At 31.6% G+C, this 136,824-nt stretch overlaps 4 protein-coding genes across 7 annotated transcripts; 1 reads left to right on the forward strand and 3 right to left on the reverse strand.

Annotated features, from left to right (window-relative positions):
* Window positions 1-5,378: 5,378 nt before the first annotated feature.
* Window positions 5,379-10,288, forward strand: LOC131854823 (transmembrane protease serine 9-like). The gene is made up of 6 exons (XM_059205991.1): window positions 5,379-5,473; window positions 5,558-5,619; window positions 5,978-6,208; window positions 8,696-8,866; window positions 9,233-9,394; window positions 9,543-10,288. Exons 1-6 carry the CDS (start codon window positions 5,392-5,394, stop codon window positions 10,155-10,157), a joined length of 1,323 nt encoding a protein of 440 aa, XP_059061974.1. The 5' UTR covers window positions 5,379-5,391; the 3' UTR covers window positions 10,158-10,288.
* Window positions 10,289-17,474: 7,186 nt separating this feature from the next.
* Window positions 17,475-88,621, reverse strand: LOC131854783 (LIM domain only protein 3-like). Of its 4 annotated transcripts, XM_059205940.1 has the most exons (8): window positions 88,401-88,621; window positions 62,775-62,863; window positions 58,846-58,897; window positions 27,091-27,249; window positions 26,265-26,437; window positions 25,292-25,417; window positions 19,520-19,670; window positions 17,475-19,173 (listed from the first exon to the last, which is right to left on the reverse strand). In XM_059205940.1, the coding sequence occupies exons 4-8, from the start codon at window positions 27,190-27,192 to the stop codon at window positions 19,036-19,038; spliced, it is 690 nt and encodes a 229-aa protein (XP_059061923.1). In that variant the 5' UTR covers window positions 27,193-27,249; window positions 58,846-58,897; window positions 62,775-62,863; window positions 88,401-88,621; the 3' UTR covers window positions 17,475-19,035. The 4 variants fall into 4 exon arrangements, with proteins under 4 accessions (XP_059061923.1, XP_059061922.1, XP_059061919.1 ...); XM_059205939.1 differs by lacking the exon at window positions 58,846-58,897; XM_059205936.1 differs by lacking the exons at window positions 58,846-58,897; window positions 62,775-62,863.
* A 22,194-nt stretch (window positions 88,622-110,815) lies between these two features.
* Window positions 110,816-111,585, reverse strand: LOC131854746 (malate dehydrogenase, mitochondrial-like). The gene is made up of 2 exons (XM_059205888.1): window positions 111,563-111,585; window positions 110,816-111,455 (listed from the first exon to the last, which is right to left on the reverse strand). Exons 1-2 carry the CDS (start codon window positions 111,583-111,585, stop codon window positions 110,816-110,818), a joined length of 663 nt encoding a protein of 220 aa, XP_059061871.1.
* Window positions 111,586-111,962: 377 nt separating this feature from the next.
* On the reverse strand, window positions 111,963-118,709 carry LOC131854806 (uncharacterized). Its single transcript, XM_059205968.1, has 12 exons — window positions 118,287-118,709; window positions 118,178-118,210; window positions 118,028-118,093; window positions 117,343-117,746; window positions 116,835-116,975; window positions 116,022-116,148; window positions 115,529-115,615; window positions 115,072-115,129; window positions 114,696-114,803; window positions 113,683-113,883; window positions 113,026-113,301; window positions 111,963-112,862 (listed from the first exon to the last, which is right to left on the reverse strand). Exons 1-11 carry the CDS (start codon window positions 118,362-118,364, stop codon window positions 113,030-113,032), a joined length of 1,575 nt encoding a protein of 524 aa, XP_059061951.1. The 5' UTR covers window positions 118,365-118,709; the 3' UTR covers window positions 111,963-112,862; window positions 113,026-113,029.
* Window positions 118,710-136,824: the final 18,115 nt, after the last annotated feature.

Genomic DNA, 136,824 nt, shown 5'->3' on the forward strand with positions numbered 1-136,824 from the left:
AGCGTAAACCGTTACCACTAAAAAAACAATCCCGATTTTCAGTCAATATTCAAGCTTTTTTTATTAAAAATTGAGTCTGTGCTGTAATGAATAGTGAAACAGAAAACAACGGGTTAAAAATGTGTTAGGAGTTGGTAAATATAAGACGTCTCGGTTTCCCCTCGCGAGCTTAATTGCCCCTCTATTGTTCTGCCTGATTTGATTCTGTATCTCTCTATAGGGCACAATCATAATAACGGGCTTAGCGGCCGCCCATCGCCGCGTATTAGAAAGTCGTAGCTGATATTTCTTACTATGACAGATGAACTAATATTTTATTTATATAGTAATACTACAAAAATAAATGGTAGTAATTTTTATACATAAGTAGTTAATAGATAAATTTAAATTAAGAAATCAAACATCAATTGTATTCCAATATATAATATAAAAAATATACATATTTTTTCCCTTTGACTCGTTTTTATAAAGAACCTTAAGAAACCTTAGCATGTCGTTAGTAGATACTAGGTACGACATACTAAAGTTTCTTATGTGACAGAGATCGTACAAGTATGTGGTGATGTAACATATGTAATTTATGTAAACATTCGAAGTTTAGAATAGTGAAAACTGTATAAATAAGAGTTGTATTGTCTAGAAAGAAGAGAAACCGATTAAAATTACAACTTTAGTATATAAAGATGTTATTTTAATCCGTTTATAGACATAAGTATTGATATTATACATATATTCTAAACTTCCTGCAATGTATGAAGTCCAATGCACTGGCGAATTGTCAGTTCCGCGCATATGCGCCAGTATCGGCATGTCATGCACACTCTTTCCCTGACAATTTCAACAAACAACAACTTGCTCCTAATTGTGTTTGCAATTCCTTTAGAAAGCTCTTTTGACTCCACTCCAATTGTGAAAACTCGTTTTGAAACGACGTTAAATACGACCAAATTTCAGATAATTAACTCAGATTACGGTCTTTCAGCGTATAATTCGCTTTTGTTGCAGAAAATTTGAAGAAAAGCTAATGTTGACACAATATTATTGTAATACGAGTAGGTACAATACCGCTCATACATACATAATTCAGCATTGGATTTATATTTTGAGTTCCAATAAAACCTATCTATACACCTCAATATAGCTATAATAAATTTTATATTATTCGATAAAGTACTTAATCTGTAATGGATTTCGTCTAATAAAATTAAGTTAATTATAACTATGCCTATAAAGGCATCATATCTTTCTGGAATGGCAGCGCAAGAGTAGCATATCTCATTATATATGTGTCTACAAGCGATGATTACCGCTTACATCTTACGCATCAGATGAGCCATTAGATTCTATGTCGTTTCGATATCTGACTAGCCTATTTCCACTGTAACTATTTAGAGAACTAATTTATTAACAACATGATTATATTATTCATACACAAGTTACGTTTATATTATATTTAAATAACTGGTGTGACCAACAAGTTACTTGCTATTTATTACTGCTACTTATTCATTTGACAGTAACCGTCGCCCATATAAATATATGAGTGGATGTGACGTTATACTCCCGTTATGTCAATGTATGACTGAGGTACCCACATGGACGAATTTATTACTTGTATTTCGTGGTAAAGTAGGAGACACGGTGCTGTAATACGGAGACATTAATCTCAACTTTAGTTCTCAGGAATCTCCAATGCTGTATTGTTTATAGGAAATTCTTCGCGTATTGTCACTTTCCTTCAAGTGGACACTCAGCGTTTGATATTCCAGTTACATAGAAATATATGAATTTATGCAGCCAATTAATTTTGAACTACAACGAACTGAATATTATGGAACAATAATTCGGCTATCATGCGTATATATTCATTTCAATATGGAATAAGTTAAAGCCGATGCAAATTCGTGAAAAGCTATTATAATCTGGAACGCACACCGGTGGACGCTCTTTTCATTGAATGCCTTTTGTTGGTGGATTCAATTAAGTTTACACCGACACCGAGGTCAGTTAATAAAAACCGAAGCCTACAAAAATTGATGCGTAAATCAAAGTCAATAAACTGCAGCACAATGGAGCGGGAAAGCGCATCTGAAACGATGTCATCAAACAAACAATGAAACGAATAGTATTCAATCATATTATAGTACTATGTATATTTATTGCATTAATAATTAAGAACAAAAAAATTAAAATCCTAACTACTAGTTTTTTTACATATGAGTAGGATTAAGTTAATATTAGTATATTAGTATCATCTACTTCTACTTCATTGTCTACTTTTACCCTTAGTAATTCAGTTTAATTAGATATCATGCGACTTACTCCATACTTCATATTTAGTATAGGTCTAAATCTAATTTATGCATATAATGCATACTTTATATATGTAAAGATCTATACGTACCTAGTACCGATGAGATGGTCTTTTCAATTTAAATATTCCTTTTGATTATAGTAACCAATTATTTTTTGTAAATAAAATTAATTTAATTGAAAAAAATAATATATATGTTCACAACAGTAACAATAATAACAAAACAAAAAGCACATTGTAATCTATTCGAAATAGAGTTATTTCATTAATACCCTCGAGATTTGCACATGTAATAAATATTGTACCTACTGATTGTGCACAATCACCCTTTTACATTAAAATTCTCGTCTACCTTCCCACGTCTCCGAATTAATCGTCCGAGAGCCGCTCTCTATTAAAGTTTGCGAAAGTTGTTTAAGAGGCTCAACTCCCTTAAAAGTCTGCAGATAATGTTAAACATTCATTCGAGTGCCAACTCCGCGCAACTTTCAAATCGTCGAATAAATCTTCTAATTCTTCAAGCGTTTAATATTCATATCAAGGTCCGCCCGCGTCGTGCCACCGTACGGCAATGCCCGCCAAAACTTGTCTACGAACGATAGACATTGGAATACATAGATACAACTGTTTTTATATAAGTACAAATTTTATTTCTGTAGACTTAGTCGTAATTGATTTAGTAAGTCGCAAGTCAATGATAGTACTCACTTTCATGAAGCAGTTTAGAATCAATATACATATATACAAAATTTTGTTTATTTTTCGATAAAAATAAAAAAATCTAAATTGGTTCATATAATATCTATTTATAATATACGTATAAATATATATATATATATATATATATATATATATGTATTATAAATCTATATAAAAAACAGCCTATAAGAGCATCTTGCTTATTTAAATCGATTGAAGTTGTTTCATTTGAATACACATTATGCTATGAATGCATTAACATTTCACTCTTTTGTTCTTAGAAACACATCCTGAAGCAGCGAATGTTCATATTAGGGGTACGATAAAATAAAATTTGAATGGCATCTCGGCTCCATTACCATTCCAGGACGATAGGCCCCTTGGGGCTCACGGGAGTGGGACGACAACGAGTCTCAGCAACATTGACTTCAAGTTTGCTAACTTTTATCTAATATCACTTGGAATACGTCTTTTCTTTCTTCAGGACTTGCAATCAGTCCCGATTTAGAACACACGACTTACAAGTAGTAGAACATCATATTATGAAACTAAATCTTTGTCAGGAGTTAATCCGTTGATAGATGAAAACCTCATGCAAATCCATTGCATAGTTTTTGAGATTATCGTTAGTTTTATTCACTATACGAATCTTTGTTTTGTAATAAGTACACATATGTAGGTGTGTATTCAAGGACTGTGTATTTACTATTTGGGATCAATATTAAATTATTCATTTTTTTTGGTTTGTATAAAGATAGCTATAGGTACAGACCAGTAAACTTCACTGAACGCTCAACTAAACGTTTACGACGTCGATAAAGGTTTCAAACTAGATTATGGCACTGAGCACCTATTCAGATTGGATGTAAAACGGTGTTGCAGTCATACAATATTGCAAATTGTCTTCGTATTTTTAATATAATAGTAATTAGTAATATATTCTTACATTGAAATATTGTAATTTTTACTTTTTTATCTATAGTATATTCTAGTTTTATAATAATATTTTATTTATTTATCTTTTCAATTGTTTTTGTCTATTTCGTTCTTTTCAAAGAGTTAAAATAAGTGTACTTCTGTATAATTAAAATTTTCTAATAACAATAATTATATCTATATACTTAATATAATATCAATATACTTGAAAATAATTGGTAACAGCTTAAGTATAATAGTTTTATGGGTATAATGAAATTTATGAATTATTTTGATTGATTCAACTATTAACATAAACGTATATAAAATTATGAATAAAAAATCTATTTAAAACTCAGTCATCAAATATTTGAATTCATTGAGTGAAGCAAGACTACTTATAGGAAGTGTAAAGCAATTGCAGGAAGCCGCCAAAACACGTAGCTCGTTCATTCAAGTCGTTATACTGCCACCAACATATTTAGAGACCTGCAGTCCCCAGCATCGCGTACAGAATAAGAGGTTTAAAATGAAATAAGAAGCACGAGTAGAGATCTCGATAGTTTGGACGTGTTATAACCGTCTGAGCAAGTCGTTCTGACGTCGCCACATCAGCGGTTCGGGTACAATCTTTCCACTCATTTGTGGGTTATACTCGTATCACGATGTTAGTGTTCTTTCAAATGGCGCTGAGAACTAATCGTAAAGTTTACTTAGTTACAACTATTACTTAATGTACCCTTTGATTTTATAAATACGAGTAAGTATGTTACAATGTGACGCATAAATATATCACAATATACATAAAACATTATTAAAATCAGTTTTCTAAAACGCGAGGAGTTAAAATAGAATATAATTTACTTTAATGTTTTATGCATTGTACCTACATAGAAACTCTGAAAAATCGCAAAGCTCGAGTAAACGCGACCGCCCAAGTCATGTTGCTGTCCACAGTTTAAAATAAACGGCCCTTTTTGTATTCTTGGAATATTTTTTAATCAGAATAAAATACTAAGTTATTTGTTCTCAGGTGACCCAATAAATGCATTATTTGTTTTCCAGGCTCAAATTATCATTACCTTGTAAGAAAATCTATAAAACACGAAATAGAATGAGTTTGCCTAAATTGGCAAACTCATTCTTTTTCCTTTATTGAGTATAATACATCTTAGCTCGGATGCGATTCTGATTAATGCCTTAAACTCGAGTCCCTGCAACTTTGTTAGAGATAGCGGTGAAAAATAAAGGGACGTGACTCGACTAATTCGCTTTTTACGACAACGGGAGGTAAAAGAGTAATGGCAGTTTAAAAATTCCTATGATTTAAAGAGGCTGACATATTTTTTCATTCATAATTCTACCTCTCAAGTTATCTTCAGTTTGGCAATTTGCTAAAAAATAAAAACTGTCTATCATTCTTCTTTTAAAATTTTTGACCGTTAGAAAAGTTGGTACGTTAAATGTCAGCATATTATTTTCTAGATAATTCTATGATTTTTCATAAAAATATGATAATTAGGATTTTTCTTTCGTTATTTTGTGGTGAGTTTAATTTATATTTAAACATCTTCTGTATTTAATTGCAACCGGTATTCGGTATTATAATAATTTGTTCATTGCTTTCAGTCTTTTTTATAGCTAAGGCCGATGATGAAATTGAGATCAAGAGAGGAATTTTCCCTTTTATGGTGAGTATTTAGAATCCACAGATTGCAGTCATTAAAAACGCTCGACATTTCATAAAAAGTAGTTAGTTGGTTCCAGGAAAATATTTTAATAGAAGTGTGTGTGTAAAATATATTTTATCCAACATAATATTGAATAATATTTAATTTTCGACATTCTCTAATATAATATGGATAACATTAAGTACATTGCAGTTTTGACATTTCTTTTTCTCGTCTTGACATAAAAAATATACGAAGTATTCGCAAACGTTGGATTTTAATTGTTTCTGTAGTTATTGTCACTTTTCCCATGTACTGAATTTCTGAAATTCGTTCGTTTGTTAATTTATAACATACCTTCACATTATTTTCTCTTCAGGCTTATATTTACTATCCAGATGAGACTGTACTTGATCCATCCGGTAACCGATTTCTTCGAGGTGCAGTGCTAATCAAACCTGACTGGCTAGTTACTTCAGGAGTTTCCCTCAATAGCGACAGCAGGGAGTTTGTCGGATTCCCGAACAAGACCATGATTGCCAGACTTGGAGCCGTCACTATTGATTCGAAGTTTACACTGAACGAGGATGAGTATGAACAGGAACGGGAGGTGTGTATGGAACATTATATCGATCTGAATACAATTTTATATGTAGCAAGGTTGACTTTGTGTAAATTCGTCTACGTGTGTACCACTGTCTCACCTACATCAACTCCCAAGCAACTTATTTTGTATGCTGTGTTTCATTATTGTTTGTTTATTTGGCGGCATCGCATGAGCGGTATCATGTACATAATGTGCTATTCATATAGATAGTTGTTTTTCTTAAGGTAACTACCATAAAGTAACCCAAAAAAAATCTGACTGCTCAATTCATGTGTCCACCACAGTTGCATAAAAGAATTATGGTACGTTCACAATAAAGTCAATTTTAATATTTTGCATTTTGCGTTGTTTACATACTGCTCTTTTATTCATGAAAATAAAAATATCTTGAGAATATGCTGTCACTTTCTATTGAATTGTGACAATGTTACCAACGAAAAATGGACAAACTAGTCCAAGACGTAAAAGAGGTATTACATTTTTGATGTATAGAGTACTAGTGTACCCGCGACTTCGTCCGCGTAAAATAGTGACCTTGAGCAAATAATAAAAAATATATATTAATAATCTAACCCAATAAAAAAGTTTCATCGTTCTAGCTTCAAAAATGAAATTTCCATACATAATTCCATACAATTCAATCAACAGCCAAAAACTAAGTTTCAAACTACTATCTTTAAAATGAAGATACTTCCATACATACCATACATACATTACATCTCCCCTTTCAACCCCTTATAACCCTTTTTCTTGTTTTTTTTAATGCTACTTATATTAGTGTCATCATGTACCAATGATAAGATGTCGCTATACTGTAACCATTTATGGCTGAGCCCTGTGGCGGTAGGTACTGATATTTTCTCAACAGCCTAAAAAATGGGTTTCAAGTTTCTAGCTTTAAAAAATGACAATACATGCATACAACATTTTAACTCCCCTTTTGACCCTTACAACCCATTTTCGTTAATTATATTTAATCAATACGCAAAAAAATAAGATTGAAGCTTAAACTTTTAAAAAATTCCTCTTTCAGTCTCTTAGAACCCTTTTTAGCATTAAAAAGTAACCTAATGTAACCGATCTCAAGATCTAGACTTTAAATTTCATTTAAATCAGTTCAGAAGTTTTGGCTTTTAAGACAGACAGACAGAGTCACTTTTACTTTCGTAAGGTATTTATTAAATAAACTGACCCAAAAAAGCGTAAGAAAAAAGCTTCATCGTTCTAGCTTCAAATATGACGAATTTCCATAAAAACTTTTATCTGCTATTTTATTTTACCCCTTGAATGGTGACAATGTGATATTTACAAATTTAAATGTCATATTTATTTATATTTAATAAACAGTTTAAACATTTCTTTAAATTCTTTTGAAAATTGGTGGTCCAGTTGGCCAATAACATAATAAAATTTTGTTAAATCAAAATAATAGATGTGATATTCTAAATTGCAAACTATCCCTCTACTTGCGCGAACCATATCTCTGACTCTACTGGCCAGAATGGAGAAACGCGTATTCCGAACCTGAATAGCTCGGATGGAACGGTAGATGTTGTTTCTTCCAAGGAAATGTTGTTCATATGTATTGACAACATTTTTAATATTATATGTTGTTTTATTCTTCAAAATTATTAATAATATGTTCTTACGCTCTTGTCCAAGAGCAGGGTCATCAGTTATAGGCTATACCAGGATTATATTTATGTATTTATAAAATAAAATTGCAGAGCAAACGTTTATTCATTTAAATTCATAAGGAGACAACGGATTGACAATAATCAGTTGCGCGCGCAACGCAACGCATGCGCGCTGCTTATACAAATGACATATATGTTTATTTATTTATGACATATGAGCGTTACTAAGTCGCATATCTAGTACAATACTGGTGTAATTCAGAAAATAAAAATTTTTGAAAATAGACTTAATAACACAATTATAAAGTAGACTTTCCAAAATATCTAATTTTTTAGTTAAGCCATTATTATAATAAGTGTGTATTCAACCGCATAAAGATAACCTTGCATTACCATTTTCAACCCTTTACAACCCTTTTTTCGCATTAAAAAGTAGCCTATGTCCTTCCTCAGCGTCTAGACTATATGGGTACCAAATTTCATTTAAATCAGTTCAGTAGTTTTGGCGTGAAAGCGAGACAGACAGACAGACAGACAGACAGACAGAGTTACTTTCGCATTTATAATATTAGTAAGGATAGTATAAAAACATCAAAAATGTAATAACCTCTTTTAGGTCTTGGACTAGTTTGTCCTTTTTTCCTTGTAAGAACGTAAAATTCAAAATATTAAAATTGACTTTATTGCTGGCTATCACCTATGACTCTGTGTTTTTCGTGATGTCATCCTCATGCTACAACCTATCGTCGTATCATATTTCATTAAAATTCGTTCAGGTATTTTATTCACGATAAAGGTAAAATAAACAGACAGGTATATTTTCGTATTTATAGTGTTTGGAATGGATTTCCAGGTAATACAAATAGTCCGGCCGTATAATCACAGTGCGACACAATGGTGGCGTACCGACATAACCCTTATGAAAACCCTCCTGCCTTTCAACTTCTCTTCTGCTGTGTCTCCTACTAATTTGAACTTTAAACAAATCAATGCTGAGAAAACTTGCATCATATTGATCTATGCGGTAATAAATTATTTATGTAATTTTATGCAACAGCAACTCCACAGATGTAAATTTACTGAAATACCTTAATATTTTCAACTCCTCTTACTGGGTATTATTACAAATCTATAACGATGTATTCAAATATACTACAATAATATAATCGCCTATGGTAGTATATGGTATGGTAGAAACTACAGAATTTTATCCACTTAAAAGGCCATTTTATCATAAAATTCTTATTCCAAAGAATATTATTCTGATCAGTGGAAAAAAATTGAGGTGCCCACGAATATACGATAGTCGTGTCGTTTGTAGATATAGTTCAGTAAACAATTTTTTTGTTTGTTGATACTTAAACGAACGAAAAGTATTTTTTTATTGCAGAATAGAGATGGAAATTGGACTGACGATAGAGTTTTGATGCAACTGCCCGTGGACATACTGCCACCTTCGCTTGAGAACTGTGGAACCCACTTTTCTTCTGCCACCATGACGTGTGCAGCTGCCAGTGATGGCAGCAAGAATACAAACCCGGAATTTTGCCAGGTATGTACATTATAATGTTTCACTTCTGGATAATATCCCACGTACCTATTGCATTATATGTTATCTGAACTGAAATAAATATTAGCAGAATTTTAGTGAAAATAAAATTATAAAAAAATATATTTTATTTACATTCTTTATTTAACAGGGTAATAGTGGCGGGCCTTTGATTTGCGAGAATGGAGTAATGGGTATCCAAACTTACATCGGCAATGCCTGTAAACAACCTTACCTTTATCAGCTTATGTCTGCATGGAAGACCCTAATAACTTGTAGTACAAAAGGGAAATGTGATGAAAAGGAATGTACGGATGTTTGCCTGGTAAATAACAAGGATACTAGTGAGGAGTTGGTAATATCTCCAGAAACAACTTTAATTACTATTTCATCAGAACCGATAGAAGAACAAACCGTCAGTTTAAAAGAGACTGTTTCAACTGTACAGGAACGCTTAATGCCTTTAATTCCGACCAAAACAGCTATGAAAGAAGTAACTACAGTAGAAACGGAAACGCAACCGAGTTCTGAAACTACTATCATAACAACGATGACTGAAGACAGTGAAAAGCAATTATGGCCTAAAGAAAAAAATACAAACCGACGTAAGAATATAAATGAAGAGGACACAGATAAAATAGAAAGAAAACCTAATGTAGAAGCTCAACAGCAGGATGTTCCAAAGAAAGTACGAAGTGCTGCAGTAAGCAATTTTTGTTATTTCCAAACTTTGTTTAGTATTATTATAACGTCTTGTTTCATGTAATCAACTTTGATTTGTGAACTATTTCGTATTAAATTTGTTTTTATTAATTATTTTGTACCTTTATTTTTTTTTAGTATTCATATTAATACTATAATTCAATTTCAGATTTTATTCCAAATTTATTCTCTTTGTATCTAATCTTGATCAGATTATAAATTTACATTGTCTAGTATATACTGTAACATTTATATTATTAAAATGATGTGCACCATACAAGTTCGTATTCCTTAACATTCATATTAAATATTTTCTAAATTCAAATTGAGTCAGATATCTCTGTGGTGAGGTAAAGTATTTCAAGTTAAGTTAGGTGAAACTCAATTTCTTAATTCATCCAACGTCTTATTTTATCATCGTTTTGTCTCTTCGCATATACTACCTACTTACAATATTATATTTCATTATAATATATGCCTCAATGCGGTACCTCTGATGCGATGTAGAAGTTTGGCGAATAAGTAGAATTAAGTAAGGTTGTAACTTTAACGCCTCCGCTGCTTGCTCTAATAGCATTAACAAGTTTCCAGACCGTATTGAAGGAATATTTACTCTTGCACTTACTTAAATACCTCAGTATTTTAGCAGAAAGAGTTCATTAAGTATTGTGACACTTATTTTTCTCATTATTATTATCATTATACCAATGCTTGATATTTCTTTTAATGTTACGATTATCCACTTCACATGCAAAATGTTATCACCTTTTATATGTGTATGTAGTAGTACTGTAGTTTCTGTGATCATTTTCTTCATTACTTTGTGAAATACTTTTTTAATGTATTTCCATTAAAAAGAGATAAAGTATAGTAAGTCAAAAATAGATGATATTCGTATAGTTTTCGAAAACGATAACTCTAGGTACGTATCCTAATGATTATATAGAAAAAACTACCTTAGTCTTCGAGGTATAGGTAATTTTAGTTCAAGTCATACTAAAGCGAAACTGTAATTACCATATCGGGTGGCAGTCTCGAGCGGCTTAATCCTGGGGTGTCCGGGACCGCGCGGTTCGGGACCAGGACAATTTACATTTTCACAAGTCGCGGTTAAGTACACTTAACTTCCAAGTCCACAAGCCTGTTGTAATTTGTTTTGAAGTCTTATAGACTTGTTAAATACACTTTAATGTCCAAAATAGTTTATTCAAACTTCGTTTATAATAAAATAAATAAATGTTAAAGTTAAGGTATTGGTATATTTATTTAATATTACTTGTATAATTATGTAATTATTACCTATCTATTAAACATAGTAAGTACTATTTCATTTCTTAAGTTTTTTTATGTATGTTCAAATATTCATGGTAATATTCAACTTATATGTACGCGGATGAACTTAATGAGTGGAGTGTGTAAGAATGTTTGCTTGTAATTTTGTTTGTTGAGTTGGTAAGAAAGCCTATGTCAATTCTCTTGATATGATGTATCTTCCAGATACAGATTTTATTAACACCAATTTAATCGCTTTGTCCTAAAAAGTTAACAAAAAGACAGATAAACAACCAGATACATTTTTAATTTTAAGAATAATAAAAATGTTTCGCTGGTAAAAACTGCTGTGAACTTAAGAAAATGAATAAGGTATTTTTCATTTTAGGTATTACTTACAACATACTAATACTACAGACACATACTACATATTTTTTTATTTAAATTTTATATATAATGCTGTAAATACAGCATCGTCAACAACGTTCATGAAACATCCGTAATGGAAAAAACTTCATGTACAAGTATCACTAAATTATATTTTGATTTAACATTGTAAAATAAATAATGTGAGGAAGTTGAAATATTCTTGATATCTAGATAATACCAAATTGCAGTAGATAAACCAATATAGTGCCAAATTTGTCTGAATTGAATACCATTTTCTTCCCGAACTTCTCCAGTGCACTGAATCGAAATGTATCTTAATACGACTCGATGTGTTTAAATTCCAAAAGGGGATCGCATCGGAAAACTGTTATGCATATTTTAAAGTTAAATTTACTTACAGCGGACTCACGGCGCCGAATGAGAATATCTCTCGAGAAACTTTAAAATGTTTTATGATATTCAACGGACGTGATAACGGTAAATTTGAGAATAACCCATTGGATTGAAATGAATATAAAGCGGCTGCATTTAAATTTATTGATGATATGAATAAGGCAAATTCATCACACATTTTTCAAGCGCTTGTTTCAAACGCCTGTTCATTTTGATACAGCAATATTTTCAAACGTTATATTTTAACGTGTAAATTTTCTCGACAATTCAGATGTAATAGAGCACTAGTGCTAACTATTAGTTATTTAGTATTTCTGTCTGGATACTTATTATGAATTTCTTTAAATAATGATATGTAACTTATTTTATCGTTTCTAGAATATTTCACCAATCACTAATACTAACGTAACTGTATCTCCTCATTTAAGAAATAGGTTTTTGTTATAAACACATACAGTTAATCAGTGCAAGTAATCAATAAAAAAGTTTTTGTTGGGCTAAAAACAATATAACTAATTGCCTACACCTACTTCTTTAAGTACACATTTAAACTTGCTTATAAATCAGAAGTTTGTAAATACCATAGGTATTACCTACTACTTGTAATAACAAATTATAAGGTAATAATTATGAAGATTGGTTTAGTTTTTTAAATCACTCAAGGTTTAGTATGTGACTAGCTTCACAAATTATTGGGGGCACTACACAGAACATTTAGATTCGATCCATTTTAAGCAAGGTCCTTTCCAAATTGCACCAAATGAGAATCGAATCCGGAACTTTAATTAGTCGAAATAACCATTACGCTAACGAGGTTGTCAAATATTTGAACATACCTGTAAAAAAACACAAACATCATTTTCATAGTCAGTTCAAAACGAAATCCCTTGTGAATAATGTTAATTATATAAAGCACAAAAATTAACATTTCACATCGCTAGATCGAGTTAACAAACAACGCGAATTAATTTAGCAATACCATAAAAAGAAGTGAGGAGTTCATAAAACTTTTAATAATTAAAAGTCAAATAAAATACGTGACCCTTGTGTAACAGTAGTCTAACTTATTTAGACATCCGTGGCTACAGATTCAAGGATAAAAATAAAACAAGGAAGCAATGCTGTACTTTTGCATAGGTCATAGTATGCTGGTCATTGTACAGGAGCTATTTCCTCGGATAAATCCCACGACGGAGGGTAAAAGAACTGACAACTGTCGTTAACTCATCCTGACCGGGTATTAAGGAGTGTAAACAGGGAATAGCTCGTAAAAATAATAGCTCGTCTATTTATTATCATAAAGATAAAAAGTATACTTTCTTTTGTTAGGTAGGTACGCTTTTTCCGCCCTTTTAAACGTATTTATGTTGATTCGTTTATTCACATTTACAATTTTTTTTTCATATTTACAGTGGTATATAAAAACATACATAATGTGAAAAGTATACTGCCTATCTCTTTGACATAATGTGCCAATATTACATAATGTGTAAATTGTAACAGTTAATATGTAACAATACATCCAAAATCTGCTTTAATACAAAAGATAGTGATAAGACCAAAGCGTTTGTATTTAATTGAGGTAGACTCACTATATATGTGTCTGCGTGGATATCTCTATCTTAGTATATGTATCAGATATAACAGTAATATTACAGGGTACGAAGACAGTACTTACATCTTAGTTTTCGGGTATAACAAAGCATGAGCGTCATTTAACTTCATAAAAGTTATGTGTGGGCTATGGTTGTCGCTTGCCGTCATCCTTCCTGCCTTACCAGTAACAATAAAACATTACTATAGCCTATGTAATAAAAACCTATGCAGGTTACATGGAAAGTGATAGTATTCATGAATAATTTTGCCACGAATCAAGAATTGAAATATATAAATATATTAGTACATTTATGTATTTGAGTTTCTTAAACCTTTCTCTACATTTCTTTAATACTCATTTCTTCTCATTGTATTATGAACGTTATCAGACAACCGGACACAAATGATGATCGATTTCAAGTCTCTACTAGCGAATACCTTATATCTATCATATTAAAAATTGAATAAGAAAATCAATCGTACACACAATAAAACGTTTCAAAGAATAACAGAATCATGAAATGTGTTGCCTTTGCGTCGTCTGTAGGCAATTTTCAATCTCTTTCCTATTTATGACAGTAATAAAGCGGCCGGGAAAAGTCAACAATCAATTTTGTATTTCAATTTATTCCCAACCATCCTAGTTCGTGCGGTGATAAGAAAAAGAAAAACGCGTTCATTGAAAACGGAAATTATTGCAAGAAGCCATCAGTGGTGTGCGCCGGCTTCCTACGCTGCTTTTCCTATTTTATTTTCATTATTTTTTTGTCGAACGGTCTCGCAGTTTTGATTTGTGGGCCGTCGCATCGGTCGGTGCCATTTTTCACGCGCCTCATTGTGTAGTTCACGCTCGAAGAACCAGGCTGTGGAAGGTTTGTTCGCACGTCACATCTCCCACCTTGATTTGTATATCACGCAATTTGTATGCGTTGTTCATGACATCCGCGATATTCCTGTCATTTCTATCACAGTCCATTTTTTTTCTATGTAACTGCAGTGGCTCACAAACTGATAGTCTACCTGATGGTATGGGCCTATATATATGAACAAAACTAAGGTCATCGCATTATCATCTTTCTCTCGGGATACCACTCATGTGTTGCTATTCCAGAGGACTAGGAAGACATGCCTATTATCCTGTAATTTCGCCTAATCTGACCCTATAACAAAACATAGCTAATTAGCTGCACGCAGACGACTTTCTGCAGTCTATCACTTATCACAATTATTATCTAAAAAATGTCTGATTTCATAGTTTTTACTTAATAGCTCATGATTTATTGCGTGCGGTTAGACGGTTATGTTTGTACTGGCGAAATTAAAGATGGCATCGATAACAATTCTATCAGACTGCGCTCGGCCGACAATGAGGGTGGGCGGGGAGCCGGGAAATTGGGGTGATTTTTCTCCTCTGTGCACGTCCGCTTGAAAGTAAGGACAACAACATTGTTAAAGCAAACTCTTATTTAATTTTAATATTATGATATATTTATTACTAATAGATGTAATTGTGAGTTATTAATAAATAAATACTAACGTATTGTTAATTGTTATTGTACCTAGTTAGAAGACAACATAATCGGAGGCAGATTATGTTTAAATTTTTAATACATAATCCAGCTCTGATTATGTTGTAAGTAATCAATAATATTTAGGGCGAAAAGAGTAAAGAAACTGAAAACTAACAATAGCAATGTTAATGGTTCATGCAATTCGATTAGCAGATAGATATACCCTATTAGTTCTACTTTGCCATGGTCCAAAATAATGTGATTATTTTCCGTTGCATTTGATACGATGGCATAAGAGAGACATGATGCATTCTTCAGTGATGCTTAGCTAGACTGTATTTTTTTATAATGGATGATAATGGTGCACTCTTCTACGCTAACGGTGTATGTTGATGGAGCACCAGTGAAGGATCATAAGATCAGTATGGGGTCAGGTCAGTTAGCTCATAGTGGCAATTCACCAGGTATGTGACATGATGGTTTTCAGGAGAACCCCAGGTCAATCAGACAGTTACTAGCAATGGAGTTATTAATTTACATTACTAACAATCCCATTCTCCCAAGTCAGACCTTACGTAATCAATACATCACTTTCATCCACCAATATTATTACGCATTGTAAATTGGTCAGCTATATTTAGTAATATTTTATTATTACAAAACAGAGTTTTATTTATTTATTACTTCCAGCACTAGTCGTTGATGTGGCATACACGTAGTATTTGAATAATAATAAAAACTAACTGATCTCTGTCTGTACCTGGACGATACATATGTAAAACTATTTTTTTTAACGTAATAGAAGCAAAACCAAATATTTGTCTATTTATTTGTTTGTTTGTCAGTGCGTTTTTGCGCGCTAATCTGAGATTACGACTTAACAGATTTGTGTGCGATTTTCACAAATATGTATATTGTTGTTAATTTTTCTTACAATTTATTATTTGTTTTATTTCAGTTTATAAAAAATATATATATATGTGTACAATGTCATTCTCAGCGAATAAATATAACATTTATTATTTTTCTGTATATTACAGACCAGACTTTTTATTATACGTTTTGTTTGCTATCAGTACAAAGAGCGACTGGCAGTATAAGGTGCGCTTCTGAGGTGCTATCGGCAAGTGCGACAATGGTGTGTCGGACGACATTTTTATGCCCCGATACGAGCTTTGCTCCTACATTTTGGCGGTTCCTGTCGCCAAAAGAGGACCTTTTCAAATTTCCGCTCACCTCAGCGATAGCCTATTTCATCTTTCATTGAGTATTTTATTGTACATTTTGTGGTAACGTCATTAGTATTTATGGTATTTCGATAACATCATTTACCTTCTAGCAGATTTTTTTTTTAATTTTAATGAAAAAAATATATTAAGATATACCATATATGTAATATATAGTAATTTTTTTAATGTACCTTACATTTAAAAAAATAATACAACCCAAACTTCATTACCATTTAAAGACTTTATAAAAAATCGTCTGTATGTTAGTTTTACCTATATGTATATATAGATGCCAAGCAGCTTGCTTTGTAAGCTACATTTCGCTTGTACGATGGACATTAGGAAGTGAAATTACAGGTTCATTTATTATTTCTCCAGAATTGCAACGCAGGAGTGATATTACAAACTTCACATGATGACGAGATATCTCTGGTGCTATTAATGTATGTAGGACCTCTAGCATCAGGTCGGCCGTCGGCTTACTTACCATTCCATTTACAAAAAAATACAGATGTAAGTGCAGATTTACTATTTGAATCGAATGTTCATCATATGACTGTAATATGGCTGTAAATACATTTTATGGTTCATGGTGTTTATACCTGTTTTTTATTAACTGTACTGTACCTGTATCTGTTTTTTTATTAACTGGGACACGAAAGGAATAAAGGATTTGGTTCCCTTTAATATAATCCACTCATATTAACTGAACTAAGAGTATCTTCATTACAAAATATGATTTCATTAACGGCGATTAAACTTTGAAGATAAACTCGTCAGTTCAAAATAAGAATTATATATTTTTTTCTTATCTATATAGCAAATTAAACACAGGTTTGTTTTGAACAAGGCTTTAATGAGCTACATCTTTGGTCGTATCATTGGTTAGAAGAGTACGAAACACATAAGTATTTGTACATATGTGTCACAATGTTCTACACAATCGCGCCCTTATCAGTTGGAATGAAAGATGTGTACAGTCGCCAACAGTTTTTGTACAATACACCGCATTTGGCTTACTCTCTAAGTGATAAGATTTAAAGTCACATTAGAAATGCATATAACATTTATATTACGACGACTGTACCTAATTAAATGCAGAAATAATAACGTGTCCGTAGACAATACAAATATTGATTTACATTAACCACTAAAGAAACTAATTTGAACTATTCCCAATTAAATGTATATGTACGGGTATAACACGTATTTCACAATTTACTATTTAATCAAAAATTTGATAGTCACCAATGTATGAATATAATATTCTACCTAGAGCTAATATTTACATAAATAATACAAACATCATAACAATGTTTATAGGAAACTTAACAATTAATATACAATATGTACGAAACGAAACAACAAATCATCGAATTGAGATTAAAAGTAAGTTCTCCGGTATCGACTGTATAAGGCTTAGCCAAATTATTAAATTACATCGAAAAATCCTATTAACGAACAAAGATATTATTGTTGTATAGCTATTACAATAATATTGTTAAGTAAAACAATCTTTTGAAGTCATTTCATAGACACATATATTTTTAGACTTACGTAAATATGCTATGAAAGTCAAAATCATCAAGCCTCCTCCGTAAAGTATTTTTAAAGAAGTCCAATTATATAAAAAACAATGTATTATATATACATGTATGTAAGCTGAAATGCAACACGTGTCTGAATTCTATACAGAGCACATGCACCTAGAGGTACGCTATACTTGGAATTCATAAACAAATTTATGCTAGAGAATTTTGATACTTAATTAGTCTATATTCATAAATCACCTAATTAGAGTATCTTTGCATCGTATATGATAGTTTAACGATTTTAATTAAGAATCATGTATGACGTCAATACAACTTGATCGCTTGTATGCTACGCAGATGATGATAATAAAATTTAATTAGTATTTACATTAACATTGCCATTATATTACTAAAATACACTTCATACTCCCGTCTAAACGAAAATACGGCAGTCTTATTACCAGCGTACGTAGTAACTGATCTTGAGCTATCTACACACACACAGACCTTTGACAATATCATAATAGCTATTTCGATTTAATTAAAAAGGAGTAAATATCTTTTCATTTATATAAATTTTTAAATAATTTATTTTCATCAAATACTTTACATGCAAGTATTGATGAAAGATTGTAAACAGCTCTATACAGACAATTTTTACAGAGATTACGATTATCCTATTCTAATATAGCAAAATTGCCATTCTGAGATCAACATGAGATTTTATGAACTTAATACAAAAACATTTTCCAAACATTCTATTAATTAAAATGGTAATGTAGGTTACAGATTTTCTAACTTACCCACTTAGATATTTTTGTAACAATCATACAGAGTAATTACAGTTTGGCATTTACTTTGCTTTTATAGCATTAGTGTTCAAAGACAACGTCCAATGGATTCCATTTAAGTGAGTGACACGAAACTTTTTTCACACTTTGTTCTTCAGTCCGTTTTAGTACGCCTGTTCAATTTTGATACTTGGCATACGGGTGAACCGCGTCTCATACGCGATAGTCTCAGCTAGACGCAGAAAGCCCAAGAGGCTTGAGGTGCGGGGGCGGGGCGAACGGCGCTGGAGAAGAACCTGACATATTATTGTTGAGGTCACCGGAGCGACTAGAGCCGTTCATCAAACCTCCCATTGCGTTGCTCGTCTGCGGAACAAAAAGCTTATTTAATAAAATTCTAGATAGGTCGCGTGTCAAGGGCTTAATAAAGGTATCTGTGAATTGATGCTGTTGAGCTCTTTTGATCGAGTCCGCCTTATTGCGGTCAAATTATATTAGCAAAAGTGTTAAATTCTTATACGCGACAGTTATTTAAAAGTATAAGTTTTGATTCCATATTTTATTGAACTTTTTTAGGTAGATATTAAGTTTGAAACTAACACAGGATTACGTCCCCAATATGTTTATTGCAAAAAAATGTTTATAGTAAATATTAGCGTAGTATACTCATGACAATACAATTAAAATCTTGTATTAAAAAATAGAACTTTACCGGCGGCGGGGGTAGGTGCGTAGTCTGGCGCTTGAGGTGCGCAAGTGGTGGTGGATTGTACGCCATATTTGCGAACACAAGCCGCTCCTCGTAGTCGTACTCACACAGAATCTTGTTTTCACACAAGTAGAAACGATCACCAACGCAGAACCTGTTAAATATCAATATTAGTTAGTCACGTTATAATTTATCCTATGCATAAATTTGTTATTATAGATGTATAGTATGTTTTATTCTATATCCTTAGCTAAACATATAATGAAACCTATAACTATTGATATACTTGCTACCATTTTACTAGCGGATAAACAATTTTATTTTATGCTAATCGGATTTACCTACAATATATACTAAGGAAATAAAAAAAAACTTAGATGAGTCATTTAAAACTAATAAATACATACATTGAAAAGAAATGGTTTTTCAACTTATCTAGATTCGTAATTAATCTATCCAAGAGTTGCCAATTATCCAACATGGCTGACCTGGCACTCTTTACACAGTATAATATCAAAAATTAATGCCTACGTCCATATTGACCATTTAAAATCTATCTATTACAGTGTACATGTGCTCAAGTTACTTATTCCCAAAAGCACCTACTTATACATATGAGAAATAAAAAAGATAGACAAAAACTAAAGAAAAAAGTAAACATAGGAGAACCTGATTAAAATCAGTACAGAGGAATACAGAAGCATTATCTACATCTCAACGGAAAATACGTCTATCAATGAACTAAATGACGGTACGATTTGTGAAGCCGTTTTTTAATAACAGGACAACGAAGCCAAACAGAGGTATAAAGTTTATTTGTAGTCGACAATAAAAGCGTAACTTAATGCTCACAAACCATACGTAATATTAAGCAGATTAACTACTTTTATCCAGATTCAACAACTTTAAATTTTAGTATGAAATACTGTACACATAAACATATTCCTAATAATAAACATCGACATTCACTTAATTTACATATACACACTAAAATAATTTAGGCCTTCGAAGCCGTTAAGATTCGATCTTAAGCATCATTACTCTAAAAGAAACCGCAGTAAAATGTCTAAGAAATAAAATTTAGTATCACGAGTGGAAAGGTCAAGTTGGAAGAAGGAGGTACGATAACGTCACGCGAATGCGCATCCCTCAATGTAGAAAACAAAAGGTATCGCCTTCGACTCGCCAGTGGCCGCATGGCCGCCGGAACTGTCGGTGATAACACCGACCTTATCTCCCCTCCGGCCCCCCCTCGTCTTCCCACCGCACCCCGCGTCTCCGACCACCCTGCCAACTCTTTTGTTTCACTTGTCACAAAAATTAAGCGCTACAAATGTCTCTTTTTTAAGGGGCCAATTTCCACCGCAACTCAGTCGATTTCGCCGCTCTTAATTAACTTTATTTCCTGTTCTCTACGTTGGCGACTTTTGTTTTTGGGGTTGTTCTCTTTTTATTTTTTTTTATATTTTTTGTCTGCAGACGCGTAATGGAAAAGATGTAGAACGAAATTTTAATGACTGCGCAAGTTAAGCTTTGTGCGGATCGCTATTGTGTCGCGACGATAGCGAAGCAGAGTTTGATGTTCCGCGCGTCCATTCAATGTTTTCACTCGTTTGTAAAACAAAAGCGTTTAAACAGTTAGGGGAGGGTAAGTAATTTTCTTATAAATAATTGATACTTAGGTTATGTAATAAATATATTTTTTAAAGATTTTCTTTCTAAATTTTTTTATTTTTTAAAGATATATTAAATCAAATTTTTGGTCTCTTTTTTATATACACACAGAGTCAATAAAAAATAAATAAATATGTTAAACTTGCCCAATAAATAAATATGTTAATGAAATGCGACACATTAAAAACCAATCACGTGTATGTGTTTCAGTTTCAGTATTGTTTACAATATAATTGTAAGTAGGTGGGTTGGATGCGAGCGCGTAGCCCCGGCTAGGGCGGCAACCGGCACGGAAGCCGCGGGCTCGCCACCAGATTGCCACTAAATTATTTAGCCGTTTAGCGATATTCGCCTGTGATATCTGGCCGTCCGCCACCATCGGACAGCCCGCAAATTGGATTCAGATTTCTGCCGCCCGTGGAAATTGATTTGTACGTGATATTTAATAGCATCGCATATTATTCAGTAAACATTGAAATTAATTACCTAAAAATTTGCATACCTTTTAGCAACTGAATATGTGGAATTTAGCCAATAGTTTCGTTCGGCTGTGCATATTTTGATTTCATATTTACCAGGACTATTGTATATTATACTTTTGATACATTCTTCATTAATATATAAACCTACTAGACATATAACAATAAATTTATCAAACTATAAAAACATTTATTGGAGTAAATAACGTTATTTAAAATATATATATATTGTTTTTGAAAAGAATTTGGATTTTGTTCTGCAAAAAAAGATAGGATTACTATTAATTAACAAACCTAGTATGGAAATATATCATCAACGTTGAAGTAAAATTTTAAAATAGACATTCAAACTTATATGTGTACATGGTAATTGACCAAGATAACTCATATAAATTCGTGTGAACTTTTATATATACCTATTAAGAAAATTAAAATAAGAATGTAAAATTGCAGTTAAAAGTGTATCTAAATCTGGTACAATGCCTAAAACGGTTATTCAACAGTTGAATCTGGATTCAAGGAGCAGTCGAATGAATATATAATTTGGTGAAAATGTCGCGCGAGATCTACTAACACGAGAAAGGTCCACAAGTGACATATAAACCATTCAGAGCGGCTCCAATCTTCGCGACCTTTCTATTATTTAAACGGACGCAGTCCGGTGAAGATTGCCGTTTTCGCGCTTGCATACTTATTCTGAATTCATGTTGTTTATGTTTTAAGTTTATATTTTATATTACAACTGTAACATTTTAAAAATATATTACTTGTAACTAGTCTTTAGTTACTATGAGCGTGACTGGTACATTACTTATTAAACAACATAATATTACTTGTATGCCAATTATTATGAGCATTTAGGACGATAAGATTTGAGAGTTAATAAATAAAGTTATGGATAATGTTAGTAAAAAAATAGATAATACTTTTTATTCAACGTGGGAATAAAGCCAATGTTTAAAACCCCGTAAGATACTTATTACAGAGTAACAGTAACAGATATACATACAACATAAACTTCAAAATCAGAACAATTGTTAAAGTCGTATTTAAAACAGATAATGTCAACTACTACTTCAAATGATACTTAGACATTAGACATTCAACAAGAATTATATTGCAAAAACAATAATTAAAATCACAAAACATAAAACAAATGTACTCATTCAAATCACGTCGGATTCTCTGTTGAAAGGTGAAATTTTCAACATAATTGAACGAGAATTGTTTTGCAGTATTCATGTTATGAAATTTCATTAATATAAAATGGAATTTTAACGTTGTGGCCAAGTGGTTAGTACCACAGCTTACGCCGAAAGATCAGGTTCCAGAGACTCCGAAAGGCATGCTAGTTGGTTTGATTCGATAACGAGTGAAATGTAGCTATTTCAAATGCTGTGCTCATAATTGACTATGCCTCTAATTACATCATCTGGGAGCATTTCTAAAGATATACCTATAATCTAACTTAAATGAAATGTAAAATGCTGTTAAATTCGCAAGCTACAAAACATCAGAATAGGTCTACGACGTGCTATGGCGTGTAAAGGCCCGACCGGGTGACAATCGTCGTGCATCGCGCAATTGAATTGAATAAAATAGTAATCAAAATGTGTGTAAAAGTTATGCAAACAACGTAAAATTCGGTAGTGTGACTGAAACGAACTTTACTGTACGTGTACAAAGCACACCAAACACCGCTTAGAATACATAGAAACAAAAATATTAATATTATTTAAATACTTTTCGTAGTCTTAAAATATACCTACTTAACTAAACATATATTGAGAACCAAGAATTTAATTCAAAATCTTTGTACAATTTTTCAGATTTATTAACTATCTTAGTGAATATTTATGCAATAATAGTAACAGTATGAAAAAAAGAATATTTTTTAAATATTTGATACTACAAAGGCAGTTATTTGGCTCGCAGTTGAATTATATGCTGAATTGTGACTAGATCAATTGCACCAAAACAACTCAACATAGTTTGTTGGATGCAACTACATCTATTTAAAAGGGTTATTGGCCAGCTATATCTATTAAAAAAATAATACTGGTCAAGCATTCTGTTATATAATACTTTATTTCAAGTTCATTCTATATCATTATTTCAGTATCTTTCACACGAACAACGTTTCTGGCGTTAGGGTGTTAAAATCTAATTACTTTAAGAAAGCCAACCCTTTAGACGTTTAGTTATTGTATATTGTATGTTCTTACTAACTGTGTACTAAAGAGTATATAGAATAATAGCCGAACTTGGAAGCTTGGCACTATTTATATATTTTAGGATTATTATTATAATATCTATATATTCGGTTATTATGAAATATATAGTATTATATAATAATTATGAGATTAACTTTTACGGTTGTTATATCAAGTAATTTTATACGCCATAAATCCTTCCTAAATTCTAATAAACAGTAATAATCCATTTGAAATTCCAATACATTCTCTTTGCTACACGTGGGTTTATTATGTAGCGGAAAATTTAATCGTACTCTTTTACCCTTCGTGAGATGAATAAACAATATACACTCTTGCTACACGATAGCTTTGTTTCTCTCGCTCATATGGTAGTTTTTTATTTTCCATCTTTCTCTAAGAAGAAAAGTCCCAAATCAGACTTGTATTCAATATACCAGAGTCCCCAGTCAATTTTAGCCGGCACAACCACGTCTGCGACTATTTGTAAAACGTTTGTGATAATATATGAACCTAATATCTAGTAACTGCTAGTAATGAAAATATTAAGATATTTTGTATACTATAATGTTATTACAACAATTATCTATGACAATATAGTATACAAAATATCTTAATTTTTTCAAATTGTATTTCAACATTAAAAATTTATAAAAAATATTGCCTTGGAAATATTGTAGTAGAATGTATTTGTGAGTCTGATCACTTAATCATTTAATTACTTATCTACCTACTGAAAGACAGATTAAATCATTTGTTTTAATGTGTAAGTCTAAATAGAAAATAGACTCTACATTCTTTATTTCCAAAGATTATCCTAAAGTTTTAACCAATATTGTGAATAAAATACTTTTTTTTACTGTAAATATCAAATGTTAGTCAAAATTACAAATATGTAACAGATATCTCTGAATTTATATCTAATAATTTTATTTACACACTTGCTACTTAAGTGAAACTTAACTTAGTGACCGCTAGACTACGACCCATTTGAACGAAAAACGAAAACGAAATTGCATTGATTATGTTTTTTTAGAGATTTAATTTTACATACTCGTCAATTTTACGAATTAAGCTAACCCTTAAACATATTATATTCGAAAAGTTTGCTAAGTAGATTTAAATGTTCTGCTTGGTAAAATTGATTACGCAAAACATTGATTATTTAATTCCACTCCTATTAACATGTCACGCTAATAGTAGCGGAATTAAACAAAATAATACAAATCCTTTAATACAAATTAAGTAATAAAATAGACTGGAATGGATAAAATATATAAACAAATACTATTGGCGAAGATTATTAATTGGCATAGGACAACTTGATATGATAAGTAACATGTAAAATTATACCGTTAATCTTCCTAAATAAACAAATAAATGCGAAATAAGTATGTTTAGGTACTGACCTGTGATTGCACTGTTGACAAGCGAAGCATTCGAGATGGTAGACATTACTTCGAGCTCTCATCACCATCTCAAATGCTGGGATGACCTTATTACACGCTGCGCAGTATCCAGTGTTACCAAATAACCTAGTGAACACAAAATATAGTTATTACAATAATAAATACTAATCGTAAAAATATTAATATAAATTACTGACTAATTGTCCGGAAAATGTCTATAACAATCCAAATTATACCATAAATAAACATAGTGAAATACACAATAAGTATTAAAAATTTCAATAATTTTCTCCTTTTGTCTGAGATTACAGAAAATATAACATTGCTACTAACAGTATTTTGCTTAGAATCAAATCATCATGCAATATTTTAAAATCTTTTTAACTCATCATTCGATCACCCTGGTACGAGTTTAGGACCTTTAACTTTAATTGTTTACTTAATAAAATATAGTAGATACATGTATTATTATGAAATACTTAAATGGTCACTAAATTAAACGAGTATGCTGCTTTAAACTTCTTCCAATACTTTTATGTAACTAAAACTGCATACATTTTGAGAGCCCACCTGATGGTAGGTGGTAACCGTTGCCTAATTATAATATAGCACAACGAACATTACGTGACCTATTACCCCTTGTGTATTGCCATTTTGGACGAATAAAGTTTTATACCTCCGTACCCTACAATTTCTCTGCACTATTACATTCAACACGTTTTCATTCTTCAATTTTTTTTTTCTTTCATGTTTTTTACAATTGTACCTGCATTTTCTGTAAAATAGATATTTATGAAATGTTGCGAGCTCTTTATAAGCTAACATCTTCAGTGGACAGTCGACCCGTGACCACGACGTATTAACATAATAAATATCTCGTTTATATAATGTGTTCAATTCTTTTTTTCTTTTTCTAGTACTATTATTATACCAAACAAGTGAGCAATAAAAAAATATTCTATTCTTTTCTAACCTTAAATAGTCTCGTTTGCAGAGTATGAGATTGGCGCGTGTGTAGAGGGTATGTCCAACCTCGCCCAGGCGACAATCACAGCAGCCACACTTAAGGCAGTCTTCATGCCACAACTGATCCAAAGCTTTCAGAAGGTATCGCTCCGTGATAACTTTACTGCAGCCGGCACATATCTGTAACAATTTGTAATATAAAACATAAAACTCTCTAAAGGTTTTCTCTATTCCAACTTCTTTTATGCACCTGGAATAGCAATCTCATAATTTCCTAATTTTAAGTTGTAACTTTCGGGCTAGATTCATATTATAGAATATACTGTCATGCTTATTTTGAAGTCTATCCGAATGTTCAAATACGAAAGAAACTAGATACAATTTCGTGATTTTGTAAAACTCAGATTGTCAGTTGTAATAAAAATTGTTTGTAGCTGCATAGTGACTGGTCAACATAATAAAAGTTAAAAATATTTCGTTCGTACCAAATAAAAACTCTGTATCGAACGAATCCATTAAATGTCCTAGTAATAAACGGATTTTTCATTTCGTACTGCATATGTTCTGTTTCGAAAAATGGAATAAATTTTATTGTTATATACAAGTTGAAGTTAATAAAGGAATTGCTTTAAGTTAATAATTATCCATACAGTACGATATATACATATACTTACGACTGTTAACCCAGACAGAGTAGTCAGAAGCATTTTTTGATGTCGACGTCGTAATTAACGCAATACATACATAGTGGTGGTTAGGAGGCGAGCATATTTTTATCAAGCCCTCATCAGCTTGTTTGTTATTTCAGTACTTAAAAAAAACTTCTACACTACCTGTGGCTGCTGTTGCGGTTGTGCAGGCGTTGAGGAGGGTGGCTGCGCAGACGCAGGCAGCGGCGATGCGCGAGCCTCCTTGGTCACATCCATGGCCAGCATATGCGCACCCAGCCCTGGACTGCCGCCGCTCGCCTGCTGCGGCGTTCGCCTCTCGCACTGTACGCCAAGAAAAAGTAACTTATACTAAGGAAATCTCTAAAATCTATTACAAATATGTTTTTAACATTTATCAAAAAAGTCAGCAGTATTTTAAGTGTAATTCGTAATAAAATTAACATAAATTAATAATCTTCAATTTTTAAAAATATCTAAAAATGCATAAAAGTCATCTTCATTCAAATAAACATAATATAAGCAGTTTTGAATAGACATATTTTTTTATTGTAGGTACATTCAGAAAACAGGCTTATCACAAAAAGAACGAAATTTAAATGTTGTTTAGTTTTTTTAAGATTAGTATTTTAATGTATTTAGCTATATTTATTATTCTAATAAAGCCAGACAAATAAATTTGCTAGTTAAATTTATTATTAAGTATCGATAAACGAACGTATAAGCAAGTAATCCTAATGAAATCGTGTGGTACTGGTATTGTTCAGATAGTGCATATAATCGTCCACTCAATCACCATAAGTTACAGTAATCGACTCAGAACAGTGCGACAACTCATAGAGGCCGGTTTATGTTACGGCATAAAATCCAGTACCATGAAATTTGCCGCCCGTAATATTTCTCGAAAAAATTAGCACAACTACTCAAGCGATTAATGAGAACGTGAAACACGACCCGCCGTTCCAAACTATAGCAAATTATGTACCTAAATATCAAATAAATAGCAAATAAAAAAGTTGGTAATTGAGATCGTGTCGGGAAAAAACGACCTGTGAGCAATAAAGTCAAGCACGGAGCGGACCAACGTCACGCTTAATTAATATTTTAAATCCAAACATTTTTCAATTAAATTTGGCAACTACCAGCTCGTGGGGGCGCTCCCAACTGATTTGTACTGTTCGACCTTTCTACTAATATTTTGTACACGTCGAATTCGTTCGGTGGTGAAATGAAATCCGTATTAAATTGCGGGTGGCGAGAAACAATGCTAGCCATTGTAGTGTTGTGACGAATCGTTGCCGTCTCTCATTTTTGTGTATTTTTGAGTGCGCGTCCGTTTGACCGGCCATAAATAATAGGATACGGATATTGGCCGGAAGTATGCACCGATCGACAAATTGTGTCAATGATTGTTTGTTTAATCTAGAGAGGAAGTTAATCAACTGTGTTGTGCCTTGCTTGAACCTAGAATAGAAGCGGAGTACGTACACCGTACAGCATAACGAATCACTTAATTGCGTTTTATTGTAACTATAGTTTATTTCTGTTTATAATGTATTTTTAATCCAATACATATTTGTGTCATACCGCTCATGTTTCATTGCAACGCGTGTATGAAACTGCTAATTAGCGATAATAATACCTTAATGAGTGATAATAAATCACAGCCGTAGCAACCCTTTGTGTAATTAATTCTTCATGTTAAACATTTTGGGAAACGATGTATAGCGTTAAAACACATAAAAATTCACGATACCCTTCCATGATCACTAATTGAACAAAAATTTTGGTATGCCGTATGAAACGTTATTGACTTTTCACCAATTAATAACGATGTTTTCTGTAAACAAATATTTTTCAAAGTGATTTTATCATTTTATAGTGACGGATTAATAAAAAAGTGATATTATGTACTTTGAGTTTGCAACCCAGGACATCTAAAATAACAAGATAGAGATCTCTGCGATTTTATTACTTATTAGTATCCTACAAATCGAAATACAATAACATACGTATTCTAGATACGAGACAAGAACTGATAAAATAGTATTTAAATTATCTATCCAGATGAAGACAAACAAAACTGACATCCAGTAATCATTCAAAAAATTATTTTTAACTATTTCTAATCCATTTTTAGTAACAAACTAGACGTCGTATGATTGAATCATCGTTGAGTAAATAAGTGCCAACCACAATGGAGTCAATAGCCCAGTACGGCACGTTCGCGCTTTCGGTGCGACATTTTTTCAAAGTGGACAGCCCGTGAAGTGAGCCTTCGTGAATAATTACAGATCGGTGACAGTAACATGCCACGGCACTCGGAAAACAACCCGTAGCGAATGCAACCAACCGAGATTAGACGCAGTCGAAGCAAAAAAAGCTCACGCCTTCCATTAACGCTGACTTTCGAAATGTCAATACGCACGAATTAGGATTTAACGAACGTCAACCGACACAACGAGAATAAAACTATGCGAAAGTTAATTTTGCACTGTTCACACTTCAGGACTGTTAAATTCCATATATATGTTTCATGGAATTAAAGAAATTATTATAAAATTTGCAATAATAACATGTAAACTCTTATTGATAACATATATTGAAACAAAATTTTAAAAAAAGCATTCTGTGGATGATTCCAAAACGTGTATCTTTCAGTCGTAATGAAAAAATAAACCTATACATTGGATTCAAATTTGAGCATGAAATTGGAGTAGTGGGGTACAATATAGGGTCACTTGGGGGTCAACATCCAGTGATCCAAAGACCGCACTTGCGCTAATAATTAACATAGATGCGACCCGAGACTAATTATGTGGTACCACCACCACCAAATTAGAAACTATTTTCGCCCATTAGTGGCCAACTTCATAATCAATTACACGTTAAAATTTCACAGCGGTGTTTCGAGTACTCTGTTTGGATAATCGGAGTTTGTGGTCCCACGGCGAGCTATTACGTGCCACAGTACGGGCCATAAAGGTTTTTGTTGGACTGTCGGAAAATTTTAATGCATGTTTGTTTTGAATGCATTTCAGTTCACGTTGTTATATACCTAGTCACTACAACACATGCAACGGGTTTCTAATTTCTAATTAAAATTTTTGTTTAAAAATATGTTATAAACAAAAACTTGAACATGCAATATCTACTTTTGTTCGTTATATTCCTTCAAATTATACTTTGCAACCTAGTAATAAAATAAATTAATAAATAAAATGGGTTGATGACACTTACCACATATCAAATAACTTTTGATCAAAAATAAGACACATAATTAAGTTAACCTACAATGTGAAACTATAGATCTTGCCATGGCCAACGCCGACACATATCAAAACTCAGGATTTATTCCATCGTATTGAGTTTAGCCTTATTAATAATTACTTTTTTATTAATGCGAAAGTGACTTGATATATCCTTTTATTTACTACAATTGACAGGTAATCTTTTACGATGTCACGCTACAATACACTATGAACAATGTTGGTAAAATAATATCATCTAAAATTAAATATCCCAAAATACACAAAGTAATATCTTAAATAGAAGAAAGTGAGTCCTTGGTGAAGATAATAATAGTATCCTAACTTAATTATGGGCAATCCAATCAAAAAATCAACTCTACGAATGTTACTCCCCACGAAAACAAAGCAAATCTTCAGGAACATTTAGAGGCAGACTACACTAATAGGATTGAGTGCACTCCGCTAATCATAATTCATCAGCGAGATTAAAGAATAAGCGACGCCGTCAGGGGGGGGGGGGGGGAGTGCGGCGCTTCCTCCTACTCAATGTGGGAGAGACAATATGATTGCCACACCTGCGGAAACGACGGCTAAAGTAACGAGACGAGAGGCTAAATAATTCAAACCACTACAATTAACATGAACGTTGCTCCACATTACTTTTTAACGCCTAACGTATAATATAACACGTATGCATTAATTGTTTGTTTCGAGCTTCATTTTGATTTAACGCATAATTAACCGCCCATGTTATGCATCAAACGGTAGATGAGTATACTTTAATTAAAAATCATAATTAAGTTTTATGCTATACACACCTTAATTTACCGCAATAATTAAAAATATAATTGTATGCGACTCAGCAGTATAAATAAAGACTTTTAATATTGTTCGCGAGATTGTAGAATGTTAAGTGCAGTTCATTGTAAGCACTGTAAGTATAATTATGCCATCAACTAGTGTGACGTCATCAATTCATGCCTTACTGTTTACTCAGTATAGTATGCTCAGCACAATGTCAACTGTAGTAGAGACTACCTACCAGTTAACTTTGAAATTTCTTATATTTCACAGCCTCAATTATACTATAATTATATCTATCAATAAACCGGGTAGGTTTATTTTCAGTTTAAATTTCATACATGGGTAAATTATATCATATCTACTTTATATATTGTAAACATACTATATATACTTCTTGGGTATAACTAAAATAAAAATTGTTCAAAAGCCTCGAAAGTGAAATACGTGGAGTAACTTACCAATACCTAAGAAAACTTATAAGTTTTTCATCAATAGGCCTCTAGAACGGAGACTACTAGTTACTAACGCCCAGAATATTGGAAATAAATTGCATTGTACTGGAAATCAAGTGAAGGGAATCCAACACAAAGCGTATTAGTTTATGAATTCTTCTGACATAAGTAGAGCCACCAGTCATGCGAGGCGGTCGTACCTACACTTATTTAGCAGATTGCTTTCCTTTAAGTTCTTCTTTAATCTAGCAATGGCCGGCGCGAGCGACGTCCGCGTGTGTTACCCACAATAATTGGGTAAGTCCCCTAGACAGATTACCAATAACCACTAGAAACCACAATATTATAATTGTAATAATGAAAAATTTTAACTAAAATAATTTAATCTTATTTTAAATTCAAACAAATATACCTAGATAGTACAACCATTTGTACTATCTAGGTATATTTATCAAACTTTTTATTTGTTTAAAAGACTTATTGTCTGTGTAACACCATGTAATATTATCTTATCTCTGGTAACAATAAACACTAGTATACTCTTAGATTTTTTTCTATTTGTATTCATTGTATTCTAGCGAAATAAAGAAAAAAAACATATTTTGGCTTTTTTTAGTCTTAAAAGTAATATAATTTAATTCATAATCGTTTTTTATATTTTTTGTTTTAAGGTGTAAATGCCTAATATTTGCGCATTAGTAAATTCATTAAATACATAAAAACCAATTTTGCCTACTAACGTGTGGGTTATATCTACCAGATTTAGTGGTGAAAACAGTAAGGCGGCAACACTACGCGGCGCTTTACATTCGCACCCTCTGTCTCTCGCCTCATCTGCACTACATGTGATCGTTTCTTTGTCAATTGTTACTATTTGGCTGCATCACTCACTTTTTGTAGATTTGTCTTTACAGATTTAGAAATTCCATCATATGAAGTTATTACGTGTGATTGCTTAATAAACATATATATTCCTTATTAGGTACTATCGCCGTACATTTTTAGTCTTTTTTGTTATGCATTATATGGACAACTTGATTGCGTAAGTGAATGATGTGGTAGCGCGCATTTTTTTGCGTATATACTTGGACACTTGCATTCGAAACCAACATCATTGTATTATACATAGATCTATTAGCCGAAATATTTAATTTTAAAGAGATTCTGTTAAATAAAAATATACAAAGTGAATTATTAAATACGTATAATTAATTTCACCTTTTCATGAAACAAGTGTTTGTATTATACACGTATGGATATCCTGTATCTAAACGTATCTCATGAGTGGACTGCATGTACACTCGTTGTTACAAATGATCCTTTGTTCGAGTAAATGTTTTACACAATACTGTATAGTAATGAATTTCATTTGTTAATGTTTCATACGAAACGTAATTGCGCGGTTAATTAGTGAATAATATGGAAGTTACATAGTGATGTAATCGATACGAGTGATTCTCTTTATTGTGTACAGCACTAATATTGTTGTACTATTAAATTAATGAGACGACACATTTACATAATTTTAGTGGGTGATAATTAAATGTTGCACTCGCCTATTGTTGCGCATATGTAGAGGATAATAAGATGAACATGAGGTAGAGATCAGTTAGCCTGTTGTGAGTAATTCACTAGGAATTTAGCACGATGGTTTCTAGGCCCGATCTTTTATGGAACAAGATTCAATACTTACAATCCGTTTCTCCACACATTTAGTTAATTTAAGGCTCGGGCAAGTACGCGGTGTTACGCAATAACTATTATATTCGCCGATTGGAATTAAACAAGAAAGTAAACTATGACTCCTGAACAAAATAATCGATATATTAACTACAGATATCGATCAATTAACTACAGAACTATAAAAGCAAATATGTTGGTGAAATTTCAATGAAATTCACTCGTATACAATTACTTAAATTAGAATTTTGCCGTGTCGAAAATAAAATCCATTTCAACAACATACACCACAGTCACAGCATTATTATCACTATTCGACACCGAACGAAAGCAACGCGAGCCAAACGTTTCGTTAATACCCACCAGCCCATACCATATTGGATTACTGCCGGCACTCGACCGCCGCAATAATATAACGAAATTCAAACATTAATAGGCTGAAACACAATCACGGATGGCCGCATAATCGAGTTAGGTGCCATTCGGTTAAACCCCTATCGCGTAATCTGCCTCATTGTCTGACAGTCGTTGCGCTGATCATAAGGGCCGATTATTGTGGCAATTTCGTGTTTATTGTTTTCAGGTGTCTCGCTGTCACCCGCCTCCTGAAGGAGCTAACAATGCCCGCACCGCCTTATCACTCGTGGAAACAATCTCGTAAAATGTTACTGAGAACGTTATGTGTAAAATCGGGGAATTATAATTGTTATTTTAGCAATTCGATAGAATTAATGTTACGTTATATGTAATAAGTGTCAATATAGACAGATTGATTATATTTTTATTTATTAATATTTCTATATTAATATTCTATTAACTTGTTTGTTGGTTACAAACGAGCTATAAAAACCAGCCACAAGTTTACAATTATAACTATTATATTTCTGAAAGTGGTTACAATTTATTTCCTTCATAATACCATAAATGATAAAATCTTTAAAATAAGTTACTTTAATAGTTGTATTATTTGATAACAGAAACTTTTGTTACATGTATTCGTTTCGTTCTATTCTCCAGTTCATAAAACTAATAATTGAAAATAAGATCAATCATGTATATTTTCCAATAGAAATATGTCTGAGAACTGACCAAACAATAACAAAGTGCAGTAGCCAGATAATAAACAAAATCCCACCGCTGCAAAGTAAGTGACACGTGGAATATACGTTGGAAAAGTTAAAAGTTTCACCTCGGTTAGATGCAGCTGAAGGAACAAATAAGTAGATAGAAGTGATGTCAAAACTGCCAAAAACAAAACTATAAAGTTTGCTTTATAACGAGTAGATATCACTTTATCTAGTCGATATCTCCAACTCAATTTGGATCGGGGAACTTCTACAGCTACTCGTTTGTTTAACTACATACGCGTTGCACCTCTTTTCGCAATACCTTGCTATATCAAGTTCACTTCCTTGTGTCACCATTTCACTGCCGTAATTTATTAATGTCATTGACATACTAAAGACGTAATCTACTACTAATGGCCCTTAATGCAGAGTATTTAATTAAAACTAGAAAAGTAGCGTCTCGGTTAATAAATTAGAAATTCATTGATATTCATTAAAAGTTGTGTATAATTACTTGGACTAATATACAACATGAATTTAAACGTTCAATATCCATTAATAATCAGGTACATTCAATCTGTATTGAAAAGTACTAAAGCAAAAACATTTTATGATTACTAAAATATATAACGCATGTTAACGTTATGCGATGATATGTAATGTCAGATACCTACGACAAGAACCGATTTTGCTGATCTTTTATGACATTATAAAACAAACGTCTCGTATTAATTATGAGACACGTTGCAGTCACATCCCTATTGATCGTAAAGAATCTTTGATAGCAGTTGTAAAATGTTCCAAATCGTTGTCGTGATAATTTATGAACCATGTTTATGGATGAATTTATGAGGATTGTCTGCTCTGTATTTGAATTTATGCACAACATTATGAAATAGATACCGAATATCTTCAATTGTTTTCTCATGACTCATAAGTACGTATTCTTACATATAGATTTAAATAAATGCCATTAAACACTTTTATTAAATTAGGTGTGTTGACAATTGTTGAATATGAAAAGTGTTATTATTATTTTATTACTATAAAATGAAGAAACCAGTTTGTTTTTTAATTTATTCTTTAATCTTTTAACCAAATGTAAATGGTAAAATTTTATAATATTTTTTATACGAGAACATAGACAGAATAACATTCTAAAAGGTATTGGGTTGTGGATAAAAGTCATTCGTTCAAATAAAGTTCAGATAAAAATAATTTAGATAATATTTAATAAGCTTAAATGATTTTGAGATTAGTACTTAAGCAAAATTAGTAAACGTGCCGCGAGACAGAGCCCGTGGCGCGAGGGGTGAAGTGAATTAAAGCAACTGGGAGCCTATTACGTGAAGTGAGTTATAAAATAAAGCCGCGGCGAGTAACTTCATACATTACAAGCCGATAACCAGACGAGACTTCTGAGACACAAACCAGTCCCTTTTAGTGAAATTGAAAACTTTTTCTGTTACTCATACAGCGACCGCGACACCGCTCCTTTTAAATCAATTGCCTTTTTATAATTAACTTACTCCATTATTGGAGTGCACTAACAAGTTCGTACAATTAAAATTCAATTGGTATGTAAATCTATCAAAGAACAAGTTTTTTGGTTGGAAATAATCAAGTAAATTGATCCTGATACGAATGAAACTAGTTCTACAAATCTATATGTATATCTACATTTATTCAGATAATAAATTATACACTGTCTACTTTATTCTGTAGCACCATTTCCTTTCATGTATTTTAATGTAATAAAAATGTATATAATAACCTTAATAAAAATGTAATAGGTTTATTTAAGTAAATCTAATGCTAAATAAGTTGACGGTTCTCTTGATGGGAAGTGTTAACCGTCACCTATATACTTGAACAGTACCATCACATCAGATTATCATGTAACGCCCGTAAATTCATATGTTGCCATTCCACGAAGTTCGGCACCTGATGTTGTACCTCCATGTCTTGAAATGAAATGAAACCGATCTTTCAATAGAAAGCGAACAGCTTGGCGGTTGATATAGGTAAGATAGTGGTATCCAAGCAGACGACTCTGTAAAATCTACCTCGGAAAACTGGTATTGAAATGAATGGGTACCTAATTTGAATCCACTGGTAATTTTATGGCATTATTATCTACAATAAAATTATGTTATTCATTTTGCGAAATATATTACGAGTCGCATAAAGAATACTAACAGAAAATCACAATAGATTTATTAGCCAAATGACATTCCAAGGCCGAGGGTAGCCCACCACCCGCGTGTCAATTCTGACATTATGCAGTCGCCCGCCCTAATGCAATGAACGGCCCCAGCCTGCCGCCACCGAGCCTCGCTACTTTTAGCTAATTCTTATTAAACATTTATTACATTAGACAAAAGCTATCGGAAGGTATCGGCCACTATGTTTTATTTATGACCTCTTATACGATTGCTATTTTCTATCCGTTATGGCATAGGAATGTAACAGAAATAACGAGACAGTGTTACAAGACAAACTCAGAAGATTGTTATTTATCACTAACTGCATCCGTCGTATTTATTTAGGACGTCGTTTTTATGATATTATATCAATACATGTAAGTAATAACTACACTAAATCGTTCATAATATTACATTTTTAAGTTTCATGAGACCATTAGTTATTTTACTATAGGTATCGGTCTCATTATTCATTACTTAAAGTAATATTATAATCCATACTACTATTACAAATGCGAAAGTTTATCTATCTGCCTGTTTGTTACCTTTCACAACTAAACGGCTGAACGGATCATAATGAAACCTGTCATACTAGCGTTCCGATGTAGAGATTAGGATTTTTTTCTACAAAACAGTCATTAAGCGATAACTACATATAACACGTGTAGGTTTTACAACTTGCATGGATACTATTTTCTTAGCTGACCAGTAGGCCTGGTGTTGTGTTTTATTTTCAATGTTCTTTCTCTTGATCAATGTACTTTATTCACTTAGCGCCTAAACGGTACTTTGTATGTTATTCTAGGGATGGAAAAAATGGTGACACACATTATTATGATTCAGTGTACATTTTGTTTTTAATTGCATGAATTCCTACTCAGAATAATAAGACAATGTTTGTTATCTTTCATACTGAGGTTTATTTTTCGATGTAATATTGGAGAAATTATGCTGAATGAAGACGAATTTAGACAAGATAAAGTTCCTTATCATTAATTGAATTTAGTAATAAAGTTAGAAATTTAATATTAAATTCTTTGAGACAGAACGGGGATCAAAATAGAATGCAATATCGCAGAAGTGCATTGATCAAATTTCTGGACTTATTTTAAGTTCACCAAAAATAGTTTAATCAGAGTTATGCGACCCATTAATTAAATTACGTTTTCCATGGGCTGGGCCATAAGAAAATTGCTTTTATTTGTGGGGAGTCATTCAATTAAACATTCATTCATTTGTGGCCCATCGAGTGGCGTCCATTACATTTAATTATAATTTAGAAAGCCCTCTTTAATGATTAGGTGGTATAGTTAGGTTGAGTTAATTTCGATAAAGAATTCTTTAATATTATCCTACATCAATATTATATCGATAAACCAAATTAACAAAATTAGAATACACATATTAAAGTATTTACACACTTATATATAGTTATGATTTAAGAGAGAGATTCAGTGATTCTGCTTCGTAAGTCATACACTCTTGATAGAGTGGTCGTGGTTTTTTAACAGTATGAGAAGATTGTCCACGTGGTCTTTGACGTTTGGGTTCATTACGATTTTTATCCATCTGTTACGGTATTTGGCTGTGCGAAAATATACCGCAATGGACTGTTGTGATACGTAAATACTCCGGATATATCATACAGTAATATCCATTCCAAAATAAAGTAGAAATTGTACTGTGAATACTAAACAACACAATATTTTAAAATACATTATTTTTGTAAACTCTTAATGAATTTATATATAAATAAAAATCTCGAGAAATTGAACCCGCAACCATTAGAAGCACAGCTGTGTATTAAACTGCTATACTACGGAGGGAATCAATAGATATCGAATAGTGATTAGAATATTAATTGACCGAGATAAAAAGAAGACTATTATATGCTTCTCCACGCTTAATACGAGTATTACATGTATGCAAATTTCATGACGATTAGTCGAACCGTTAAAGCATTAAGAGGTAACAAACAATCTCACTTTCTTAGCATAACTAGTTCTTACATGCGACTTTGTCTGCGTGACCAGAATATATTGATTAACGCGAATAAAAAGTAGTGTATGTGCTTTTCCATGCCAATTATACTTGTATGATAAGACTGGTGTAAATATTTAATTTTCTGTGTTGATGTCATGAAGACGTGAAAGTGGCTAGTGGGCATTGATTTTTCAATCTTCATTTCTAATCTTTATGTAGATAGGTACATTGTTAAGAATTAATAAGAATAAGTTAAATTTCAAAATTATTTTCCCTCAGTTATAAATAGACTATTTGCATAATTCTTAATTTAAATTCAGTGTTACTTGATATTGAATCACACACATAAGCCATATGACTAATGTTTGAACCACAAAAATTATCATTCTTAGAAAAGCAAGCAGACTGTTTTACAATAATAATTAAATATGTAACTAACGCATAATAGTCATCCTTTCTATATATTACAATACATAATAATATGTAGTTATGTATATTTAAAACCAACCCCAACTTGAAAATACTGTAACTATTATATTTATTTTAATTCACAAGGAAATATTTTTTATATATTGCGAAAAAACTTGACTAAATCTAAGACTCATTGTTATGTGACGCCATACAGACAGACGCTGTTTGGTGTCACACCGAACAAACCGACAAACTCATATTTTATAGGGATACAATGAATGGTAGTACCGTTGCAATGGTACAAAGTAATTAATATAGCACCTGTCCCAAAGTATCGTGTCAGTACTTTGTAATTCTTGTAGTAACTAGTTACTGTAGTTCTATAGTTTTTGTTTAGTTACTCTTAGTACTGTAGTACTCGTAGTTACCTTGTTACTGGTTCCTGGATTTTGTAATTACCTAATTACTAAATCAAAGTCAAAATGGTGATGTCAATTATATCAAAAGTAAAAAAATAAAGTAACAACACTGTAGTAACAAATATCATATAGTTAACTAGTACTAGTAAATTCCATTATCAACTAGTACATATCTTTCTACATGCCGTTACTTTTGACCCTATGAATGGAGGTAGCTGTGAACAATTCCTTTTACCAGACGGTAAAAGGAATTGGTAAAGACTTACCTAATGAAGAAAAACCTATATTCTATACTGGCTAATTCGGGCATTTAATTCCATATGATAATAATATTAATAATAATTAAAATCATGTTACTTACTACTAGTCCCATTATTTATCATAATATTATTATAGTAACTACTATTATACACAATAATTAATATTACTTATTTCTCATAAATAATATATTTTACGTTAGTCAGAACATCAGAACAGTAGTATACGTAATTAAATCCCACAATTTAGGTTATTAAAAACTCCAACCAAATTAATGCAAGCAAATTAATTACGCTTACTTTACGAACTAATCTAGTTTACTTAAATTAATTATTTTATGTGTTAATTTTATGGAGGCCCATAATAACCTATTATCAAATTATTTTTTTTAAACTTGTTAAATTTTAATGCTCAATAATTTTTAATAGCCCCGGCTCGTTTGATATAATTTGAAGCTATGCAGTGTAATTTTAGAGACATGTGACGGCTCAGATATTTCAAAAGAATTTTAAAGAGCTTTGTGAAAGAAACTATTTACGTAAATACATTTGTGGCCATTAAATGGTTTTTTATTTTATTTTTGTTATAACCACTTCTCAATACATTTATGAAAATATCATCTATGCCTATGAAGGAATATAGACAGTTTCAAAAGAGTTAGTGATTGCAAATAAAAGCTTACGTAACAATAACAAACTGATTTTACCTAAATGTCGTTTGGCTTAATTCGTTTTATGGCAATTGCGTAAGGTTTTACAATAAAATACCAGAGTATGTTATAGATCTGCCAGAAAAAAGATTTAAATGTCAAATAAAACAGTTCCTTTGCAAAAAAGCTTACTATAAAATTGAAGAATTCGTTAACGATAATAATGTTTTTATAGAAAAACTTTAAATCCATAGCACTGACAATATTATCTGATTACATTAATAATGAGTGCGTAGCGACTTCTATGTTGATTATCGCATGCCTCTTACTTGTTATACTGTAATTATTTATATAAAAAAAAAACATCTATTAAAAAGAGCAACACACAAGTTTCTTGCTCATTCTTCTTGTGATGAATCTGCATTCCGAATGAGTGGTAGAATCAAAATATGACTATTCAAAAGTGCTTGTAATGAGTTTATTTGAATAAAGATTATTTCTATTTCTATTTCTATTTCTACATTGTTATTCAAAATAGTAGTAATGTCATATTACTTCTATGTTGATTAACAATATCAAAAACGTTTTTCAAGTTAATAATTCATCACAGATTAGGTACATATATTATTTTATACTATGTGTCAATAGATGATAGACCTGCTTTCCATATCATACACACAGAATTTATAATTAGTAACGTGATCTGACAGATGCTAGTGAAATTAATAATGTTATTTTTTAGTAAATCTATTCTTTTATTTTGTATATCTAATAGAATTTGTTTAAATTTTATTGTTTTATCATTCAACATTACAACATTTATGTTATTTACAATTGGGACACGAGTTACCTCCCTATAAGTGGGTTAATTATGTAAGAAATTAGATTAATTCCGTTTTTGTTTAGTAATTCATTAATTATAAAGCACTCATTAACAATTAATTCATTGAAATATCGATATATTAACATAATAAAGTGTTGGTTTATTTTTAATGGTTCATTAAATTGTCTTAATAGATACCTAATTCAATAATATACAGTCATTATTAATATTCAATTAAAAAAATATAGTACTTATGATAAAGTATTTATAATGTTCATTGACATTTTATAAATAATGTATCTCTCACAAAAATACTTAGTTTTTACATAATTGCTCATAAAAATATTAATTACTCGAGATATACTAAAATACCAAGGAGTAATTGGCTCTATGTTAAATTCATTAGTAATACAAAAAAATATTTATGAAACTCCTAACAAATAAAATCAAGTAAGCTACTACATAACTCAAAATAATTAGGCATAAACACTGTCGGCAAAAGTTTTTTCGTAAAGGCGGTAATAAAAATTTTTCTCACTTACCATAAAATTAATTAGTGGGTAAAACGTAAATTCCGTATAAAACAACACTTATATGTATATATTATAATGTTAACGGGGTTAACACTTAGTTCTTATTGCACACCGTATGTCACTTAAGGTAAAGTTGTATGAAGTTGTCAATATGTTAGTCGTATATCGCGACGCGATGCGTTGTTTATGAAGCGATTGCAATGTTGCGCGACGCGTGTTTACAAACCGCTCTCCGTATAAAAACTGAATGAATGAACGGCCGCGACACGGTACTCTATCGGACGGTTTCCTGTCTACTATGATAACACCCTTTGCCGGTTAATGAGATCACTGTTTATGGCATAGTATGGCATTGTCGTTCATAATTATTTTACATATAATATGTAAAATAATAATGTATAAATACAATTTGTTTTTAATTATAATACTTACAATATGTAAAGTTTTTACCTTACAATTTATATGTATCTATAAATTGGTACTTAATACTGGCTAATAAAATATAAAAGCTTACAATAGAGAGGTCTCATCAAATCTCTTAAAAAATGTTTTTTATATAGTCCAACAGTATAAGTACATATATATATAGTTACAGTATATAAGGGCTAAGTCAATATAATTTAAATTAATTAAGATATAATTATTTAGATATAAAGGACACATTATATCAATTATATTATCTGTGATTATATTAAGATTTTTGATGAAACACATTTTATGTATTCAATACGCCTAAGGGAAATGATAAAAATCTCCGTCGCTATATGATATAAGAACAGTTGAAGAATCATAGTTTATTTTCGAGATTGGCAATGTGCAGTGGTAGAAAAAAAGTAATATTATTTTTCAATTCTCATACAAAGGTGGTCGGTGCGCGGCGGCAAATTGGTTGTATTGTCAATTTGGGCAGTGCGTGCCGGGGCGCAGATGAAATGTTTATTTTCAATTTCCGACATTTTCCCGCCACGTCCGTCGCAGGATTAGGATGCGAAACAACGACACTGTTTGCTACGATAGTTTTAAACATATCGTAGTAGCAATTGTAAAGGGGTCATTCACATAATTGAAGCGACAAGAGATTAATTACTTTCAAAATAAAAAATGCAATGAAACGTCGAAATGTTTATAATACCTTTTTTTGCTATTTATAAACTAAATTAAAGTACATTCGTAGTGTATCGTACATTCAACATTAGAATATTAGTCGTTAGTTTAGATTTTTATAGCTTTTATAGAACAATGAAATAGTTTAGTAGAACAGCATGTTGACATTTGACTCGATCGAATAAAGATCAAATTGAAATCACCATATTGGAAATACACACATTTCCAATGAGCGATGGAGATTTTTTAATAGTATTTATGGTATTAATAGTATGGTAATATCTAGTATCATAGATATATAAAATATATTTACGTATTTGTCTCTACACTTTTTATTAATTTTATTTTATGTATTTACCCATTACAAACAAACATACAAAATAAAATTATTTTCTCTTTATAACCTAATAGTAATAATATCTCAAAACAATACACACTGCAATCACTAAATTAAAAAGAAATTGAGATTTACATACTGATTACATAGTTCCTGAAGTCTCGGCTAGAAGACGTAGCGAATCGCATGAGAAATGTATAATTGCACGTAATCGGCAAATGACAAGCGTGGTGCACGTTTTCAATTCAAGTGTGCGACCCTAGGGTACTAAGGTCTTTGTCAATTTCCAGCAGGATGATGGAACCAATTTATAATTTTTGTGTACATATAAAATTCCAACAGCACCGTTAGATCTAAAAGAATTACTTAAACTGAAATCATTTTGTTATAATAGGTGTTACTTATAGATATTTCATATAGTAATCAGTAATTATAGGGATACTTAATCATGTCAGATAAGACATTCTTTAGTAATTTGAATTTAGAACTAGTTGGGGAAGTAATAAAAAAAAAATAACATATACTGAATAGAACTTAAAAAGCAGTTCAAAATTTTGTAAGTTCTCAAAAAATGTCCCTTCATATAGCTTGAGACTTATCTTAAATATACGACCCGTTATATTGTAGGAACATAAATGGCTTAATTGTTGGTTCAAAGTATCCTTCGTTGGTGGCAGGAAACTTAAATATTAGCATGTTTTATTAGCCGATGTTTGCATAGTGCTTCCTTTGAACAGACTGACGGCACCGCCGCCGGCATTTCACAGATAAAGGATCCCACCATCATATGACAGATTATACCTATGTACATATTGCAAACCTAGTACAATACTGGATTAAAACAAAAATTATTTTTTAATTTTAAAATTTTGAGTATAATTTTTAAAATTTGAGTTAATGCAGTATTGCTTTAGTTATACGATTCTGACGTCGCTGGGATCTCGTCAATATTGGTTAGGAATTTATTTTTGATTCTACTTTAATTACAAATCATTATTACATAGTATAAAATAAAGTCCCTGTCGCTGTTTGTATGCTTAAATTTTTAAAACTACCATACGGATTTCGTTTTGATGATTTTTTTTAATAGACAGAGTGATTCTAGCTGAAGGTTTATATATATAATGCATGTAGAGCCGTGCGAAGTAGCTAGGGGTGAGTAACTAGTAATATATAAACTAAACTTTTAGTTAAGAAAGAAAAGAAATTGAACATCATACTTAGTTACTTGTGTAGTGCGTGGAAGAAAGTTTTTAAATAATAAAAAAACATGTGCTTTGATTTATGTGACTAGTGTACCCACGAGTATGTAGCCATAAAGTCGGCATCAATTTTAAATCAATATTTAATACCAATAAGATAAAGGAATATTTTAGTTCTAAATAACTTATGCTTGTTAATAATTATAAGTCTTCTGAATAATTTGGTGAAATAATATTTGTGAAAATAAGAATTCGCGACATTGAAGGAATTCATAATCATATTCAGTAAAAACTAATTTTTTTATGTAATTTGAATCACAAACAAGCTAACGAGAAACCTGATGGTGAGGGGTACACATGACTATGATGTGACACCTCTTATCTTGTAATTTTATTTACTCTTTAGTTGAAATACAGCTTACAAAGCAAGCTTAATGACGGCTGAAATAAGCAAAATACTTTTCACAAAGTACTCGAATATATAAATAATATTCAATAAATAAGAATGGAACTTCCAATAAACAACTACAATAAATGACTAGATGCACATTCATAAACCATAACTTAGCCGAGTCGTTTACACGACAACCTTATGCGATATTTACGAAGATTATGCAACAAACGTTGGCAATTTACTTGACATTCTGTTTGAAAAGGGCCCCTCGACAATTGTATGTCATTTATGTACAGGGAAAAGGCTGCTGTTCATTACACTGCGACCGTCAAATACCACCAACTAGCTGTAATGGTAGGCAATTTACTCAAAAAACCCTATACAGTCAACAGTGGTGAGTGGTGATTCATTGTTGTGACTTGTTTCATTTTGTAATTGGTATAAAACATTAGGTACCTACGTTAAAGACTGTTGTGGCTTAGTGGATTTACTTCTCTGACGTATAAGAACAAGGTCGTGATTTTCGATTTTGTACTTGAAGACAGAAGATATGGCCTCATTATTTCATAATATATTAATTTACGGATAACTTATTTTTTTATTACAGGTCTTTTCGAATTTAGGGAGCAGGGTTTAACCTTTTGTTTTTCTGATTAAATGTATAATTATATTGCACCATTAAAAATAAATAAATATTACTTTGTATTAAATAAGTTTATTTTTCTCATAGAATAAAAAAAGATGATATCATATTTAAAAATACTTAAGAATGTTTATTTATACTCCTAACTACTCAGCATCGAAGTTAATTGCAATTGTCAATTTAAACATACTTATTTAGAGTGTAACGTATACTAATGTAGGTATATATTATTAAGGAATATCAGCGCTCATTAATAAATTTAATAAATAATTGCCACAAATCCAGAAATTAAATATTATAGGAAATATTATTATTGCAAATATTAAGTCCTATTCACTGTTCATTATATTGTAGGAAATAAACACATTTAAGGAAATTGATTCATTCACAAATCACAATACAAATAAAGTTTAGTACCTACTTATATGAAAATAGTTACCATTATAGTACTCCACAACTCAAATGTTTGTTTTATATAATTGGAATGAGAAACAAACTGACGGCCCATCTGATGGGAAGCTATAACCATCAGCTCTACATATGAACGGCACTGTATTTCAGTCGGAACGTAGAACAATAATAAAATACACACTGAATAAATACAAAACTCTGCTGTATTAGTATGTTTTATACTTTTATTATTACATATACATTTTATAAGTACAGAAGATGGATAGATGATATCCAAGTGGTGGTACTTGGACAAAAACTGCTAACAATCGAGACCACTGGAGACAGTTGGAGGAGGCCTATGCTTGTAAGCAAACAGATATATGTGTATATGATGGAAAATGTAAAATGTAAATATAAATAACTAATACCTGAATAAAGGCTTTATTAATATTATTATTATTATACTTCTGTAATTTCATAAGTTATGCAAATATACCTTAAATCAATAAAAAGTTCTCTATAGAAAATATACGGAAGCATGCCGATATAACATAACAAATTAAATTGTGTCACAGCCTCGACCACGTGCGAATGCCGCCGCGTAACAGGAATACCGGGCAGGGCCGCGGGCTTATTAACTCCCTCCATTAATTAAATTATTAGAAATCTCGAGCTGGGCTAATTAACGAAGAATTCCAACATTTCGGTCCACCTATCGGGCTTTAATTAAAACTGACAGAGCCGCGAGCGAACGAGCACTCGCCAAATATCGCCTCTATTAATGCATTAATGAAATGATCACTCGAAACTAATTAAATTATAGAGGTAATGATGCGTGCCAGTGATACCAACTTCAACCAAGCTATGTAACTGTTTAATAATATTATTTTAAAGTAGCTCAAATGTAAGGTTATATTATTTTTTTATAATTTTTAGGTAGTATCTAATTCAAGATATACAACTATAACAGGATTTTTCTATTTGAGTATATTTCTTTATTAAATTTATATATTTTATGCAGTATTTAGCTTTCTCTACCTGCAAACTATCTACTGTTACCTACTAATTTGAAATAATTACCGATAAATGAATATGTAAATACGAAAATAATATTACATAAACTTTATAAAAAAAATTTACAAAAATAGTATGAAAGCGCTATAATTTTAGGTTAAATATATAAACGTTTTAAACGTTCTTACCACACCTGTTAAATAATAATCCATAAGAATATTGTAACACAATAATCAATGTATAGAAGAAAGTAAAAAGATTCCAACATTTTAATAGATATATCTCTATATTATAAACATATAATCGGTAGGATCAAAATATGAAGGAAACTGATGCTATTAGGTATGCGATGCACCATTCATTAGAATTTAACATTGTAATAGTAGGCACGGCAAGCGAGGCGCAGTGACATTAAAATGAGTAATTATAATAAAGCTGATATGTCCTCATAATTAACTAAGCCTGATGAAGAGTGCTTTGACGAGCGATTGAACACGCAGCAGCTTTAGCGCTTTACCGTGCCAACTCAATTCCGAAATATTAAGAATCACTATTATGCTTGTTTATTTTTGCGTTGGGTAGTTATTCTATTATTTTTAATAAATATATACAAATAATAAATACTAAATGAAATCACGATTCCAAAAATTTTTTTATATAGCACATAATACGTATTTTTAGCACGTTATTCCCATATGTATTAAACATAACAGATTTGTTAAATTTAGAAACATATTGTTTTCGTCTATATTCTCATTAATAATCGTTTGTAATAGGATGAAAATCTTATGTTCCACTTATACTTGAACAGTAATATTAGGAAATTAGTAGTATTATATTTCGTTTCTTTTATTAGTTTTTTATGTGAGTATACTATTTTCTTTTCTCAATTTTTAAAGGGTTTTTTTTACTCACTAACCCTATCCTAAAACGTAGCGCTTCATTGCTGAATCGCTACACGCATACAGCAGCACTAGCGCTAATTAGACGGAGTGACAACCCACTCCTGCCATAAAACGCTGCAGATTTATCGCCACAGATTATTTATATTATGTTTATTAGGCCCCGCCCTCCGCACCCTCCGCCCTGCTTTCCCGCTAATTGAATTGCCCGGATTTTTTATACTTAACAACACCTGAAGAGTTTATTGCGGCTCATTGTTTTATGATGACCTTTCGGGTCTATTATTTACTTTTATTCGTAGATGAAAATTTAGTTTTAGCACTAGCAACCCGCCTCGGCAATACATAATATTTCTACTATAAATAAGTCTTAATTAATTTCACACCCAAACCCTCCTCAGAAATTAGTCTGTCGATGCATGAGAATCTGTACAAGTCATTTTTTTTTTATTATCACAGACATGAAGACAGATGCTTCAGGACATTTTGTTTTAAAATATAACATGTAGTCGTAAATTTACTACAGAGTTAATTGAAATTAATTCAGAATTCCAGGAATGGAGTTCGATTCGAAATAGTAAGTAAAATGGGACTATTTATGAGGATAAATAGTCCCGTTTTACTTAATATTTAGTGACAAGTATGACATAACTTACATTACAGGTGAAGCCAGGGCACTTGTAATGTCCGGTTTACGAATATGAAGTCATCGATAATTTTGACGACATCCGTTATAGTAAGTAATTGAATAGAAGTTTAGTTTTTAGCACGACAAAAACTAATTCAAAATTGATTGATGGTTTTGAGGTATGCTGCTAAATATTGATTGTATTATTTATTATTATTTAACACAGAATAATACTGCTGACGATTATATTGCTATGTGGCATTTCATACTTTTTAAAAGAATGTATGGAAATACTTGGAACGTCCAATTAACCTAATAATCATAACATGACATTACCAAGATCATAATTAACATACAACGTTATAAATCATCCGTGAGTGGGAATACAAGTTATTTTGGCAATAGCATCGGTTATGATTAACAGCGTCTCCGCCCGGCACAATGATAAATTGACAACGAAAATAACTGTTATTTTATAACAGTTTCCAATCCATAGAGGACAACGAGGTGAATCCACTTATTATGTTAGTTACTATTAGTCTAATGACGTCTGGCTGTCAATTAGTGGTACAGTACAGCACTCAGTGTCTTGTCCTACACTAAACGTACATTAACATGGTCTAAATATTAATTAATAGGATAACAAGGTATGTAGGTAAGTATCTAATTGCTGACGGAAATTTATAAATGAATAGTGATCTACGTCTGTTGCGTTGGGAGCGAGATCAAACATTTGCCAAATCTTTCTATAACTTGTTGAAAGAGCATCTCTGGTGCATAATAAATGCATAATAATTCTTTCGATCCAGTATAGAACTATCCTGCTGCATAATGATAGTTCTATACTGGATCGAAAGAATTGGCAGGTTTATATTAAATTTGGTAGGGCAGGGGAAAAGCAACACGAGTGCATAAAGGTGCATGGTGATGTCTGTCAAAATGGTTTAGGATGAGCACCAGGTCCCTTTTCAGGGACTCCGTGCGTAAAATAAAGATACCAACTTTCGACAAGAGACGGCACCTATAAAAGAAACCTACATTTGTGTTACAAGTACCAAAATATGCACGAAAAATCTCTCCCTTGTATACAATAGATCTGACATCTGCACTGTGAATCCATAAAATACTAAGAAGTTCGTCTCATAATATAATTTTTAGAGTTTATATAATGTCTATACATCCGAATCATAGAATGCGGATAACTATTTCAAACATGATTTTAATATCGTGCGCAGTAACTGTTTCATGAACTGCAAAATTTTATATTTATAACCCATATGAGTATCACCTGATGAAAACCGGATACTACTACTACTAGGTTTTGTAACTGTATTTGATGTCACCATTTTGTATCTTGACCAAATTATATCTCACAAGAAAACTACAAATTAGAAGATGTGAAAGACTATTCAAATTTGATAACATCTCAACCCTGGGCATCATTAATGTAGGTATATACTGTAAATCCCTCGAAAAACAATTTCCAATAAACATAAACTTTACAACGGAACGAATAGAACCTGATTTACAATGGCCGTTGTTGGCATGTCCTTATCCATGGACATGGTATCCGGCGTTGTATCTGCGTTGATTTGTTACTTCAGTTCGTGGAGTATGTTTCATCTGAAGCTAATTAATTTTAATTGGGCTGAATTGCAAACCGTCCATTGTAAGAGTATTAGCTATGCTTAACGTCTGTAATAATAATAATTTTATTTTTTATTTATTTTCTTTTATTCTTCTACTATTTATATTTTACAGTAAAGATATAATATTTTTTTACAATGGACATTAATTAAACAATAACGTTAATAACTATATTTACCCTTACATATAATTGACTATTTAATATTTTATGTGTGTATTTTGTCCATGTGTATATGAAAATACATTTATTCAGTATTACACCAGTATTCGTGGTATCAGTATTTACAATAATTTCTGAAGTCCTTTGGCGCTGAATTGTTATTGAAGGGTAAAATAATTAACAATATTGATATATTTTACATCCATGTTTAAGTCGGTATCTACATAGTTTAGATTCGTATTTGAGCTCAGTAGAAGTCACTAATGTTTAATAAAATCTGTCGAATCGTCTATTTAAAAAAATACTCAATCATAGTTGTAGACTTACATTAAATGCATTGATATAAAATCAGTATTGTCCAGTCGCGTAATGTTAATTCTGTCATTCTATTACTGTCAGGGGCTGTGAGCTGTCACAGTTCTATGTGCTGTCAAGTTGTGAACCCGCTCTGATAGCACCCACCTTAATTTTCCGCTCGTGCGCTCACATTGGCAAGCGCCACTCGCAAATTGAATTGAGAAGAAATCGCCTCTAAATCTGGGCTATGAATTAATAATTAACTTGTGACAGGACTCGGAAAAGATTAAATCGATCGCACTGGGACTGATTACTAATATATACATGTATATTAATTTTATATAAAAGAGATGAAGGGTTGCATGCATACATGTTGTTATAAAAACCCTCTATTTGTTGGGTATTATAAACAGTGTAAGTAAGTATTTACTTCACAGCAACAAAACGTGTAGTTTTATTAAAAGGTTTATTGTTTAAGTAGATAAGAATTTTTTATTATTTAATTTCATTATCACATAGTAATAAGCAGAATCAAAATAAAAACAGTTCATTTAAGAATTATTATTAGCTAACTTTTATATATTATTTTGCATGCCGTGTTCGCATATGAATAATTGTGCAATTAGATCATAACACACGTAATGTGTAATTAAATAAATTGTATGATTGTAACAATTTTTGGTAATCCTAAATAAAAAAAATACAAAATAATACATTACATAGTAATAAATATTATTATTACTGTACAATACATACTAAATTTATTTATTTATAAGTTTGTTTACTTGTCAACTTATTTAAATGATTTAAATCAACTGATTTAAATGTTCAATTATGTTCTTTCTTTTAATAATAACGTATGTAAGCACACTTGTCCCATAAAACTGCAAAACGTATTCGACTCCCGGAAACAATGTATGTACGGTACTTATGCTTGTCATATCTATCATAGTACAATTGAAACAAGCTATTATGCCCGAACTGACACGAGCGCGCTCCAGGCGACGTAAACTGGTCGGGTATAAAAAATAGGCAGTCTCTACTACTTGTTTAATCTCATGAGCAGGGTAATTGTCCACGGCAGTGATGATGACAGTTGGGGCCCACGCGCGGCGAGGTACGGGGAGTGGGGGATGGGGGCACGTGACCCGTCACTCGCAGGGAAATTAAAACATTCCGTTATTATTTTCATTTCGCGGGTACAGTTTAGGAGCGCTTGATGAACAAAAAAGAATCATATTTTATTTAGGGTTATCGTACACCATTAGATATGCTGCTAATGTTATACGTGGTATTTAAAAATATACTGCTCGTTTATTTGAAGATACTGTGTGAAATTACATCAATAATATAATTTACAAACCACTGAAATAAACAGTAAACTTTAATTTTTGTAACTTTTAAGGTATAAGGACCTTATATAAAAATTCTCATATTTACATACTGATACATACATTATTATAATAAGTAAAAAGAAAATATTAACTGCTTTTTGTTAGGTACCAACATGCATGCAAACATGCATTTTTATTCACGTTATTCATTTTAAAGAAACGTTGTTCTTTTCAATATCAATTTTAATGAGATCCCAATATAGCATAGAGCGGCAGGACAATACTGTTCCTAAATACAAACAATGAGATAAAATTATATAAAAATCAATTAAGTCGATAAAAGTTCTTCACTCAGTTATTATTATACATACATAGTGATGCAGAGCATATCAATGCAATACGTGTATGTAATAGGCAGCAATATCTCTCTGGGACCCCATATCAAAGTAATATCGGCAGACGCCGCGGGCGGAGAAATTTTAATAATTAAAAATCACCCCAGAATCACCCCAGCCATGAAGGGTGTCTACACACTGCATTACACGTTATCATTTTTAATTAAAATTCAAGCGGTAACACTGCCCAACTATTATTATGCTATATTTCGTCTTTATAATTTTGATTTATTATATAATTATCTTCTTATCTACCACGTTTCATATATATATATATATTGTTTTAGTATAATTAGTGAAAAATAGGAAGCTTTAACCGTTACTTGACCACCTACGTTGTTTATATGATTATTGTTATCCACGGTTAATTATAATTATTATCAACTTATCAGTCTTTGTTTAGATACCGGCAAATAACTTAAGCACGTGACTGCCGCTATTATGTAAGCAAATAATAATTAACATACTTATATTACTTTTTTTTAAATAAATTATGTTTGGATTACCACTATACTGTTATGTTTTTAATATATTTTATATAGAATGATTAATGAATATAGAACAATAAATTATCTATAATGCAATGTCAATACTATAGGTATTATTAAAATATCAATGTAGTTACGAATATACAATTACATTTTCTGCATTTGGTATGCAATTGAAACAACGGAATTTGTAATTGCATCATGTCTCACAAAGCAAACAATTTTTAATTTTCCAGCCCATTTAAACGTAGTTGGAAGATTATAGAAAAAATAGCAAACATTCATAGCGATTCCAATAGGCTAATCGTGAGTTATTAAACCCCTAGAGGCGCCCACCTGATCGCCTCCCGCTATAATAGAAATACCAGGGACTTATTATTAAAATTGCTGCTAAATTGCTCCCCTCGCCCCTCGGATTTCGTGGGTCGAAGGTGACTTATTGACGATGTATTGTAGTCGTAATAATATTAATTTGCCATTGTAATGCGTCGACGAAATGTATTGGATTGATTCATTTGATGGAGCGTCGATGTTAATTCGATATTATTTGATGGGACGCCGAGTGGGCTTTATTAGTCAAGTACTTTTGCCATGAGGCATGGTTTGGTTTTATTTGTGAACTATATTATTCGTTTTTATGTTTTATTCACTATGAAGTTTCGTGTGACTTGTCTGGGTATTTACCGTCGGTCATTTATGTAGCGCTCTGTTACCAATGTGTGTTTCACTATTTCAGCAAGCAGTTGTTTATGTATAACAAAAAAACAATGTAAGAACAAATTCATAACTCGTTAGTCATAAAAATGCCAACACATGAGGCATTCTATTTAATAGTGCATAAATGTAAAATCTAGAATTACTTAAATTGCAATGTAAATTCTATTTATTAAAAGTGTGTAGGTACAGAATGGTATAAACTCACAGTAAATTTTGTGCATATGTGTATTAAAGTATAGATATTTTGGTAATTAATTAAGAAAGCCAAAAATATAATCTACATAACATTCATTAGTTTATCTCAAATATAACTTATACAACATGAATGCCTAATCAAATGACGGATGCATTAGTTCACATTGTTTGTAAGGTGGGTAACTCAATCAGTTGCAGTTAGTGGCATTATAATAACAGAGGTATTGTTGGCTCGGTTCTGGGACATTAATTAGGTAAGTACCTCGAACACGTCACTCGTGCTAATTAATTGAGCGTATTATTGGTGCATTGCTAACCGATGCGGTTTCAACGGTACCTACAGTCAACTTGTATCATGCGTCACTATAATGGTAGTAACTGTAGAATTCGCGACAAAGTGTTTTGTTATAATTAAATTTTAAGACGTTTATAAAATTATAATCAGATTACACTTAAGGTAAGTTGGTTCTATTTTTGCAATGACTTGCGCAGTAAGTTTGTTTTCTATATAAAAATGGGAGTGTACAAGTGCAAGTTATAATATCTCTATCTAATATCTAAATTCTGAAGAAATTTATAAATATGTGCTTTCAATAGCAAGAAAAACCGTTATATTGCGATACGAACTACATATCAAGTTTTTCTCTAAAAACTATTGGGATTTTCAAGAAGCGTATTTCAATATGCCTTCAGATGGTCCTTATAGTTCATTACCACCAATGACGTATAAACACAAAGTTTCAGAACCATTATTTATTATCTGACTTTATGAGTAGATTATGTACCTGACTGTCTAGATTCTAAGTAAATAAATAGGTATAGAGGTGAAAAGTAAACAAACCACTTATAATGAATCATTTATGCAATGTCTTCTAACTTGTTTTACCGAAAATACATCTTAAAGGTATTTTCACATGTCTATTTCCACGCAATAAAAATAACGATAAACAAATGTACATATGTAATATATACCTATATTTGGACATAATACTAGTTAGGTATGTCATTATTTGCAAAAAAACTATATAATTATCAATTATTTTCACAAAATTTGAGTCATTACATTTTAAATTCAGTATAAAATTACGCTGACTTATTAAAACGAGACCTAATTAATTAGCATAGGCATAAAAAGCATACTACCACGAAACACTGCAGCGATATCGTGTTACACACCCACGTATAAATTTTATAAAGTGATAAATGAATGATTGTGTATTTGGTTTATGTTTGTTTTGTTTTATTCAACTTTACACTAATTATTAAAACCTCTTTAAGTATTTCATTACTATTAGGATTATTTTTTTCTGTTATCATTTATTGAACGGTAATTTTGACTCTATGTACCTATATATACGGCGTAAAGTGTTTGAAATATCAAACTTTCAATGCAAGCTGCTTTTTCTGCTAAAAAAACACGACATTCGCAGATGAATCTATAGTCTTTATGGCTATTATGTCAGAGGTGCCCAGTTATCACCAAGGTGATCTTCTTTATTTTAGATATGTTAGATTTTAGTATATTGATTCAAAATGGAAGTAGGCAAGCTTACCACCGTCTATCGGTATAATTTGATTTGTCGTCGGTGTTTCCATAACCAGAAAGTGAGATGTTAATGTGTTTATGTTACAGATAAACAAAGAGTCTTTATGTCTATCAGATTTAAACTCACGTCCGTTGCAATCAAGTCGAAATAGTAAACCGCTGAGCTATTATGCTCGCAGCATTACATACAACTCTAACACATTTACATCAAAATAACTAGTTATCTATAATTCGAAAACGAAATAATTAAACCAACCAACAAATAGGTATGTTAAATTAAACAATTCGTATCAATTGGATCTAATCTGGTTTGAGTGCGGGTTGATTCGCGTCACTGATTAATTGAGTGCATAGAATGCATACACGGTTGATCGCACTGTAATTTGATCGTATGTAACAACAAGTACGTTTAGACTTATTAGTAGGTTAGATGAAGTTCGTAGCATTTCTATACTATCCCTTCCAATCAATCCTCTGTCCCATGCCAACGGCAATTCCAATCCAAACCGATCCCACTACCCTACGGTATCTTTATCCCTTCAAGCAGGATTGGCCTTCAAAGCTACAGGTCTTCCAGGGGTTGGGAGTATCCTCTATATTTACTTTATCGTGTAAGTGAGATGCCGTCCCCTTCATTTTGAAATCTATTAAAACAATGTAACATACACAATATTATACTCGGCGAATATCGGGCCAAATGGCGTGCCTTGTGAGAGGCCTGTGTTCAGCAGTGGACTCCAATGAGCTAATGATGATGATAATATCCGGTCATAGAAAACACCAATAATAAAGTAATCTAAAAAAGAAATTGAATCTGTATGACGCCGGAATGACTGCCCCTATTCAATATACTCTCTATGAAATATGAGTATGTGTTCACCACAACGTTTAAATGTGACAATGCCTTTTTTACTGACTACTTAATCCGCAATAAGAATCTTTAAAACATGTATGTATATTAACTAAAATCGCATGAAATATCCTAATAACAGAATAATCGATTTTGATCTGGCTCTGTGTAAAAACCCGGCGTAGTGGCGTCCACTTCACTGTAATTAAAGCTCAATTTCTATTCGAACAAGTAACGAGCTATATTGATGCGTGCTATCGACTCATGAAAGCATGTTAACCGTCTGATTTGATTGCAGCAATTAGTTGCTAGTTTAATTTCATTCCCTGTTTAAGTTTATATATTCATTGATTAGGTAACAATAAAAGTAATACATTTACGCAGAAAATATTACATAGAAATTATATGTTTCATATTAAACGGATCTGTAGTCTCAATATGTCGATATAGATTGTACATCAATAATTTCTTTTTGTTTTACTATTTCGGTCTCTCCAATAATTGTCATTGCATAACTTTTTAATTATAAATCATTTACATATGTATATATAAAAAAGTATATGTATATATTCATATAAAAAACAAACCTGAAAAATGGTACCATTAGTTAAAAATTTCGACTAGGCCAAACTAAGACATTTTTATAGTATATAAAAATACAAACAATATTTATTAAAAATTGATTTAAAATTTAATAATAGCACGAAACATGACTACAGAAAAATTTAATAATGCCGACATAATTGCACATACCTACATAATGTTAGAATTTCATATTAAATTATACCAAAATTCACATTCATAAAATGCAATCGAGAATGAACGTACACAATTCTGTATTCTACGAAAGATGAATAAACACAATCAGTTGATATTCAGAGCATTCTATAATGCGTCGATCAGTGCTTTCAATACCCAAGGGTCGTAATAAAAAAATAATCGTCGTATGTTTTTAATTAAACGCTTATTTTGAGCGGGAATCGTTCAACAATAGTTCATTGTGTGGCTATACATTATTGGGGCTATGGTGTGAACGGTAGCTTAGTAGATGAAAATTTAAGAATATAGAATTTATGTGGATGTATTAAGGTTAATTTTATATAAATTCTTAATAGTTATTAATGTCAATACTCTTATAACAAGAGTCGATAAGACAACGATGTAACATACAAACTAATAATATTCTGAACAATGCATTACTAATACCTAAATATATTGTAATCGGTCTATAAGAAATCAGATTATAATATTTAAATCGTTCAATATGGAATTCAAAAATAATATTTTCAATTGCGTGAGTACGTTAAAAATACAATATAAAATACTGTAAATTTGTTAACCTCAATTTTACAGAATTATACAATGAGCATGTTATTTTAAATTACGAAAACTCTATTAATTGTTTCTTATTCCTTTTGTTTACTTCTTGCGCCTATTTTTAATGTTGGTGGTATAAAGTAATAAGTAATAACAAAGTGGACCAGTCACCTTGTTTACTGTCTCCTTCATAGAAATGACTAAATAACAGCACATGGGTCGGCAATGTAATGCAATGAACCAATAGTGAGAAGAAAGGGGCTCTCTATAAAGTCAAATGCTGTATAAAATGACAACGAAGTAAGAGGAGCGACGTCCTCAAATAATCAAATGAGGTGGAAATATCAAGTATAGATGTTACAATGAGTGGTGGGAAAATATAGGAATACTTAAAAGCGAGTTGTATGATAGTAATATAATGAGTAATGGAATAGAAAGTATCAAAAAACTACAACTATAAATATTAAAAGATATCAGGAAGGTCGACATATTAGGATACTACCATATATTTCAAGTAATCAATACTTTCATATAACTCAGTACCATTATTTAGTGCAGTCTATGGCGAGCATATATATAATATGCATCTATATATACACCATACCTACATGTGTTTAACAATTAACTGTAAATTGCAGATTCGTTATTAAAAACATGTTCTAAAATTTTGGTATAGCATATCTACTACGTATAAACCTACGTATAGAACATTGTTAAATTTATGTGGTTTAATCCAAAAATAGAAAGGTTAATAATTTAATTTATATAATTAGCTTGGTGAAGCGACAATTTAATTAAATTGAATTCCTAATATTTTAATTAGTAAATACCGGTCCGATCTATTTCAGCCGCAATTATAGGTCGGGGGAGGTCGGAAATAATATATGTAATTATAAGAGTAAGACTATAATTATAAGAGTAATCTTTCATGATTATACTATATTTATGAAATATTTCATTAAAAATCAATATGCATATGTATATAAAATAAAATATATGTATAGAGAATTGTAGTATTTCTATTATACATACATAAAGACTAAAATGAAAACAATGTTATTTTATTACACTAAAAATTTTTGTTACCATTGAAATATAACTTAATTATTTAGATAAATCAAATTTGTTTAGAAACACTATGTATGCAGATATTGACTAGTTAATAACGGCTACTTAACGAAGCCAAGAGGCCAACGAAGCTCGGGAGCCACATAGCTCGAGCTCTCGCATCGAGTTTCAAAGCCTCCCCGCGTTCTAGGTAAGTGGATTGATTACATAGATGATCTTCCACGTAAATTAGTGTAACAAGCATATTGTATTACATCTCTCCGTGCCGTACGTATAATGAGAGAAATTCGTATTTTGTAATGCTAATAGTGTTATGATACTCATTTTGAAACAAAAGTAGGTACTATTTTAGGGTATCGGGACATGAGTTTAGTACTCCAGAATGGCAAAACACGATATCACAGGCATACTATGATGACCAGATTTCCGTGGTTTTGTTTACCATTTTACAAGAATATTTTAATTTAAAGAGGAACGGATGTCCCTCGATATAATTAAGTTTGCATTGTGTATATATTACCTGAAGCCTGGTTCAAGTGACATTAAAAAGGAAGTTGTTCCAGGTAGAGTCGACCTTGCCTTTGAAGTTTAGAAGTTGGAAGAGAACTAACGAGAAGAGAGGGATATTTCCGAAATAAGCTTTGGATGATATCGTTATAGTGTAAATACCATCGAAAATACAGGAGACATTTTATATGATTTCGATTTGAATCAATAACGGTTTCGTCAAAAGTTAATCTGGGTTAAATGATTACCTGTATGATAGAATCAGCGACACGGACCCGATGAAAATACTAAATAATTTACCTGCAACAAAAAATATATGTAAGTTAGACTATATTAAGAATTTCTTTACCAGTTCGAAATCCTTCATAATGTATATATGGTATGTAATAAAAGTATGCAAATAACATTTTATAAAACGTATAAAAATTAGTACATTTTTCTTTGTTTATTTTATTTTTATCTACGCCTGTTAATTGCTAAGTAGCTCAGAGAAAACATCCCACACATTTTTTAAAACTTGGCAATATATACTCCAGAAAAGAAAAATGTAAAAATAATAAATTATCTACTGACACCGTTGGTAGAAATCGAACACCAATTATATATTCCAATTAACTGCGCACATCCAACACCGTTGTTTAAAAAGCACATACCTCAACAAAATTTAAAACGTACAAAAATAGATATCCATTGAATCTAGTCCACAAAGCGAAAAAATGCTGATCTAGTCCATAGATAAATGAAAAGTAAGTAATTAAACCAAACAGCAAATAAACAGACAAACGGAACCACAGCTGGGCAAACAGTGCTCTGCTCTCAGCTGTTGTACTTTTTAACAGTCTAAGCAAATATTGGAACATATTCGTGGTCAATTGATCGTAAAAACTATGGGGGACAATAACAAATAAAATAAAGGTTGGGATTTCGCCGTGCCGAACCGGTCCCGTACCTATGGAAATTCTCACAAATATTTTTCATGGTAATTAACTAAACATAAATTGGCGTGATAGCCGTGGGATTATATGATTGAAGATAATGTCTACATGCATAATATTCTTTTTAAAGTTGCTGTATTTAGACTATATTAATGTTTGAAAAATATATATTCAGTTTCAGTAATCAAAATATAATCACAAAATGTGAAGCTATGTAAAAAACTTACTATTTTTTTACTCTAGTATCGTTTAGGCGAATGTTATTTTTAAGAAAAATGTTTCTTTTAATAAATTTAAATATTTAAGGTATAATATTTATCTGCAAATTAAATAAAGTTTTACAAAAATCCATCGCCATTGTACACGCTAGTAAACATTATACAATCTGAGTAGCAACAAGTTATTCTACTAATAAAACCAACCCTTACCATCAAAAAAGGATTTCCAAAATTGGCACATAATAAAATATAATTACAAATAAATAAACATAATAGACAATATTCTTGTTTTTGTAATAGGTTGTATGTATACTCGAATTAAATTAGGTATATTATTCCAAAAACCAATAAAATAATTATTAATAAATCAATTCGTTGTAGATAGTATCAAACAATCAGTTATTTATCAATTCAAAAATTCCCATATCTTCATCATTGAACCGCAATGCTAACATGATCTAAATTGGCTACTAAATATTCAGAATCAATAGTCTATACGAAACACGCGCGGGTATTCGACAATGGACGGCTAATTCAATTTGAATCACACACAATATTCTATTAATAAGGACTGGCAGGTGTAATCAATCCATGTACGGCTTGTTGTAGCCCGCATTGTGAATCTGTGTTACGGACTTACCTGCATCACCCCTGATGATAATAATACTAGCTTGAAGTTGCGAGGTAGACATTATAAACTCTCCTTTATTATTCTTATACTACTAATAAATAGAACAGAATAAGATATAATATAATATAATGATACTTAATAAATTCTTTAACTGTTAAGTACATCATTAACTCATGGTTGACTCGTGTAGTTTGCACTTGTAGTACATGATAAACTTTGTTTATAAATTACGGCCATCGGAGATGGTCCATCTGTTTTAACTTTTTTATTTCTGATATATATATATATATATATATATATAGATATATATATATACTAACAGGGGGGAAGGGGATTATTAATAATATGCCCACCTACGTAAAAATTCACTAACAGCACAATAGACATTACGCATCGTTACCAATCCGGAAGGCGAAATTGCCATGTCAACCTTCTTTCATAATTATCCTGTAATTTCAAGCCTATTCATATAACACCAAGCTGCTTGGCGCCTGAAATAAGCAACACTGAAGATAACTGACTCTTTTTACAAAGTGTAACTCGGAAAATTCAATTTCTGTACCATACTTTCATAATAAAACGAAACAATAAATATTTATTGTTGTGTATAAATTAGTGCCTGTACGTATTGAGAGGTATTAAAAATATACAATAACAAGCGTATTCCTTGAATAGCTATTTGTGTTCCTTAATGATGTTATCATTTGTATTTATTCTCAGTATATGTACATATAATTGCACGCAGTCGATAGCATCTTACATGCTCTCGATAAAAAGGCTTCAACATCGCATTAAAATCAATATAATTATGGAAACAAACAAGTGAATGAAACTACATATATTGCTTTTAATTATGTTCTTTAATTTTATTTATAAGTTAGTCGGTATTAAATAAAAGTAAATTACTCTAAAACGAACACTGTTGGACAAATGGGCCATTTTTGGTACGTAATGCGTACCAAAAATGGTCCCTTTAATCGGTTAATATTTTTTTTTATAGCATAGAGCACATACGAACTTGAGCCACATCTGGTAACTAAAGTTAAAAGTTTGAAGGATTTTTATAGAAATTTGTTGTGTGTAATTTATTTATTCAAGTGTATATTTATTATTTTATATTTTTTTATCTGCACATATATAATACTTAATACTGAAATAATTACCACATGTTGTCTTGTTAATAAAAACTTATTAATTGATATGATTCTATATTATTGTATAACAATCGGTCGTAATGGCATCTCTCGCAGCAGGAGCTGTCACAAACACCACTAATGAATAAATAATCCAAACAAACAGATAACAAGAGATGCCAATTAAACAATACACTAATTAATTCCAAACATTGGTGTAGTGGACTTAATTAGAGCAGGCATCATTATCAAACGAGCAGTGAATGCAGCACAGGTGTATGTATAGGTACAGTAAGGATAAAACACAAAGAGAACTTTATACAGAAATATAATTATCACATTGCATTGACATCGGTATAAAGTACAATAGGCTTGCACACAATTAATAATTCAAATTACCACTCGGTTCTTTCTGCATACCATGCGTTTGGAAATAGATGTAATAATATTGAATTATTAAATATTTGTCTTCCTTACTTCCCACAAACAACTTACTTACACCAATAGAAAGACATAAACTACTTTATGTCAATCTCATAAAAGAAGCCGCACTAAGGCGACACGGCTTTTTTTAATATCGGAGGCGAGAGCTGGACACACTGCCCCACGAAACATTTTCCATTAATAAAACGCGAAAAAGGAATATTACATATGAAAAAGACATATATCCGTATCGCCGGACCCGCCGCTATCTCCTTGGAAGGTAATAACTTCTTTACAAGTCCAAAGTCCGAGGGATTGAAAAGCAATTTCAGCAGGACACCCCCGCCCTCGCGCGGGGCCGGACTGCCCATATTTCTTTTTCGCCGCTACTGTAATTCGCCTTTGATTTAATCTTGAGAAACAAATCTTTGAATGTGAAACTTTAGTGATAGGCATCAGTAGAACTAGTTTCGCTGATTGGATTCTATCCCCCGCCTGTACGCAGATCCCGTTCGTTCCTACAATTTGAATTGGTCACTGCAGATACTACGCTATTTGTCTGATTCTACTACAAGATTGCATTCCTTATTTTCTGAATTGGGTTTTTGTGAAATGGTTACTACGTTTGTTCCATAATATTTGTATGTTGATATTATAACAAAGTAGTTAAACAATCCTGTCTGTTGTTCGTGGCAATGCTCCATAAATTAAATAATGCTTTAGAATATAGATACGTTTAACTCATTTAACAGTATTTTATAGTTATACAATTATTATTTAGCTACTTACACGATTTACGGGTTCCTATTTAATACCAAAATATAGCACATTACCTACTTACTAAAGGCCGGAACTGTCCAAGCCAATCTTTTGCGCGATGTACGTCTGGCGTGAGAATTTATTCTGTTTCTTGTTAAGTAGAAAAGCTGTAACAACAGACGATCCTCTTTATTTACTATTTCTTAAAGAGAAATGTGAAAAATATTTAACGAAGTAAATTTATCTATCTATTGTTAGTATTCTACCACTGAATATTATTATAGAAACTTCCTGGAATACAATATGTAGTCTGATATTTTAACCAGGCTCATGTATGTGTAAAGTAAGTATCCCAGTATGATGATATAAATCATACTTTTAGACATAAAACATCAATATAATATTCTAAACCTCTTATGGCTGTTGAAACTTTTCATCTTTTCCTTTCGAGGCAAATTCTTAAAAGAACTTACCGTGAATACATACCATCGTCAATACATACAAAACATACCGTCGTATATCATAGTATTTTGATTTATAATTTAGCCTCTTAATAATATGTATTATTTGGATCTACATTATGGATTATTTACAGATTACATTAAAACAGGTTTATTATAGTTTTTGTATTAACTATAACTGTTTTAATAATAGTTAATTGTAGCTCTAAATTGAAACTAGATTTATATTGTAGATCTTAGTTAAGATTTTACATACATATTATATTGTTATGTCAGTTGATATGCTTGTAATAGATCAATAGAATCGTAACACTACACGATTACTATACCCGCCGTGAGCGGTGAGGCGTCCCGTCCAAGGCTTGCCAATCTCCCGTTACCGGCACTGTTCATAATGACCAAACCACAAATTATTACTTACATTACAGCAATATGATTAATATTTATTTCATATTTTTGTTACTAACATATTTTTATTAAAGGACTCTAATTAAATTGATGCGTTTTATATATAACACAAGTTTGTCCTAATAAAATAAGAATTCTAAGTCTTATGTTAAGATATATGAGACAAATTTTAAGGGTAACTACCATCAAAGTTTTATTAGAAATGACACTATTAAACTACTGTTAATTATTCCTGCCGAAGTGTGATTTATATTTTACTGTACCTACAACAGTTAATTCTTATTCATATGGGAAAATAACTTGGATCAGACAACAGATATCAACTTACTCTAGTAAGTTGATATCTGTTAGCGTGTTATTCAATATTATTTATTATAGATACCGTCTTGTATACATTCAAATTATCTCGTCTGTCTAAAAGTTCTGGAAGTATTATGTAGTATGATAATGTCTTTAGGAAAAGTCAACGTGAACCCAACTCAATTTGAGCGGGCTGCGCCGACCGACGGACCACAGATCTCTATCGAGCGGCTATTCCGACCGCCTTATTTATATAATCTAACTATTTGTGAGGGACAAACACCCCTTATGACATTATTCCCCTTTTTCTCTGGCAGAAAAATTTGCACGGATTCGTTTTGTTACTATGGGAATATATGTGGAACAATTTAAAATTTTACATTTTTAATTATATTTTTTATTGATACAATTTTATTCGTAATTAATTTTTATGAATGGCTATGTTTTATTATATGGAGATGAGACCGTGAGAAAAAATAAATATAAACTGTTAAATAAATATATCTACTTCTTTTGCGGTATCAGTTACAACTTATTCTATGTGAGCGATAAAATCAAAACAATGACTATTCAAACTAATTGGTTATATTGTTTTAATTGAATAAACAGTATTTATCTTTTCTTAATATGGTTCATTAGATGTACGTTAATGAAAATAATACACAGTAACAGGATGATTGGCTCTGACTTGTTTGGGTGTTTTTCTTTGTATATAATACATGTAAGTATTTACAAAAAAATATAAGTATTTCTATCACTTGCTTTATCTAAATCGTATTTACTGATACTGTTACCTGTTCCTAAAAATATTTTTTTTACTAGTAAGTATTTATCATTATATTTAATAATTTCATAATGTAAATTAAGTACATATTTTATGTGTCTGTTAAATTTATAATATAATTAAAAAAAATATTACGTAATAATAAAAATAGCCTCTACTTTATTTTATTTTTCTGTAAGAAATGGAAATTTCGGGAAACAGAAGCGACGCGGCCATTGTGGAGAGACGCGAGCCCGCGATCGGGCCATTTGCCGCTGTTTTCAATTTGTCGTCCGCGACCATACATCAGCCGCGGCACGCAGGAACACGGTCCAACTTTAATACACTTACGGCGGACATTTTTCCGCCCATTATGCATTCGCCTAAACCAATTCTGTAAATACTGTGAAATTCGATTTGCCGAAGCACCCAAGCGGTTCTTAGAACGGTTCCCTTTGTGGTATTTACGGTTTTGTAACGCATTCGCGGGAATGTTACATGTACCGCCTGATAGTACCGTTTACTGTCAACGATAACGATTTTATTGTGACGATTCAGAACCGCAAACAGGTTAATAGTGTTAAATACAAAAAGCTGTTCATGCAACCCATCGTTCTTTTATGACCATGGAAACTGTAACTTGAAAAAATTACCTACATATCTTCTTTTTTTGTATTTACATTCAAGTGGATTAAAACCTCTAGCGGGAGACGTTTAAAAAACGATTCTTTTTGCTTATTTTCCCACAATGCAGCTATTGATCGGATCACTGGCGATTGTAAGAAAATTAATAAAATCGTGAGAAGAAATTTGATGCGCCTTCAGTACCTTATTTTACTGGTACCTAAGTATACCACTTCTTATGAACTGTATCCGTGTATTTTATCGCAATATTTATTATTTACTTGTCAATACTTACTACTTACTTGGTTTGATTATTATCATGTTTAATCCACCGATACTTAAAAACGTACTCAGATTACAAATGTTTGTACGGTGCTAGGAATCGAACCCGCAATCATTAGAAATCAGGCGGTGTGCTAAACTGCTAGACCATCGAGATAGACAAACCGTTCTGTTGACTGCTAATATGTAACTTTATATTAATTATTTTGTTATATTGCACTTAATACACGTAGAATAGTTCAGGCTGTACATTACTATTATATAAATAGGTATCAACAAATGTACATAACGTATTACTAAGCAGTCGGTATTTCGTCTTAAGTTTTAATTACAACACATAATAACAATATACGTGCACAAAAATATATACATTAGGAATATAAATGTCAGAAAAACTAGATTAAATCATTTATCTACATCAGTTAGAATACATTTGTAATATACTAATTAATACTCCTCACGACGAAGACTAAATATTCTCATGTCCAATTAAAATAACACGATTATGCACTTCAAATTATTCTATATTAATTAGCGTGGACTCCATGTCAATAATTAGACGTTTCCTATATAGACTCAAGCCAGAAGATACGCTCAGCTTAACGTTCTAATTGGACGCCGACTCTACAGTATGAGAATTGTGAAACTAATGCACACAGTAGTTCTAATACGCACGAATTTAAAACGCATGACAAGTTTTATACCACAAATCTACTTATAGTAAATAATAAATAAATAAATATAAATAACCCTGGACAATGAATATAGCGCCATCTAATCCCAGGCTAAGCAGATCTTGTGTTATGTGTACTAGACAACTGATATAAATACTTAGATTTTTTTTTAAACTATATACATAATATACATAGAAAACACCCACACCGATATAAACAAATATACATGTTAGTTATCACCATGCGATGAATAGAACCCGCTACCATCGGAAGTAAAACGGTGCGCTTAACCACTAGACCATCGAAGCCGTAAAAAGGCTGTAGTACATTGTACCTACTTCAAAATGCAAAAAAAATACGATTGATTGTACATCTTTAAGTAAGTTCTAAAATTGTAGAAATATTACATCTAGAAAATGCTCTCTATAGATAGTCAAATTACAAAATTAAATTTTGAATGCTAAATAATGCAAATGCTAATCACGTGTCAATTAAATGTGTAAAATGCAGTCCTTGTATTGTAATACGTAAAAATGTGCCTATATTTAATGCACAATTGCGTTTCAATGACTAATTTCTTTATTTATGACTCACGATGAACACATACATAGATACATAGACCGTATTCAATATATATTATATGAACAAAGTCCATTTTTATTTGGAAAAATGATTATTATTCATAGCATCATCAGCACTACTATTTTAATAGGTAAATGACCTTTGTTAAACCACATTGATATCAGCTTTTCAATTTATCAAACTTAAGATACTGAAATATTACAACGAATAATAAACTACAAAATTAATGTAATTTGTAATAATAAAATTCTAATGCAAACCTATTATTATACGTATTTTAAACATGTTTCTTGTTTCTGTATAGTCGTCAGAGATCTAACTACTAACTATTCAAGAAATAATTACTATCTATTGATACCATGTTTACTGAATAGTCAAAAGGGAGACAAATATTCGACTGCCTGAAATATTGCTTCTCTCCTTCACTGTATCCCGTTTTACATTTTGTGTGTAAATAATCAGTTCTAGCCTTTCTCTGAAAGGTACATACACACATATCTGTGGAAGTTCATAATTATGCGTCTTTTGTGAATGATATTAATATTAATATCTCGATGCATTAGGATACTTATTTTACTACAAAATATAACTATATAATGTTCTCTGAAACACACTTTGTACAAAGTACTCTTCTTACCTATTTCTGTCATTGAAAACCTTGCTTTATAAAAATAAAACATACTTAACTATCAAATTACAGGATACAAAGACAAAATAGCTTTATCCTCAGGAATAACAATGCACGAGGGTTATAACAGATGTCACGTGACCACGTGACTTAACTTAAATAATTTTCATTAATAATAATAATAATAATAATAATTTTATTTTGCATCCAATATTTACAATTTCAATTGTTCCCTGGTACCTAAACTAAGTAGAAACTTGTATTTTAGGTACCAGTTCCCTATTACAATTCACAATGTTTTCACAATGTTGAATAACACAAGCTTATCATTATTTACTTGCAATGTGTGTGTATGTGTGTGTCTGTGTGTGTGTGTGTGTGTGTGTGTGTGTGTGTGTGTGTGTGTGTGTGTGTGTTGTGTGTGTGTAAGAGAGAGGATAAGAGAAGAAGAAGGAGAGATAAATATTAATACAAATATTAATAATAATAATCATTCATTAATAAATTATGTATAATATAGTATATATACATATATGGCTGTAACAATACATAAAATTATTGAAATGCTAGATATTATGCTAAAATGTCTAAAACATATTGATGTTTTAGACATTTTAGCATTGGTTCAATGTCGTATTAATAAGAAACAAGTTCATAAATTTGTGTATTAAAATAGTAAAGGAAGAAACCACCATGTCCCAGTAGTTTATTGCTAAAGGTCGTGTGTTTGAATTAAAAAAAATATAATAGGGTCGACATTACATCTGGACTACCTGATTTACGATAACTGTAATGGTATGTAATAAATTAGTAAAATTCACTCTAGTAAATTTAACTCATTGTTAAAACAATATTCTATCTTACCGAAAAACACTACGAGTCGATGTATCATATTACAAATGAAACTAGGTGCATGTTATGTGACACTGTTACTATTAAATGACTGTTTGTTGAACAATGTTTGCATCGCATGCAATCGATTTTGTGCCAACATTAATTCCTCTGAATTGTAAGTCGATTCGTATTCAGAACTGCCAACGGTAGCAGTATTGATATTATTATTAAAACAAAGACATATTTGAATAGGAGTCGTATTCGTTTAATTCGAAATAATGAAGAAAGTATGTACTTGTTGTTGTACTTACTTATTACTATTTATCATTCTTTCCTTTCAAATAATTAATCCTAGGTTATCACTGACACATTTTTTTATCTAAAATTAATCCTATATATTATTATTTCTAATTTAATCGATTACGTGACAAACATCGAATCGAGGACCACAAAAACGAGGTATTTATGATAAACCACTACACCGTCTAGTAAGTCTTAAGTAGTCCATGTACAGTACAGCAATTTCCGAGAACCTTATTGAAGTTTTCTACTTATAACTTTCCATTCTACATAGTGTAATAATTTAAAAACCACGATATTTGTATAAAAATATATTGATTCCACGTTTATCAAAAGTGTTACACCTGTATGTACCTACCAAAATATAACAAATGTTAAAACGTCAAGTTACGTTTACGCATATCTCGATAACTACACACGGCATGCTCTCTTAATACCAATAACGGGTAGCGATTGGAGTGGAGTGCCTCAGCAATTTATTTGTAAAAGCTAAACTGTCCTGTGCTCTAGGCGAGCAAACAAAACGGCCTAATTGGCACTTACGTCTTCACTACACCCGCCACTACACCATTTAATTGAGACCTACTCACTCGGTACAGGAATACTGAAAATGTTCGTTATTGTACCCATCCATTGCAACAGTAGAGATCATGTCGACTGGATCACAGGACCTTTGAGGCAGCTCATGTTGATATATCCAGATCATTCGTAAAAGAGTTATAATGGAACCTGTGTACGTGACGTTAATGATCATTAACTTAATCGATAATTGCAGCAAAACTTTTAGTATAAAAATAGATCTATACCTGTTGTATAAAAAAGACAGATACTTATGGTATTACATATCATTCTAATGGGCACACACACCAATGTGCAAAGACTTAGATGAAACGTTTAATTGAGTTCAAATCTAGCCAACACCTAAAATTATATATGACTGCATAAGATTAGTGTCAATAATTTTTAGATTCACACGTTCCATCTTTTATACAGAAGGAAGCACAGTATATAAAAATATATATGTCTACTGTCCTACAGTTTGATACGGTGTATCAAACGATAACGTTTATATTTTTTAATAATTTAAAGATTTGATAGCAAGCATTAAGTTAGCTACCGTCATTTTTAAGTATCTAATATTGAGCTTTTTAAACAAGGCTTTCAGTCCGTACTTTTAAAGTAAAGTTGTAAAACAAGGAAACAGTTTGTACCCCTACTTAATGAACTTAACAAAATTTGCATAAAATCTGTTGAACAGGCGTGCAGTGCAAACTTTTGTCGGTACTTTGTAAGCACTAAAAATCGAAATGGGTAATAAACGAGCGCCCCCTGATTTGAACCTTACGCGTTTTTGATCACATATTAAACTTATATAAAATAACGACTACCTTATTATTATTAAATAGATAGGTTTAGATTGAAAACTATTTTAATACTTTACCCGTACTCGCATAGTTATAATACACGGTGTATTATTACAACTACGGTTTTTATTCATTCTTCGTTCTTTTTTATACATTCTTAGATTGTAATTGGTTCTTTTGTGAAACAAAAATAGTAATAAAAAACACTTTCTATTAGAGTGCAACAAAACGACCTATATATTATTCTTTTTCTTACAAATATTAAAATGAAACGTTTTTACAATTTCCTATAGGCAGACGTTCAAATCCATAACAGAAAGGGAAATTTCAAGGTTGACTGTACTGTTTTATTTTGTGCACGACGAATCTTTTAAAGTGGTCGAAAAAACTTTTTTCATATCGTGTTATTAAAAAAATCGAAATGAAGATTTCCATGAATACTTGAAAGTTGACCAATACGACACATCGTTTTCAAATAATCGTGAGTAGGGTTCTTTGAAAACTCGTGAAATTGGACTCATTGTATCAATATATAAAACTCATTAATAATAATAATATATATAAAACTCATAAACATTAAATAATTATAATGTTCAACTATTTGTTATACATCTTACTATTGGCAAAGAAAAAGTAGAAATCTCACTCTTTTCTTAGAACATCATAGAATACACCCTATTATATTTATTTAGATGATATTCTGTATAAGTATATAAATATCACTGTTATCATAATTATGTACTGCAGCATCTGTTTTTATTTTCTTGGCTATGCGTATATTAATCAATATACAAATCTATAAGTATATATCTCTTCAAACAATTGTAAACATCAAACATTATGCAATTTATCTATGTAATTGTATGCGATAATTTTCCAGTTATAAAAAGTCTCCTTCAGAGAATATCCATAAAAGTTGATAATAAGAAAGATCGATCCTGACACTGCGTCAAACAAAATTAACGAGCTCCCGATAACAATGTCATAACAAAAACAACTAATTATTAAAAATAATATTTACTCTATTATATCAAAAACTTACACGTTTAAGTTAAGTTTATCAAGTTCATATTTATTAAGAAAAAATATCCATGTGGTTTAATTAATTATAGCACATAGTGATAACAATGTGTATGTATACATTGAAGCATTTGTTTGGGCACAGGGAGGCTGTAGTGAGTATAACAATACGAAGATAATGAGTTAATCACAACAACAAATGAGTGTACATAGAATAGAATAGAATAGAATAGAAAATCATTTATTCAAATAAACTTACATTGAAGCACTTTTGAATAGTCATTACATTTTTTAATCTACCACTCGTTCGGAAAGCTGTCTCATCACAAGAAGAACGAGCAAGAAACTTGCGTGTTGCTCTTTTAAATAATTTATTATTACTTTACATTTTTAAGTTTAAGTGTGTGAATACAAACCACCAATTAGCACTAATTCTATTAAATACTCAAATAGAAATAATATTGAATATATAACCAACTGGTTAAACAATTAATAAGAGGAAATCAGTCATAGTGATTAGAGCAGACCAGTCCCTACAAGCAGCACCCGTTCACGAGTATGACGGATGAGCCAGCCATCACTGCGCTCGACCATATTTTAGGGAGCCCAATGACCCGGCCCACCACGCCGCCACAAGTCTGGACATTTTAGTGAGCATGACTACTCAAAACACTAGACTACGTCAAAGCTACTTACAATTGCTATCTGATAGTTATAGTATTCACATTTTACATAAGAATGCATGCGGCAATCAATACAAAAACCGCTACGCTTTCATATTTCTAAAATCAATCAATTAAATCAAGAAAGCAATGAGAAAATTAAATTATAACGTTGTATGCTAATAAACTAGTTATTTACTTGATATGTTGTCGTCTATGAATTCGTCTATCCTGTAATAGGCTTTCTTACACAAAAATTGTTTAATATAAGATTTGAATTGCCTCTCTGTCAGATTTAGTGCAGAATCTGGCAGTTTATTATAAAATCTTACGCAATTACCATAGAATGAATTACTGACTTTGTGCAGGCGGCATTTAGGTAAAATTAGCTTATTTTTATTGCGTAAGTTTCTATTTGTACAGTCTTTAAGTTTTCTAAAACTCTCTAAATTCTTCCGTGTATACATGATATTCTCATAAATGTATTGTGAAGTAACGGTGAGGATATTTGAATCTTTAAAACACTGACGTAATGACTCTCTTGAACCCATACCATAAATAGAACGTATGGCTCTCTTTTGTAAAATAAATATAGTATTTATATCGGCTGCTTTACCCCACAGTAGTATACCATATGACATAATGCTATGGAAATAACTAAAGTATACAAGTTTAGCCGTCGCCACGTCTGTTAATTGCCTAATTCTTCTAATTGCATATGCAGCTGAACTGAGTCTATTGGCCAATTTTGAAATATGGGGCCCCCATTGTAATTTCGAGTCCACTGTTATACCTAAAAAAACTGTATCATTAACAAAATTTACTATTTCATCATTAAGCAATAACTGTGTATTTATTGGTCTTACATTAGGAAGTGTAAATTTTATACACTTTGTTTTGCTGGAATTTAATAATAGGTTATTACATGTAAACCAATTTAATATAGCAGACATAGCACAATTTACATCGTCTAATTGATTAGTTTGACGTCCAATTTTAAACAATAACGAAGTATCATCCGCAAACAGCACTATATCTGCAATTTTCTCTACCATAAAGGGAAGGTCATTTATGTAAATTAAAAAGAGAAAGGGGCCTAAGATTGACCCTTGTGGAACGCCCATCCCAATATTAGCTCCCTTAGATTTTATACCGTCAATATCTACAGTTTGAACCCTATCCTCTAAATAAGTTCTCATTAATTTTAGATCATTATCTTTTATACCATAATGTTCGAGCTTGTACAAAAGTGTTTTATGATCCACGCAATCAAATGCCTTTGATAGGTCACAAAAAACTCCGAGTGCATCCTGTGACTTCTCCCATGATTGGAAAATATGTGTTATCAGCGCTACACCTGCGTCAGTGGTAGACTTGCCGGCGGTGAAACCATATTGTTGACTGTGAAGCAGTCGGTTATCCCTAAAGTGTTGTAACATTTGATTTAACATTATCTTTTCAAACACCTTACTTAGAACTGGCAAAATAGATATAGGTCTATAGTTCCCTGGCTCAAATTTATCACCTGATTTAAATAGTGGGATTAATTTGCTAAATTTCATTAATTGTGGAAAAGTGCCATTATCAATACATTTATTAAAAATAGTAGCTAGATATGGAGCAACAATATCTATGAAAGAACTAACTACTTTTACAGACATGCCCCAAAGGTCTTCTGTATTTTTTAAATTTAGATGTTTGAATATTTTTATGATATGAACGGGGCTAACATGTGAAAATTTAAATCTTAAAGCACAACAACCGATATTAGACTCTAGTAATACTTTTGCTCGAGATGGAGATGAGTCCAGAGAAGATGTAATGTTAATCGGAATGTTAGCAAAAAAATCTTCAAAAACATTAACTACATCTTTTGTTGCTGTTATTAATTTATTATCATAATTTAATGCAAATTGATTATAGGCTAATTTAGATCTTCCGGTTTCTTTATTTATAATGCCCCAGATGGTTTTAATTTTGTCAGAAGACTGGTTAATTTGTTTATTAATATAATTAGATTTAGCCGTAATACAAACTTTTTTAAAAATTTTCGAATAATTTTTCACATAAGTGGTGAATTTGTCATCAAATCGATATTTTTTTTGATCGTATAAATCAAACAAAATATTTCTACTTTTAAGTATACCTACTGTTGCCCATTCCGTGAATTTAGATTTAACATAAACTTCTTTTTTCTTGAAAAATTGTTCATATTCTCCTGATAGAATAGTAATTAGCTTGGTGTAAAGATAATCAGGATTATTACTAGATTGTAACAGCAAATCCAATTTATTTTTAATCGCGCTTTTGTATTTGTTAATATTGTAAACATTTATTTGTCTTTTTGATTTTTTATTATTGTTGACTTTATTGATCTGACTGTTAAACTTAACAACTTGACCACAGTGATCTGAAGGAAGTTTATTTATTATGAATTTTTCTGTATACTCACAGTTACAAAAAACATTGTCAAGACAAGTAGCAGACGTGACAGTTACACGAGTGGGTTCATGAAAGACATGACTTAAATCAAATGATTGAAATAAACTAATAATTTTTGTACATGTGGGTGTTACAAAGAATATCAACGTTAAAATCTCCACATACAATAATTTTTTTAATACTATTAAATATTTTTTTTAATATATCCTCCATCACCCCTTCAAATACATTGTAATCACTATTAGGAGGCCTGTACACACATATAAGGATATAATTTTCTAGTTCTATACAAGATAATTCTATACAACACTCAATAGAAAGTCTAACAATGTCAGCACGTTCCTTTACTTTAATATTATTTCTTGCAATTATCATAGACCCGCCTCTGTTAACTGACTTTCTATTGAAGCAGCTGACAACGTTATAATTATTTAAATTGAACATCATATTGCTCTCTTTAAGCCAATGTTCTGTGAAACAGACAATATCAATATTATACTTTTCTAAAAATAATTGTATAATTAACTCGCTGCCGGGAAAACTTTGTATGTTCTGATGAACAATTATTAATTCTGATTGCTTTCCCTTTGTCTTTGTGAGCAGTTTAAATCTGCAGTCATAGTATTTATGTCACAAATATTAATAGAATTATTTGTTATGTCAGTATTTTTATGTTTAAGTTTACCATGTAAACTGTTCATGTAGTCAATATTATAAGCCACTAAAGTGGCTATTTTATTTTTAGATAATTTAGAGAGATACATTGTATCTTTTGTCAAATATGTTAACATATGTTTTAAAGACACGGTGTTATGTCATATTCATAAAATCCCATGATAATTTCCTTTTCATTCATATTTATATACGCAGTACATTAATAATTTTATTTGAACTCTGCAATATGTTTTGGTATAGAACACAAATAGGTATCTACATTATTATACATATGGTTTTAAATGCCATCTGTCGGCTTTGTAACTAGCGATACAAAATATATTTACTTCAAATGATAACTAAAATCTATTCAGCCACTAGTCATGTCACTAAAGTTATAAACAGACAGACACTTTAGCATATAATAATAGTATAGATATATTAACAGAATACTTAATTAGTAGGTATAATTATATTATAAAATAATGATTAGTAATCCTAATTTAAATCCCAATACGTCTATCTAAATGCCTATCAATTTACATAAATAACTTTTAATATAATCAATCTGCGGATGCATCTGAATAAAAATAGATACAGTTTGGGTAATAATGAGCCTATCTCAACCCACGGTAGATAACGACCATTCACACTTGACGTCAAATGGCTCATTCTTAATTACCGATAACCCGATAGGTCGCGACTTCCTTTCAATCAGCCATGTTTTTGTACTTAAGTATGCATGTATGTGGAGGGAGAAGAAATCCTAGGGACCCAAACTCGACGCAGGTCCATAGATTATTCTATGGAGTTTCACTTGAATCTGTTAAAACGTAAAGTGCATTAAATAAAAAAAATTAAAATACTTGCTGCCTTTTCTAAACTGTAATATAATATTAATTAAAATCATAGTTAACTTTTACTAAATTAATATTATATTACACTTTAGAAAAGGCAGCAAGTAATTTAATAATTTTTACTATTAAATTAGGACAGATACTGTATTTTTTATTATTTTGTAATACAGATATAATTAAAAAAATACAACTATGAAAAATAGGTTTATATTTGAAATATTTTGAGCATCAAATGATTACGATTTAAATAATTAAAATCGACTCTAACTTTGGTATATACTGTAATAATTACCTACATAAATAGGTACTGATAGGTATACATTGATTGGCAAGTATTTAATTTTAATGGCTATAATTAATATAAACATCATTACATTATCATATTTTTGCATATACCTATAAATTACACAGTTAGTGCATAGTCATTCCGATAATTATAATAAATATTCCCTGCTCATTATACTTCATGTTTTTCATAAATAATAATTGGGGATTTTGTTTTCCAGATATAAAATATATATAAGTATGCCTACTTATCAGAATTATAGATTGCGTAGTACCGAAATCTGTATATTATATCGTAAGTATCATTAAGTCAATATTTATGAGTAGTTGCATTCTTTTTATTAAATGTCGATTATTTATACTAAAAATAGGAATGAATCACAAACTGACAACTTCTCAATGTTCGTTGTAGTTCGTGTTACGTCAGTGAGGAGAAAGTGGTTGAATGAATTTCAACAAAATTTAGTAATCAATAATATAAGCGCACAGAGCACAATATATCTATGAAATTCGCAACAAAAGCCCATATAACCAAAGCCTAATTTTAATATTAATTTATGTTTTATTCTAGTTAATAATAAACCACGTAACACTGTATGATATAGCGTAGAACATAAGAACATAGAACATAGGTGTCTTAATTGAATCGACCTACACTGATTGAACAACGCACAACCGACACTTTATTTCAAACTAATTAGATTCAAGAAGCATGGCCTAAGACATCTAAGTGATTTATCATGAATAGAATTTTCGATTATTCACTTAGGATCGAAAAATAAACGTGTAAACGGATAGTATCATAATTTAACGTATGTAATGTGCTTGCACAAAGCTTATCATTTGCTTTTTAATATGCTATGATACTAGGCCGTGTTTGGACTTCGTACTCTAGATATATTAATAAATTAAATTACTGGACTCTGCCCTACCTCCGATATCAAGTATGTAACAGTAAAAACATATTGTTGATTTCATAACGTTTGGTTATGACCATTATATTATTATTATTATACAGACCATTTAATAAATAACTTATTTCATTGTCTGTATTTTGTTTCTTCATAGGATTTTTATGGGAAATCCTATCTAAAACTTGATATTTCTCTTGATTAGTGCTATATTAATCAAAGAGAATAACCATCCAATTACCAAAGAGCTAAACGAATGGGTTTTACCAAGTTTGTCAATATGTATATAACATAATAATATACAAGATAAAAGAACATATATACAATATAATGTAAGGTCATTTATTTACGTTGTAACCATGTCAACTGAAAAATAATAATTAAAATCGGCTCAGAATTGCAGAAGATATCGATTGACTTAATTAAACAAACACAATAAAGCCCGTGCAATATACAGATAGCTACTTCTTTTTAAGCTCACATATACCCCTTTCTGATAACCTCAATACCTAGTGTCAATCAGTAATACTCCTTACATACCTACTTATTAAAGAAATGTTTATTTATCAGTATACTTCAGAAAGTTTCAACATACCGATAGTATTTTATATCTTATCTATAATAAGTGAAGGAAAAACTTTTTACGAAAGTCACATACTTATAGTTTACATAGAGATGGAGTGCAGAATGCTATTTAAATTATGCATACATAATATATTAAATCAATAAAAAAGAATACATTACACACGCTACGTGTAATGTATGTGTTTATTTGATACACAAACGCATATCTTCCTCTTTTGTTTATTGTTAAAGTCTGTGGTCAAATTAAAAAAACATTCATATTACTTACTATAGTCTTACTAAATTAACCAATTATTATTGACGAATTTCAACCATTGGGCGATGACTAGTTAGTATTTATTGCTTTCCCTAATTTTGTTTTCATTTCAATTATTATTTTTACAGTCATTGTATTATGAATGAATTCAAAAAGTAAAACATTATTAATATATGTGGTTATAATTGCTTAGGATGTAAATAAATCTAATTGAGCTAATGAAGGAGGAATTTCTTAATTAGTGGTGTTTCGAACAAGCCATAGGCACATGTACTGTACCGAAACGGGTTAATTACGACCGATAACTCTTTAATTAACCTGCCTAATAACAGAGTATTTGCATTCGAGCCGCTCGCGCCCGCGCCGCACTAGCGTGGTACAATTAGGGACTTGCGATCGATACAAATAGAACATTCTTCCACATATTAAATATAACATTCTAACACAGGAATTGCTGCGAAAAGTCAACACTTTACGACAATAATTTAACTTTATATCAATTCATTGTACGTTTATCCGTCCATCAAATCTTCATTTAAGTAAGGTTGAATAACAAACTTTAAAATATTTTTAATTTCTGATCACAAGGTATCTCTTTGTGATAATTTATATTTTTTAAATTTTCGAATACTATTGTTCTCCTATTAATTCTCTTACAATTTACAGTGTTAACACCCTGCATATGTGTCATGACACATGACATAACTCAAAAGCGGGAAAGCCGCTCGACGAATTATTTTTTTATTATTCACGTAATCAGATTAATGCGACATCATTTAAACCTTAGTCATTGTATTTTTTTTTAATATAAACGATCATGTTTCCTGCATTTTTATTGAAATATATTCAATTAGAAGATTTAGACATATTAGAATTCATAATTTGTTTTAAGCTAGAAGCCATTTCTAGTGATACCTATATTCTAGCTTCAGCCTTTGTTGGGTAGTCTTCATTGTTTTACCTTTAATTACAAGTCAGCGAAGGTGGCATTATAAACTTGCTGCAGCTTTGAGCTCTACAATTAGTACCTATAGTCTTTCTGTGACACGTAAATGCAATTGTAACGAAAAAATGAGTGAAGTAATTCTTCTTGTATTCAGAATTCCGTATGTATCTTTTATTATTTTGTTATGTTCCATATACCTACTAATATAATAGTATTAACTTCATAACTTCATAATTCAAATCAAATACAATGTTCATTAATTTTGCATATAGAGATGTAACCGTAATGTAACCAAAAAGGAAAGGTAAGTCAAAAATTCTAGATACATAATAATCTAATCTTAGTTTGAGTTAATAAAACTTCAGTTAAATCAAATCAAAATATCTTTTCTCTCTCTTATTCATGTCAATCTATCGTAAGTTCGGAATCCTTACGAAATAAGAAAAACTGAGAAGAAATTCAGCTCGTATTCTTTTCAAATATAGTTGTACAGGTTTACAATAATACAGATTTATTTTTAAATTCAAATTTGGGAAAATAGAGTGACCACTGGCATATGCTATAGCAATTTTGTCTAACGTTTGTTGTTTTTTTTGTTGACAAAAACTTTGTAACAAAAAAACAGACAAAATTTAGATAATGTAGGTTGTCATTATATTTCAATTATTTAAATGAAAATAACAGTACAAATTGCATACGTCACAAAACGAAGATAATATTATTATTAAACACAGGGCACAGATATACCTAATTAAAAGTGTTTTTAACATCGTTTGTTTTGTATAAGATACCATTAAGGGCGTTGATAATTTTTATTGAGATTTATATTTAAATACATTCGCAGTTTCAATGTAAAGGACATCACAATATTGGTATTAAGTCTAATTAATTAAGTTTAATGAACTCAATAAGAATGATTTTGAATAATAAATATAATATACAATTTAATGCATTTTTTTACATTATTTAATAAATTTAATACATTATACACCCCAATTCTCATTAATGCTTTCTTTCGAACTGTTCCAGTGTTGTGTACAATGCCTTTTAGCTTCATGAATGATAATAGTGGTAAGTGTAGGACTCCAAACCCGTAGAAGGCATAAGTCATTCTACGGGTGAAACAACTGAAAGCCAACTCCTGCCATTCTGATGTGACTCTAGTACGAGGGCACCGCTAGGGGTACAAACCTCGACTAGGTCTTCGTAATTTCGATTCTCATTTGATTAGGATTTGATTTCTATTGGAGGTGAGAACAATTTTACAATTAGTCTAACACAATTCCGTTGTATAGATATTTTAAACAAAGTTGTCACCGTAAATACCATCAACTATAGGTATAACTTTCCGTTTCCAAGATGTTTGTTTGCAGACTTTATATTTTTATTTTTATTATAGAGGATAGGATATATTTTACAGAAATGATATCGTACGAAATGTGACACAGATAGGAAGTCACCACTGGAACTGTACTGTTCATAGGCAACGCTCGTTACGTACTTTACATGGCGAGGCGACAGTAAGTTTGTACTGCCGAATGGCAGTACTTTAAATATTTTAATGTAATGGCAGACTTTTAATATGATATTTAAAATCTTATTCGTTTTACAGTTTACAGTTATTAATTTGCTCAACAGACATACTCTATTATACTACATTAGTCATATTCTATTATACTAGCTAGTTCGAAAGAACAAAAATATGTAAAATAAATATTACATAAAATTTATTAATATAACACAAGTATATCAATAAATTTTACAATATACATAAAAATCGAATACTCTTAGCTAAAAATGAGTAGTCAATTAAGATATTAAAAGTGTCTATAAAACTTATATCCCAAACAGATACAATTTGCAAAAGTATATCCGTAGTAAAAAAAATACGAGTAGGTACATTACGCGACTCGATCAAATTATTAAAATTCAAATAATTTGTTAATATGTACTAAATATAAATTGAAGTACATTCATTAGAAAATTATTAAATACTACTTATACTAGAATACTCTTAATTTAATAATATTAAGGGCCGTAAACAGAAAATAATTAATAATACTAATTTGGAATCAAGTAGATCAATTCCATGAAATCTTAAATCAACTCTGTAATATATCTTCAACATATAAGTATTATTCATTTAATTGTTTTGTATATTTAAATTAGTCTCATTATACAAAATTTTAGAAGTAATTCCTCTTCGTAATTTTATAGATAACTAAGAACATGGTATACTTTACAGAATGTAAACGCCATCTAGTTGTTGATATCGACAACAGTTAACATTTTTATATCATTGCAACTAGCATAGCGGTATGGCATTTTCAGCTATAGCATTGATTGATAGATCTTTGTGTAATAAAATAAAATCATGACGTGGCGTAAAAATTTTGATATAAACAATATTAAAATTTATGTCCATCGTAAAAATTAAGTATGTTGTGAATATTTTCATAGTTCCACCTGCCAATTTATTAACGAAATAATAGAAGGTCGCGGGCTCCACTAGCCACTAACTTATCTTGTGGGTTGTCGAGCTGCGTCCTCTAGGACGTTTACCTTCTACCCCACCAGTCACCATTAACTGCTCCAAGTTTAGTACCTCTTTGCCGGCGATGTGGCCAAATTACTGTAACTAGTGGTCGGCCAGTGTAGCATGGCAGTGTGTGTAATTTCTTTTATTAATTAAAAACAATATATTAGCATTTTGCACTCCTTCTTTATACACTATATATAAATGTGCGGAATTTCATACTTTTTTCATTCCGTCCGCCCGATTTTCATAAAAAACGGTACAAAGTTTATGCTTCACGTATAAGTAGATAAATAATATCTATTTTTTCTCACATTTTGTGTTAATCCATTAGAATTTTCACCAACAATTACAAAAATAGGATTAATAGGCTTTTGCAATTCTTCTATGTATATTACTTGTCATTAATCATTCTTTTTATAAAGTCTTTACGTAAACTGATAAAAATTACTTAATTTTAACAATGTGCATTTTTTATCAAGATATACTGTATGCTAAATATAGATTATTGCGTATAATAAATACCACTACGTGTTTGCCTTCTCAATAATAATAGGATAACCTTTTAAAAACTGTTTTACTTATTGACGCAAGAACATTGTAAAGTTCTGAAGTTGACGCTAACGAAGGCGTCTACGCGCGTCATAACGCGCATCACACCACTCGTTATCAGGGGGTTATCTGGTCGCAGCCCTAACGAGAGAAACAAGGTCAACTTTACTTTCTAATTAATTACCATCCAACATTGTTATCATTAGTTGATAACAATATTGAATCTGTATTGTTATTAGTACCTGGTAGGACAAGCTTCTATCTATTTTCTGTTCATTAAAATTATCACATTTATCAAGTCTCGTTAAAAGTCAATATTTTATATGAAATATATTACATGTAATTTCAAATACCTAAAGATAGTGATAAAGACAATAACTATGTATTTTGTCATTCTATAATAAACATACTATCTTCCTATCAAGTTATCTATCTACAAGTCAATTCCTTTACGTAATACATAAAGAAATTGTATATTAAGAAACATGCCTATTTTTTTTACATCTAACTGTTTATCTTACCAAAGACATGTTACAGGTATCTTCAAAATTATGAGCAATATATATGAGCCTAAAAGGTACTCAATAATCACGCTTGAGTTTTCAATTTTCATTAAATTAGAGAGCGTCGCTGTATAGTGGTTTATTGCCCTGAATTACATAAAAGAGATCGTCAGTACAATTGTGGCCGACACAAAATAAACTTTGTGTGTAAATTTATTATATATCTATTTTATTTTCTGACTGAAACTCCGTTAAAGGAAACATCGATATCAAGGAAAAAAATATCCGAAAGACGGCGTCCCCATACGCAAGAAAACAGGGTAACAAAGTCACCTTTACGTTACAATATAATTGTAATAAAAGTGGCATTTAGATTCAAAATATCGGGATAATAGTTGTGACGTTATTAGGTTTTTTAATATTCAAAATATTTATTAATGTGAAAATTCTTTAACATAGAAATAATAAAACAGACAAGTAACTATAAACTTACGATCCACCTGATGTTAAGCAGTTACCACTTACTCTTATAGCTTACAATAATGGTGAATGGCTGCTTAAGTGTTTGTATAAGTAGGTAAGTCTCATCAATTAGTATTTATATCTAAAATCACTCAACTCCGTCTTAAAAATGTTCTCATTCCTTTATACAATTAGAAAATATTTACCTTGCATTCATTTCCCCATACTTGATAAATATATGAGAAAAATAATAATTGGAGGACCTTATAATAGTAACAGAGCTCATAACAATGATTGTTCGAATCTTAGTCTGTTCGTCTGTGTGATTCTGCGCCAATCATAGAACTTGGTCAATTGGGTTGTGCTTTTTTTATAATAATTAATAGTATACGTCACATAATATATTATTTTGCGTCTGTTTCATTACAAACAAAAGAATAAAAGAGTACGAAGTCGCAAACATCTATATTTATAGGTAGCATGAAACCTGTTTACATAATGAACCCAATCATTATCTAGTTACGTGCATAATGATTGTCCTATACCCAATAAGGATCGATTACAAGTTTATTTTTATAACTTGACACAAGAAATGGAAGAACATTGTAGTACAATGTTTGTAGACATTAATCTAATAATACCCATTTGTTATTATAATGAGAAAAGGCTGTAACGATTTGAATGAATATTTGCATACTGTACATATACTTTGTGAATTAATGATGAATAAAAATTACCATTCATAATACCAGGGCAATGTAAACGAAAATACAAGCAGTATCTATATACCTGACGAATTTGCATATACTAGTATTGCAAAATCCGTTAGCAATTTCTTTAGATAAAAGATAGCCTGGAGATAGGCTCGGGAGACAATAAATTTTCATGATAAATTTCACTGAGATGCATTTAACCGTTTAGTTTTGAAAGTAAGCATACAGACACACTTTCCTATCATATTAGTATAGATTTTCTCGAAACATTATCTCGGTTGCAATTTCGATGAAAATTGTAATGTGCTTTGATATGTTTTATAGGTTTGGCTTTTCAATTTAACTTAATAACTTTGTACTATAAAAAATATAAACATACGACAAGCAAAGTACGGGTGCTTGTACTTAAATTAGTAACTGAAGAAATATTAGTATATAATTATATGTATTTACATAATGGTTACTTTTGCGAGAACTATTGCTAATTCTGAACTGTAAATCAGTATATATATCAATAATTCTTTTATAATTAAAATGTTTCAATACCTTATTTTTTATGTAATTTAAATGGAAAACAAGCTAACGGTCCACCTGATGGTAAGTGGTAATCGTCGCCTACATACATGAAATACGGACATCGCGTTATCATATGACGCCCGCGGTACCTCTCAAACGTCATAATTCCTAAGGACTAACATCTCATACCTCCACATCCTGTAATTTCACTGCTCAGTTATAATTGGTTGCTTAGGAATTTTATTACAGCTTAAATTGGTTTTTAAATCCTGGAATTATTTCAGGCCAGTTTGTTAGTGCGATGAACTGCAAGCAAACCAATTAGTGCAGCGTGCGCACGATAGCCCGCTATCCCATAGCAACTCTAATTGCAACTGACGGCTGGAGGTCAATTGACACCACTCCAATTTATTTTTATATAATCATCAAATTAATTTATAAAACATTAATATTTCACAACTGTCGTGAGATAATAACTTCAATGATAAATATTTTATCTAAAAAATATTCTAACAATGTTAAATGACACATATAAGTAGCTAATTACGATAATATAATTAATTTAAACTTTAAATGTAACATTTTTTTTCAGTGTCTTCAAATACATACACTTTGATTTACAATTATGGACAAAAACAAAAAATATAATCTTTATATTGACTTATATTTCTAGCTGAAAACATAATTATCAAGATGAATAAAGTGGTGACGTAGTAAGAATATTTTTTGTTTCACCAACAACTATATAGGTACATTAATTTTATATCATAAGTACATACATAAGGGTGAAATGATAATTGTACATGGCCAATTAAAGATATACTGCATTTATAAATAATATTTTAACTTAGTAAAACCCTTACATGGATATAATCACTAATCATAGGATCGATCACATACAAATGTAAAAATATATAATGCACCAACACTCCTTTTCATCGATGGATATCGTAGGAAGCAAATAGGAAAACAAATCTGCAGAAAAGAAGGAAAAATTTGCAATTAAAGCCCGTAATCGTGGCTTACCACCGTGTTATGAGGACTATTAAGGGAAGAGGGACGATAATAAATTGTTATGAAGATATGATGATAAATACAGTAGGTATATCTACTTGCAACTAATTAATTATTTAGTTTTATTCAAAAAGAACTACCTTCCTTGTCGAATACTATTATATATGTATATCTACTATATACTTGACAATAGAAATAGTAATATAATATTATTTAGTCAATAAAACTTTTGAATAGTTGTTTTTATTCTACAGCTTATTCCTAAAATAGGTTCAACACAAGAAGAGTGAGCAACAATCATTGACATGAAAAAAATGAAAAACATTGATTAAATAAATGTTTTTCAACTGCATATATTAGTAGGGAAATAACCCCTGATAATTAAAATACACAAGTTTAAAGCTAGTTTTTTGAAATTGGTTAAATGCAGCAACATCCGTCACCCGAACTAATTCATTTGCTAGTGTGGCGAAGAATCGCTGCAGGCGGGCCAATTAGTGCGGCTCGCGACTGATGACCCACCACTCCTCATCTCTCTGATGACTACATAGGGGTCACATGTCAGTTTAATTTAATTTTAGAACACGCGTCCTAATATATGTATATATAATTGTACCTTTACTATTTTTTAAATAGTTATTTTACTCTCTTCCATAATCCTATTGTAAACTTGAAAGTTAGTAAAGATTTTTGTATCTTTGTTTCTCAAGAGCAACATGAGTTTAATTACATCAGTTGTTTATTGTTGAAAAGTTCTCTAAATGAATGTTAATGAAATTTGACATGAAATTAGATAGCAATAGAGATGCAGATAATGCTGCTACTACTTATTTTGAATATGTCCTAATGAATGTAAATGCCTATATACCTCAGAAACGCAGCCGTAGTAACAGGTAAGAATCATCCTACTATTATATATATCTGAAAGTTTGTAAAGATGTTTCGAATTTTATTATTCAAAACAAACTTTAGCACCAGACCGGGTTTCAAGAAAGTTTTAAATACGAACAGACCAAGTCAAAGTTGATTACTAGAGAACTAGGTGTGAGCATTCATTCTAATCCTAGTACCTAATGCAAATATAATAATCAATAAAAATTAGAAAAGAACATCATTTACGTATATTTACTACGAAAAACTAACTACAATATTGATTTTCGAGACAAAGATTTATCTCACACGATGTTACATTTTAAAAGGGTATTTGTAGCGGCCAGTAGTCGATGTAAACCAATCAGCCCTGATTAATTTATCATAACACCCTCGTTAATATGGTCTGTTTATTAATTATCCAAAGTTAATTACCTAATGGAAATGCATCAGCTTATCATATGTAGGTACTTACATATTAAGCTTGTATGTGCAATATAGTAGATTTACAGGTAAGGTAATGAACATACGGTGCCTATAATTTCATCTATATGCATAGAACTAGTGTTAATAATTATACAAGATTTAAAATTATAAAATATTTCTTGGTACTTCAGCGTCAATGTAAGTTTATATAATAGCAAGACAAGCATGTAATCATACAAATTTTACAAAATATACTTGTTTTCTAATCTTGTATGAGATTCAGTGTACAAGTATCTATTTTTTTTTTGTGATAGATGCATGGATTTTTGCTCTTAATGGAATATGTACGTTTATCTCAAGTATTAATTTTAATGAAGTTTATCAAATTTATGCAGATACCTGTATAAAAAATTTAAAAGTATAAGCAATTTCTCACTGTTCGTTAATGTAATAAAAAAGTACAAAAAAATAATTTTAAGTCATATCAGAAATTCTGAAATGTAGTTTAAAAATTTTAAAAACAATAATAATACTGACATACAAACTTATTATAAAAAGATTACTTAATTTACTTAATAATCGCATAATCTCCTCATTAAAAGTAGTTCCATACGCGTCCTAATAGATTTGACAAAAAGACGGCCAGTTATATTGGTAGTACTTATTTACTCGTGTGGATATTTTATCCATTAATTGTGTCCGGTAATTATAGACATACAAGAAACAGTGTTTGTATTAAAACGAATGAAACATTGCTCTCCTGTAGTGATGTAGCTCTAATGAGCCACTTGCTAATTAGAGAATAAACAAGCCGGATACGGATTCTAATTGGCTTTTGGGACAACCATGTCGCGCTGTTTTTAGCTATTAGATACCTATCTGTTTATTACACAATTGTATTTATTTACAAATAAGAACAATGGCCTCGCTGGTTACTTTCACATGATATTGTAAAAAAAACAATAAAGGATATTCATAGATATATATAATAAAATTATAATCAATGTATGTATATTAAATATCTGCGGCCTCGGTGGTCTAGCGGTTCTGCACACTCATTTACTTCCTGTGGTTGCGAGTTCGAATTCTCGCACGATAAAAACGTATTTGTTTTTGACTATGATTGTTGTATCGGTCTGAGTGTTTTAAAGTATTTTTTTGTATTTACATACATAATAAATCTAAGTATTTATATCAATTGTCTAATACCCAGAACACGAGCTCAACTGAGTTTGGGACTAGATGGAGTAGTCTGAATAGTCCAAGGATACTGTAGTTATACTTTTAAAACAACAAGTTTTTAGAATCGTATGTATGTATGTTTTGCTGTGCGCTTGTACACGCTAATCTCAAAGACAGTTTAACGTACTGAGTGTGATTTTCATTGATGCAATTCTAAAACTTCCTGTGTGTGCTTCTTTTATTTAGTTCGTTAAATAATATAATAAAATTATAATCTATGTACTTTTAGTATATATGTATGTTAATAAAAATAGTTTTTAAAGTTTTCATACAGAATTTTCAATATGAAATACTAATAGTAACAAGTAAATAAATACAACTATCTAATATTAAAATAATACACAGTGTAATGTAAGTAGTAAAACCAGAGCCAATGTTTAGATGAAATAGGCCGAAAAAGCACGTGCAAGCTGAAAATAAGTGTTGTACGAGAAATAAACACACTTATTATGTATTTGGAGAATTCACTTTTAAAATTTTATTCCTGCTATAATGATTTTAACGAAATAACCAATGAATAAAAATAATAATAAAGTTAACCAACAAAATTATTTTATATTCAAAAACTTGTGTATATGTGTATTTATATATTCATTAATACGTAAGGATAGGTTTCGCTTATCTTACTCGTTTATTTTTAACTTACGTACCTATTACACGTAAATTAGTTTCATCTTATCAGGGCTTCTACCTTATGTTCGGTCGACGTTGTAATCGTTAGCTGCCCATTTAAAGATAACAATTAACTTAACCGGTAGTTAATTGTTATAGTATCTATTAACGATACCTAAGTTTAGAGAGAATGGCTACAAATTTATTTTTATAATTTGTATGTTTTACTATTTCTTTAGGGGTACTTAAATCTAAGTCAATAATATAGTCAGAAAGAGTCAACCACACTTTGATAGTTTTCCGAAGAAGTTTCGCGCTGATAGTACGCTGATCATTAAGGGGACTCTTCAAAGCTGTCGCCGCATTACACTAATTGACGCAATTAGAGGGATTGCCGAACGGAAATAAAAGTCGGCTCACCTTCATGAAACGCCGGCCCAGCCAATTAGCTTAGCAACTCGTAATTAGCCTCTTCAAACACTCTTACAGCAGACTAGTCCTTTACACAGTTAAATAATCACAGCACATAAAAGTAGTGTTCATTTTTTGTGCGCAAGAAAAATGTTTCACAGCACTGAAAAGTTTTTCGCGATCGCGTGATATTGAGCTTTTTCTAAGCACAGAAACGTACATACGACACGGCCGCTGGTAAGCGAATGAACAGTTCGGCGGGAGGAGGCCGTCCGCCACACACACCGTCGTCTAGGCGGGGACAGTCCTTCCTTTTCCCGTACAAAAGCTCCACCATTGCGGAGCTTTTCGCACAGAGCCGGTGTGTTACTTGTGCCCTATTCCACATAAAGCACCGCTTAACTCTATAAGTGGGCAGATTTTGTATGATGTTGCATTTAGGCCTAAATAGAAATAATAGAAAATAAATTTATTAATTTCTCAACATTTATATGTATTTCATGAGCTATTAATAATATACATATTGATCATTTTACAACAGACGATAAATATGAATATCTATTAAATAATCGTGAAGAAGTTTAACATGTTTATAATTTGATAAATAAATTATAAACAGAAAATAAAACTGGTGAACATCAAAATAAAAAAGAATTAAGGGTTATAACGAATTGTTGAAAAACATAGGTATCTTCCTAATTATTGATGCCCAAATACTCATGAGCCACATTCACTTAAAGTAGTAACAACTCATCGTTAAGACACTAATATCTGAAAGTATTACGGAGGAGAAAATGATAGGTTATTTGTAGGGTGATAGGCGTCACATTGTCAAAATTATTAGAAATATGTAGAAAACCTATATGTCATATAAGATCACTGAATATAGTTAATTGCAAAAACACCCACAGTAATTGTCAAAACCACACACACCCACAGTAATTGTTATGTTTTCATAATCTTAAAATAGACACATAAAATAAAATGAGATTCACTTCCTTTATGTAATCAATTGATAAATTTCAAATAAAATTGCGAATATTTTAATTTATTTACATAATATTAGACAATATAATAATTAAAATTACAACTAACGTTCATCTGCTGTTTTAATTCACTTCATTTCAATGACGAATGAAATAGTAATAGTCTACAAGTAAAATAGCGACTTGATACCACTTCATAATGGCTGCTTGTTATCCATCTTTTCTTATGAATACTTTTTATACAGATTCAATTAAGCCGGCATAAAAGGGGTGCAACAAAACATGATTTATTGTGGACACCATAATAGTTTTAATTAGCATTTCAAGAGGGCAGCTTTAGAGAGCTTGAGTAATCGTAAAGCCTTTAAATAGAGACTCATTATAAAGTACTATAATAAAGTATACTTTTACACTTGAATTTATACATAGATAACTAGTTATGATCGAATTTCTAACGTTGGATAACGAAAGTAACATACTCACGCAACAGAGTCAATGTCAATGATATATTAAGAGAGAAGAAATTGAGTAACATCATCATAATAGCGTAATAAATTATGCGGAGGGTCCTTATGACTTGTAGGTATATTTAGAGATGAATTTGTTTTTTTTTTAATTTAATTAACAAACTGTTATCGAGTTTCTACTAGCTGCGAGTACTTTATATGTAGCTAATTATACCATAACCACAGATAATATAATATTACATACTATAACTATATTGTTATTTAACTTACCTATTTTTACATTTATATAACAATGCGGCATGTTGGAATTTTTCTATTCTGGATTGGATGTCTGTCGTAAAATACCGTACAAATAATAGGCATCCACTTCCTTGAGATTGTATAAAAATAATTTCAATAAACTGTTTAGACTCAAGTAAATCAAAATATAATAGGTCAATTTAAAAGAGCCTACATGACGTGAATATGCTAAAACTCCTAAACAAATCGACTGGAATGTGTTGCGTTTCCGTGTCAATTTGCGATCCATTCAGTATAGCCCCACAAAAATCAAGGATACAAGTACCTACATAGATTCAGTGTATTGAAAATTGTATCGATAAATAATTTATTACTGTAATACTTCACAAGCTAATATTATATCTTATTAAGGCATAAACACCGACGTAATCAGATTTTATTAATTAAGTTTCTTTAAGTTAATAAAGAAATTTAATTAATTTGTATATTATTATATACAGTAATACTGTATTTTATTAATGCTTTAATGAAATTAATTACCGATAACGTCTGTATTTTTTAAAGAGTTTTCTTAGATCTTGAAGTTGTTTAACAATATTCATGACTAATTTGGTTTTATTTCATTTGCTATTATTACTGATGTTTTGTTATTGATAGTGTTTAAAATATTCGATTCAATTACGAACTTCATAATTATTAGTCCTTATGGATATCATCATGGGGTTAGGTACTTATATATTTAGGAAACCCCTATTAACAAAAGGTACCTGTCAGGACAACCATTCTTTGAATATTTTTTGTTTTATATCTAATATTTTTTACTTCTTGAATATATCACTGCTACAATGATACATATAACAATTGAAACATTGGAAATCAAATAATATTTATGCATAACGAACTAGGCTTGTTACAAACTCATCGATAAATCAGGCGCACATCACTACAACGAGCGCAGGGATCTGACGGCCTACATTGACGTATTTATTTTCTATACGAGTTTAATTTATTACCGTGTAACTCGAGACATGTTCGCTCACAAATCATCTCAGCTTTTACGTATTTTCAGCGACATTTTGTCGGCTACTCATTCTTGCCCCCTTCTCTAGTCATCTTAAAAGGGTTACTGTGAAAGGACTATTATGCTGTAACCAACTTTTATGCAGATTGATAGCACCGTTTCCACTCTTATTTCGTAACAATAAGAACTATTATTGTGTGCAAGAATTAAGAAATACACATGCGATATTTTAGTGTTCTCTTTGTGTACAGTCAACCTGATTTTGATGAATAGATTGTAATTCCCATTTTCTTCTAGTACAGTGCTACATACAAAACCTGTTCTCATTTTGTACTTCTCTTTATTAAATTACATATGAAACACTCGCCTCTTTATTAGTTTGCACCATTTTAAAAAAGGTACTGTCAATAGCGTAATCCCTGAATTGAATTCTGTTTTTGTTTTTTTTAAGAATTGCGGTCATTAATAAAAATCGTTTGCTTAGCTACCGATGTACGCGGAGTCTGGATTTATGCCGCAATTTTATATACTTCACTACAATGTTTTGGTTGGTTGTGACAAAAAATTACTTTTTACATCATTCTTTTCCCATCATCACTAATAAATAATAAGTAACAATTAAATTTATATTTACGTAAGTCGTAATTATGATTTATGTTATTAATATTTCTTTTACATCAATATAATGAAATAGCTAAGTATCTAATATGTTTTAAAGTAGATGTATTTGATTTATTAAATATTTACCTCATTCATTTGTATTTGTACTAGAGCAAATTATTATTATTATTAACTTGTGTAGGTATATTGTGCGTTTATGTAACATGTGTTTATAAAGTATTTGCTTGCAGTTTAATTAATATTTACATTTATTACTTAACATCATTAGTATGTTAATAAATATATAGTTATATTAATTGTAAAACACAGTAGCTAAACTGTAAAAAAAAACAAAATTTATCACTTTCAAATGGTTTAAAGATTATACGAAGCTTGAAAAAAGCCGCTATTTCCGACGGCTTTCATTGAATTCGACTTAAACCAATTAATCACTCTTATCAGGTTGTTTCCTCGAGTTTTTCGGAGGGATCGACGGCTGACCATTGAGCTGTTGTTGTGGGGATAAACGGGAGCCATTGTGAGCCATTTCGGGCCATTGTTGTGGGCCATTGTGTTGACGACTGATGGTGCCGCCGACCGTGCTGGGTAAACTCACGATTAGTCTTCAGTAACGTTTAAGGAACTCTGATTATATTGAAAATTATCGATTGAAATTAATGATTTTCTTTTGACTAAATAATTAGAACAAAATGATTACATAATTTCTTCTTCCCAACAACCTAGTTAGATACATATATACGAATAACATTTTATTATTACAAAACTTATCTTAGACCGTTTGAAATTTTTGACAGTTTTTGAATTATTACCGTAAATATTTGATTAAAATTAAAACATGCTTTATTATAGAATATTGTGGCCTACCGGTTTAATTTTTATAAGTCAGAGTACTAATAGAAAGATTCTACTACAAATCTGGCTGATGCCAAAAATATAACTTAGTATGTCAATTTATATTTCTTACACTAGAGAGTCATCTCTAGTGTAAGAAACACAACAAATGTCTAGGTCTCAAACTACACAAACTAAACACCTGGGGCGGTAGTTGAAAAAACCCTCACAACAAATATTTATAAAAAAAAATTTCGTACATTGTCGCGTTTATTTAATCGACACCGCATACTCGTTTAACATAACTACGTGTCCTCGACTACGATCTATATATTATTGTATTTATTTCAGTTATTATTATAGTATAGGTACTTATGCCATTTTGACTTTTCCGCTTTTATAATTTTTAACAGATCGCAGTATGAATATTTGAGTATTATTTCGTAATTACACAAAAAACCTTTATTGCCTTGATATTAAGTGCGTGCTTAAAAAACTTCCTAAGTATATTCAACGAACTCACAAGCTCATAATACCCAATTTCCCCCTCGTTTATTAGCCCCCCACTCTAAGTCTTGGCAAAGAAAACAACTAAACGGGAATTTGCATAAATTAAACGAAGGCACCTTTCGCCAGTTTACAAAGTGTGCTAATGACGGCTTAAGGCTCTCACGCGAACTGATTCGGTGTCACGTGACGTTGATTACGAGTTAACTCTAATTGTTCATTTTATTTTAAACATACCCGTACAGACGACTCTACCTGCCACTTCAAAACAATATGACACCCTAAAATTATACCTTGATTTTTTACTTGTAACTACCTAATACTCTTTCTTCATTACATAACTTACTTATGTATTAAAGAATGAACATACACAATTAGCTTGTATAAAGCAGGCACATCTTATCTTTTTTTCAGTGAAAAAACATCTTCAATCACTTAATCTCGATATCATTGATTTAAATTTATTTAAAAAAAAATCTTCTGTATTATATACAGAAATTTCTATTTATACACATATTTACAAGTATACTTTTAAATAGGTAGACTACACAGCCAATTATCATCTTATATGTGATAAATACTGCCAATCCTCCTTCACTCGACTTTTTTAAGCCAAATTAGATATACACTAAAAAATAATGAGGTTAGTATTTAACAATAAAGATATGACAGGAAAGAGAGAGACGGGTAGGCAGATGATGACATGGGAAGATGAGTTGAAGTCAATTGTGGACATAAACTGGAGCGTTGCACAGGTTAAATATCAATAGAAGTCGCTGGAGGAGGTCTATGCCAAAAAGCACACTGAAATTAGTATATAATATATTATAAAAAAATATTATAGTTAAAATAATTGTAAATTTCTGATTAAAGTGCTTTATTATTATTGTTATATTTAAAAACAAACATTATTCATTGCCACTAAAATAAACAAGTCAATCATTATGTAAAAGAACGATAATAAATGCAATAAAAAGAAACCTCGGTAAAATTAGGACGGAATATTTGAGGTTTCGGTGATTATTGCGACAGAGAGGGTAAAAAACACTACGCGTGTGCAACCACCGTAAACAAGTTGTTCATTTAGTAAATGATAATTATATTATAAAGTAATGGCAGTTCTATACTTTAGTGTTACTACAGCACGTACCTAATAGTTCTAAAAATACATTATTGTATTATTTGTGCAATACAAATTGTTACATTATCGAAAATTTATAATTTTGAAAATTTTGAATATTATAATTAGTGCCTACGCTATATAGTAATTTAATTTATAAATATAATACTTTACATTATACTTATTTACATTATTTATTATTTTATAAAATCATAATGTTATTTAAATGTTGCGCAATAGCCATTAGATACCGTATAACATGAAATAATAAGAGAATATGAGATGAAATATGAAAGAGTGTATTTTTTAAATTGCTACTCACGGCTGAATTCATATAAACGAAATTTAATATGACAATACAAGGTAATTATTGCTTAATCGGAACTTATGTGGATTTACCCAGCTTCTGGCCTAGGATAACCCTTGAGTAAGATTTTGGACGGATTTTTTCATTGTTCACTGCATAATATATTGTAACGCATACAATTCACAAAGCAAGGGGGGGGACCTGGCACATAATTTTTGGGTACTCCCATAGAGACGAAATAAATATAAGAAAACGAAAAATTGGACTTAAGAAGTTTCTCATCAAACCGTGCCGTGGTTAATAATATCTAGTGTTTCCCTTAACATTAATTTTAGTTTACTTCGTGCATGACAAATCGATAGTAACAGACGTGACAAAACGGTAAAATTATGAACGTGGATTAAAATAACGAGATCAATTGGCCCGCGGGTGCACGCTGCCATGAGAAATGTAAACACAGGGGAAGACGAACCATTATACCTATGCTAATCCACAAATTAGACGACAAACAGCAAGCAGTGAACGCACCCTATGTACTGTAAGCTGCATTTAATATTAAACTTCATTTACATTGGGTCAGTAACTGATACTGGAATTGAGACGGGTCAATGCTGAACGGCTACTGACCTCGTGTAAATTGATTTGGAGTCACTGCGTCAGTCGCATCAGAAGCATCTTTAAGCGGCTCGACTATTCTATCAGACGGTATAAATCTATAGAGCAAGAATTCAATGTCAGTTATTGATGCAATGTAAGTATTCCATCATTATCAATTGCAGTTAGTGATGAATTGAGAGATTTGAGTAGATTTTTAAATGGCATAATTGTGAATGATGCATCTTTTTATATATTGTTTATGTTTTGACCTAGATTTAATTAGGCAATAGAGTATCAATTAAGAATTGGCAAACTTAGATTTTACCGAAAAATTAAAAATTACCGAAATTTGCACATTTACAGTAATGTATAAACATTATAGAAAATGTCAATTATTTAATAAATTGACAATTTGTTATCTAAATATGGACAGTTCTTCAAATTTTTTTGTCAAATAATATACTTAGTAAATGTATTCCAAGTCATCTAATGAGTAAATTACAGACCTTTATATTATTCACTATTTGTTCTAAGTGAAAATTACTCAATTTCAATAGTAAATCCAAAAGATCGTAATTTGAAACTGTCTCGGTCACAATATGACAAAAAGAACAAATGAAGTCGGCCAACCCTCCGTCGGCCGGTTGCCCAATCGTCCATTCAGCACGCGGCGTGGCCATAAAATTAAATAAATCCGTTATTTTTCAAGCTGAGAAATGTGCGGCCGACATCCAGCGCCCGCCGGTCAATCGGGCGGCACGATAACGGCCCACATTTGTAAAGATTTTGTCGGTTCATGCCGCCCGAGACTATTCGACGGAGTAGTGGCCATACGTTTACATAGAGTCCCAAATTTGTAGAAGTGAACTAATATTTATACTAAAAAATATTTTTTAATTACATGTGTGTCTCATCACACACATGTTAAATATCCCGTTTACTTATAATTTAAGCCATATATGCTATTATATTTAATCAATTATTAATTCATAATAGGTATCTACTGCATATTTATTTTCAAAAGTGTATTCGTCTTTATTAAATAAAATTCTTAATTGAAGACATCGGTGATATTCTAAATCATAAAAAAATTCTAAATTATTAGCAAACAAATTTTTACTTCGTTTCACTTGCTCTTTAATTTACTCTTACTCTACTTTGATATTATTTTTGAGCTTATTAAAAATAAGTAATAATATGTGTAAAATGCCACCATATTTTCGTTTAGGAATACTATAATACTATCTCCATAAGATAAGGTATTTTACAAATGATCTAGTATATTTTTTTCAATGGAAATGTAAAATGCAAAATATGTGAGGTCTATTTAATTATAGCTCTATGGCAGTGATCAGGCACGCTGCACGCGTTAGTACAGCTAAGCCGCGAATAAATGAAAATTGATTTTAAGATTGCGTTGCCCCAACATTGGCGACTTGACAAATAATACAGCCTTCGTCCTACGCACAGCGGCTCACGGCCCGTTAACTCTACCCTACGATGTACATTATTTCGCGATATTTGTTCTCGTAGATTAAGCAACTACTAGTGGAAAATTTAATTAGAAAACTATCTATTATATCATAAAAATGTAAAATGTATGTAAAATGATCGCTTAGCGTTTCTTCGCGCTAAACTCAGAAAAGTCTTGACCAATTTGAATTAGGTTTTGCCTAATATATTGTAGTACTTAGTAGTTAATTATAAACTATTCACTTTAAATGTAGTGTTTGTTTTATTCCAATAAGTTTATCTAGTAGAGAATAATTATAGACATATATGTTTCAATTTATTCTGTACTAACTAAGCGACATATTTTTGTAATATAGTCGTAATTATCCCTTGAAAAACTAAATTAAATCAGTGTACATTGGTTCTAAAAACAACCGGCTTAACTATATCTTTCCCTCACCAGGTTAGTAATATAGTATGTACGTCATGTATGGAGTACAAGACGTACATCTATATTTAAATCTGCTCATTATATGGAAGTCACTAATATCTATTAATTACTATTTAGTAATTTTACTAGATACTATATGAGTAGCTATTATATAATCACTGAATATGGCGGGGAATAGAATTTTTAGTAATGTGGACTGTTGACCCCATTGCTAATACCATGTCAGATTAACCTCCACGTGTGAAACCATCGTTATAAATTCCTAGTGTATTTACCACGATGGGCTAACTGAACTGACCTTATGTACATCTTATAATCCTCCACTGGTGCCCCGCCAGCGTAACCGTTAGTGCAGGCATACAAATCATACCATTATAAGCCATTAAAAATTACTGAATATATGTCTATTCTCGGTTCTCGTTTCCTTTAAAAATGAACAAATCCGTGATCTCCTCTAGAGGGGTGTCAATTAGGCGTAGCGAGGGGGTAGCACTAGGTACCTACGTGAGTGCGGCGTACACGTGACGTCACTCATCTGCATCACAGCCACCGCTGATGCAAATTTAAACACAGTTTAAACTCATCTTTTTACGCAACGCATTTTTCATTTTGCACGCCAGTTGGCCGTCAGTAAAAAGTAAAACTCAAAGCGATTGTAATAATAAATTTGAGTGTTCATATTTTGGTCTTTATAATTTTATATATAGACTAGTAACACGCTCCTGTTTTACCCGGATCTTCATAAGTTTCTTAAAATATTATATATTAATTTAATATATATAGCCTACGTGACTTTGGAATAATTTACCTTCCAAACAGTGAAAGAATTTCTTAACTCACTGCAATTATTCCGGAGTTCACTTATATGTACTTAATATTAGTATATAGTAGTAATAATACAAATCTATACTAATATTATAAAGCTAGATTATATATATTAGTATATATTATACAGCTATAATACTATTACAGATTTTTATTATTTATATGCTGTACCAGAAGTTTCATGCGGTTTATCTCGCGTGGTGTGTAAGTTCAAAAATGTCCAAATTTGCCTTGCGATACTTGCATTATAAAATAAACTTAACTATTATAAATTACAGATACTTAGAATTAATACTTTGGCTTTGCGTTGACAGTTAGTTTGCACAAATAATATTAAACAGAATTTAAGTCGCTCCTAAATTGTTCATAGACTGATAAAAGTATAACTTCCATAGAAATAATTCTAAGCACTATACTTTTCAAAGAAACCTTATTTAAAATTATCGTTAAAATAAACTAATATGTTTTTTTGCTTAACTACTACAAAGCTTAAATATATACTGTTTAAGAACATTCCTTTAAAAGCCTAACAAGCAATTTTCTCGCTCATTCTTCTTGTGTGCATCTGTTTTACGTATGAGTAATTGATATAAAAAATATGACTATTCAAAAGTAGTTGTATTAAGTTTATTTGAATTCAGATTATTTCTATGATAATATAAAATCGCAAATTCATCAGTCTTTAAATTATGCTTAGATAACATACGTGAAGATTTATATCACATTGTTCGTTTTGTTCAAATATCTGGTCACGCGTATAAAGCGAGATTTCATTACATTAAAGTTAGTATTTTTTGTCACGCGAATAGGTAGGTACGGACTATAAAAAGGCGACGCATTCATAAAATTTTAAATACAAGTTACGTATGCGAGCACGCTGAATGGCAAAGAAATTATGCAGCGTGAACGCATTACTTCACGAAACTAATTGTGAAAATAATAAAGAGCATTAAAAAAAATTCGTGGGAATTTAACGGTGTGTAATGAGTTGCACATAATTTTTTTTTACTGTTTAATATTGTAAGAGGGACGTGATTAAGTTTGGGGCTTAATATCCGGCGGGGATGCGCAAGACATAATGCACTTTCAACTCATATTCGTATAGGGATGTCACTCACTGTTATCTAAACATATTTTTTTCTTTGCTGCCTTTTTATATATTTTAATAGATAAGATAAATTGCTTAGTGATCGTTTTCAATTACATTTTTATAAATATGAACAATATGTAGTTATATATACTACGTATTTAATATACCTAAATGAGTACTTTTTTGAGCTATAAACAACTTCAGCACAAATGAACAAACTTTATTTTTCGTTTTTATGGTCTGTTATTTACCACTGATGTTTTATAGATCTATATATTTATTTAATTATAATTTATTTATACGACTAACACATTCATCATTGTTACAAAATTAAGTATTTATAACTACCAAGTATAATTCGCTTTTCTCTCAGCACTAATAAGGCATTATGAATAATGTAATCCAGCGTATAAATAACCGCTTATACTATCAAATAGGCCGTAGCCATATTTTCTATATTATTTCTATTTTTTTATTTTGCAGACAACGATGGTATCGTTTAATACCATCGTTGAATGAAAATAAACACATCTCTGTCCTTATTTAATACACTATAATTGACCACTATTTCAAATATCAGTCTTTCAATATTAATTTTACACCAAAACCACAGATTACAGCAATATGAAGGTACAAATTTAATTAAACGCAACATATATGTAGCACAACCCTATTAATTTGCCGCGTCAACTGGCCAGTAGCTAACAGTATACGACCACTGTAACAGTAGGGACGCAAGCCAGCTATTGAGACAACCCTATCTGACAGAACACAAAAAGCCATTTATTCAATTTTAAACCTTAAAATAAGACACACTGAACTGACGATACATTTTTTAAATATTCCGCAACGGAAATAATATGTTTGTATTATAGTTAGCAAGGGAGGATCGTGTGTATGACGTTATAAAATAAAATTGAAGCCACAAGGGCGCTTGACACGGATCTAATTAAATGATAAGTGCGATCTAAGATGAATATGCTCACTAAAGAGATCACAAACCAAATACTAAATAGATTACTATAAAATTACCGCATCTAATTTCTAAAGACGATGACCACAGAACAAATTAGATATTATATTTCTCATATATCTTCCATGTACAGATATGATCTGTTACATTTTTAATATATATATATACATTTTTGTACACATATGTACAAGCTATACCCGCAACTTCGTCCGCGTACGAATTTCTATACAAACATCCATCCCCTATTATATTTTACTAATCAATCCCCTAAGGGTACAAAACTTTAGATGTCATATTTGTCTCTATTTTTAATCAACAATTTACAAAATAAGTTTCAAACTTCTGGCTTTAAAAATGACGATACTTCCATACAATCCTTTATCTCCCCTTTCAACACCCTACAACCCCTTTTTTAGCTTTAAAAGTAACCTATGTCCTTTCTCAGGGTCTAGAATATCTGTGTATCAAATTTTATTTAAATCGTAGTTTTGGTGTGAATGCGCGAAAGACAGAGTAAGTTTCGCATTTATAATATTAGTAAGGATAGCAATTTTAGTAAATATAGTATTTTACAGGACTTTATTATACAATTATCTGATAAATAGTATTCTGTCTAGCAACGAATACCACGACGGGATTTATTCTGTTGAATGCCATTCTCACGACACTCAACGACAGTAAAAATAATCTTTATTTATTTTGCATGCGGCACCCGACGAGCTCAATGGTGTGTAATCCGCAACTCGTATTAACGCAAGAATAAAGCTTATAGGGAACAAAACCGCCGCGTAATGTCATATTAGTTGTGATTATTTTGGCTTTATTTGTATTCGTTGCGATTATTTTGGAATCATAAAGCTATTGTATATTATAGAAACTTTCGATATTTCATGGAATAGAGTACGATAGACAATCATATAAGATTTGTTTGTTCTATTTATTAAAAAGATTTTGTAGTACGTAGTATGGCTTTGTGAACATTGTAGGTTAGTGGTTTATTACCCCGACACCTAGGTACACCTATAAGATCGTGAATACAAATTTATCCGACATTAAAACAGATATTTGTATATTTATAAAGTGACGGTATATATTATTTATTACTATACCTATAAGGTTCATATGTCTGTAGTGTTAAGTTAAGTAAAGCTAGAAGCGAAAACTGCCAATATTAAATAATTTCTCAGCTCTCTCTATATTATATTGTAAGACTTTTTAAGTAGGTACCTGCTTTAATTGAAAGCGTATTAATAGTTTTGCAAATTCATAGATTTCTATATAGGTATGCTATTTAATATTAATTAAGAGCAGGTACTCTTAACATTACAACATACTGTATAAACTTGTTGGAAACAAATTATATTCCAAGGTATCATATAGATATATATGTACATTATAATTTCGTTTAATACTATATCATTCTAAGATTTCTCATTCTTAACATCTTCACTTCACAGCATTTGTTGCGTTAGACTGATAAGGCATCATTTCTAATTCGTAGTTAACCACATTATATAGGATTTGCGGCCATTTTCAGCTTTTGTGTGCTATAGATAGCTTTGTATAATCGCTTTTGAACATTCACGGGCACAATCGACTCGCACATAGAGTTAACAATATCTAGATAGACTAGATATTCATTGCATTTACCTCGATTTTTAATATAAATCGAACATAAATATAGATAGAAAGATAAATATTAGCTAGTAACAACGGGACTACATACTTCATTATAGATAATTCATTATAGATAGTATAATTTTTAGTAATAGTAGAATAATAATAATATAATTTTTCTAGTAACTTAGATTTAAATGTAATATTATTTATTTTAGTATAGTAATAGTATAGTAATAAATGTAATTCAACATTTTACGTGGAATGACTAAATATTAATACAAGACAATATATAAGCAGTAAATATGTAAGTAATAGAATAGAACCTGCACCAGGATATGTGTTACAATATTCGGCCCTTATACTTAAAAGGGTTATCAATATTTAAAACATATGTAGGCACAAGAAGTAGGGAGTGTTTATGTGTAAATATCGCATATGATTAATGATGATTTTTTTTAAATATATAATTTTCTGGTTTTTTTTAGGTTAGTTTCTTTTTACGTGTTATACATAATTCGATTCTAAGCTACTTTATGCAACAGATTTCAATTACACTTACTCAAGTATTAAAATATTATTATGTTTTAATACATCATGGAATCCGTGGGTAACTTATTTTAATACAGGATATCAGGTGTGAATTTGTGCTATTTGAGATGTCATAAATTCGCACCTGATATCTTGTATTAAAATAAGTTACCCTTGAACCATTCTTATATAAAACTAGCTGTTCCCGCGACTTCGTCCGCGAGGAATTTAACTTTATTTTTATAACATAAAAGTATTTTATAAAATAAAAGTATCCTAAGTTACTCCTTATTACATCAGCTACCTTACAAAAAAGTCTAAATATGTCCAGCCATTTCAGAGATTAGCCAGAACAAACAGACAGACAGACAAAAATTGTAAAAATGTTATTTTGGTGTATGTACCATATTTATATTCATCTGTATGTAGTAAAAAACGGTTATTTCAATATTACAAACAGACACTCCAATTTTATTTGTATGTATAGAATAGATCATACTTAAAATTTGTTGAGGTTCATTATAAATAGATAATACAAATTCTATACCTGTATAATATAGTAGGTAACTAGTCGAACTAGTTCTAACAGTTTATGTAGTCTATGCTAACTGTAAAATGGCCGCACGCGCAAGCCACGCGACTCGCGGTCGCGGTTTATCTTAGCTTTATCTCGAAGCACAGCGCGTGCGTGTGACACTTTCACCCGAAGGGGTCATAATGACCACTCACCGAACATGCAATTTATGTTTCAAGCCCCATTGAGTGACAATTACAGGACGCATTTTTAGCTCCTAGATTGGACATTAAACGCTACGGTTCACGCTGGGAACAAACACAATGACTAAGGGCAGATTAAGTTGGTACAAGAAACTAACATACCAGTATATTATTGTGTCTGGTATGTTATTTTTATATGTACATTACATTTACACATAATTAATAGATAGAATAGTGCACCCGCCAGCGCTAATGGTTTACGCTGATGCCCCACCAGCCGAGGATACTAAGATGAGTATGAGGTCAAGACAGTTCACATTCAACAAGTATATATCATGATAATGTCCAGGGGAAACCGCGTAGGGGTCAAACAGACATGGTACATTGCTAAAACTATGCTAAAAAAATGGGTTTAACAGTCCACATCAAGCAATTCCTTTTCCCTCCTTTAACAATTTTTATAAGGTAAGATTAACATGGCTACCCTTAACATTGGTGATATACCATTATGTGATAGCCTATACTAGCTTTCCAACATGTCTGTACCAGGGGTGTACAGGTAAAACAGGTTTAAAAGATGTATGCGAAGAAAGATAGGTGAAAACAATAATAGCAGCTGTGTACAATATAATAATAATATTCATAAAAGTTGGTTCAGTATTAGGAAGTCCTCCGTTATATGTAGTTGGAACAGAAACTAAATATATTATAAGTAGTAACAATTAGTAATCTGTTTATATAATTCTCAATGTAATACGCGTCCCACGCGACGTTAATAAAATAAACACAGAAGGGTAGATATTACCAACAAAGACGTCACCCTCGTCAGATCTCCAATAACCCGTACCGTAAATATACCTGAATAACTGGCGCTCCACAACGCTCATTTGTACTGCAGACATTTTAATAATCGCATATTTTTATGGAGTTGCAGTAACTTCCACGAATCATCCAGACCGAACAACGTTTATTTCAAATATTAACATCAAAACCCAATGATGTAACACTTTATGAAAGATGTTTTCAAACAAAGATATTCAAATAAAGATATAAGATGCAAAATTATAATGAGACCACGATCGGAGTAGAAAATTAGTCAAAAACAAAAAGAAACATTAATATCCAAAGATGCAAAGATGATACACATAGAAATATATAGACTATATATCAGTAATCTTTGTTATTTTTTATATTTCAAAAGTTACTAATTAAACCCATCATTTCTATTATTTTTTCGAGGGAATCTCAAAATATCTTTAGAAGAGCCGTTTTCCAAATAATAAATTTATTCATGATATAAATTTAGAATCCATTACATATTGACATATAGAGATTAGATGTGGAGCAGATACTTATTTATTTTTATATGCCTCTAATGCAAATATTTTATATGATTACTACTTTCTATACTTGGCGACCACACATCGCAAGGCATCTTATTTTTTTATCAGGTTTTCTACGGAAAATACACGGGTCAGTACGTAACAAATAACAAAAAGTAGTCTATCTAGTCTACAGAGAGAATATTATCTTACATATTATTTGATATATTGTTTATTATAGACAGTAATTAGAATAATGGATTGACTGCAGTGAATCTAACTGTCAATCTCTTAAGATTATACTGGTTTGATGTGATTTATGTAGTCGTTTCAACATAATCCTGAAGTCAAATATTCCCGTAACACACATGGGCCCGCGCTTCGCTAGGCCGCCGCCGTGTCTTTAGAATTTTAATTAAATTGTTCATTGGCTCAATTAAATCGATTATTAAAAGCGTACCGGAGCACGCCGCGCGCCGCACCGTTCCGGGCCTCGCTCAATGTTGTCATTATTTCATATTACCAACTCGCATCCTGTTTGTCATTCATTAGTTTAGAAACAAAAGTATGTATAGTTACACTATATTCTTAATGAAATTATTGAAAGATTCAATCTGTAGTTATTATTTATTAAAGACATTTCGTCAGGTTAATATTTACAGTATGGAATAGGTTACTATACTGGTTATATGTATCTATATAGCAGTTATGTCTGTATTTCTGCCTAATTATATTGTAATATTCTTTATATTTTTCCACTACCCCATTTCATTATTCTCTCTTTTTATTTCTGTAACCTATGTGTTAAGCTTACTGTAAAGTTTCATTAAAATACGTTCAGTAGTTTTTGTGTGAAAGTGTAACAAACATTCCTACTTACAAACTTTCGCATTTATAAGATTAGTATATAAGATAAAATTAGTTCTTTCAACAAACAAAAAATATATTTCTTACCTTTTGTACCTTCCAATTCTGTAACACTACGGTGACAATAAGGAATTCATATACAAATAATACCACTGCACATGTGACTCCTGTTGTATTCGTCATGCGTTACCATTCCTAAGGACTGCTTACTGTAAAAATGCTTTAATATCTTGTAATTCACTCACATATTTCAAACCGGGACACTTATTACCTACAAAATAAGGGCATATCCAATAATTACGTCACACGTTAAGAGGGGGACAAAGCTTGGGGTTCCGGTCTGCGCTCCTCACAAATGTCTCTGTGGCAGTAATGTCGACAAACTAGGACATCACGGACTGTCATGCCAAAAAAGTGCAGGCCGTTTCTCGAGACATGCCGCACTTAACGATATCATACGCCGGTCCCTTGCCACCGTCAACGTACCAAGTCTACTTGAGCCGACTGGTATTGTAAGAGACGATGGTAAGAGACCGGACGGTATGAGTTTGATTCCATGGAAGATGGGCCGGGTGCTGGTATGGGATGCAACCTGTGCAGACACGCTGGCCCCATCCCATCTACATGGAACCAACAACAGAGCTGGTGCGGCATGTGAAGCGGCAGAAAAAGCCAAAATATGTAAATACAGGCTCCGAATATGAATTTGTCCCATTCGGTGTCGAGACCCTTGGTCCGTGGGGTCCTAGCGCTATAAGACTTTTCAAAGAAATAACGAAAAGGTTAGTCGACATCACAGAAGATCGAAGAGCTGGCAGCTACCTTGGACAAAGAATTAATCTTGCTATTCAAAGAGGGAACGCTGCCAGTATCTTCGGAACGTTGCCTAAAGGGACCCCTTTTAATAATATATTTTAGTCATCATATTTTTTTTAAGCTTTTTAATTTTAGGTGCTTAGTTGTGCAATTAGGTTATGTAAATACTAGTAATAAATCTTAAAATTAGATATTTCAAAGCTACATTATTCTACAGTAACATAGACTAAATATTACGGGACAAAGTGTAACATTGCAACATGACGATATCATTGGTCTATCGGTTTAGGACTCCGCTTTGTTTCCGATAATCGAGGGTTCTATTCCTTGATTGACGCTAAAATTAAATGATAATAGATGACTTTGTTCTCATTCTACCTTGATAAAACTACATGTATATATCTATCCAGTCAATGACTATTGATGTAATATTCCATTATGCAACTTAATTACGTTACAATTAAGCAGCAATAATGATTAGCTACGACTATAAATTGTATTATTGGTTTGGATAGTCGGCTCCCAGGGGCGCCATTAGCGGTTAATTTATTGCTTTTCGTAAAGCGTAATGGCAATTTGGGATATATAATATCTACTTTTAATCTAAGACGTAGATACTTATAACGCTGCATATATATGATATGTACAGTGCATATATATCTAGTGTGAGTACTAGCTAACCACTGACTTGTTTTTTAGGTATCTTTGCAAATATTATACCTCATTCAAAAAACGTACGTTAAAAACATTTTCTATATCACTGATTGGAAACTTAATATCTGATTACTGTACTATGTTTATGTTGGATATTGTAAGAGATAACTATCTACAGAACGCAGTACAACACCGCAAAAATTAAAATAAAGCCATCAGCAATTCTAGACGTTTTAGAATGGTCTAGCTGTTAGCAAGTAAAGCGGTGTATTCGGCGTTTGTTGATCAATAAAGTATGAGTATGATTGTTTGTATCGGTCTGATGTGAATTGTCGTTATTATATATTTATTATTATTCTCTTACTTGCACCTGTGAATTCAACAATGTTATATGTCTGCAACGAAATTATTACAAATCGCATTCATAAATCTTCGTAAGCGTTTTACCCGTTACTTATTGGCAATCAAATAACGATAAATAAGATTTTTACAATTTGAATATGCCAAAGCATCGACAAGTTCAAGTTGAATTTAGGAACACATGTTGGTGCTAAGTTTAAGTATGGGTAAGGAGTGATCAATCACTAACAATGGCAGAACGTAGCGGTACCCAAGGGGAAAAAAGTTGAACGGGTGTAGCTGATTTATCGGTGTAGTTAGAATTATCGCCATTTGCAATTCTTGCCGCGGCGAGTTTAGCAAACAACTTGGCGAGATAACGACCTGTGGGCGGGCGGGTGTTCGGAAACTTGCACACATTCTTTCTACCGCTTGATCTCTTGTTTTCTGGCGTTAACATTATATATGGGAGATAATTATATACTATAACAATTCTGTTGCTGGCAGCTATACAGCATTCCTTTTATAAATATTGCATAATTTTGGATATGTTTTTTATATGTCACTTTTGACTACTTCTTTGCTAAATCTCTTAGTAATTACACTAATACAATTATTCAGTCAGTTGTCGCGCTACACACATAAATACAATTCATCGTGTAAATATTAATAACTAAATTTTTCGTGTAATTATATACTTATAATGCTAGCGAGTAACGTCGATTGTAGAAATAGCTACGTTGCTACGTCAACGTCTACACATTATTACAAGTTATAAAATATACAATTCAGTTGTCTGTGTAAAAATCTTAATGTAAATTTTTTTTTAAAATTGATATTATTGTTAATATACGTTACGGTCATAGTTTCATTTTATATTTAGGATCTCAGGAGAAAAACAGAAAGATTTTATATCATAAATCTATCTTTAAAGTAGGTAGTAGATACTACTAGGTAAAGTTCATGCAATTTTTTTCTACTATCATAGTTACACATTCAAAAATTTTTTTTTATTTTGGAAAGTAGTACTTTTATATATTATTAGATAAGGTCTAGTACTAGACAATAATTGCACTATGACTTTGTTTTGTCGTAACTTATACCTAATTCACTAAATGATAAGCTTGAAAATATCTAAATATAACATTATTGCTAATAAATTTAAAGACAAAGTTTACATAGGTATGTAATATGTTGACAGAAATATGTTCGACGAAGGCATCGAAACAGATGACACCCCAGGGAACATCGGGTCGTCACGAATGACTTACTTCGCCTTTTCCTTTGCACAATATCTGAAAAGGCTTCAGATGTTTTCAGACAGCCTCTGCAAACACTATACAGACTACTCAACGACTTTAGAAATTACATACTCATTTAACATTTTATTGTTTACTAAATAAATAGCTGATTAAACAGATCGTAATTTAAACATTCTTATAATAACATAACTGTTTTACTTTCATACTTTTACGTAAATATATATCTATAAATGTTTTTTTTTATTGTAACAAATCACAAACTTACACAATACTTTCATAAATAGACAGTTTTACAATAATCAACTTACATTAATGATTAACTGATCTGTGCCATTATACCTATGTGACCTCTAGGAATTCAAAGGTTGTAAGCTATTTCATATTATTCATAGAACAAAACACTGAATTAGACAATTCACGAAATACCTACTATATATAAACCTACTAATTGTCAAACAAATTTCACCTATATCTGATGCTAGTTCTAACACAATCAAATTGTTTATCCTACAATAATAGACACATTGGAGTTACAAGTAGCGCTGCTAACAAAATCACCAGCAGTTTTCACCGTAATAAACGATCCCACTAGCGTAATCAGTGGTCCTTCGATCCTTAGCCCTCCGAAGTTAACGGTGTTAACACCCATCAAGCCGAGGTCGTCAAGACCCGAGACTGGGACATTAAAGTCGACATTACGTCACCGCAACCCGTACTATAGTGATTATCTTAAAACTAACCCTGCCGTTATCCTTATTTGCGACTGCACTGAACTATTTTATATGATGTTAAGGCTTGATTACCTACGACCCTCATTCAATTACAATTATTAAGGTGGAGATACATACTAAGACAAATGCATCAAGCATTTGTCTTATATGTTAGCTTACATAAACTTTTAATAACCACACAAGTAATTCCAATCAATATCTTCAATGTTACGATTTTTATAAGACATACGTGCTATAAATTTTACGTGAAAATCTTCTAAAGCGCAGGTTTTTCTTAAGAGTTTTGCTATAACAAATATTGTAGATATAGTTGTACATATAAATATAGCGGGGGAAAAGGATTTGTTAGTAACGAGGGCAAGTGACAATCTGGGAGCCATCGTTGTTAATTCCTGGTGAATATGCCCCGACAGGCTAACCGACCTGACTTCATGCTCATCATCCTTCCCTATGTGCCGCGCCATCGTATCAGTGTAGGAGGGTCCACGATTCATTTAAAAAAACATTATAGGTATACATAATACTTACTTGCTGTTATCATAGTAGCTATAATAATTTTTGTACATCGATAATTAATCCATTTTATCCAGATTTATTTTTATTACCTATCTGTTACTTTTCAAAACCGGAAATTATTTTACACCCTTTACTTCTCGAGTTATGATGCAAAATGTGAAAACAATATTAGTCGCTTTCTCTTGATTATTCTAATACAGAAGATAAAGGTAAGTGATGATTCCAACGTAATTGTTAGGTTCCATTTAGTAACCATATTGAATCTTAATACCTATATAAATTCCTAATCAAAGTTAATAACCAAACATTTATTTTGAAATTGAAATTATTTTAAAGATATGACATAAATGTGTCTAGATAAGGCAGGTTCCTTTTTTTTTATAAAAAAAAATATTTTTAGTAATAGTAAAATAATTTACTCCTAAAATAAAAAAGGGAAGAAATCTATTGCATAAAATTTTGCAGTGACCGTCTCAAGACAGTAGGTAACGCCGTTCCGAATTAGATGCGGCTCGGATGGCCGCTTTGTGCCCGCACCGTGCCATTCCTCCGATATTGGACTATTATAGCTCACGTCAGCTTCCATTACGACTGTTGCTATTCTATCCAATTTGCCATTGTTTGGAACGTTCAATGGAGCCATTTTAACATTGCAGTAAATACGTTTAGTATGATACTAACAAAGCTGAACAGAAGAACTTAGTTTAGTTGAAAATAGGACTTTATTGAATATTGTGGCTTATAAAATACGTGCTTAGTATGTACTTTATGCAAACAATTGCAATATGTACTTAGTATACTTGTTAAAAGATAGCGAAATCATACCAATACTTGTTTATATAAATACTTATATATACTAGAGGTAGGTTACAATGCATATCATTTTCTTTCGTCGACTTTTATATCGTCTAGCTTGTTAGGTATTGCATATTAATATTTAGCCGGAATGTATAGGTATAGCGATAAACGACACGGATATGTGCTTGGTTTTTTTGATATCATAAGATTAGTAATTTAATATATAGTTTTGCCACTGCTTACTAAATTGTTTATTTCACAGGATATTTATTAACATTACATTCCTTCCTGCAGTGATATATCGTGCACTCGTAAACCATAGATATCGGCCTTTATGCACGTCATAATTTTGAATCACTATCCCCCCCCCCCCCCCCCCAACAGATTTCTTATATATGAGATACCGTATAAAAATATAGTAAGAAAGAACACAACTGCCTATAATACAAATATTAAATCAGTTAATTAAATTTTTTCAGCAACCACTTACTGTTATAGTTTGATCCCCAAGTATATTACTTATAGTGCAACTAAACGTCGGTCTTCGACGAACGACTGTCGCGCCGTACATATTGCTTAACGTGTGGCAAAAATAATTCAGCTACTATGAGTTTACATAAATATATGTACCTAACATATCTAAGCACTTCGCTCAATATAGCACCTGTTGCTATATAAAGCAAAGTGCCCATTCAGGAAGTTATGCTAAAGATAGAAAACATGCTGATTTAACATTTATTAAGATTGTAAACATTATTACAACAAATCACTGTCTCCCTGTGTGTTGCATTACTTGAACATAATTTTCACCTACCTCTATATCATGGTTGAGAGATGCAACTGAAGAATTCAGCATAAAGGATTCATAGTCACTCATAGAAAAATCGCAACATGTTTGAGTTATGCCATAAGGTCCAATAACAGTAGGCCCTGAAAAGTATCTGGTACCAAAATGTGGATTAGCGCTGTAGCAGTGTACAATGTCTTCAGTGCCGTTTATTGCATTCAATATATTGTCTACAAATTCATTAATAGACCAAGCCAAACCAACCACTGATGACCCTCGTCCATATTTGTAATTAACTACTTCGGTGCCAGCTTTTCTCACAAGTCTCGTCAGCATATCAGCTTGGCACGAATCAATGCTATAGTGACATGGCGTCAAATTAGAAAACAGTGGAACTGTAGTCTCTGTAGAATGACCACCAATAACAGGTATTTGTATTTGCCGTGGATTTACTTGAAGAGCATTTGCAGCAAAAGATCTACTTCTGGCACTGTCTATATGTGTAATTCCCATTATTTTGAAAGGATTATAACAATAATATTCGTACAAAAGTGTGCTAGCAAAAGGCACAACTGAATTAATAGGATTGGTAGAAATAGCTAAAAATGCGTTTGGATTTCTAAAGTCAACGCTTACGTAGAAAATAATTATTTTGGTACGTCCTATTTCTCAGGAGTGGTAACCATTGACCAGCAGGGTGCTGTTGAAATGGAAAGATATTCGAACCTGTCCCAATACGAGTGCCACATGCTGGAACGGAGCATTGAACAGTTAAGAAAGGACGTATCAAAAGGACAGAAAATATTAGAATTAGCATAAAATTAATTCATATTTTAGAATGCTTTATGTGTTATCTACTGTACCATTACGTTACTTATACAGGTTTACCTAAACCTGCAGCTTGAAGTTTCCAATAAACTTGCCATACAATTCCTTTAATATAAAATAAATTCAAATTACCAATTTATGAATCTATTTATTTACAAATTATTCAATTTTATTTACAAGACACTTATCAACGATCAAGGATAACTGAATCATATCACAGCGAACAATCAATTCATTTAACATTTTTTTAAACAAAAATTATTATGATCTATACACTAACTTCTAATCAAATAATACCTACTTACATTTAATTTAGAAATAATACTGAACACTTCTTTTGGCTATTATTTTCATGAATATAATTCATTTAAATAAAGTACATTGAAATAATTACTTACTGATAAATCAATTTATAATGTAAGGACAACGAAATTAAGTCATTATTAATTTCACAGTTCTTGGCAAACAGTAAGTAATAGAAGTTAATGAATAATCGACTCTTTCTCAATTTTACTTCGTAATTACAAAAATATTATTAAAGAGATATTAAAATAATTTCATGGTTCAGCATACTCTCATTCATTAACAACATTTGATAAAAAAACATACAAAATAATTGAAATTGAATATTTAACGGATGTATGTATTATTAAAATCATTTGATGGTTTTAAAAGTATTAGAAATTGATATTTTTATAATAATAAACATTGTAACTTAGGAATCTTAAATATTAATTCATTACAAAACATCATTTCATCTACACCCATGAATTACGCAATAACATGGCTACTTCGTTACTTTCGTCAGTCTTTGTTGATTGAAAAATACTAGTAATCATAGAAAAAATATTATTGTAATATTTTTTCTATGCTAAGTAATATTTTTAAGATTAATCCTAAAAACAACATATGCATATGCTGAAATAAAAATACATTCTAAGATTCTTAAAAATCTTTCAAGTCGTGATTTATGTAATATTTCATATAACATTTCAATTAGAAGTAAAAGTCAAACAACATTATACTCGTACTCGTTCATTTATCACATAAATCAGTATGATATTTTACTTTTGTAAAGGGCATCTGACGAAAGCATCTTAAACTATCTACTTTGTATCAAAACTACAACAATCATACTATGTATAAAACACTATATCCACCAAAACATTAGATACAGAGACACAGGCAGATCTTCTATCTGGAACAAAACGAATAGAATTAAAAACTCATCGAACATATAATCTCTCAGGCAATGGTAAAAACATTAATCAATCGCTTTCTCAGGCAATTTTTGCAAACAAAAAATGTCGGAGAATTGAAACTACAAAATAATAGTAATTGAATATGTTACTACCACTTACCACTTCAATCCTCGTTGCTTTTACTAATCTCGCTACCAGAGTCACTGACTGACGTGGAGCGTATACTGATGGACGTCTCCTTGAACTGACTGATGAAGTCCAGAAGCTTCTGAAGGTTTCTCTGCGTCTTAATTTGGTTTGCAAGGAGCTGTCGTTTCTCAGCATTATGATCATTTAAGTTCTCTTTGAGTGACGCTGCTCTAGCTTCTAATTTTCGTAACTCTTCGCATAATTCTATGTTTTTTTCTTGTAAACGTTTTCGTTCCGCAATTTTATCTGAATATATAAAATGAAATATGTGATATACTTTGTACGACATCCTGGGCATAAAAAGGAGTGGTGACAATTTATATTCTTTACTCTAACATTAAGGCAGACATAATAACTGCAAGAGACTTGTAAAGAAAAGAAACAGTAAAATATATGTGATAAATCACAGTGATATTATTTAAATTCCAATAATTTTCTACTTATTAATACCATATTATAAAACGTATCATTTCGTACCAATAAAAATGCACCGGTTAAGTTTACCGCCAATTCTTCTCAACTAAAGAAGCTAGCGGAACTAGACAATAGGTATTTTGATAAAAAAAAAAAATGCGCGCTTATATATTTCAAAAGTGATATATGAATTAACTTCGAACAGGGACAGACCTCGATAGAGCTGCGCGTCGTCGGAATGCAGGGCGTGGTGGGCGTGGTGGGTGTGGTGAGCGTGGTGGTGCGAGCCGACGGAAGCGGGAGTGGCGGCAGGGTCTGGCAACGGAGCCTCGCACGCTGCGCACAGTCCGTCTCCGCAGCCCGTGTGCTGCCACACGCAGCACCCCGCGCACCAAACCAGCAGCGATGGCACGTCTGATCGGTAACAGATAATGCATTATATGTTGGTATATTTTTATATTATACTCAAGAATTTATTTAATACATATAATATAAAATAGTTATATAATAATGTGTTTGCCATTTTTTTTCCTTTGTTGTTACTGTCATGTATGTATTTATTTCCACCACTTCACAATTCCTTTCAGTCATTCTAAAGTTGACTACAAGAAATCTCTGATTTGGGATAAGTCCGCCGTTGTACAACTTATTTTTCAAGATCGTTGCATCCTACTACGTATATTTTACGGTAAATACATTTAAAATAACTAAGTATTTTAAATGTATTTACCGTACAATAGAGGATTACAAATATTTTTTTAACGGTTTACGACGGCGGGACACCAGTGGAGGATGAGAAGAGAACATGAGGTCAGGTCAGTTAGCCCAACATGGAAAATAGCAATTTACCAAAATGGTTTCCAGGTACCTGGTACAAGGTACATTGGTAGCACTGGAGTTAGCCCTCATTACTAACAACCACTTTCCCCCTATAGTCTAGTGTATATACATACGAAATAACTTATTATTATGTTTGTTGTCTATCATATATATGAGTTTTCTTAATAATGATTTGGAGCTTTAAGGCCTTTACAATGAAATGTTACACCTGCTAGGCTAATGGTATGCACAGGATGCTGTTCTTCCTCAGCACTAAAATGTGTACAGTGTGAACATAGACATAGCAAAGTAGAAGTGCGCCTCTCCTATCAAGTAATACACACATATACAGTAAACAGTGTAGTTATATGACAGCATAGATGTAAATAGGTAACTAAATTACTTACCATTTCTTCCACAGCTATTACAAACTTTTTTTGTCGACGAATAAACCGGTTCAACTGAAAGACCTGCCGGCAGAGCAGCAGCCCACAATGGTTTAGCATTACTCCAACCTGTTATAGAGAGCCAAAGAAAAATAAATTTTACTTACACAATACAATTTTTAAACTTCTATTACGTATCTAAATGAATCATTTGAAGATGTAAGATATTATGTTTCATCATATGGAACAGAACTATCTTTGTTTTAATTATTAAATTTCATTAATGATTAACAAATTAAATTATTTAAAGCTGAAAATATATTTGTATAATATGAATTATAATAATTTTCACCAAGGCAAAAACAATATTTAAAGAAAAAATAAATAAATGGCTTGCCTTTATTTTCTGTGGATGATCCTGATGGAGATCCCTCACGAGATGACTTGTTCTGACTCTGCAAAACCATATAACAATATAATCAGTGTAGGTAGGTATATTTGTTTGTATGAAAATCTCTGAATAATATAAAGGAAAATCCATGTTTCCACAGTCTGTTTCTTCACTTACTTTTGCTAAACCATACAGTAAATTTTAGTCCCCATTATTTAGAAAATTTCTACAAATTTCAAGATGGAAGAGTGAGCAGTAAAATTTCAATAAGTATCAATTTTCTAATAAATGGTACTTTTTTTTATTATGGATGAAATTCTACAATGTTATATGTATATGCAATAAGCATTGCAAGTTTATAGATCAATTAATGTTTAATCACTTCTAATGATGTCTCAACATTAACATTGTAAAAATTAAATATTAATAGTAGTTATAAGCTTGTAGTTAACAGACAAATTACCTGTTGTTTTCTTAATTTTGCAGAACGTGTCTGAGGTGGATCATTGTGTGTTTGTAGATAAGGATATTGATTGTATTTCTTTCGTTTCTGTAAAAAGATAATGAGCATAAGGTCAGGTAAGTTAGCCCATGGTTGGTTTCCAGGGAGAACCGCGTGGAGGTAAATTGACTATATATGTTGCTAGCAATGGAGTCATTATTCCATATTACTCACAATGCCCCCACCATGCGTTGTTATTAGTGGTACCATGTGGTTATCAAATATCTGAGTGGCAACAAATTTGTCATTTTTATGTAATTGGAAGGACAAGCTGACGCCCCATCTGTTGGTAAGTGGTAGCCGACGCATAGGTATATAGATACCAGACATGAACAGCACTACAACATAATGGTATATAATCATCATGTGACGCCGTGATACCACTCAAGCATTGCCATTCCTGAGAATGAACATACTCACTATTTCTTATATTTATGTAACAAAATATACTTACAGAGATCATATCAAAATTTCCGTATAAAAAATCATTTCTGTTGGTACTTGTGGTCGACCTTTTGCGCCGTTCATTTCTTTTCTTAAGCAATAATTCCTTTTGTGATGGTGTGACCAAACCTATTAGCCTGAAATATTTATTTTTATTGTTACAATGCACATTGGCTATGTGCTTTCATAACAATTTATACTATAATTAAAATTGCATTGTCAAAAAACCTATAGATATATATATATATATGCATTACATAGAGCTTCTTTACCCTAGATAAGCTTAATGTAAATATTTACACAGACTAATTGAAAATTAATAGTTTATTTATATAAAAATTCTGGGATCAGGTGTGTACTCCAGAAATTATTTATTATTGCAAATGCGAACATAATAAAAGGCTTCCAATATTTTTAGTTGTAATGGTGCTATATACTTATTTATGCACTAGATTCATAGATGAATGATTATCTGTTAAACTCCTAGACCACCATGATGTGCTCTAAAAATTTATCAAACCATCCAACTTTCCACTGGACTAGATTTCTTGTTTGGTACAAACATTTGTATTCATGACTATGATTGTATAGGTCAGAATGTATTTAATATATTATGTATTATGTATTTTAAAAAATATATATTTTAGTATTTATATCAATAATATGGGGATTAAATGGCACTGTGTGAATTGTCGTGGGTTATTACTATTATATAACTCAGTCAAAACAAACCAAAATTATTTATATAGGGATTCTCAATTGTATTAAAAATTATTATGTTAGTGTTATTTAAATTTCTTCTAAACAAGAACCAGATTATTACCTCATAAATATCTCCTGAGACACATGTTCCCCTGCTTCAGGAAGTGGTGGAGGTGATGGTGTCGGTGAAAGTTCTACTCCTGGTGAGGAATCTGAGTCAGATCTATGATCTTGCCATTCATTGTCATGAATCTTAGTTCCGCTGGAATTCAAATACACATATATGATTATTATAATAATTACTCTTAAGACTCTGTATCTATTGAGTTCATTGGTATTTAATAATTTAGATTTATAATATGTATATATAATTACTTATTTTGTATTAAATATATTTTACAAATTATCAATGCCATCAGCGGAATTTGAATTATTTTGAGTTATATTAATAAAATGTTACTGTAAATCTAAAACAGTTCAATTTCGATGCTAAGGTCAGCTTATGCAGTATTTTATCATTTTATTATTTATTTCCTAATAATATTTTAATATTGTTTACAATAGAAAGTCTATTGTATAATATTATTGGACTATACTTACTGTTATTATATTCAATCAATTATACTTACATAAAGGCTTGCTTCACCTTGTTCAGAGCATTAGCAAAATTATTTCTACTATCAATTGTGTTAGGCAATTGTGAATAGTTTCTATACTTTTCCTTCTCATCACTCTCACTCTGGTTGGAATTTTCTTTTTCATTTGATAATTTCAATTCACTATCTGAATCAGATAAATTTTCTTTTCCATTGTCTGCATGATTCTCACTAGCTATATGTATTTCATTGAGTACAGACGGCTTAAGTAAGGAGGCAGAGTTAGATCTGTTCCTGTTACGATATTGCATTTGGTGATCCCGTAACTGCTGAGCTACATAGTGATTATCATTCTCGATGTTAATCTGTTTATTTCTTGCCTTTAAACGTTGTTGATACAATTCTAACTCTCTGCGTAGCCTTTCAACTACTAGTTTCTGTAATTGTAATTTTATTACAATAAATTTAAATATAATATTTAAACTTTTTTACCCTTACACATTGTTAATTAAACTTTGATTTTTTTCTATAATCTATTCTTTATTTCATCAATTTAAAAATTAACTCTTCTCATTATATTGTATGGGTTAATAAACAGACATGAAGGTAGAATGCCAGTATTTAAGAAATGATGGATGTACTATTTTAATTTTTAACCATCATCAAGATCTCATAATTTAATCTCCAAGCAATATTTGTGTAATAAAATAAATAATACCTGTTTTTTTCCAATAACAATAATTTCTTTTTCGGCTTCTTTAACTTTTGATTTTATATGTGTATTCTGAAAATTAAAATAATATTCGATTATGAGAAAATGCAATATCATTTATGATTCATGTTATGAACAAAATAAAAATTATCATACGTTTTCATCTTCTTGAAGACGCGCGATCCAGACCTGAAGTAAACAATCACATAATTAAGTGAGATTCTATATTTTACAAACAAATATTTTTAATAACAAAGCAACAAACCTGATGTACTCGTATCGCATTTTTCAAATCTAATTGTGTTCTGCGAATATCTTCCTTTATTTCATTAGACACTTCCATTGCTTTTTTATGTCTCACTTTTAATAATTTGTTTATTTTTAATTAATTCCTAACTCACAACTCTACTTTTTATACAATAGAAGTAATAGATGATATGCATAATCAAAGAAACAACTGTTTCAAGATTCATGAACAGTCGTACACTGAAAAGGAAGCGTTAGCTAAAAACACTTTACAAAAGTTATATTTGACAATTTAATTATATAACTACGATCTAAACATTTAACAATAACATTAAACTAAGAGTAGCTTTTGACTTCTATATTCCAAATCTATTTTGAATTAATTGTTTTCCTTTAAAATCTCTAAAAATACTTAATTATAAATTTTTGTGTATGAACTGTCTATATTATGTAGACGAATATAAAAGACTGAGATAGTAGTATATTTCTATTGCATTCATGGCGAAATGTTTCGATGATTGGCGAAGACAGTAGAATACGTTTCGTTATAAGCAGTATTAGATACCTTAAAAACATCTACACATGGTTTTAAAATTAGTAGCTATATGAGTAGCGATCACTTCATTATTATAATTCCGCTTAGAGATTATATAATAAATATCAGTCTCATTTTGAAAAAATAAATTACTAACTAATCTGACTCTCTTTACTCATATGTACCAATGTGTAATACATTGGTACTTCTGTGTTTTGAAGACTGCTAATACTATTGAGTTCTTATTATAGTTTCTGTTTTTCATTTAAGTTCAGCAAAATAATTTATAGTCTATCTTGTTGGTAAACCTTTAATTCTTACACATTGCATAATATTATATTTATTATTCTACAGCAGTATCTAACATTTACAAATTTTAGAACAGTCAGACATTTTGGAGATTAGCACGCACATTAGGTATGTAACAAAAACAAATTTCTAATAATCATTGTTTGTGTCTTATTATACAAACAAGTCCTCAGATACCTGCAAATTTTTTTTCATATATTTTACATGTACAAAAAGTAATCAGTTAATGTCATTTTTTTTGTTTTTTATTTTGAACATGTCACCATTGGTATTGCAAACTTATCGTAACAATTATTAAAATTAATCAACACAATTAAATAATTACCAACTGAGAAGGATTTATTTATTAAATTACTTTTATCAACGCACACAAACACAGCGCAATCTCAGTTGTAGGGGCATGTAGTATGTTTTGAATAGTGCCCACATCAAATTTGTTGACTTTTTGGAGTTAATGGTATTTAAAACTATTGTTTTAAAGACAGTAAATAATATACATACCTTCATTACAGTTTTCCCCAAAGGAGTAATCATACGCATTATTGTCGTGGTAAACTCAATATTTCTGCGCCTCTAGTGAATAAATTGCGAATTACCTATATCTTAGATATCTACGTACCTAATTGTAAAACAATTATTTTTTAGTTTATTATGTGTATATATTTAATGTGACTTTACAGTAGGCATCTATCTAATACGCACCACCTAGTATCTACATACTAATATCTTATGTTCTAATACCTAGATGATGTGTCAGTATCAAGAAGTTGGTAGAGGCACGTGGAGCAAGTGTACGCACTTAAGGTTTGAAGTATCATATTATAAAATATTTGAAGTTAACTGGAACAAAACAAGGTTTATTATATAAAATATTTAATAATCTACCACTTAAACGCAAAATAAATAATTATCATTTACACAATTTTTTTGGAAATCAACAAAATCAAAACTGTTTAAATGCGTACACTTACCCAAGGGTAAGTATAGGGGTAACTTTGCGCAGTAGTTCAGGTAAGTGTACGCAACATGTAACATACAGTAAATAGAGTCAGACTCATACGATAAACCAGAAAATAGACTTCCTCAACTTAATACTACATCAGTTCAAATATTTCCTTTTCAAAGTTATTGTATTATTCATGCCATCAGCTCTTTCAGATGCTGCATTGGATCCAGTGTTCATTCGGTGGAAATATGTATTTTTCTCCATACAGTGGGCAAAAGAATTCCTACTCATCATTATATTTATTTTCAGATCAAGTCGTATCTTCTTTTTTAGCAATTTATTCTTCCTCTTGTTTTTTTCTTTTTTCCAATTCTACTTTATAAGGACTTACAGTATCAATGATTGACTTTTTACCTTTCTTTCGCCGATTTTGAATCACTGTCATCCATCCAAGAAATGCCTAAGTTGGCCTTAGGTATTGCTTGGATGGATGACAGTCGTATATATTCATTCCTAGACGAAGGTACACTCATTATTGCGGATGCCACACTATCGTTTGCTACCAACCTCCGAAATTATTAATCTTTTGACAGCTTCTAGCTGTTCCTCTGTGACAACACTTCTATCCGGTATCTTTCTTTTATAATCTTGAGGCATTTTTTATGTACAATTAAACTCTGAAATAACAAATTGCATCATAAATACAAAGCCAAAGCGGAGCGAGGTGAGGTGCGCTTACCGGACATGCGTGCGCATACGCATGCCCCAAACCATCAAAATAAAATTTAACCAGAACTGAGCAATATTACGTAAGCATCATCACCAAAACATTAAACACGGCTTATATTACATAATATGTATTGTTCGATGGTATAAAGCATAATTTAAAATATAAATATATTACAAAGGAATGAGTCTCTCATTTAAGACAAGAATCGCAATAATTCATGCAAAAAACAATACTCACTTACGGGAACAAAATGGTTCACCGGAGGCTAGTGACAAACTTGCACCAAGTATAGCCTTTTGTAACCTAGCCTGCTTTCGGCTGGAGAGGACCACAAAAGTTGCCGGTCCCAAGCCCGGACAAATAGCGAGGGTCTTTGTATACAGTATATGTATGTATATTATAAAATAACTTATAAGTAGTGTTATATTTATATTAATATATCCTTCTGCTCTTTCAAGCTATCATATTTATTTCAATCAGCTGCACCTAGTAGGTGAGTCTGCAGCACATATGTATATGTATATAGTATCAATAGTGTATTTATAAATAAAATGTGCCTGGGCAAGCACCAGAACTAATTATAGCCAACTTATATATATTTACCTATATACTATTAAATTTAAATAGCTTCCTGCACCTACCTACGCTAAGGCCTGCGCAGTTGAGCCCCGTAAGCGGGGAAGACGGGATCCTGGGAGGTTGAGTCAATCGGAGGTCGGAGCAGTTACCTCCGGGCGACAACACGCCTCCTTTGGCCCATATTTCTGGCGAAACGGTCGCCCGAGCAGCCAGCCACTGCCTTGGGAAATAGTCCACAGTGCTTTACCGTCACAGGAGCACGGCGAGGAGTGGGAAGGTCTCTTCGGAGAAGGTAGTCGGCCATGCTGACGGGGTAAAGCACTGTGGAAGTTCTCTAGCCGCAGTTGTCCGAACTCCCCATGTCGCGCAAAGACGCCGCCTTTCTGCTCCTAGATCCACTCGAGAAGATCCTGGTGCCATTGCGGCATCCCCATTTGCGGGCTCCGAGGAGGGTGGGACATCGAGTGGACGACTTTTACATATTCTCACATTATGGACATCATCGATGACATTGAGAAACTGCTTGAAGGAAGTACCTTCGACGATAATGAACGTTCCGAGTGGGGATCCGACACACGGCCGCAATGACGGACGGAATGATGAGCATGGTGCGCTCCTCAGTTCTCCGGGAAGTTGGCAAGATCACGGAAGCTGGGAAGGGCCCTCGATTTGTAGGTTGCAGTTTCAAACCTGGTTGGCTGAATCTCCTCTAATTGCGGACTAATCACCTGCCAGAATGAGCCGACCAAAATATGGCTGGAGAGCATAACGCCCTCCCTAAAACCCTGGGCCGACGCAGAACTCTCTGTGTTGGACGAGAGAGCGATGCCCAAACCAGCCATTGGAACGGCCTTCATCCCCAGTTCGGAGACAAAGTCGGTCGATGAGGCACTCAGAATGCTGAAGTCCCAAAATGACTGCCTAAATTCCGAACTCTCAAGAGATAAGGAGAACCCTCCAAGCTCACATCTACAAAAGCCCAACCATGAGGCGTGGAACAGAGCTGCGAGGATTTTTCGACCAAAACAAATTATATGGGCTATAAAATCTTTCAAGCCATATAAATCATCGGGAGAAGATGGAATTTTCCCGGCCCTGTTACAACAAGGGCTTGACATCCTATCTCCCTATCTGGTAAGAATATTTAGAGCCAGCTTTGCCTGGGGTTTTATACCAGAACCATTAACAAAGGTCAAAGTTACCTACGTACCGAAAACCGGTCGAAGAGACTACTCGCAGCCAAAGTCTCACAGACCTATAAGCCTAACCTCTTTGATAATAAAAACCATGGAAAAGGTTCTGGACCTATACATTAGAGCTACAATCCTCGAAAATACCTCCCCTGCACAGGAATCAACATGCCTACCGCAAAGGACATTCCACAGAGACCGCCTTGCTCGAACCGACAAGGTCGAGAAGGCCTTTGAGGACAAACAAATAGCTCTATGTGCATTTCTCGACATTGAGGGTGCTTTTGATAACACGCCCATAGAGACCATCTCACAGGGACTCATCCGCAAGAAAGTGGATGAAACCACCACTCAATGGATCAAAGCAACGCTCTCAAATCGAACCATTAAAACTACTCTTCATAACAGTACGTTAGAAATCATCCTTTGGTAGGTCGACCAAAGGATGCCCTCAAGGAGGCGTTTTATCACCACTGCTGTGGCTACTAACGATAGACCAGCTCTTAGATGTTATGACCAAAAACCAATTTGAGGTACAAGGCTACGCAGACGATTTAGTAGTTATGGTCAGAGGGTTCTGTGCAACAACCATATCAGACCGCATCCAAAGAGCACTAAACATCATAGTTAAATGGTGTAAGGAAAATGAATTATCAGTAAATCCTGATAAAATAGTAATTGTTCCGTTTACAAAAAGGAAGAAACTTGACAAACTTGTCATACCTAAAGTAAATGGAAGAATATTAGTGCTCCAAAGAAGTAAGTACCTGGGCGTAACCTTCGACCAAAAACTGACATGGAACACACACATAGACTGCATAACTCAAAAGGCGAAAACATCCCTAGGAATAAGCCGACGGGTAGCGGGGCCCAGATGGGAAATTAACCCCAAAATTGCCCTATGGCTTTACATAGCAGTGGTGAGACCGCTTACCACCTATGCCTGCGCAATCTGGTGGTGGAAAACCCTCCAATCCACAGCTGCCACCAAGCTAAACAGCCTACAGAGAATTGCTTGTCTGATTATTACAGGAGCCATGAGCACCACGCCGGGAGCAGCTCTAGACGCATTATTGGACTTGACGCCCCTTCCTTTATTTATACAGGAAAAGGCGAAAGCCAATATGCTCAGAATAAGTTCCCAAAGGAGGATATCTTGGCATTCCCTGGCCATAAAAACTATACAAGACTCGATAATGAGTGATCCTATTCTGGGAATGCCTGAAGACAACATGGCACCAGAGTGTAACTTTGTATAATACTACAAAATCGAAATATCTGGAAGAGACGAATGGCAAAATAACCATACACCGACTCACTCAGAGCATGACCTAGTTTGGTTTACAGATGGGTCCAAAATAGGAGATGATGTAGGATGTGGAATATGCGGTGTAAAACCCAAAATCTGCAACTATATAGGCTTAGGAAAATACGCCTCAATCTTTCAGGCAGAGACTTACGCCTTAATTAGATGTCTGGAAGTAATCCTAAGCCTAAACTACATCAATCAGAACATATACATTTATTCGGACAGTCAAGCTGCTCTACTAGCACTTAACGAAATCCGTTCTAAACTTATTAGTAAACAAAAAGTAAAAAGTAGTAACTAAATGAAGTAGGAAGCAGAAATAATATTATACTGAGATGGGTCCCCGGGCATTCAAATATTGAAGGCAATGGAATGCCGACCATCTGGCAAAGTTAGGGGCAAAAACCGTCCAACTGGGCACCGAACCCCGTGCCTCGTTGCTTAAAACTCTCAAATTAATAACCAAACGAGAAGCACTGAATCACTGGCAAGAAATGCCAGGATTGACACATTCAAAAGACCTAATATCGGGCTTCTCGAACAAATACTTCAATAGACTATTGCTATTGAGTAAAAACACCATATGCATGATGACTAGGGCCCTCACAGGACACTGCAAATTAAACAAGCATATGGCTAAACTAGGCCTATGCACGACAAGTATTTGCAGATTCTGCCAAACTGAAGAGGAAACGCCGCTTCACATCCTATGTGGTTGTAGCCCACTCATGCATAAACGAAATATCTCCTTTGGAAAGTTTACACTCTTTCCCGAGGAGATAAAAACGATCGCTCCTAAGAATATCCTTCAATTCTTGTCCCTGACGGGTCTAGGTAGCGAACTTTGAAAAGGGCGAGCACAATAGATCTATGTAGGTCGCAGTGCTACAGGTGCTACACATCTGACAATAGCCCAAACAACACAAAAAAAATAGCCTTTTGTGCGCTAATGAGAAGGGGTGTTATCAGTTCGTAGTTTAGTACCTATGAACCGTTTTATAAATACTTCGTGCACTTACTCGCTACGCATACTTGCCCCACGTGACTATAATATAATTTTGAATGTGAATTTTAGGCAATTGGCAAAAATTTAAAACAAACCTGACGTGTACTTAACGCCACAAAAAATTGTGAGATCTCATGTAAAACCATAATTGATTTGATTGTATATGTATATAAGTATCTAACTGTCCAGAAAGTTTGTTTTCATTAATATATTTCTACCGTAGTAAGTATACCCGTAGCTATTGAAAGGCAGTTAATGGCATCATAGTTACGAAAAATAACATTCTATTTCAATTATTAAATAAATCTAACAATCTACTTAAGAGTAAAATATTTTGAACAATAAAATCTAAACAGCCCAATTTATGAAAGTTTCATCAAAAATTTCGTGACATTTATTTTTACTTCTTTTATAGTCTAATCGCTAACTAAAATTAAAATTTATGAGGCTGCTAGAATTTTGATGACGAATGTGAAAGTGACCAAGTTGATGAAATTTGACGAGTTAAGCAAGTGTGTACATTGTCACTATAGCCAGTTACAGTAACTAGGTATATCCTCTGTAATAAATACTAAAAAACAAACTTTTCTTGTCTTTTCCTGTGTCAACGAAGCCAAAGTCCAGTGCCGTTAATCGCTTCGAGTTAAAGATCGTACCTACTGTATGTAGTGCTCGAATTGGCAGTGGCGCGCCCTTGCCACGTGATAATAAAGAAATATAATAAAAATACAATTAGAATTAAGTATACTTATTTATTATATAAGGAAATAAAATATAAGATGACATTATAAATAATCTTATTACAAATAAATATAACATAAGCACTTTTGAATAGTATTTTTTTTATTCTACCGCTCATTCGGAATGCAGATTCAGTCAAGAAGAATGAGCAAGAAACTTGACTGTTGCTCTTTTAAACAAATTTTATATAAGTTTACATTTTAAAAATTTTGTTAAATACTAAATACAACTTATAACAAATTTATAAAATTAAATATTGAATATGTCGTCATTTGAGTAACAAATCCGTTTAATATAAAGGTATACATGTTATGTATATCATAATGTATAGATAAGTAATATGTGCACTTGTCTGCTTGCAAGTGCCCACTGTAGGTTTTTGAATTAGGATAAATATATACAGCAAAAAAATGTCTTTGTCTTAGTTCGGCATAATTTATACCAGCTCGCATTCCTAGTCACATAATTTGCATCTAGAAATTATTAAAATATAATAGAAATTCCCAAAGTGAGTGTTATTTCCATTTAAAGTATCTTCTTTACATGATGTGAAACAAAGTCGCTCAAGCCCTTAGATCTTTTCAACTACGTAAAGGACTTTAATACAGTTTCCAATAATAGACAAAGCCAGGTCGAGCAACTAGATTTTTAATCAAATTTAATACTATTATACATCAAGCTATAAACATAGGTATATTTTGAGATATCATTTTTACGGTATTTACTGTGAAATTATGACTCCTCCCATTTCTTATCATACAATGTCACCCAGTTTTCTTAATGATGTCATACATATTAATTGTCTCTATCATCATGTTATAAAGAAGATTTATGTGTGTGTTTATGTGTAATTTCTTTCACTCATTATGAATGATAATTAAATATATGTATATACTTGGCAATATGTGCTGGCTTAGCATACGTAGGGGAGATGGAGGTAAGAAGGGTATTGGTAAGACGGGTTACCCACCAAAATTCACAGTTCAAATTGATCAATCACGCTTTTCAATCATCGTGCGACGTGCCACCATGATATCTAACAGTCGCCGGGTGTTTAGTGGTTCACAAGTGCACAGTGTCGATAAAAATGCAAAATATGTGTTTTATTGCAAGTTATTTTCTTCTGGCTTGACACGTGACTGTGGTTTGTTAAATAACGTTAGCTGGTGAGGTATTGTTGTAATTGACGCTTAAACTAATCTATAAATAGGCATTGTGTTCATTTAATATTATTGACTGTTTTGTATTTATTTATTTTTTTATATAAAAGGGCTCTGCAGGCAAGATGGGGTACCTGATGAGAATAATTCTGTTCTGGTTTGTTTTCCGAAAAATGAGAGTTTTTTGTGAGTTTGTCATTTTTTTAGAATGGTTCGTAAATACAACCGCACGACTAACGTCGTCGGTCGTGGTCCGAAGAATCCATGCGGGAAGCAATATATATCTTAAGGATGAAAAAATGGGTTATAGAGAGAAAAGTTAAGGCTTCTAATAAATCCTCTCGTGTTGCTAAAAAGCATGGACACACAGCAATTATCACGTCGCCTCCTACAAAAAAGAATTAGAAGTCATCGCCCACAAAAAACAGAGCTGAACAGAAAAACTATAGAAAATAAAAACAAAAAAGAGAAAAGAAGAATATAAAAAAAACAGAAGAAAACTATTACAAAAGTTCAAAATAAAAAATTAAAGAAGAATAGTCGATCACCGAAAACAACAAAACAAGTACCATGGGGCAAGACGGGGCAAAACACCTTTTTTATCTTATTTTTTTCTCTCAAATGTTACCTAAAGTTCCTAATGACACGAAATATTAGAATAATAATAATTAGTCGTTATTTAAAAAATAAATATGATTGTTTCACTATGTAATTTTTTATATTACAGACCTTTAAAGCTTAAGTACCCCATCTTGCCACCACCTCCCCTACATACGTACATACTCCGAAGAATATTGTTTAAGTTATTTAAAATCGATGGCATCGAGTTTTCAAATATTAAATACTAATATTATAAACGCGTAAGTTTGTGAGTATAGACAGATGGATGTTTGTTACTCTATCACGCAAAATACGACTAAAAACTTTACAGTAAGGTAGCTTATACATCAGCATAACGCAGGCTATACCTATCTAAATCTCAATGCAGGTAAAACCGCGGCTACAACTAGTGTAAAATAAATGCAAGGCTTATTAGTATATTTTTAGATACTATGACTATTATTGTAGTTGTGGTATCTTTGTGTATTTTATATGTTTAGCAAACAATTCAAACCATTACTTTACTGCATTTAATTTAAATGTAGTAAAGTTATGTATGTGTAACAATATATTAAAATATATATCTTGTTGAATAGATACATAGGTCCTACTACTTAGGTACGTGTCAAGTATAGCGTATACGTATAGCAAACTAATGAATTGGTCAACAACACATAGGTAGTCGGTACCTACTTATAAATTAACATATCACTAATTGAATTGGAATCTATTCGGAAGTGGTAACTAAATGTGCAGTAGAGTATTCAAACTTGTTTCTAAATGAATTATCTTAGACACAAAAAAATAATTGATGTTTAATTTATTTACATGCCACTTACACATATTATAAGTATATTATTATATAGGGAGAATTCATTAGGTATATTTACAGTAGCTGTTACGTAAGTATATTACGAATTTAATTCCGTTTATCAATCCTTTATTAATAATGTTTGTAATAGAGGTTAAAACTTAAAAATCATTTATTATATGGATAAATTAATTCATAATACGATGTTTGTCATAGACGGTAAGAAAAGTGGTAAACATTTTCCCTGTCATCAAGTTAGACTATTTACTTCAATTAAAAAAAACTGGCATGAAACTTTTTTTTATGTTGAAATTATAAATTAGTTATCCTTAGAAACATGAATTCGAAACCATAGTATCAACGTATTTTACTTCGTAGATACCAACCTAAGGAAATAAAAAATCTACTATGGAAAATAGCAAGCAATTATAATTAGATGTCCTTAGAGAAAATTATATATTAAAGTGCGAAATTTTGAAGTAGGTGTATGCATTTTTCAATGTTAAATTATAATATAATAATAATTAACAATTTGATCAAAAATATAAATTAAAATTTAGGGTGGGGTCACCCTTGTCATTGAGACGGGATGAAGAATAGATATTGGCCGATTCTCAGACCCGGGTAGGTCTGAGAATCTGAAGAGGTCTGAAACCCGCCTCAATGATAAGCTTACAAAAACTCATAAAAATCTGTAAAGCCGTTTCGGAGATATTTGGTAACAAGCACCGCGACACGAGAATTATATATTTAATCTAGCTGACCCCGCAAACGTTGCTTTGGAATATAAATTGAAATACTAAAATTGAGTTGGTGGTAGAACAACCATTAGGGGTATGAAAAATAGATAGTAGCCGATTCTCAGACCTACTGATAATAATAATAATAATAATATAAATTTTCATAAAAAGCAGTCAAGCCGTTTCAGCGGAGTATGGTAACTAAAATTGTGACAAATTCAGTGATTTGACATTAAATGTTGTCTGAATTTCCCGTACTCTCTTCTAAGTGCATTTATAGCCTCCACTTTTAATGTTTCTAATGCGTAAACCATTTGTTGCTTATCTTTTGATTTACTTGCTGAAGTAATTAATTGTTGTGTAGTAGCATAATCAATTTCTTCTATAATGTGTGCATTCTTAATCAAGCTATCTACTTTATTCAAGTACGTGGAATAAGAACTCGTCGAGTTTGCTACACAATTGAGTAGTGTAATTACTTGATCCAAGAAATCCAGCTTTTTTCTTGATTATCTCATGTTTGTAGCGTCCAAAAATTTTCTAAACTCATTCCTCCCTTTTGGATCTTCGAGGGCACTTTCTATAGAATCCGTAAAACATTTGGTAAAGTTGCTCATCTTCTTAAAACTTATAACACTAATACGTCTTATCGAGTTTTTTAGAGCTACGTAGGGGTAGTTATTGTTGTAACAACATGTAGAACAATGGCAGAGGATCACACATTCTGCAATATTTATCCATATTCATGTCGTATATCATCCCAATCTTTGACTAACTAATCAATTGGTTATCAAAATGTGGTTAAACTAAAAATAAGTCTACATCATCGTACCATAAATGAGGAACATAAATAATCTGCATTTTTTCTGAACCGCAACTATCATGATCAATCATGATTTTTCAGATAACTTTGGTTTGTTCACTATATCTTATCGACCCGACACCTCACTGGCATTTGTAGGTATCGGAGATATCTCTCAGGGAATAATGCTGACGTGTATCTAGCTAACCTCTTCCCAAGATAGTTGAATAAGTTGGACTGTCTACTTAACAACTGTATTCGATTCATTTTTGGACTGCGAAAGTATGACTACGTCTCTAAATTTTGCTCGCAATGGTTGTCAATTCTTAACCGCACACTCTCCTCTATTATTTTCCTTCCTTCTCCCACTTAAAGATAGGTTTCGGTTCATCAGCGACTCCCATCCCCGTAACCTCCGCACAGCTCATAACCTCCTTCTCTTTATTCCTTGCTATCATTCAAGCTTTATGTCCCACTCCTTTAGTCACGGCAATTAACCTTTGAAATCCTTTACTTGTAGACCTGCGTAGAGCGCCGAATAGACCCATTTTAAGAAATAAACTTTTTAACTACCTCCTGAGTAGTCAGAATGAACCATAATTGTTTCTAAAAAGGTATAATTCTAAGGTATAGAATATATAGTCATAGTAAGATTTTATACCTTTTTAGAATTTAAAAGCAAATTAGCAATATCTCAAAAAATGGAGATAATGAAAAAAAAACGAGAAAAATATGTCAATGAAAGATAGTCATGAGATAAATTAAATAATGTAGCTGAAATAGTAAAAAACAATTAACAGGCTTGTAGAAGGTATTGGTTATGCAAAAGGCAAGAGGAAGACATTTTGAGCATTTGTTGTAACAAAAAATATTGAATATAATTTTAATTATGAAGACTTGAGCATTCTTAACTACATTGAACAAAAAACAACAATAAAATAAAAAAAACAAATATTATAAAATTTTATGTTCAGCTAAAATTAAATATAATCCATGTAGATTATATTTTCATCACATTTTGAAAACAAAGCATAACTTAATAACCCCAAGACCTAGGACTGTAAATTTTAGTATTTTTGTTAGTCAATAGGTCTCACTGCACCCCATCACCCGTTGGTCCACTACTTACGGGACAACCTGTATATGTAGGTAGATACATTATATATCACATTTATATCTGCTATGTATATATTGAATTATTCTGTATAATTTATGTATAGTATATTTTAAATGTACATTATATTTCAAATTCAAAATATATTTATTCATGTAGTTCTATTAAAGACTCTTTTCCGTCAGTTCGCAATGATTTCGGGATGAGAAGAACTGACAAGAAACTCGCCTTTTGTACACGTCCTTTTATAGAATAAAGAATAATAAACTGTTCTCTGAGTTTCTTCATTTGTTAATTAGGATATATATAGATAGAATGATTTAGAACACTAAATTATTCTTTGACTTGAGTTTCACTAACACACCCAAGTTATACTTCCATTAATCTCTCTATCTGCCCCATATCTCCGGTGTGGATCTATCTTACACATATTCAAGTCGTTAGATCGTCTATATTTCAGTGCAAATCTTTAATTAAAAGATGAATTTCCTTAAGTTAAATTTATATAGTAAAAACTATTCCTTGGATGAATATCTTAAACGAAATAGTATATTTCGATATTTATACTTACTAATATTATAAAGAGGCAAAAAATTGTGAGATTATAAAGGGTACTTACATAATCTTTGGATCTACAGAACCATATTTTTTTGTTAGACCTACAATGAGAGTCACTGGCAGTTTTTATATATTCTTTTATCCATATTCAAAATATGATGTTCTTTTTATAATTTTTATTTTATAATACTTCTGTCACTGCGCTCTGCAATAAAAGACGTCTGTACAAACATCTACCTATTTTCATTAATTTTTACTGGTTATGGGCAAAAATGCTTCAACCTAATACCCAATCTATGGAATCTCAACGCGGACCGGCCACCAGTGCATCGGGAAACCAATTTTCTGCAAGTGGAAGTTTAATCCCAAGTGGAATCCACGTTGGAAGGACGTAGCAATTTCGCATCATGGAGCTTCGGCATGAAAATGTTCATAATCGACTGTGGATTATGGAACTGCGTCGAGTCACCAGCGGAATTCGCCAGACAGAGGTCAGATTTTGAAAGACTAGACGAACAAACTCACGCTAAGATCTGCCTCAGCGTTTCGCCCCGCATTTACTCTACAGTAAAATCGGGAAGAACTGCACAAGAAACGTGGGCAAAGCTGCAACTTCAGTATGCAGATAAAGGTCTGGATAGACGATTAAGCTTGTTAAGACAGCTTTTTAATACCAAACTAACAAGCGATATGGAGACCTACATAAATACTATTCGGGATGTACAGGAAAAGTTACACGAAATAAATGCAGAACTTGAAGACGAATTCATAGGGGTCATCATGCTCGCTGGCTTATCAGAGGAATACAAACCCCTAATCATGGCACTAGAACATTCGGGAGCACGGATCACGTCAGATTCAGTCGCTACAATGCTTCTCAAAGAAAACCAGAAGAGTGCAACAGCTGGCGAATCCTCAACAAATGCCCTGATGTCACAGATGTCAAAGAAAACGTCAAAATTACAGTACAAGTTTTGTAAGAAATTCGGTCACGTTATATCTAATTGTAGAAAACGCAAACAACATATTAAAAATCAAAACAATGTAATTACATCACATATTAATACAATTACAGATATAACACTTTCATCTTCTTCGTCATTTTACGCTCATCCCTCAGGTTCCCATTCCAAGGTTTTGTGGTTACTGGGCTCCGGAGCAACTTCACACATGTGCAACAACAAAAACTGCTTCCAGGAAATGTCCACAATTTCGAAGCCAGTCTATACTGCCAACAACGTTCACATTCCTTGTGAAGGCACAGGTACTGTCAGTTTGCCTCTATCTAACGATCTTAGTTCTATTTCGAATGTATTATATGTTCCAAACGTAGCGATGCATTTATTGTCAGTCAGCAGTTTAGTAAGTACCGACTTAGTTATTGTATTCTCCAAACGTGGAGTCTCTGAACGTGCGAATAGAACCATCATCGAAAAAGCGAGATCTATGCTTGAAGATTCCGAACTGCCAAAAGCATACTGGGGAGAAGCTGTAAATACAGCCATTTATCTCAAGAACCATTCGCCTACACAAGTCTCATCCAATCGTCATTCATACTGATAATCAAAGCTCCATAAAACTAGCACACAATAACACGTATCATGCACGCACAATGCATATAGACATTAAACACCATTTCATTCGAGATTCACTAACATCTCATAATCTCATTCTCAAATACATACCTACTACTTACTTGATCGCTGACATTTTAACAAAACCTTTAATGAAACTAAAACACTGTAAATGTACCCATTCATTAGGTTTAGGTTAGCTATCTGTATATTGTCTTAGGTTAGGTATTGTATATAGGAATTTGTTAGTGATCTATGTATATATTATTGGTGTCAGGCTTTAGTGTATGTGTTTAGTTTTATTGTGTACAGTTTTAAGTTTTGATATCATTTTACTTGTGTGCTCATTGCGGGGGAGTGTTAGACCTACAATGAGAGTCACTGATAGTTTTTATATTCTTTTATCCATATTCAAAATATGATGTTCTTTATATAATTTTTATTTTATAATACTTCTGTCACTGCGCTCTGCAATAAAAGACGTCTGTTAAAACATCTATTTTCATTAATTTTTACTTTTATTACCAATAGACAGTCACGTTATTTGTGCCGGAGGCTACTTATCAATGCTAAAAATGCATAGTAAGTCGTAGAAAGAATAAACAAAATTTTTTTCACGAAGATATCACGACGATACAAATACTACGACGAGATATAATCAACGCAACTGTCTGTCGGTGGTTTATAGGATACAATTTGGCAAGTGCGCACAGGACCTGCACAATTTAGTCTTGCCTTCTCCTTTCTGTCACCGAACTATATGATGAACACTAGTACTTCATCCTTGCGTCGTCGAAATTCAAGCAGTTCGCATCGTCATTTTTAATACGCACTTTCAAATAATGAAACACACTTCCAGCTTTCGTGTTCCCGGTGAAATACAACCCCGGATTCTTCAAGTCTATAGCAAATAGTTATCTTCTGGGTAAGCACGCTACATCCTAGTCCTCGCCATCAATTCCCATCAGATGAGGTAAATGCAAGCGTAAAACCGTATATTTTTTTTATTAATAATAAAAAAAATATTTATACGGTATTTAGAATATAGAACTTATCTATAGGAAAGTTGTAAATCTTGATAAGACCAATAATACCTACCTAAAAAATTTTATCAGTTTATCAATTCACAAATACCTTTTAATATTAAAAAAATAATCGGGCAAATAAATTATATTATCATCATCATCTACTTTTTCCTTATACCATTCATTTGTGGTCGGCACAGCCCCGGATCTTGAGGGGGTAACACGGGTCCCATGATCCGGGCGGCATAACACAACTCAACTTTTGGACAACTTGACCTCAAGTAATTTATTTATACATAAATTACTTGCGCAGAGCGCATACACTTTTTTCAAACTATAGTCATATAACAATATTAATTAACAGCAATACTAATTCGAAATATTGTAAAAATGACGGCCGGAGGAGGAGGGATGGGAGTTTTATGGGAGCGGCACATTTCAGTTTATCATATTTCGCACCGTCCATCTTTATAACCACCTTTGCAGATGATAATAAAACACCAGACATGGCTTCAGCCATTCTCCAGAATGGCCTGGATCACATCTATGAGTGATTGCAAAGATGTAAAGTTAAGAGCTTCCTCTATTAGTCATGAAAATTAGCAAACCGGTGCGGTAATTTTCTATAAATTTATTCTTGTTTAAATTAATAATTTGAAACTGAAACTGTTCTTGTTTAAATTATACAAAAATATATATTATGGTACCTACTTAATTTAGCGTCATCAATATTTTTTGTAATTAGGTAGGTAGATAGGCCTAGGTAGGTAGGTTTTATTTCTTAAGTCATGTGTGTAATTTTTTTATATAATTCTATGTTTGACTTTACGGAATTGGCTAAATAGTTTTTGTATGAGTTTGTAATTTCTATTGAGTTTGTTTATATTTCTATTGACAAAATATTATATATATTATTTATAAGAGAACAAACATAGTTTTGTTTTGTATTTCATTATATTTTGTTAGGTAGGCAGTATTATATTGTTTATATTATTACTTGTCATAACTCAATTATAATTAAATTAAAACAACTTTCTTGTAATATTATATATATTATTTATAATATTGTTTACACAAACATAGTTTTGTTACATTTTACATTATATTTTTGTGACCAACCTGTTTCTATTGTCATCTTATCATGTAGTCTATTCGCTTAACAATTTATTTTAAAAATAGGTAAATACTGTTAATTCTAAGTAGGCAGATATCTATATCAGATATAAAAACAAATATTTCATAGTTTATGTAAGTACTCAGTAAAAGTGACTCAGAAATGTTTTTCTGAGTCACTTTTGATTACATATGAAGTTATAATTCCAACGTATTATACCTATATTTAATGTGATTTATCGATCCTTAATGTATTGATAACAGTGTTAAAACTTTTCAATTATAAATTAGTTATGTTTATAGAATAACACTTATTTAAATCGATTTCTATATACGTAGTAGGCAGATATTTTATCTATACATATAAATAAAATTGGAGTGCCTATTTGTAGGTAATATTGAAACAACCGATTTTTACTACATGCATATGAATATAATGACTAATACATACACCAATATAACATTTAAAAAAAATCGTCTGTCTGTCTGTTTGTTCCGTGCGGGACTTTTTTTGGCAGGTAGCTGATGTAATAAAGCGTAACTTAGGCTACTTTAATTTTAGAAAAAATCTTTTATTTTAGAAATAGAAAAATAAATTTTAATTGCACGCGGACGAAGTCGCGGGAACAGCTAGTTACAAATAGTTACATAACATTATGAGATCTATCATTATTTACAAAAATTCTAAGGAGAATATTATTGACGGCATAGTAGGCATAATTTAAAATAGATATATGCTTTTACAGATACATACGAGGCATGTGACTTTATCCTTTTTTATATTAATGTAAATATTTATTACAGTGTCATTAAATGCCGTATAAATGCAAAGTACTCTCTTCTAAGTGTCCTCGTGGCCTCCACTTTTAACATTACTAACACCTTAATAACTTGTGTCGGCTCTCTTGGCTCGCGTACCATAGTAATTTTTTTAACCGCAGTAAGATCCATATCGGGTATACCTCCTGCATCCTCTACTAAGTTATATAAAGTAGGTGAGAATACAGAATAACGACGTCTCGTTGGGTTTTGTTTATAATCGATTAGATTATCAATATTGTCCAATAAATCCAAGGTTTTTACTCCGATTTTCATTTTTGAAGTGTGCATAAAATTTCTAAACAGTATCCTACCCTTTTTATCGGTGAGGACATTTTCTATACAATTTGTAAAACGGGCAATATCCTCTTCGCTTAACCTTTTATATCCACCACAGCTACAGGACGTGAAACGTTCGTCCATCTTCTTATCACTTTTATGGCACTATTATCGTCTTATCGATTTTTTCAAATACCTAATAGATACAAAGTTATGGTTGAATTAACATATGAAGTACCTATAACAATGACACGAGTTCACGAGTCTTGGATTAAGTAACCAAAAAAATAATGAAAGTGATTAAACCAAAAAAAATTTTTCGTATTGATGTAGTACGAGCGAAGAGCGTATATACACTGTGTTTGTGTGAATATACGTATACGTATATATATAGTCACGATTTTCAAGATAACTTCCACTTCCACAGCGCATGTTCACTTTTGTTTTTAATTCTTCCAAGTAGTACGCGGTATATTTAAAAATTACAGGCACAAGATTTATACAGTTAGTACTAAAGATGATCAACTGTGACTGAGACTTGTCTGGGAGTGGGTATTCTTGGCTGATTTTAAAAGCTTTTTTGATACATATGTGAAAATCAACCATCAGAATTTAAG

Source organism: Achroia grisella, unplaced genomic scaffold, assembly GCF_030625045.1.
Source record: "Achroia grisella isolate CSIRO2021 unplaced genomic scaffold, CSIRO_AGI_Agris_v1 utg1245, whole genome shotgun sequence".
Classification (NCBI taxonomy): Eukaryota; Metazoa; Arthropoda; class Insecta; order Lepidoptera; family Pyralidae; genus Achroia; species Achroia grisella.

Coding starts and splice junctions, on each gene's coding strand:
- LOC131854806 (XM_059205968.1), bottom strand. CDS start 118,364: ATGGAAGTGTCTAATGAAATAAAGGAAGATATTCGCAGAACACAATTA. Junction 116,149..116,834: donor TCTCAGGAGATATTTATGAG/GTAATAATCTGG, acceptor TAAATATTTCAG/GCTAATAGGTTTGGTCACAC. Junction 113,302..113,682: donor CGACGCGCAGCTCTATCGAG/GTCTGTCCCTGT, acceptor TTATATATTCAG/ATAAAATTGCGGAACGAAAA.
- LOC131854823 (XM_059205991.1), top strand. CDS start 5,392: ATGTCAGCATATTATTTTCTAGATAATTCTATGATTTTTCATAAAAAT. Junction 5,474..5,557: donor TTTTCTTTCGTTATTTTGTG/GTGAGTTTAATT, acceptor CATTGCTTTCAG/TCTTTTTTATAGCTAAGGCC. Junction 6,209..8,695: donor AGTATGAACAGGAACGGGAG/GTGTGTATGGAA, acceptor ATGGATTTCCAG/GTAATACAAATAGTCCGGCC.
- LOC131854783 (XM_059205936.1), bottom strand. Junction 19,671..25,291: donor TGTCAACAGTGCAATCACAG/GTCAGTACCTAA, acceptor GATATTTAACAG/GTTCTGCGTTGGTGATCGTT. Junction 19,174..19,519: donor CGCACCTACCCCCGCCGCCG/GTAAAGTTCTAT, acceptor TTTGTTCCGCAG/ACGAGCAACGCAATGGGAGG.
- LOC131854746 (XM_059205888.1), bottom strand. CDS start 111,585: ATGTGGCACTCGTATTGGGACAG. Junction 111,456..111,562: donor TGGCACTCGTATTGGGACAG/GTTCGAATATCT, acceptor CGTTGACTTTAG/AAATCCAAACGCATTTTTAG.